At 29.0% G+C, this 144,179-nt stretch overlaps 4 protein-coding genes across 4 annotated transcripts in view; 3 read left to right on the forward strand and 1 right to left on the reverse strand.

The window, feature by feature from the left end:
• Positions 1-11,591: 11,591 nt before the first annotated feature.
• Positions 11,592-53,974, forward strand: LOC129972893 (uncharacterized protein DDB_G0290685-like). Its single transcript, XM_056087200.1, has 2 exons — positions 11,592-12,277; positions 48,704-53,974. Exons 1-2 carry the CDS (start codon positions 11,596-11,598, stop codon positions 52,855-52,857), a joined length of 4,836 nt encoding a protein of 1,611 aa, XP_055943175.1. The 5' UTR covers positions 11,592-11,595; the 3' UTR covers positions 52,858-53,974.
• A 7,670-nt stretch (positions 53,975-61,644) lies between these two features.
• Positions 61,645-64,957, reverse strand: LOC129972539 (60S ribosomal protein L36-like). The gene is made up of 4 exons (XM_056086703.1): positions 64,862-64,957; positions 64,026-64,120; positions 63,692-63,826; positions 61,645-61,787 (listed from the first exon to the last, which is right to left on the reverse strand). The coding sequence occupies exons 2-4, from the start codon at positions 64,116-64,118 to the stop codon at positions 61,686-61,688; spliced, it is 330 nt and encodes a 109-aa protein (XP_055942678.1). The 5' UTR covers positions 64,119-64,120; positions 64,862-64,957; the 3' UTR covers positions 61,645-61,685.
• Positions 64,958-65,189: 232 nt separating this feature from the next.
• On the forward strand, positions 65,190-78,880 carry LOC129972538 (arrestin domain-containing protein 3-like). The gene is made up of 8 exons (XM_056086702.1): positions 65,190-65,575; positions 69,068-69,140; positions 70,933-71,080; positions 72,567-72,669; positions 73,238-73,494; positions 74,913-75,111; positions 76,895-77,040; positions 78,093-78,880. Exons 1-8 carry the CDS (start codon positions 65,317-65,319, stop codon positions 78,141-78,143), a joined length of 1,236 nt encoding a protein of 411 aa, XP_055942677.1. The 5' UTR covers positions 65,190-65,316; the 3' UTR covers positions 78,144-78,880.
• A 17,347-nt stretch (positions 78,881-96,227) lies between these two features.
• LOC129971792 (probable chitinase 10) overlaps positions 96,228-144,179 on the forward strand; it is a 143,865-nt gene continuing 95,913 nt past the window's right edge. Inside the window, exons 1-4 of the mRNA XM_056085769.1 lie at positions 96,228-96,372; positions 140,663-140,860; positions 141,573-141,829; positions 143,489-143,592. Of these exons, the coding sequence (XP_055941744.1) occupies positions 96,243-96,372; positions 140,663-140,860; positions 141,573-141,829; positions 143,489-143,592 (689 nt within the window). The 5' untranslated portion in view covers positions 96,228-96,242. The remainder of the gene's footprint in view (positions 96,373-140,662; positions 140,861-141,572; positions 141,830-143,488; positions 143,593-144,179) is intronic.

The raw sequence follows: 144,179 nt of genomic DNA on the forward strand, positions 1-144,179 counted from the left end.
TCAATGAACAATTGTTACAAAATATCAGTTTTTGGTTTGTAAATCTAGCGTGAAATTTTTGGCGGGATTTCCCCTCCTCCCTTTTTTGCATAATTACAATTAATACACAAGTACCAGAAAATCTAATAGTATTGTGAATGCCATTTTTCCGACGAATAGAAACCAAAATTTGAAATAAAATATAATCGTCATAGAAGCTGAAAGTAATATATCAATTGCCCTTTGACCTTGCATAGGATCAACCAAATTGAATCCATCCGGTAAACTTTGTTTTTCTAATTTTTTATTTATTGAAGGAATACATTCAGTAATTTTTGGAATGACGAGCAACTGAGCTATTGTAACGTATGATTCATCGCTATTTGAAATCTCTGCAAACACTTTTGAATGTAACTGACTTGTTTTTCCATTGATACCGGAAATCGTTATATTATTTTTATATTTTTTAAGAGCTAATTTATTCGCGACTTCTGTGGTGATGAAGGAATTCTGAGACCCAGTGTCACAGATGTCTCGTAAAGGTATTTTCTGACCAGCAGCGTTTTTAATATAAACAATAATAGTAGGCAAAATAGATGAATTTGCATTTTTTGTTTTTCGTTGATCTTGCGAACAGTGAGAAGGAGATATTTCTGTTTCAGCTAAAACTTTTGAGTTAGAGTCTGAAGTATTTTGCTGATCACTAGATTTATTGGTTGAGCTTTGTTGCTGTTGTTTTTAATTTCTTATAGAAGAATCAATGTGAAGAAGGCTATTATGAAAGCCAGGACATATCTTACAACGGTTGTTGCTGTGGCAATGATTCGTTTTATGAGAATCCGATAAACAATTAGTACAATGCGTATTTTTGATCATACTCAATCTGGACACAGGATTTAATTTTAAAAATGCTTCACATTTAAATAAAGGGTGTAAAGACTTAATACATGTGATACACACTTTCTTTGAATCATTTCCTACAAAAAATGAATGTGATTTTTTATATGATTCTTGTTGCGGTTTTGATTTTGCGGTAATACTCCCTTGAATGTTTACAAGGACAAGACACCTTTTCTCTAAAAATTCAATGAATTCGCACCATGTAGGTAAATTAGATGATACCAAAGAAAGTTCAAATTGTCTTCTTGATTCTCTATCTAGTTTTTTCATCAAAATATTGATCAATAATGATTCGGAAAAAGAGTTTTGTTCTAAACCCATAATTTTAAGAGCTCGAACATGTTTAATACAATTGTCCACAAAAGCTCGTAAACCTTTTCCTGAATCGGATGTATGGATTTCTAAAGCTAAAATGTCATTGAAATGGCTTTGAACGCATAAGCGTTTATTATCAAAACGTTTTTTCAGAGCATTTTTCAAACTGGCAAAGGTCTCTTCTATTGTCACTATTTCTGCGGCTGCACCACTAAGAGTTGATTTTAAATAATATAATTTTTGATTTTCAGTTAATTTATCATTATTGTCAATAATATTTTCAATTACTGGCAGAATTTTAAAATTCTGCCAGTCTTGGTAATGACCAGAAAACTTAGGCAACGGAATTTCAGGCAGTCTGAAACTAATGCTTTTTGCTTTGCTTGATGCTTCATTAGAATGAGAATTACAGTTCGAAGCAGATAAAAGTTCATTATTAGAGGCTAATATTTTCTTAAGGCTTACCTCTAGTATTTCGCACTGTTCTTCTAATTCTTCTACCGAATCTTCCAATTCTTGTAATTCGGAATCCTCGGCTGTGACGAAGTACTCTTCTTTAATCTGTTCTAGGTTTTGTTTAATCCTGAGAAGATTATCCAGTTTAGTTTGATACACTATTGAGTCCTTTGAATCATCCGTTTCGATAAAAGAGTTCAGCTTTGTTAAAGAGGATTTTATACTACCTCTCTTTCTGTTAAGAGATATGATTTTTTCTCTTTGATCATCAGCCATGATTATTTTTACTAGTAATTCCTCCGGCTCGACGGACCATAAATATGGTGATTCGAAGTGAGCAGTGGACTGTACTTTTGCTTGAACTTCTTTATTTACACTATATACACTCCTTTTGCGGTGAGTAGTTCATATAATACATGGCTGATTGCGGTATTGCATTTCGGTTGGCTTTGTTAAGCCTTACAAACTGAAGTTGTTTACAGCTTCTGCGGGGGCTGGGGAGCCGATGCGGGTCAACGTTCCAATGAACCTCTGAAAGACTCGACCGGAAGGGCGGGTAAAGGGGTTGCCGTAATTTTAACATTGCCAAGTTTGGCGTTAAGCGACATTCGCGTGAACACTTATATAAAGCTCCCGTTTGACCTACAGCTACCAAATTTGGTACATGTATACATTGAAGGTCGGGAATGTGCACCTGGGATCCCTTTTTTTTGAAATTTTAATTAGAATTTTAGTTATTAATTAAAAACTAACTTTCCCGCCAAAAAAAAATCTTTTCATTTTCCCCATCGCCAAATGAGTAAGGCTTCAGTTTTTTCCCCACACTAATGAGGCTAGGCTTAATATTTTTCTTCCGATTATTTCAAACGATTCTGTTTATTTTCTGAATGTTTGATACATTTAAAATTAAACTTTGTTAATTAATCGACCTTTCAGATTTATTCTGAAGCACTTTTGAATTAAAATAAAACAGAATAAAGGAAATTAAAAGTTTCTAATCCGCATAGCGTTACCCCAACTGGCGCAGAAAAATTCGTGCATTTGCATTACCATAACTGGCGTTGAAAATTCACGCATGCGCATTGTGTTCTGACTGTTGACAACTATTTTCAAAGGATGCGGATTTCATTTAAATTATTTTTTGGTTAGTTGTATGCTTTTGTAATTAAATTGTATTTATGTTAGTTATATATTTTTTTGTATATGATTATAGTTTTAAGTACATCGTTTCTTAAGTAGTTTTTTTTAACCCGCTTTCGACCGATTATTTTAAACGATTCTGTTTATTTTCTTAGTATTTGATGCATTTAAAATTAAACATTGTTAATTAATCGATCTGCTCATGATGAATCTGAGAAAATGTTTCTTGAGATATTAGATAAATTAAGAAAGATATTCTTTAGTGCCCATAAAGTTTAAATGCTAGGTGACTCTGTTTTCAGTAATCATATTATAAAAAAATGCTTTGCTTCAGTAGAAAAATATTATTGTATTAATTGAAGATTAATCCTTTTCACTTTAACTTAAAGCATAAATTCTACGGGAGCTAACAGAAAATTAGAGAGATACATATTTCGTTATGATTGAAGGCCTTTATAATATTATGAGTGAATTATATGTCTATCAAAATTTGAAGTTTTAAAATATTTTGATGAAGAAGCTATTAAGGTGGGAATTGCATAAAATATTTAATTATTAAAACTTTAACGAACATTAAGCTTGGCGAACCGGCTGGTCGCCAAAGGCGGTTTGTACATAATAAGTAGATGAAGGAATGCAAATCAACAACGGGTAAAATTCTTCGCTTGGTAATACTTTGCAATTGAGCAGCAAGTTCCTAAATATGGACTGCAAGTCCTTTTCAATGTAAATTACCAAATGCTTGGTAATGCAATCGGATGTTAATCTTTGTACATTCACGCCCCTGTCTCTTCATTTCCACCAGCTACTTTATACTCAAAACGCATGTCTATAATCTCATCAATACATGATCATTCTATGCCGTTTATACTTTTACCCATTTAGTTGGGACAGTGATGACCATGTCCGCATCCTTCCCTTCTTGGACACATTGCCTTCAATATCCGCAATTCTTTGCCTCCTCGCTTATCTTTTAAGAATCTCATCCCAGTAACGTGGGGTGATGAAAATTGGGACTGCTTGGATTTCCAACCTTCAGCTCTATGTCAATCCAAAACTGGCTGGTTTCCACATTTTTGCTTGAATTTTGTATATATTGCTCAAATTTACGTGGCGTGGCTTGCTTATGGAAAGATAAATTGAATTGAAATATTACTTCGAATTCTTCGAGTGCAGTTAAAATGAATGCTGACATCCAGTTGGCATAATGATAGCATCCAGATTTTGGAATCGGTGAGCTACAGTTTTGAAATCCAATTCTAGAAAATATTTAACATACATGTGACTTGGTGCACTTGCATGATAAATTCATACTATGTATGATAAATTTATACATATGCATTCATTTAAGCAGTCATGTTTGCATACTTGTGACTAACATTTTTGCGAGTATGACGCAGAAGCTTGGAAGTGAGAGAGTTGGGATGCCATTAATGTCGTCTTCATCGTCTGACCACTATTCCAAATGTCTCTAAATAGCCCACGTATTGCTTTAAAATAGGAACGTGCGTATTATTAAACCAAATTATTCTATAGTAAATGAGATTCAGAAGGTGTAATAGACATTTTTGAATGGAAAAATAATGTATATTATTTTTTTATGACTGTTTATATCAGATTTGAATCAAAACTTGGCTCTGCTTCTCTTGTAACTAAATGGAATGCACTGGATTTGTAGCAATTCACGAATAATTTATCATATAGTATATTTTCAATATTATATCTGTTTCAATTAAACAGAGAAAAATTGTATTTCTCCTTAATACAGAATATTTACTATTCAAATTTATAGAATATATAAAAATGCAAAATTCTTCCTTTCAATAAGTTTAGTATTTTACTCAACAAAATACATTACTCATTATTTAAAAGATTTCAAAAATCATCTTTCCCTCTACGATTATGTAAATAACAAGGGAAGAAAGACCGTACTGCACCAAAATTTTCATTTTCTTGATAACAAAATTCCTTCAATATATCTATAAACCATTACTCTACTATTAAATTAATCCTTTCAGAATATTTATGAAATGTTCTGTTTACCTGAAAGAAATTCCACTGAATGAAAAAAATTAAATAATGGGTATTCCCCTCCTCCCTTTAGGAAGTTCAAACGAATTTGTATAATTTTTTCTATGAATGCATTACACGAAAAATCGTTATAGAATTCCTCCTCGAAAATCGTGTCATATCTCTAACTTGATGAGTAATGCGTAGTTCTCTTTGAATTCGTTTCTTATCCAGGTTTGAGAATCAGGTCAGTCGTCGCGTGCCCGTATTCACACCCACCGGCTTGTATAATGGTCGTTTCCTGTCTCAACCAGCAGAGTTGGAGAAAAAGTGAAAAATATCATTAGTCGAGACGACAAAACACCAGTCCTTCGGAAAACTACAGAGATCATTCTTTTTGTATGTATCTGGACTTTTTTTTTTACTGAAGAAGAGACTTTGTAGCATTTAGATATCAAAGGCTCATAACGCTATTTAATATTGTACTATTTCGATGCTATATCAGGAAAGTAATATTTTGAAATCTAATGGATATTTTTGAAATTAGCAAGTGCAAATTAAATCAGAAAGCAATGTTTTCAGTGTTCTTCCTGAAGTCTGTATTTATCACTTACTGTCTTTGGCATCACAGTGTCATTAAAAACTAAAATGCTTAGATAATCTGTTTCAAATGGCATGTGGTCATTAGCAGTAATGTAATTTTACTTTTTGATTCTTCATTTGAATTGCGAAGATAACAAAGATCTATATTCCTTAACTTTCATCAATGGAAGAAAATCAAAGCTTTGGATATTTAATGGAACAGTAAAAACAATTTGAAATTCACCTCAACAATGAAATTTATTCTGATAATTGTGCAGAATATTAATTAAAAAGTTTCCAAAATTCAGGAAAAAATTGCACAACAAATAAATTAGCGAAATTAGAATGCCATTTTTAAAAATTTTTTTTAATCACATAGAAATCAGTTTTCTGTAATAATGCTAATGAAGTTATCTCAGATAAACATCAAAATCTCATTTAATTATTACTATATACGATTCTGCTTAAAATTTAAAGAAAATTATCGCTCCGAGGAACACATTTCTACTCTGCAAAGTATGTGCCAATTATGATTGTTCTATGTCAAACAGTCTGCTTGCTCTATAGAGCGGTTGGCACATAGACTTACACATTCTTCTTTATTATTTGTACAGATTATATTCGTTTATCCATCATACATTTATAATAAAGTGAAATATTTTTTGTTCAAAAAACCACTCCAAAATGGTATACTGTAGAACTTTACTTAATTCAGTAACAAGCTGAATATGCAAGCAATACCCCAACCAAGCCAGAGGTCATACTGGAAACTTGATGGGGCCGTCGAAGAGCAACCCCACTAATATGCCGAATGAAGGATTTTTTGGATAATTGAAATGTGTTCGTAAAATTAATTTTTTCATGTTTTGTGATACCATCAATAAAAATTGTAATATGCGAAATCCATTGATAAGATTTATCCATCTATAGGCCGGAAACCATTATTCAAAAAGAAAAATTATTTAAAATCAACTGATATATTTAGCATTGTACGGCAAGATATAATTTTAATGATTTTGATTTTTGAAAAAATAAATTAATTGCCACAAATTTTTTATTATAACCTTTCTTTTATTTTAGTGTTTATAAACAAAATTTGGTGCAATAATAAATAATTGTGGTAAAAGATACAGTTATTATAGAAAAAAAAATCCCTGATTTAAGTTGTCATCTAAAGGTGGGCTTCAATAAAGTTTACAGGCTGGACTCGTTATTTTTTTTCTATAGCATTCCAATTTAATGGAATTTTATTACTATATATTAATACACAATAATCTTTAGTCTTATTTAATGTTTTTCGATTTCGATCATTTCATTTGTGCTTTAGGTATAGCAGCATTGGCGCACTTTAAAACACTTTTTTCCCTTAAAAAAATTTATGCTTTTCCTCAGAAGTTATTTTTTTAATAAATTAGTTTCATAATTTTTAATTTTAGCTTTATTTTTTATTTATTTTATTTTACTTTATTTATTTATTTATTTATTTTTGTATATTCTTATACCAAATCAGCATTTTTCTTTTATTCGAAATAGTAAAACACGCAAAATCTTTCTATTAACTGCAAGTTAAAAAAAATTGGAATTAGAAAATATATTTCACCAAAACCGGTTGTAGTTTCTAAAACAAATTACAAACTGTAACGATTTTTAAAAACCGTAGAAATCTGAATTCACCCGAAGCTTATTAATATTTTTTAAAGGATGTATATATATTTTGTTAAATATTATGAGTGGTAATTTAAATATTTGTTTACTAAATGGAAAATGAAGTGTGTCATTTTCACCAAAGATTTCATTTTCTATTGACTCTTAAAAGTAAATTCTCAGGATTTAAATAACTTTTTAAATAATGGGAAACACAATTTCTTAAACGAAAATAAACATTTTTTTTAAAAAAATTAATAAATTAAAAATAAATATTAATTAAATATCTTCTTTCCTATATGGCAGTTATTTTAAATCTAATTAATAAACAAGTCTTCGGCGAAACGTTGTTTGCTTGCATATTATTGTATGTGTGCGAAATAGACATATTTATAATTAATAACTTAAAATTAACTATTTTATTGATTGTGATGAAACATTAAGTAAAACCATCCTTATGTTTTACAGTATTTGTGGGAATAATTTGAATAAAATTACTCAGAAGTTTACAGGAAATAAAAGAAATAGTGTTTTATTTATGTAGATTAAAAGTACGTACGTAATTATACATTTTGCAAAAATAAAAATAAAATTTCTTTTAGAATAATCAAGCACTTTATGACATGGAAATGGCGCATTTCTTGTTGAGATGGCATGTAACTTTGAAAGCCAACCTATTATTAAATTGTCATCAGAATACCAAAAATTTAGGGTGTATACATAGAATGGAGTTCCAAAAACATCTATAACATTGATAGGTCTCGACTTCGAGAGAAGAAGATTCAAGGTTCAAAACATGATTCCTTCAAATATCTGTCTTACATGTAGGCCTGGTACACCTTAATTTGACATAGACAAAACACATCCTGCAAATCTGTCATAGAAGCTTAATGATTCTTGTGCAGTTATTGTCATCTGACCATGATTCAAAATTATCAAGTCTATTCCATAATCGCCCTCGCATTATTTCAGAACATATTTTAAATATAATTAAATGAAGCCAAGAAAGTTTATAACATCATATACTTACTGCAGATCTTTAAGAAGTCTACATTTTCACCACTTTCCCGATCTCCAGGTCGTTTGCATTGCCATTCTTTTCTTCCTCTTCATCTTTTTGCTTTCCTAATGTTTTGATTATTTCTTAATCATCGAAAAAATGTGGCAACAATCTAACAAAGACTTCCTTCGTTACAACAATTAAATCTATTAATAAAAATTACGCAAAAAATATTTTTGTTCAAATTTAGAAAATACTTGCACAGTAATTAAAACGACCTCATTAGAAAGACAATAAATCTTAAAATGTTGTACAAATTTAGATTTATGCAATAGAATATTGGGAAATTATTGTGCATAAATATCAAAATTTGGTTTAATTTTCAATTCTAATTGTAATAAATTTTTTTTAACATTGTCCCGAATTGAGTTAAATCTTTTTGCTCTAAGTCAAACGGTTTATTCTGAAGGGCGGTAGCAAAGTAGACACCCTCACAAATATCCAGTTCACAAATATCCAGACGTGGCATAGGGGTAGCTCGTCTTCCCTGTAATCTGGGCGTCCTGGGTTCGAGTCCCGGTTTGGGCATGGTTGTTCTTCCGTTGTTCTATATGTGAGATGTGTGAATCTGCCTTCCTGTAAAAAGGGGGTTGTGCAAGCGAATGAGTAATGCGTAAGTAGCAAAGTCCTACTCTTGGCCTTAGTTGGCCCTACTAAAAAAACAAGAGACGCTCCCCCACCGGCTTAAATCGCTGTCTTCGTAACAGCGGGCTTGTCCATGGCAAGTGCAATAAGAAACAACAAATATCCAAGTGCATGTTGGTGGGTGTTTCTGTTGATTGGGAATTACAATAAAAAATTACGCATTCATTTGCGTTAGCCTATTACTTCTTTCTTTATAGTGTTCTTTATACTTTATACCATTTTTGTACTGTTTAAGAACTATGTAAATATAATTTACACAATCATAATATTACAAAAAACACGTGATTTTCTATTATTTTTTAAGTAAATGAACTAAAAGGAATTTATTGTTTTTTATAACATTGTTCCTTTTTTTATATAAAAAGAAATATCGCCATTATCCTGAATTACTTCCCACAAAAATGATATAATAAATTTATACGATGAAAAAAAAATTGACAGTTAAATCTTATTTTCAGCAAATTATTTTACCCGAAAATCGTCTTAAACGAGTTCTTTTACAAAATAGTTCTTTACCAGAAGTTAAAAAAGTGTGAAGCATTCACATATTGAGAAATACACTAAAGCAAACGAAATTCTATCATAACTAATGCTTTTAAAATAACTTATAATCAAAAATTTTCTCCCTTTCTATGTAAAGTTATAGCGAACATAGAAACGTTTAATTTATTTTTATGTAAAGTCGAATGAAGTTAGTAAATTCTGAAGAAGAAATTTACTTTAAACACGCTGTCAAAAAATAATCAGAAAGATAGCTCATATTAATATTTTTTTAATATCCCTAATAATAATTTTTAAATTTTATAAATGGAAAGAAATGCGAGAAATATTTGTAGTGATTAAAGAATTTTCCGTCGTTGTAAAATCGTCGTCTGTTCTTTTCTTATAAATTAAAAAAAAAAGCGTAATTGTTATAAAAATATTATTTCATAATTTCATTGTTTGTAAAAATAGAGTTTCGTAAACAGTTTTTCTCTCATTTTATTTGGAATTCTAAAAAAAAATTTTCACAGTAGTGTTGCCCTTCCTATCGTAATATAATATTTTTTAGTTTTTAAGAGCATTTAGTAATTATTAAGTAATAATAATAAAATTATTAATCTGTAGGAGTAATGCTATCTCAATTTAAGAAAATTTATTATTTTTATTTGTTAATAAAAATTAATCATAAAATTTTGTGTTATTTTTAATAATGAATCAAGAAATTTATTAAAAATTCATAAGTAGAAAATAACGAAAATGAAAAAGTTTTGAAACATCACTTTGATTAACGTACTGTAAAGTAAAAACAATCAATTGGCTGGAAACGAATCAATTAGTGTTAGTAATAATGCAACTCGGAAATAAATTTAAAACTAAATATTTTTCAATTAAAGAATGGAAGCCGAGGCACAGATGCTTTTCATAATGTTTTAAGTTAAAATTTAATCTCTTAAAAACGCTATTAAGAAATTTCTTGTTTCTGCCATGGCTAATTATATGCAGCCAGATTCTAAAGGGGGGAGGGATGCATTCTAAAATAAATTTTTATCTATGTACTCCATGTGCCGACACTAAAAGTGTTTTTTATCTAGACTCTTTGGAGTAGTAATAATTAGGTTAAAACTTCTTATGGGGTTAATATAAAAACTCTACGATTTAAGCGATTATATATTTCGCTTTTTTTTCATACATATTGAACAGTTCGATGTAGCGGAGCTGCAGATACAGAAATTAGTTATTTTAATATTTTTCATATCAAAAGGATAATTAAGCTAAATGTCCTCTCTGACTGTCCCACCGAAAAACACCTCAGATATAGGAATGGGAACCTTCCGATGAGGTGGATAGCTCTCTCCACCCTGATGGGTATAATAATGGTGTGGGGTTGGCTGAACGTGCTTCCTACGGGAGGAGTTATACCGTGGCTGGTGATGGCCCATAGAACTCAAACATAGTTACCGCCAATGTCACGCCGTTCAAATAATTGAATTATTCCATAAGTCTTAAGTCTGGTCGCGAAAAGCTATTTGTGCATTTTTCCTTTTATTTATCTTAAAAAATTGAATCATATACTTCGCCTTTATTCGTATACAGAGATAATATTTATAAGTTAATGAAAAAAACATAAGTTTAGTGTGTGTGTGTGTGTGTTTCCGTTTTATTATTGCGCTGAACTTTATTATATTGATTTTTTTTTATATTTAACAAGCATGTTTTTATTATATTGACTTTATTTTAATATTTAACAAGTATGTTTTTATTATATTAACTTTATTTTAATATTTAACAAATATATTTTATTATTTTTGTGGTGACCATATTAACTATTTTTAATATTTTAATGGTTTCAGTTTGCAAAGAAATGGAACGACAAAAATGGTTAGCTATCCAGAAAAATCGACATTGAACATTTGGAAGCACCATTAGAGAGAATATTAACAGCTGCGAGCTTCATATCTTTCGAAGCGAGACGCCAAAGTTCATTAACATATCTTGCTCTTATTCAAATTAAGCTAAAAGAAAAGCCTCGACCCTGATTTATTATCTCGTTCCTTAATGGAAAATACTGCCAAAAATTACGGGAATAATTAAGGACTGTATTTGACGGTAGCGCTTTTCCGATTAACGCTCCGATACCCTATTATTTTGAACAAGAAAATCTTTTTCTCTCTTTTTCCTGTTTCCCACCGTGTCCGGGAGCGACCTTTCTACGAAATAACGTCCGGCAATCTAGTATAAGTTTTCTTTTCCGGCCGGCAGTTGTTTGGAAGGCATGACGTCACCGTCTCCATGGTGATACCAAACCACGATCGCTTCTGTCGTGTGCTTGCAGGTGAGAGAGACTTCGTTTCCATTTCACTTGGAGAGTCGACCCAGAGAGAATGTTTCAGACGCAGCCACCTGCTGGGCAGCGGCGTCATCGCCGGCTGCCTTCCGGCACAGTGGTGTCCTACGCGGAAGTGAAGAGCTACCTATCCAAGCGTGAAATCCCGCAGCTTTTTGAAAGCCTGATGGCCGGACTCATGTATCATCGTCCTGAAAACCACATCGGATATCTCCAGTCTTGCCTTGACGAAGTTAAATCTAATTCAGAAACGAAGGTCCATTGGAGCACTTTTGTCAACAAGAAACGAAAGTCCAAGGAGATTCTACCCCCTTTACCTACCCCTAAGAAACAGGACTCGTTTTCCTCCTCCTGGTCAGACAATTCCAGGCAGAGCACTCCCCTACCACCTATCAGTGCCAAGACGCGGACCAGGACATCCCCAGATCAGCAAGACCTGAGAAATACCTACATATTGTACCATAATCCACCCCCTATTCTAGCCAAGCCGAAAGTCCCTGTCATATCTGTTTTGGGTGGCTTGGGAGCCAGGATTGACGAACTGTGTGAAAAAGTAGTAGGCCGTCTGAGAGGGGTTGTCCATATATCCACCTGTTCGATGCTGAAGACCCGGATGACAATAGAAGGCTTCTACAGGGTAACTTCTGTGCCGGCCTGTGCTGTAGTGGATTCCGTTCTACAGGCAATGTCCATGGTACAGAGTGCGAATGCTCTGCTAGGTATGTAATATTGATATTAAATGGTTCTTAGTCCGTTAAGTGTCTTGCGGATATACTGACTTAGTCCATTAAGTATCAAGTTAGATACTGATTTCCGTTTAGCTTTGAATATCTTTAACGAAAAAATTTAAAGCACTTAAATCAATTTCAGTGCTTTAAATATTCATGTAGAGAGCTGAAATAAATATTTTCAGATGTATCCAGAAATAATTTATACTTAACTGTTATTAAGGAAATTGGTGCATCGACTAAAACACCATAAATTTGAAGTCGAAGTGCTGTTTTAAATTATCAACATGGCATTCAATATTTTAAAATTGTTCTTATTAGCTTATTTCAAAAATCATCTCATTAAGTTTAGGCTAACTGTCACTTGTTTTTGGATGAAGTAAATTTTACTAAATCCTTTAACAAGGTACACGAAATGGTACTCAGAACGTTAAAAAAGAATTGTTTATTTGCGTTTTGTAGAATGTTGTCTAACCAGCAGTTAAAAAAATACTAAACATTTCAAATGTCAGGTACTTAAATTATAAATCTTAGATCGATTTGATGGATTGAAGTTTTTACATTAAATGTAATTTTGCATTTTTATTTTAATGGATGTATAAAATGGAACACTATAGACGAATGAAAACACAATTTTGCTGTGGTGTGTTGACTACCAAACTGCTGTTAATGGGTAAATAATTTGAATTTTTGATGAAAGTTCGTTAGGTTAAGAATTTCAATTTACTACTACTTATTGAATTTTTTTTTAAATAATAGTAGAATCAATACTTCTAATTTACGTCAAGGGAATCACTAAAAAAAATATCTTAATTTCCTTTAGAAGTTTTCTTTTATTGCATGTATCATTTCTTTCTTATTCCCATGTACTGCAGTTTATTTTGCATCCTTTGTTTTAAAATTAAACTTTAAGCTTTCCTACAAGTTAAACCTCGCACTACTTTTTTTATTTAATGAATGTAAAACCCTTTCAAAATTAAAGGAATACATTCTTAAGTATTTGAACTTAATAACTATTGAGAGAGCTCACACTCCTCCCTCTGTCACATATTTTCTTATATATGTGTTAATTTCGTGTTTTTTGTGTCAAATTTCGTCATATAGTGAACAGAATTGAATCTGTACAGAATCAAAATCAAATACCGGGTGCGACAGAAAAACCCGGACAAACAATTCTTAATATGAATTGATTAAAAATAAATAAATTAACAAAATGTAACAAATAATAATAAGAGTGGACTAATAAGTAAATTTAATTTGTTTCAGAGTGGCCGCCTTTTCAAGTAATGTAGAGGCGCAAACGCTTATTGAAATTTTCAGCAATGGGCCACAAATCTTCTACCTTTAATCTATCCCATTCCCGCCGGAGAGAATCCAAACTTTTATGTCATTTACTGCAAGCCCTAGAATCTAAAATGGACCATACACTGTAATCATGGGATTGAAATTCGGCGAATATTGTGCCCACTCTCCAGATGATATCACGTGCGGAAAATGAGCCTTGCACCCCTCTTCTGCCTTTTTAACCTTGTGAGCTGGTGCAGAGTTTTGTTGAAACTCCCACGAAGTGTGTTTTAGCCCACGGAAATACAATAGCTTCTAAAATGTCCCACTGTTACACATTTTGATTTGAAGTCCTCATCCACAAAAAAACCAGAGAGGTTTTGCCGCTTGCGCAAATTCCGCCCTAGAACATGACCGACTTTGGATATTTACGATATTCAACACTTGCTGAAGTGCTTAGAGTGTCAACAGATTAGATCCTATAGTTCTAGGAGTTATGTGCTTTTGGACGGTAAAGAGCTTCTCATTAGTGAAAAGAATTTCTCTCAGCTCTGACTTGGGACCCGTTTTAAAAGTTTTCGGCGTCTTTGGAGCCGCACGAGTTTATTTTCTTCAGTGAGAAGCTGAACGTTTTGGATCTTGTAAGGCTTCTGTCCAAGCTCTGATTTTACCATTCGTTGCACTGGTCGGTCCCTTATTCTCAGTTCACGAGCGATCTGTCTCATGGAAACCCTCGAATTTCATTGAACTCGCTTTTTGATAATCTTACGGTTATTGAAAGGGTTCACAATACATTTTCATTCACTTTCTGGACTTTGACCATCTTTGCCAAGCTCTTTGAAACGATAGATTGTATCAGATACAGTTTGGCGATGCACATTAAGCAAACGAATAACTTCATACTGTTCGTTTTCCTTGCTTAAACAACTCTAAATTAGCGTTATCTTTTGCTTGGGATTATAAAAAAAGCCAAAAAACAATACGTAAACTAAAAGATACATTGTAAAATATGTTATAATTGAAGTGATAGACAAAATGAAATAAAAAAAAATTAAAACAAAATTAATTAGCTTCTATTCTGTGATGTAATAACTTTTTCGAGTTTTTTTGCCACACCCTGTAATATTTCCCCCTTTCACCCTTTGTCTCTCATTTTCACATATTATATCCAAAATTTAATGAACATGCTATGTTTTGGTGTACGCCACACAAAATTTCGTTTTACTAGAACGTTGCATTTTTGAGTTATCAGGCGTACGTACTCATAATAGACAAACAGATTGGTTTATTCCAAAATTTGATATTATGATGGATTTATTACAAATTTGACAATGTGATGGGTTTGATCCAAAACTTGACACCGTGATGCATTTTTTTCAAAATTTGACGCTATAATGAGTTTGTTCCAAATTTTAATTTTGTTTGAAAAGTGGATATCGTGGTGGATTTTTACCAAAATTTACCTTATAATGGATTTTCACCAAAATTTAATACGATCTATAATCGTATTGAAATCACAGGCTGAAATACATTCATGTAGCAGCTTGTAGATTCAACCACGTTCACAAAGTCACAAAAAGAGAGATCAACAGTCTTTGTCTAAAATTAGATTGGACCGAAATTGCTTACGATTTTGGTATTAAAATCATAACCAAACTTTCATCGCTCTTGTTTTTTGTAGTTTATAAATATTGTGCACATATGACCACAGAGGAATAGACAGATAACTTTTCTGATATATTTCAGTTCAAATTTGAAAGCAACCTGCTATTTTGATGCAGTGACTAAATGCTTAGTTTCATCTTTCTAGTTTTGAATTATCGTGACCATAGGTAAGCATACAGATACCAATAATTTTTTGTGCCCAGGGAAGTTTAAAACGTGAAAAATTCGTCAAACTTCTGATGCACGGCTTTTTTTTTCTCGATTACAATACTTTTTTTCGCATATATCATATAAGAGAGAATAAAATTATTTGTTGTGATATCTTTTGGAAATCGATACATCTTTTAGCAGCTTTAAATATGAAAATCTTTAATGAATGCTACTATTTGAAAGAACTTTTGATATCTAATTGAATGGCTACGACATAAAAACTCGTTTGATGCATAGTTTTGTACTTTCTTATAATCATCTAATTATACGTGTCTTTCTTTCTTTCTTTCTTTCCTTAAGTCTGTAACAGATATTTTACTAAGTATGATACGCGTAGCTCCTGGAGTTAAGCGGTAGACTGATTGAGGTAATGTTCGTAATAGCGGGAAACGCAAAACTTAAAGGGGATTAAAATAAAATAAAAAGTTGCAGAATTGAAAAAACCTTAAGTTTTCAGCGTTTAAGCAATAAAATATTTAGTACCTTTCGTGAATTCAACATTTGCAGAAAGAGCATTCTCCGTTTATAATAAAAACAAACAACATAGTGAGCTTGAATTAGCGCCGTACGCAAAGTATATGACTTCTTCATATGACTATAATTTTATAAAACTCGGCCTCTTTAAGCTATCATGTTTGAAAGAGACATTAAAATTATTTTCTACTTGCATAGTTCACTATCAAGATAAGAGAAATCTAAGCTGTCATTTTAAATTAATGTGAAATTATTTCAATGCTATTTTTATTTGTTTCGTTGTTTAACTAATCGCCTTGTTAAGAAAGTGGAGTAAAATGTAAATTTAAACCAGAACCGTAGTGTTCCAAATACGTAGCCACTAATTGACAATCCGTTGACAACAACGTTAAATTTTGTAGAAAGAATAAATACTTTTCTGAAATAGCAGCCCAAAATAAACAAATTAATTTAAGAGTATTGATAATCAATAAAATTAACTAATTTATCTGATAAAAATATAAATAAATACTACATTATTTCAGTACCCTGTCTAAACTTTTGAAAGAAAGTAAAAAAGTTATGATGATAAATCAAACATTTCGAAAAATGAAATAACTATATAATAAGTGATAGAGACGATTTCAGTTTTCTAATGTGCTCATCCTGAATATTTGTCTATGAATTAGCTTTATACTGTCTAAATATGCCAATTGTATCATATTTAGTTTTTTTAAATACAGCATAATACTATTTCTTTATTTAAACATAATAATTTGTATAAATTAGAAAGGTAAATATTTCTTTTTCCCTTTAAACGTACAAAAATCGATTTTGTATTTATTATTTCAGGAAAATACTCATAAATATTTAGTTGCGTTTTGTGCCTTCATAATTCATTATATATTGGCAATTAGTTGCCATCCTCAAAAAATGGCAATTTATTAGGTTAGCTGCACTACTTTATTTTTTCCGGATCAATGACCCGCATCACTCGCTTAGACATATGGTGTCACTCGGCAAGTTTTCACAATTTGCAGCTGTCCAGTCTGCTCCAGTGACGCAGATAAATAATAATGACATAAGCGATCTTTGTGCTTTAATTGAAGAACTTTGAATTAGCTCCCCCCCCCTCTCTCTCTCTTTGCATAATTCAGGACCAGCATCGCTCTTAAAATATGATTCAACATGCATAAGGTTTTCTCCTCCATTTCCTTGTATATTTCCACTGTGTTTTGTATGCAATTTCCTCACTTAATATAGAGAACTGAGTATGATTTTTTTAAACAGTACTTTTATCTTTTGGCTGTTTATATTGAAAATTTGAAACAGACCTAAACTTTTGACATCAAAAGCACACGGTAAAAGTCAGCCAACTACTTGTTGTGTTTTTGAGTTTGCATATAGACCAATGAAAATACAGCGAGATAGTCAACTTGATTATGGATTTAGTCTTAGATTTGATAAATGTCTGTATTGTTATGATAAAAATCGTATATCTAATTTCATTTATCTAACTTATTGCATTATTAAACAACAAGAGTTCACATGCAAACGAAAGGACAGAAAAGACGAATTTCTTTTGAAGAGATTCATCTAAAATTTGTTTTCATGTCTACAATTTTAATGCCAAAATAATATACTATATTTCAGTTCTGTAATGCGTTCCTTTTAATTAAACCATCGCATTCACTGACGAATATTATTCCAAAAATGTTTCTTTTCAAATTCGAAGGAAGGTTGAAACATTGAAAGTGATGAAAATCTCGGGAAGGAATATTTTGATTATTACAATATATTCTGCTTTTATTCTTATAAATCAGTAGTTAAAAACTATCTTATGGTTTAAAAATCACGAAGTAAATAATTTAATACGCACTTATATTGTATTAACATAAGTATTTAAAACACGCATATTTCTTATAAATATAGTATGTGAATTCTTTCTATAAATAATTTATGATATGAAAATTATTATCATAAATCTAATCAAATTTAATTTTAACTAAGCACATTTCTTGGCTACAATGTCGAAAATTTATATTTGAAATTTCATAATTCGTGCAAGGGTACAAAGTCGTTTGTACATGACCTAAAATTCGTAACATAATTATCTTATATTGTATTACGATAAAAAAAAAAAGAACTTCATCAATCAGTAGTGTACAAAATTTAAGTATTTTACAGCCGTTAAGCGTATCACTCATTTGAAATTATCTTTATTCCTAGTCTGAAAGTGCGGCTATCATTCATGGCAAATATTTATTTAATGTTCAAAGAGTAAGATCCTAGGTTATCAGATAACTTTACGTGATGAAATAAAAAAGCCTTTTCTTGCTTAATATAACGTTCCCTTAGTAAACTGGTCATTCAAATACAAATATACTGAATAAATATTTTCCTCAAATGACAGTCCATTTCGTAGTTACTCGGTGATTAAAATGACATATACGTGTCCCAAAAAGAAGCTGTTGTGAGCTATAATTTCTTACCTGTTCAAGATAGATAAGCATTGTAAATTGCAAAGTGTCAAAAATAAAGTAAGAAATCAGATTGTGTTAATGAAATAGCACTGGTAAAATTTTCAAAATTGTTAATTTTTTTCCCTACTATGTCTAGAAAATAGTGGTGAAATTTAATCCCCCCCCCCCTCTGCTGCTATAACTAGATCTTTACAAGGAAAAAAAAAGCAGATTGGATTAATTTAAATTCTCTTTAATTATAATGAAAATAAAAGGATGACTTATATCATTTTCTATATTATTTAAAAATGCTATTTTATCAATGACTCCCTCATCAGACTTTAGGTTCAAAGTATTTTAACAAGCTAACAAGCATTCAAAAACATTTGCAAGTACGATAAAATGTACCACATTTACAACTACTTAAATCTTTGCACATATAGAATTTCTGAAAAATGACAAATCCAGAACTACTATTCAAAGAAAGAAATTATTAAAACATCCCTATCACATTTTTTTCTAAATTTCAATAGATTAGTGAATCCTTCTACGAAGTGAAGCCCATTAGCGATGATTTAGTAAGCACGGTCGACCTGAAATTATTTTGCGCTGGCCAGCACTTGGAGAGGGAAGACAAAGCATGCTTGTATTAACAACGATAACAAATAATTGTTGAAATAATGCCCTAAAGCAAATTTGGATGGTCGCATTTCTGGTGTGTGTGTGTGTGTTTCCCGATTTTCGATTTTGTGGTTCAATAATTAATTTCAAGAGCATTAGAGACAGATCTGTATATATTTTAAATTAAAAGGTGTTCTAAATGTTGTAAAAATCATATTTAATTTGAATCTATTTATGTAATATGATATCAAACTATATGATATCAAACTATTTAAGCCATAATATTACTCATTTAAGCCATAATATATTATGTATCTCTCTAATTTTCTGTCAATTCCCGTAAAATTTCAACTTTAAATTTTTAAAAAAAATCTATTTATAAAATCTATTTATGCAATGAAAAATTACTGCCTAAATTTTTATAAATTGTCCAGTTATTTTAGTCATATTTAGTAGCTGGCGTTCTGGCATAGGGATAGCGCGTCTTCCTCGTGATCTGGGCATCTTGGGTTCGAGTCCCGGTTTGGGCATGGTTGTTCTTCCGTTGTTCTATCTGTGAGATGTGTGAAAGTGCCTTCCTGTAAAAAGGGGTTGTGCAAGCGAATGAGTGATGCGTGAGTAGCAAAGTCGTTCTCTTGGCCCTAGTTGGCGCTACTGAAAAAACAAGAGACGCTCCCCCACAGGCTTAAATCACTGTCTTCGTAACAGCGGGCTTGTCCATGGGAAGTGCCATAAGAAACAACAACAACAACAGTCATATTTAGTAAAATATTCTTGCCATACTAGCATTTTAAGCAAAGCAATTTACCTTCTACAATCGAAAATAAGTGAGTTAGAAAGTTTTGAATTTCATTATTTTGCACTAATCAACGGTTGCCTCAAGATAATGTCATGTTTTTATCAGTCGATCTTCCTCGAAGTAGATACTGAAATAGTCTAAAATAGTGATACTAAAAACTACATAAGTCAAGTCTATTTTAATCGGAAAAGCAAGGAAATTCTTTTTGTTTAAAATGTGAGGATATCAAGAATATTTTTAAATATGGCTTATAGAATGTAAATACTTTCCGAAAATTTAGATTTCGTAATTTTTTCGACTGTACATTTTTTACTTGAATAGTATAAATTCTTTGAATATTGGTGCGAACTATACAATTCATTATATCATTTAAATCGTTTTTTATCAACGGGAAGTATATGTCTATCACCAATGGCTCAGAAATTATTTATTCGCTTATATTATTTTAGAAATTAGTTACTGTCCATTTAAATATAAATTAATGCAGACGATTTAAAAAAGAATTTGCACATGGTTTCATTTTATGCTTCTAATTTAATAAGCTTCAAAATTTTACCGACTGGGAAAAAGAGAGTTTAAATAGATCTCCGGATAAGGGGGGAAAAAAACCCATGATCTATGCATTTGTTTACGAAGTCGGAATATATATGTGTGTGTATATAATTTTTTCGGTGCATAGACATATATTCATTCCACAAAATTTTTTTTTAAGAAAACAAATATAATTTCACATCTTTTTTTTAGGGGGAAAAAATGGGAATTCCTTTTTAGGAAAAAAGAGATGGGGAATAAACTGTAACGCGAAATAAATGATCAAAAACCACTTGTTACAACCGGTTCACATTCTTTACAAACACAACAGTGATATCTAATACTCATTAAATCTGATAAGATAATATCTGGAGGAAAAAAAAAATCTGTGGCGGCACGCTTCATCGTTGATAAAGATTGTTCCGACTTTGATTTTCGATCCCCATTATATCAAAAATCACGATTTTATTGAAAAAAAATTGCAATTTATGATTTGGTGATTGCGCTGACTCTTACTTTTGCTTGAAGTAACTGAAAAACTATTACAAAACAAAGATACATTAGGTTTGATTAAAGAAAATAAATATGTGAAAATGACTTAAATTATTCATTTTTAAAGCTCGCATATTTATCATTCAATTTCAAAATTATTGATGTTACGAGTCATCCTCTTTTGATGATATGAATGCATTTGCTTTTTTTACTTTCTCGTATTCGTAGTATAAAGAATAATCGTCGAAAAATTCGAATTCGAGATTTCAACGAATCTCCACGTTTTAGACCTCACTATGTTCGAAATACGCAATTTTGGAAAATGTCCATCTGTCTGTCTGTGACAAAGATAACTCAAAAATGTTTTGAGCTAGACAGCTAAAATTTGATGAAGTTACAGTTATCTTTGGAAACTATTTACCTTCTCAACCAAGAAGCCAAACTGACTGAAAAAAATTTATCAGAAATCAATTACAATTTATTTTAACAATAATGTCTGCGTTATGTATCGATTTTTGAGCCTTATTCTTCATGCATGTATTTATTTAGCTCGAAGACATTATAAAAATTTTTATTATATCTAGCAAAAATCTTTATCTCGAAAAATTATTTGCAAACTTTCCAAACGAAGTAGAATACTATTTTCGAAATCATGCAACAATGGTGCAGTTTTTAAATCCGTTTTTTATCGTGGCAAGTACATCTTTAAAATTCTTCATTTATAAAAAAAAAAAAAAAAAAAAAAAAAAATCATATAATGTTGGATAAAATATTACAAAATTACAAAATAGATTGAAAATTTTTAAATATTAGAGGATGCTTGAACTCTTTATTTACTGACGGTACTTAAAAGTACAATTTAAATCTGGTTTATATCTTCGTAATATGACAATTTTTGCTGATGGTATTCTAAAGAAGACGGAGAATGTAACCCAAATAGCAAGAAGTTAATATAAGCTAAAAATAGGAATTAAAAATATTTAATTACATAATTAGCAACATAATTCGGTAAATAAAGGGTTAAGACAATATACTAGTAAAGTATGAATCCACCATAAATTTTTTTTTGAAAAAAGCATTTGAAAAACCAAGTTATCCATGAACTTTTAAAAATCCCGATGGCACAGCGGTGTATTTTTTTTTTTTTTTTTTTACCCTTATCTATTTTTTTTTTCACCTTTAGAGATAGCTACTGGTTGAAAGGGAAAGAAGCCACCCACTAAGAAAATTACTCCCTATCCGCATCCTATGGCACTTATCAGTACGCCTTTCTTTCTATTCCACGTTCCTCTCAAAACCAGTCAAGCGCTTGAAGCCAGCCTTCCCGATTGTTAAGAGCAAATCACCTGAGCATATCAAATCGGCCCACTCGAGGGGATAGGCTTCGTTTGATGCGTGCTCAAAGCAAAACAAATTTTAGCCTTTTTGATGGTAATCCTATAATATAATATGTATGAACAGTACAAATGATTAGAAAGAAATTTGAATATTCTTTATTTTTTATTTCAAGCGCTGTGAGCGATTGGTTCAAATTTGTTCACATCCTCTATAACCAGATTGTTCGTAAATTGAACGTCGGCTTATTGTAAATTATTATGATAATTTGATTAATTAATTTTGAAGATACAAAAATATTAATAAAAATATATAGTTTCTTTAAATAAACATTAACAATACGATAACAATTGTGCATATTTCTAGAAATTTGATTTTTATAATGAATACATTTCTAAAAATTTCTTGCAGTTTAATCTCTGTAATATTATAAATTTTTTTTTAGTAAAAAGTTCTGAAAAACGCATACGAAAATTCAGAGAACAGAATTCAATTTTGTTTTTCTTTCTGCATGACAGACGAGTTTTCTATAGTTGACGAATTTATTTTCAATTAAACTGGCCAAGAAATTTCTACAAAAAAATTTTTTTTTAAGCCAAGTGAGGAAAAGAAATCAAGAAATTGATTGTTTAGATGCATACTAATAGGACGGTCAATAGTATAAAATAGAACTTTCTCATATATTTATTTTCCACCAATTCTGAAGATTTTATAAACACATTTAGGAACATTAAAGTTTACGATCTAGCATTTCCTCCTAATACGAACTTTGGAATGGATGAAGTGAACAGTACGAGCAGCGGATTCACAAATTAGATTTCCAACATATGATTATCATTATTATAAACTATTCAAAATGTTTTATTTGTGGTGACTAATCAACTTCTAAAGTACTAACTGAGCTTAGGCGGTGACCAAAAAGCAAGTGCACTGAGAAAAGGAACTTCCCCGATGAACAAACAAAACCATCTTTCTGAATTTTATTTAATTTATTAAAATGATATGCATGGATAAGTACTGTTCGTTTCAGTATTCCAAGAATACCACTTTTGGAAGATTCTATCTCCCTAAGGGGTGAGTTTGTTTAGATGCATACTAATATGACCAATTATTCTGATAATGTAGTAATATTCTACTAATATTATATATTTTATATCGTTGCATTTTTTACAGTTTATTTGGAAATTAAGCTAATAAGATCTTTTAATCGACCTTTTTGCGAGTCTTTGTTAGTCCAGTGACCCTAGGCAGCTATCAAGTAGGAAGTTTGTATCTGATTTTTATCAAGATGTTCGTTGTACCGTTCATTCCATCACACGTGATCAGAACTGAATCCATAGATTAAGTATTTGATGCTAGAAAACTTATTTTACCAACAAATTTACCCACTTTAACAATATCGGGAAAATGAAAAAAGTTTCGGTCATTGATGGAATTGATGTGTGGATTGTGAGAAGAATAGAGGAAATTCACTGATGTTGTTCGGTCCGTTATTAAAAGCAAGTCCAATAAGATCCAATCTGTTACCAAGGCACATAGTAATGTAACCAATAATATTTCTAAAAAAAAATCGAAATACTCCTAATATTGCACAAAATTGGTCTAGAATATTGCGTTTTATTTATAAAACTCCCGAAATGTGTATAACTGTAGAAAGTGACAGGCAGACTACTCTTAGATGGATTTCGTCCAACCTTTGATATAAATCTAGAATTTGGATATTAAAGTTCCAAACAAAATGTTAATAACCTTACTCGTATTCTCAAATTCTATATATTTATATTGGGATTAGTAATTAAAAGTGGGAATGATGTATTAACACAACTGTTTATTTTAGCATCAAATCAGCAAACTAATGTAAACTCGAACATAAAAGTAGTATTATTCGCAAACACAGAAAATAATGTTCTTTCGGAACACATAACATATACTGTACGAATACCAGAAGAAACGTTTAAGAACAAACGATCATAATTTTGCCGAAAATATTGACCAAAGCGGTTTTTAGTGATATCCACAGAGAAGATTATAAATGCTTTTTTTTTTTTTTTTTTCCAGAATTTAGGAAAGACTAAAGAATGAAGATTTTTCAAAATTTGGAATTTGAAAAACTGATTCTGGTTCGATAAATACGGTACTTAATTTTACAAAGTGTTTAAAATTAAGAAGTTAAAAGAAGATAAAAAAGAAAAATCATTTTCTACAATTGTTAATTATGCAAATGTTATTCACACTACTGTAACTTTTAATATTGGCTAAAAATTAGATATAACTAATTAATCTTATGGCATGTTAAAACTGACCTTGACATTTTCCTAGTTAATGCTACACGTAACTAATTACTTCGCAGCCCAAAGCTGTGTAACAACATAGCTAGTTTAATTGATTCTCACGAAAAAGAAATAACGATTAGTGAGAAATATCCTTTTCGGAAAGATAATTATCTATCTGTGTGTGTCAGAAGACTCGTGTGCAATACATAATGATTACGTCAATGATGAAATTAATCTTACGACAAATTACATTGCATGGTAACGATTAATAGTTTAAAGACAAGTTATTTTTTATGATTATAATAATAAATTATATTCTGGTTCGTTTATCAGTCTTATACGATAACACTAGGAAGTCTATTTATCAGTAAACCTACAGCGAAGGAAATGGCGAATCGTTTTTAGTCGTGTTTTTAGTTTCCTGAAATAGATTTTTTTTTATTTGAATAGGACTTAATTTGAAAGAAACACATTATGGAACCTGAAATGAGGTAATGAAAATGATGAGGAGTTTATTTTTTTTAATGCTGAAAACTTGTCTTTGCCTTCTTTAAGTCCTTTTATTGCTTTTCGCGCCCTTTTTATTTATTGATTTAATAAAATTCTTACGATAATCAATTTTAAAATACTTGTCATTTTTATCGATATTTAGTGACAAATTTCAGAATACTGCAGAGAAGTCTTCTTTGTAAAAGGTTGCTTTCAAATAGACTAAAAGCAGCTATAGGTGGACGTTCACGTGACTCCATAGAAAGTATAAATATAGAAATATAGACAGTGAATAACGTCACTGTCAGTCCTATTACAATCAGCGATACCTTTAATTGATAATACAGTGACATATACGCAATGTATTGGTACATTATTTAAAAAAATATATTTTTTTTTATAGTTAAGATAAATCTCTGTTCAAGCAAACTTTTGTTTTTAACACCAACTATTGATACGCAGTGCAATTAAGCTATATATTTTAACTGTAGTTACTTAAAGTAATGGAATAATAATAATCAATAGCTCAAAGACGTAATAAATACACCTTACAATTATTCAGCTACATCGCTCGTAATTTTTATATGAGTTCAACTTGTCATTGTCTAAAGTGCAATATTACAGATTTTAGAGATGAGGAACTAATGGAAAATAGTTGGATTTTGGCTTCTAATTATTCAAAGATTTATTCTTTCAACTTCTATCAATAGGTTATTGAGTAGAATTTTCAAAATCAGACATATTCAATGCTTATGTTTTTTGCTTAAGGCAAATCTAAATAAATAAATCTAAAACGGATTAATTTTTGCTGTGTAAAAATCCTAACTACTGAATAAATTTTCTTCGAAGTATGTCCACAAACAGTGTAAAGGAAAGGAAAGTTTCTATAAAGGCTCTATAATAATCGCTTAAGTGCCTAATTTTATTAGTAATTAAAAATTACTTTTCAACTGAAAAGTTTTCTTTTGCCTTTTTAATATAAAAAAATTCCTTTAATTCGGAAATCATTTTTAAGTTTCTTATTACTTAAAAATAATTTAAAATTTGATTATTTGTTTTTAATAGTTAATGAAGATGGATATTCACTGCCGCATATGACTATTTTCTAATTCTAAATGTTAAACGTATATCTAATTGCAATATTTAGCTAAAATGTTCTTAATAAATTTAAATAAATTTCTTCCTGTAAAAATTCTTATAATATTATAAATTATAATAATATTATTATTAAAATTATACTTTATAAAAAAAATTAGCTTTTCGCAGTTTTTAGGAAAATATTTAATTCTTTAGTAAACGGTCAGTTATTAAAATTTTTAAAGTAGGTTCTTTTTAATTAAAATAAAGTTGGAAATGGTATAAAAAATGTTATATTTTAATATTTTACATAAAAAAAAGCCTTTACATTAATAATATTATATATATATATATATATATATATATATATATATATAAAATAAAGATTTTAATGAAGATTTTACGACAATTAATAATTTTTATTTATTAAGAAATATGAAAATAAATTCATCCATAGCAAAGGTGGGTATATCAGCTAAAAAGTAATGTTTAGCAGAACAGATACTAGGTTATTAAATTCCCTTTACATTCTGTGATAACATTTAATTGCATATTGTCTTGCGAGTGTTGTAACATAATTCTCTTACCATCTATATAAAATACATGGTTGATTCCAGTATTAAAATAGGGTCAAACATTTTATAAGTAAAAGCTTATAATGAAGTAAAAAGCTATGACAATGCTACGAATAAGAAACATGTAAAGAAAAAAAAAACGTTTTTATCCTTTTTTTTATAGCTTTTAAAAATGAAATAAAAACATTAGATTAAATATTTATAGAAACTACGAAAATAATTTGAAATTCTCTGCAATAATAAAAAAATCAAAAATTCATAAAAATATTTAAAAATGCCAAAATTGTATGATGGTTAATTTATTATTATTTAAATGAGTAATTTTTCAGTTTTAAGGCGATGTGAAAAATAGTTTTTGTGCGATATTGTTGGATATAATTAATACAAAAGTAATCTATTTTCATTTCTTTTTAATTGATAAAGATTTTAATTTTCAAGGGGGGAAAAATTTTTCTTACGACTTTCCATTTATGTCATAAATATTGGCCTAAAATATAGCAACTGTCTTTTTTTTTTTTTTTTTTTTTTTCCCGTCAGTGTTTTGTGTGTGCAAAATATGAAACAAGCTTATTCAGTAAAGAACGACCGTCTTCCGTTTTCATAGGAGCAATAATAGCCACTCAGTTGCTGTTACTCCACAGGTGGTCGTTTTCCCCACGCCCTTTAGCAACAATGGATATAAATATGACCCATCTCTAAAAACGCACAGTAAATTGTCATTAGTGACATATGTTTACAATTGCTAATCAATTGTTTTGTTTACATTTTTAAAAGGATTTATTTTAAAAAGTCATCTTTTAAGAATTTTAATTATTTTATTGTTTAAAAGATCTTACATTTTATCTTTTGAAAAGGTCTTTTTACTGTTAATTAAATAACCAATTAAAAACATCATGATAAATTAATTGATTAAATTTTCTGTTGGCATTTATTTTAGAATTTATTCTTTGAAATGGTTTGAAAATGATTTCACTTAACAATAGTTATTCTATCAATTACGGACAAGTGCCTTAAAAATAAACTTGTTTTTGATAAATAATAATAATTAAAAAAATTCTTGACACTCTTAGAAAAATTTCAAATCTATATATTTTACCTAAAATATTATTATTACAAATAAATAATTAAAAGCAATAAAAATATAGTTTTTTACTTATTTTGGAAATATTAATCTATTATAAAATCTTTCATAAACAAATCCGTGTACTTACATACTGATTCTTCTAATAAATTGTATTTTTAAAAATATTAATATGTCAAACAATATCGTTTTTTAAATATATATTATGATCAATGTTTGGAGGTCTTTTAAATAAATCTTCAATTTTTGTCCTATCTTGAAGAAATGAAGCATACGTACTCTTCAAGATAAATGAAAAGTCATTGCCAACTTTTCAAAGTACGAAAGTTAATTAAAAATTTAAACAAGTTTGGGGAGTTTTTCAGTTATTCCTTCTGAAAATATTACCTTAAATGCTTTGTATTCTATCATAAAACTTAAAAAATTATCACTTTGGTTATACTAATTTAATATTTGCTCAATTATTTCTTTAATTTTTAATACATTTTTTTAAAAAATTCAATTTTGTACACAATTTGCAATTTGTTTTAGACAGGTTCCATTAAATTCAGATGTTACAAGCGTATTAAATAACACAGTGAAATTTCAAATAAATACTTTTCATGTTAATTATTTAATATCCAGGACTGGTAATATTCCATGCCAACAAGTAGGTCGTCTAAGACGGTTCTTAAATAAATGAATGAACATTTTAATACATTAACTGCCAGACTATAAATTTACTGTAAGGCATTAATAATTTGTTTTAAAGAAAGTCAAGCTACATGTGAATTGTATGTGCTTCATAAAGCTCTATTGCTTGTAAGAAAAAGTGAGTTGCGTACAATTCAAAAGAGAGCTAACATGTAATCGTAATTGATATCAATATATTATTGAGTTTCCAGTCTAGGGGACGATATATCGAATGGTGTTTCGGAAATGTAGTTATACTAAAATTCTAGAAATTTATCAGGAGTCCGTCGGGAAAATCTTACAATAAACAATCTTCTTATAAAGAATATTCCTAAAATTATTATTATATTTTTGATTTTCTGAAATATTTGCATATAAGGATATCATTTACAGTATATGTTCACAAATGATTTATTCAAAAAATAGTAATATTGAAAATACAGTCTATCCAAGGTTCTCTGAGATATAAAGTGTGAGCGGAAGTGCTTTTCCCTCGACTTCCTCGCACTTTTATGCAATTTGGCGTATTTTGTGCTTTGTAGTATAATGAATAATGTAATAGTAGTATGATGAATAAAGGTTGAATTCTTAGGGAACTTGTTTACTTTTATAGTCTTTAGATTTACTTGGCGATTTTCAGTTTATACCAAGATCGCCAACACCGAGTTGCCAATTCTCCAAGTTGGCGGGAGTTGGCATTTTTTTTTTTTTTTTTTTTTTTAGCTTTTTATTATGGGGCTGTAAAAACAAACAAGTGCATTTTGACATCTTTCCTTTGGTTTTTGTGGGTCTGAAGTTTGTTTCAGATCTACAAGTTATTATTACATTATTCTTCATTATTCTTCACATATTTCATTGTTAAAGCCGCTGCTTATTTGAGTTATCACGTTTATTTACATGCAAGAGACATAGACTGATTGACGCATTGAAGCCATACTTTAGAGGAGGGGGGTCATTTGTTGTGTTTAGTAACAGGAAGATATCGCCGGCATCCCAATCTTCAAACTTCCATGCCGGCTAATATTAGATCATTTGATGCATACTTGTAATATGCGTTTGGCATGTATCCATGGTTTTGAAACAGATATGCCTCAACTTTGAAGTCGCATATTTATTAACAGGCTACTGTGTTTTAATTGAACATAGATTTCATATTTTCACATGAAGTGAGTGAACCATTCATTAAAAATTATTATGAATAAGATTAAAGTTCTAATTTTATTAGAATATTTCTATACGCATATTTGCTGTTATGATATTTGCTTCATTCTTAACATTTAAGGGGGGGCGAGGAAGGAAATGTTTTCTATTTTCCTGCTGAGTAGTAAAATTGTTTGATAAAAATGCTTTTACTTGTTATAACTTTTTTTTTATTCGTTGTTTATTATAAGCTAATAATTATTTCATTCATATTCTTTAACTTTTATTACTTACAAATCATTTAGCAGGCATAAATACACCATTTGTAAATAGAAATTATTTACAAGATTTTTGCTTAACTTCAAACATTTTATATTTGAAAGATGGGATTTTTTTTAAATCGAATTCATGGCGCCATCTATTAGAAGTATTGATTTTTAAATTTCATAATGTTTATAATCATGAATTGCAAAATTAATTAGAAACTAAAAGACGAAAAATTAAACAAAAAAAAGTTTTTAATATAATAAAAGTTAACAATTTCTTTTTTCAACCGAAAACATGCAATGTTATAAAGAAATTAAAACAGCATGAAAATCGTAAGCAAAAAGTTTTTAGACTCTCATTAGAAGTTAAAATATATTATAAATATGATAAAAAATCACAAATTAGAATATTTCGATCAGGGGCTCAGATTTTTACAGTTTTGTCTTAATGCATTTTTTTTTCTTTTTCATTTTTTTTTCTTGAGGGAATTACTGTAAGAATATAAAAAAGAACTTTCGTCTGTGTATTAAGATTTAAAAAGAAAAAAAAAAAAAGATATTTTTTTCATCAAAAATCCAGAAATTAAAACAAAATTCGTCAAAATAGATGAAGTATTTAAAGTTGAAATAAATATCATAAGAAGAAAAAAAATGGCTCCTAAATTTTTACTATATAAAAAAATAAAATATTTTATAAATAGTATTAAAATTTCAATACATTTATGGCAGTCTTATTTGCTCTTCTTACTCTTAACTGTTCTTTTTTTCTAAGTGTGTGATTTTTCTAAATTTTTCCAAGAAATAATTATTTTTTTCTTTTTAATATATTTATAAAGTATTTTTGAAACGAAGTTTTTGATATCTATTATTTATTCTTGACTCTTTTTTTTTTCTGGAGCAAAAGAAAACTGCCCATTTTTTTTTAGTTTTTTTTTAATAGTTTTGTTGCGATTTTAAAGATCGAATGAAACATCGACTAATTATAATTAAAAAGGCTCAATAAAAATTATTATTTAGGAAATTTCAATAATTTCTAGTCATAATATTTCTATAGTCATCTTCACTTATAAAAGTTCAAAAGTTAGAACAAAAAATCACTGGAACAATACCCTATTGCCTTGTATTTTTCTGCGTGACATCGGTTGGGGCCACAATTTAAGATGTTACTCTAATTTTTCAATTGCATTCTGTTTTTTCAACAATGAAGTTTCATTTGTAAACACTCGATATCAGTCAATTGCCAATACGGATTGTCAGTTTGTTCAGAGTTCAATTGACAAATGATGGGTTGTTTCAAGGATTCCCCACTTTCTCGTTCACATGGTAGTACTCCAAGATTGTTTTTCATACTCCAAATATAGCAGACGATTAATTCGGCAGTAAAAAGGATGTCACGATTTCCGTTTTTTGTTTAAATTCTTAATGTAATTGAAATCGATATTACTCACCTGTCGTTCCTCACGAGAACTGCGCTAAAATTGGAAATGATGTAAAAAAGAACAGTCCCCCTTCCCTCCCCTCTTCTAAAATATATTTTTTTCCATTTCATTCAATAAGCTGCTGGAAGAAGGAAGCGATTTTCTTTTCAGAAAGCAGAACATATATGATTTTGACAACGTTACTTAATGTATACTAAAGTTATGAAAAATTTGTTTATTTTTTAAATTGAAAAATTGATGGCGATCAAACTTTAAAATAGAATCATTTAAATAAATAAAATAATAACAGAGCAATTTTCAGTAAATGCAGAAAATTTGGTAAATTAACTGCATTTATTTTTAATCATCAATTACTTATTCAATAACAAATTTGGACAACAAAATTTTGGACGTCACCAAAAATATATAGGATAACAATAAAATACCATTCCTGATTGGGGGATCTGCAACTAAAACTAATGAATGGAATGGATTCAAATTTCTTATTCAAGCTGTAAAAGGCATAAAAAAGTAAATTCCGCCAAAAAAGTAGCAAATGTTACTGATATAAGATATTTTGGCGCCGTCGGAATGAAAACAGGTCAATAGTTTTGATGAATACACCGAAAGTGAATCACACAAAGTGTTCTTTAGTGTTTGAAAGATAAAAAGTGTACGTGCAGAAATGACTGATACATAATATGGAACTTATAAAAATACATTTTGTATTAATCAGTTTTAGAATCCACAATGTATTGGCCTTCTCCGTGTTCAAATTATTGCATCAATGAACTTCGTTAAAATTTATTTATTTACTTTTCTGGAATTCATCATTCACGTCTCGCTCATTCTATATTTAAAATTAAATTTCATTCCGTACATTAAATTTAGCAGCCAGATGCCTTTAAACAGAGTAACTTATTTTATCGCCAACCAATGAAAATTTATACACATATCGCCAATAAATGAAAATTTATACATATTTGTATAAGATTTCATTTGTTGTTTATCACACCTGTGATTTAAGATTTAGGATTGACGTTACCATCCGTGAGAAAGATATTTCGTTCTTGGAATGGAATTGTTAATGTCACTGTCGGGAATGAAGTGTTTCCAACACCATTTATATTTTTAAAAAATCGTGGAAAAAATTGGAATGACTATATTTGTGTTTATAATCTTCGGAGAAGCATATTCTTACTCAGAACTAACTGTGGTCAGCGTCTCCAGTCCATTAGTCAAATACAAAAAACACTTTGGCCTTACCCATTATTCCGTTCTGTTGTACATTCCAGCTGTCTGTTCAACATTTCAACAAACTGTGTGATGAATTAGTTCCATATCACTTTTTTTTCTCTTTTTATTGCAATTAATATGAAAAAAAATTGAACTCCAACGAATAACACATTTAGTTATTATATTCATATTAAAATATTAATAAAGTTAAAGCTTTCATAAGATAATCATAGCTCAGAGTTCTGAAAACCTAAAAGCTAATCGCTATTCACACATATGTTAATTGAATAATCCAAATTATAACCTATTATGGTAGACATTTGTAACTATGGTGGGAAATATTTGGGACAAAATAAAATTTAAAAATCAGCAAGTGAAAATAAAGCCTTACTTCTCAGTAATAAACAAGTATTTATATACTCTTCCAGGCAGATACATTTTTTAAGAAGCCAGCATGATATTGACTAGAACGACATATGCATATTTTGAATAATTGACTAAAACCAACGAAGCAGTCCTCTATCCGCTGCCATTGGGCCTATTTTATCAATTTTTATTTTATGCTAGCAATCTCTGATACCACCCAATGCACTAGAATCAATGGTCACTAAAATTTTCAATTAAATATTTTATTTAATTTAGCCGTAATTGTTTACTCAGCAAAATATTTTAAAGCTTCAAATGTTGATAGTCATACAACTCATAAAATTGTATTACACTTTCTGTTCATTGTATTATGCAGTCCTCTAATTTAATGTCATCTTTTTGAAAATTTAACTTTAATTCGAAATGGAAGTCACTAAATTTCATTTAATACAAAAACGTTTTGTTGTTGAAGATAAACTTATATTTTAAAAAACATATGAATATAGAAAAGAGAATCAGCATTGAAATCGTAAGTGCATTATTGAATATTTTTTATAGTTTATAAAATATTCCGAAAGATTATTCGATGCACATTTCCTTGATTAATCATAAAATTCAGTTTTATAGCTTTAATCTCAAAAGAATTAAATAGCATAAATAATAATATTTTATTTTGTTTTAGTCAATAAATATATATCAGAAAAAATTATAATGTCTAAATTTCATGCATCATTTAAATAAACAAATGCTTCCAAGGACATAAAAGCTGTCATTTAGGCCATGCACCAGTGAAATATCCCTTTTACAGTCACTGCTTACAGGCAGTATAGATTGAAGATAGTCACAGTTTCAAAACTCGATTTTACTGAATGTACACTACTTACATGGCATGTGCATTTTAAATTCTTCGGAGTCAAATGATCTTTCATTGGCCTGATGTAAAAGTTTGGACTTAACTGGTTTTCAAATATTGTTTTCGTTATGCAATATATCGATTCAAAATAACGATTTTCATTTCAAAATAGTCCTTAAAGGTGACACTTATCCGATGAGATTAAACTATTTAAGTATAATGAGTTTTCAAATCAATGTAATTTTTCTTAGAATATTTTCTCAAAACCGTATATATGAAGTTAGATGCATTTACACACTTAAATACTAAATAAAAATATAGTGCTACTTATCACTTTTATACAATAAAAAAAAGAATACATTATTTAGTTGTATTAATGAAAAAAAAACATGCCATGTAAAATTACATTTCAAGGTATATAATGTAGATTTCTATCCCTTTTGACTGGAATCCATTCATTGGAATCTTGTTTTTCTGCTCACCTGTGTATATGTGAATTGGATAACTCAAAAACACAACGAACTAGATTAATGAATTTTTGTATATGACTTTGTTACCAGAATTATAGATCTATATCTAACGAATTGATAGTCTGACGATTTGTCTGTTCTTGCTTATGTGAACAAGATACATAAAAAAAAAATTAAACAGTCAGATTCATTGCTTTTAGTGTATAATCTTTAAACAAAAATAATCTGTGCCAAATTTCAAATCAAATCCGCCAACAGTTCAAAAAGTAGCTGTCTGGTTATTTATAAGTATACGTGAATGTGAACGTAATAATTCAAAAGCCTGTGGCAGTGGTCACCTCCAAACTTCCTCGCATACTTTCAAATAAGGATGTTATCCTCCTCTATCCGCATAAAATTGTGGTCCTTAGGTCACAGAGGAAGTCAGAGACAAATTTCCTCTGTGTAGATTTCACTCATAATTTGATAGAAATCTACAAATTCGATATGAAAGCAAAGTCCAGCTCAAACCGTTTGTGAGTTATTGTGTTTACAAACAGGTGGTTAGCAGGCAGATAGATATAATGATATAAATGTGTTTTTTGAACACAAAGAGATCTGAAACGTGGAGATTCGTCTAAATGTTGAGTTTGAGTTTTTTTTTACGATTACAATACTTTTCTTATATTTTGTGTACTTGAAAGTAATAAATAAGGTATATAAATTTGAGATGCCGTCTTGACATCAAATTTTTAGCATATCCAATTTTGAACCCAGTTGATTACTGGGTTCAAAATGAGGATAAATACAAAATTTACAGTACTTATGAGGATAAACATAACATACTTATGAACCTCATAAGTATGTATATGAGGATTTACATACTTATGAGGATAAATACAAAATTTACAGTAAGTTTTCTATGAGGATAAACATAAAATTTACAGTAAACATATTACTGCGGAAAGACGAGAGCAGAGCTGCTTATTATTATGGCGTAAAATTGCGTCATTATAACAGATTTAGAGAATTAATATTTAGTTCTATATTACGATATTCTCTGCAAATAAAATTTGTTCCGGACGTTATTAAATTCATTTGAATAAATGATCCCTTTTTTCTTCTAAAATCTATAAAGTACAAGTACATTCACATTTTTTAAAACTGTAATTGGCAACAGCCATACATAAAAAAGCAGTTTGTCTGTGTTTTTATACAAATTCACAGTTTCCGTCAAATCTCAAAAAAATTTGGTACTCGGATGTGTATATTTTATTATACAACTCTACCGTTTTGACCATCTTGGTGAAACCTGACTCGTGCACTATTCAAAACGAAAAATAATAGATCAATATAATTATTTTGAAAACAAAAAGTTAATTAAAATTTGATTTCCTTTAAAACTATGCAAGAGTGAGTTTTTCATTTTTTCACATTGTGTCTCCTAAAAATATTATATCACAAAAAACATTTTTGCACCATCTGAAAAAAAAAATCTTTTAAGCCACACAATATTATTTTAGTACATTTTTTTCCCCTAATTTTAATAAATTCTTTATATAATTTGTAACACTTATGTCTGTGATAAATTTGAAATTTTTTCTTTTTGTCATCGAATTGCTATAAAATTATAAAAAGACGATTTCTATCATAGGGTATTCATTCCGAAGTAGGATTTTCACTTCCGCTTTTATTGCGTGATGTGCAAGCTTTTCAGTACACAGACGAAATAATTCATTTCTTCTCTTCTTTTTTAAAACTGTTTGAATTTTGTTCTTTGTTGTAGATTGTTTAATTTTGGCCTACATAGATATATATATATATATATATATATATGTATTTATTGTGGATGAACCCAATTAGTATGTCATGAATCTTTTTATGATTGTTTTCTAACTCGAATTCATTGAATAAAATTTTATTTCAATTGATTATTTTTTTTCAATTTTTATTGCATTGCGCTTTATTTTTTTCAACCACCTTTCAATTCATATTTTTATAAATGGACATTTATTTGCACTTTGCACGCAAACAACAGAATTTGGGCTTCTTTTTACTTATTTGCATCAATAATTTAGACATTTTTTTCCTATTAAAAATTACAACGACATACAGTACACTCCCGAGTATCCGGTTCGTGATTATCCGGCCTAGTTTTCGTTTATTGTAATTAAATGAGGAAGTCAAGGCATTGCATTGGCAACACTGCCAAGGCATTGGAAGCGGGCGTTTGCTATTATTCTCCTGCGTGTCGCGTGCAAAATACAAGTTGTGACAGGAAAAGAGCAGTGTTTGGGTTATTTTTTCATATCTGTGTAATCATTTATCAGTGAAAAATAAAATCAGTTTGAGTCCATTTTCTTAACGAACTAGGCCTACGATTTACGTTAACGTTTTGTTTATGTTTCGTGCACTTAAGTTGGGCATTGCAGAATTTATGTTAAAATGCGAACAGTTTATATCCTTTAACTTACTTTTTCTCTAATAAATTCCTGAAATGCGCAGTGCAGTATATAAATATATATAAACTACCAGTAGAGATCCTTCTATTTTGACTCGACACGTTACCGGCAATTGTTTGTATGATTCACCGGGCCGCTGCCGTGTTCACATTCTATGTGGCTTAAGATTTAAGGCTTAGTACTCAATAAGAAGTGAGAAAATATGTATTGTAACAGTGAATTTTGGTATAAAAACTTTGTCTTCTGGTATCGGTGGGCAAAGAAATGAGTTCATAGAACTTCGGTCTATCAGGCTTTTTTGTCATCCGGCTTGCCCTTCCGCCACATTAGGCCGGATACTCGGGAGTGTACTGTATTCAGATCTCATTAAAAAAATTTTTTTTAAGTATTTAATCACATTTCTAAGATTTTAAAAGCTAGGGTTTGCGTATTTTTAACTACGAATCAACTAGCATTATGATTTAATTTCAGAAGTTGGAAATGATAACAAAATTTATTATTTTGCGTTGTCTAAATGTTAATATTTGTTTGGATTTGTTTTGTGTGCTTACGTTTCTTGATGTTAATTACTTTCATTTCTTATTTTTTTAATATACTTGTTTTTATTCTTAATTATTTGTATTGCTTTTATTTTTTATTTCTTATTTTAGTTTATTTTTAATATGCTGTTTTTAACCTGGCAACAAATTTTGCATCCTTTTTGTTTTACTTGAATTAATGTTTATGGCAGCAGTCTTGTGGGTGAAATGTTAAATAAATGCATTCTTTACTAATAGTTTAAAAGCAGTTAAGCCAATATTCCGAGTGAACAAATTCATCTCAGAGAAGATTTTTTCTCGATATTTTTTCAAAGGAAATGCCTTGCGACGAAATGTTTATCGCCAGATCTAAACCTTAATTTTCATAATTCGGAACCATTTCTGAGAAACATTCTTCAGTTTCGAATTAATAAAGTTTAATTCAATAGAAATTCATATTATAAAAGCATTTACAGTTTGTTTATTGCTTATTCCAGTATGAACTTGGAAAACTTGGGAATGAGTTTTTTTGGGGGAAATATTCTATGTGCTTGGAATTTTTACAATGATTTGGAGAGTTTAAAAATAATGCACTGATGTTTTTACGCATTAAAATGTTTATTATTAACATGATAAAAGCAAGGTATAACGATGGCCACTGGAAGCAATTTTCCCTCGAATTTTTGTGTATGCATGCACTGTATAAAATGTTCTGAATTTAACTTCGCAATGCAATTCGCAAAGAATATTAAATATATATTTTGGATATCTTCCCTTTGACGTACGGTCTTTGAATAAAATTATTTACAAAACTCTATAGACGTAAAAAAATTTGTTATAGATCTAGAATTTTGGTTTTAAAAACATATTTCAAATTTCATTTTTATGGTTTATTACAACGTAATTGAGTTAGAGGATCCATACACACTGAGAGAGAGACGAAATTAAATTTATGGAGCTAATTTAACATTTGATACAACATCTACAATTCTGATGATAAAAACACATGCCGCATTTCTTTTGTCATATTTATTAAATATTTGATTTATCATACTCATAAACATTTATAAGGCCAGGCTGATTTTTCTTTGACAAATTGTGTCCAAAATTTATTCAAACGTACAATTTTTGTGCAATGCAAAATTTGATTCATCTAGTTTGTTCCGTTTTTGAGTATAGTGTTCACGGGCGAACAGATCGACAGACATAATTGCAAAATGATTTTCTCTGACATATTTCTTCATTTTCTGGAATTCGTCGAAACACCGCTGTCGAACCATTCTGACAGATATAATGTTTCTTATTTCAATGCGGGATTAATATATGGAAGAGGATTCCCATAATTTGAAGCCTAAATACTTTGAAATATCTTTTTCTATTTTTAGACGATACAGCATTCAAATTTTTTTAAAAAAATATGTTCTTGAATTTTCAATGATAAAAATGAGGTTTCGAAACTCGTTTTTTGATTGAATCCTATTTAGCAAATGCATAAAAAAATTATTTTTTATTTTAAGAAAATTTTTATTATTCTAAGAAAACAGCTCGACGGCTGATTTACATGGAGCAAAGCTTAATTTCGAAACCAACCAGCCTTAAACATAATGTTAGTAGACGGGAAAATATAAAGTTATGCAATTCTTTCAATTTCAAAGATCCACTTTGGTGGTGAAGTCCCGATTTTTTTACTCGATTCCATTAGATCCGCCATGCATTGGATTGATGCCTGTAAATTTTTCCGATGACAAACTATCGCCACTTTTAAGACATTAAAATTTAGGGATGCTTTCCTCCTCATCCTCTAACCGAGATTCAAAATTAATCCTAAAATAGCTCTCATTGCAAGATCTATAGAGAACATTTTTCTAACTAGACTGCTTAAATAAATTCGTCATATCTTGAATGTGAATTTGAAACAAATCGCATCCAGTGGAATCAATAGGCTATGCCGGATATGCATCTGCTTTATTATACATGTATCTTATTTGTTCAAGAAACAGAGTTCTTATTCATTGTTTAGAATAAAAGAAAATAATTTAGGGCAGCGGGCCTTCTTTCATAAAAATAAAACATAGTTATTCCAATTGCAACATCAGAAATTGAGTGATTATTTAATTTTTGGATTTATTAACACGTTCATCACCCGTCGCGATTCGGAGAATTTCTCGAGGGGCCCAAATTCGATTATCAGAGTGTCAGATAAGCAGGGCGATAAGTGCGAATAGCAAAAATGCAACTCAAGTAGACCCGTGCGTTGTCAGGTCATAGAGCATCCGATCCATTATAACACGTTCACTACCATGAATTATGCTTGTGATTTGGACCACTATCTAAAAAAGGAAAAGAAAAAAAATAAACTTATTTCTTTGCTATCTCTTAATTGTAGCAGAAAATATTTATGCTGGTGTCCTGGCCTAGGGGCAGCGCGTCTTCTCCGTGATCTGTGCGTCCCGGGTTCGAATCCTGGTTCGGGCATGGTTGTTCTCTACCATGTGTTCTATCTATGAGGTGCGTGAATGAGCCCCCTTGTGAAAAGGGGTTGTGCAAGCGAGTGTGTGCGTGTTCCTTCTTCATGAGCTAGAAATCAGACTTCTGCCCTAGGGTGTTCAGGTGTCTTTACCCTCAGAAGCTACTGTGGAAAAACTTGTCTTAAAATAGTCACAGGACAAAAGAAAAAGAAGAACAATGTTTATTTAGTTAGTAATTGCGAACCCCAGGCGATTTACACAATGTGCAAATAGATATAAACTAAGCATAGAAAAATCAGCAGAACATGCGCCTAATGTTATCAGAAAAAGCAAACTGTTGAAAGCCAAGAAGCGAGGAAATTAGTAAAAAAACTACGATCTATTGTGCCAATTTCCAAAATCACCTCAAGTGTGTTTACAATGTTTTAATGAACCATGCAACATAGTATAATATAATACTATATTATTATTAATTTGCATTTTATCCTAAATAATTAACAAAATGTATAATAAATAAAAGTTGAATTAATAAAAAGTACATTATAATGTTTTTAATATCTTTTATCGTATATCCTTCATTTATATTTTAGCGCTTATTCCATTAAATTCCTTTTAAAAATTCAATCCTATTTAACTCTGATAAGAAGAGCACCACACATATGTGAGCGACAGAGTCCCCACGAAAGCATATCCCAGACATCCAGATATGGGTGACGGAGTGATGAACAGGTTGAAAATTCAATTCAACCTTAGCCATATGTTACTACAAACGAGGATTTGTCGAATCATTTTTGTTATCTATTTGTATTTTGAATTAATACTTACAATAAGACAACAAAAATCTGCAATTTAGTTTTTATAATAAGAACAGAGCTTTTTAAAGAACGAATTCTTGAAAGTAAAATGAAAAGCTTCTTAGAGAAGAAAAGAATTGCGAGAATATTGATTTCATCTTTTTCGATTGTTGTTTATTATTATTCTATTATATCAGTAATCAAAAAGAAATTAAGGAAGGTCTTTTGCATTCATTAAATTTAATCATTCAACCGTTAAATAATTTCGGATATGTAGACTGGTTGATGCTTTATTTGCGTGTTCTTAGACGTGTACTTTGCATGTATTTGGGGCCAAGAAGAAAACTCTTCAACCAAACACAAGAATACGAATTTTGTAGTTCCTTAAGATCAAATAGAAAAATCAATTAAAAAGAATAAAAGATCTAGGTGATGTTGTTTTTCAAACATTATTTTTTTCAGCTCCTTTGCTGTTATTTGTGTAATGAACTTAATTTTAAGAAAAGCATATTTAAAAAAATTCAAAGGGTTGGAAGTTTTAAAACTTTTTTTAAATTTAAATTTTTAAACAAATCATCACTTGGAATTTTTTTTATTGCATGAAATTCTATAATTTCCCTCCGTTGAAGGAAGCCAAATAAGAAACTGATTTTGCCCAGAAAAGGCAATATTTCGCTGAAATGTGATATCTTAAAAGCGGAAATTATTATATTACAGGAAACAAACTATGAATGTCTTTTTTATTTTGTTGTTATTTTCTGGATTACAGAGAGTTCGAAGAATAACAGAACACTTATCTGCAAACTGTCCAAGTCATTAGTTCTTAATCATATTAATTATATAGATTGTAGAAGCCCATTCTAATCTTGAGTCAATTATTAATTTCTAATCTATCAGGAACTAGAATATAATTCCTACTGAAAAGGCTTTTCTAAAGGTTGAAAAAAGTATTTTATATTTATTGAGTCGGTTAATTTGCGTTTGAAGAAAACTATAAAATCTAATTTTGTGTATAGTCCTATTAGTCATATTTAGCAAAATATATTTGGCACATTCACATTTTGAATCCAAGATATCCCGTAATTCTGCGATCAAGCCCGATCGAATTATAAAGCTTTAGATACTTCTACTTTAATCGATTTTAAACCATTTCGATGGCCACGAGGAAAAGAGAGGTCGCAATTAAACGTATAAAACATCTTCAAGGCGGCCGTTGATTGATTTAAAATAATGAAATTCAAAGCGCCATAATGCAACCAATTTTGGTTGCAGGGATCATAAATTGTATCTTTTTAAAAATAAACTTCTTTTACAATTTAATACTTTGAAGATCTTTCATTCTAAAAGAATTAATTACGTATAGTTGATTTCAGTCGGAAAATGATGAAAAATATACACTATGTTTTTCATTATATTGAAATTTTCATATATCGAAATTACAGTGCATAGAATTTATTTCCAGGGATCTTCAGACTTTTTATATATAAATTCTAACATATAATGAATTTTGCTTTTAGAAAATAATGTAATATATAGGCCTGAACCAAAGAAAAGTTGTACATAACACAAAATTGTACAACCTTTAATAGTTACTAATCTCAATGGATGAGTAGTTGATTCAACCATTATTAACAGTTAAATTAATAATAGTGTTATTTTAGCTATACCAACCAACTTCAAAATTTGAAACTTATCTAACTTTTGATAAAATAAAAATATTAATTTCTGCAAAAAGAAAGAAGGGAAGAGGGGAGATGCAATAGAAATATATTAGCATTTAAATTAAATATTGGTGCAAAAACAAAATAAAAAATACAAATATACTTTGCATCAAATGTATATAATGAAGTATAGAGTATATTCAACTGATGTAAATGTATTATGCTGAATGACTCTTTAAAAAATATGACTTTAATGAAGAATAGTTTCTTTTTAAATCAAGATTTTAACATCAATTTTAATAATTAAACTGCATTTATTTGATTATAATATATATTTTAATTATGTATAATACATAAATGAATTGTATAATTTGTAAAAAAGATCATCTAGTCATCTAAGATTTGGAAGGTTTTAAAATGGATTTACGATTTAACTAAAAAATAAATCTATCGGCTGTTTTGTCTTCACTACAAAAATAATGAATCAAAAAAATTTTGATATCAAATAATAGAATAAAATAAATTGACTAAAATAAATGGCGAAGGAAAGAATATTAGTTACAATTTTTTTACAACAAAAAAAGGTAATGTTACGATTTATATTCAAATTTTAAAATCTTGTTAATATAATTTTTAACGTAGGAAGAATATGAGATCTAAAGATGATAAAATAAGGAAATAAGATTGATGAAATCAGGAAATTGTTTTCCATTAGAACAACGAAAAATATTGCCATAAATTATATAAAAAATATTTTTTTTTAATTTGTTAAAATTCGAGAAAATTAGATACTTAAATTTTTTTTATTCAAACAGATATTTTATAGAATTTTAAATTTATATAAAGCTATTTTTCTGCTAAATTTTTTGAAATTATCGTGAATAAACTGTCGAAATGCTTAATTATAACAATAAAGAAATTATCTGAATTTTCTTAACCATCATCCAAAATATGCTTGTATTATTGACAGCCTTCTTAAACCCCTACAAATTTATAGCAATGTCGGAAATAATACTGATGAAGAAGAAAGTTATATTAATGACAGAGAAGAAACCACTGGGTGAAGTTTCCTCCTAATTATTTAATTTGATGTATTCATCAAAAAATTCGAACTCGAGAATTTGACGAATTTTCGAGTTTTAGATCTCCCTGAGTTCGAAAAGCTCAGATGTCGTCCTCGTCATCTGACCGCGGTTCAAAATTACGAGGTCCGTCCCAAAATAGCCCTAGTGTTGCTTCAAACGGGACGTTAATATAACGAAACCAAACTAAAGCCTGAGTTCGAAAAACACATTTTTGGATAATGGCTGTCTGTCTGTGACAAAGATAACTCAAAAACTCTTTGAGTTAAATGGTTGAAATTTGGTATACAGTCTTTCATCAAATTTCTATCAAATTTTGATGAAAATTCATTCAGTAGAAGCCTGTCTGTCCAGTTGTTCGAATTCAAGTTAACAAAATTGCTACAAAATTAAGAGCTGGATCGATGAAATTGGGTACATAGATGTAACATCTATAGTATAAACACAAGCTAAAGTTTGAACCAAATATAACAAGGGATTGACCGTCTGTGGGTTTGTGCTTTCGGAAATATGTAAAAGCGATAACTCAAAAGCGCAGTGACTTAAATGTGTTACATTTAGTATGAGACTTTGGGAATACAAATATAAATATATTTGTCAAAATTTTTCTTTAATCCATTGGGAAAAACACGTCTAAAACACGGTTGAAATTGTGGTATGCGGTTAATTGTATCCGAATTTAATTTTCGTATACCGCATGCCAGGAATTAATCGCCAAATAACTCGCCAAAGATCACATAACAGACTCAGTAAAAATTCTAAATTCACGTTAAAGACTAATATTTCTTAACCATTGTATGCCAAAGCCATGTAAAGCTTTCTCTGGGATAACACCTTTTTTTAGAAAATTGGCGAGAAAATTTTTGGGTGACCACTCTTTCTGGTTAATGATATTAATTTCATTTCCATAGATTTCTTTCACTTGAATTTTAATAATATTTTTAATTCAGTTTGGTACATTATACTTAACAATGTTTTTAAATACTATAATGGGATTCAGACTCATCCATCAAAACGTTCTATCGGGAGTTTTTGTTAATCATTAATTCCATAAGAGGATTTTTACTTCTTTTATTTCATAATATATATACTTTTTAATTTATAGTAAGCTTATTCAATTGAATTTTTGCTTTCAATCGTATCAAATAATAAAATGATTTTTTTTCCTTTTCATAAATTATTTAACTTACCCAAAAGTCAGTAATTTTGGCAAACAAAGAGCAATTGCAGGTAGCTAGTCTTAATAAATTTTTCAATACTCATGGATATTTACGAGCTCCGATTTACTTGGCGATTTTCTGATAATACTATACTCGCCAAGCTTTATTATATATGATGTAACCATCTTGGCAATATTTCTCGTTTACTTGGCAATAAAAGATGGTAAAAGTAAATATCTGCAAGTACGAAGTTTTTAAAATACTTTAAAGTATATTTAATAGCATTGTTTTTCATTGCTTTGGTATATAAATATATATATTCGGCCTAAAGATACATCTAAATCTTGTAATTGATACCTTGAAGATACATCAAAAACTTGTAATTGAATCTTTTAAAGATTACAACACTTCTCTCTTGTTGTTATAGTTCATGTAACAGAAAGAATTAAAAGATATTTCTTATTCCATTCAGGTATTCTAAGCAATGCCTCGATTTCATACTTTATAATAATATGATGTCAATATAAATTTAACTTCAGATGATGAAAAGAAATTGTCTATTAAAAAGACAGACAGTCAATTAAAAAAAAAAGCGTTCAGCACGATTATGGAAAAAGAAATCCTAAAAATAATGTTCAAAAATTTAATCGATATATGATTCAAATTTGGCAAATTTTGAGTATATGACCTTTTAAATCAAATGAGAGCACAAAAAAGTATCCTAAATATATCATCAAATCAATCTTAATGTTTTGGAGACCCTTTAAAATCGAAAGAACCTTAGGAAATTGTCTGCTTCATCTATTTGATATCTTGCCTTATCAATGACCAAATGTAAAGATATATGTTTCTAGCCAGTAAATATAAACATACATAATTATTTTTATCTATACTTATATATATAGCTAAATGTGTGTGTGTGTGTGTTGGCGCTCTACAGAAAAGACCATTTGACCTACAGCTACCAAATTTGGTACGTGTATACCTTGGAGGTCGGGAATGTGCACCTGGGGTCCCTTTTTTGAAATTTTAATTATAAATTAAAAACTAACTTTCCCGCCAAAAAATCCTTTCATTTTCCCCACCGCCAAATGAGTAAGGCTTGTTTTTTTTCCCCCCCAACAGCAATGAGGCTAGGGCTAACATTTTTCAGCCGATTATTTCAAACGATTCTGTTTATTTTCTTAATGTTTTATGCATTTAAAATTAAACATTGTTAATTAATCGATCTTTCAGATTCATTCTGAAGTACTTTTGAATTAAAATAAAACAGATTAAGGGAAATTAAAAATTTCTAATCTACATAGCGTTACCCCAACTGGCGTAGAAAAATTCACGCATTTGCGTTACCGTAACTGGCGTTGAAAATTCATGCATGCGCATTGTATTCTGATTGTTTACATTTCAACGGAAGCGGACTCGATTTAAATTATTTTTGGGTTAGTTGTATGCTTTTGTAATTAAATTGTATTTATGTTAGTGCATCGTTTTTTAAGTAATTTTTTTAACCTGTTTTCGACCAATTATTTTAAACGATTCTGTTTATTTTCTTAGTGTTTGATGCATTTAAAATTAAACATTGTTAATTAATATACTTGCTCAAGATGAATCTGAAAAAAAATTTGATGACAAATTCTTGAGATATTACATAAATTAAGAAAGATATTCTTTAGTGCTTATAAGGTTTAAATGCTCAGTGACTCTGTTTTCAGTAATCATATTACAAAAAAAAAAAAAAAAAAAAAAAAAAAAAAAGGTTTGTTTCAGTAAAAAATATTATTATATTAATTGCAGATTAATCATTTCTACTTTAATTTAAAGCATAAATTCTACGGGAGCTAACAGAAAATTGGAGAGATACAGATTACGTTGAAGGCCTTTATAATATTCTGAGTGAATTGAAATTTGAAGTTTTAAAATATTTTAATGAAGAAGCTATTAAAGTAGGAATTACATAAAATAGTTAATTATTAAAATTTTAACGAGCATTAGGATTGGCGAACCGGCTGGTCGCCAAAGGCGGCTAGTAATTAATAAAACAAAAACATCGCCCCCTTTTCACCAATTAATTCATAAAATAAATAAAAGAACAAATGAAAAGATATTGAAGTGGAATGTGGTTAAAGCTATGAAATCTCTTTCAACTGCATGATATTCATTAGGGATGCATCAAGCCTACGAGATTTTCAAAGAGGTACTTCAACATATCTTTGTTATTGTTTGTGTTACAACATATTTATTTACACATTCATTAGAAATAGATCTTAAAGGCTATAATTTTATGGCACAAAAAATTTTCGACTTAAATGTTTCATTCGTTAGTATACAAATACTAATTAAGATAGGATTCTATAGATATCCCTGATCATTAAATTGACTTACGTTTTATTTAATTGCATTAGTCTCACTCTATACAAGGGTTACTTTGAGACAGATTTTATAATTTTGAACCATGGGAAGATGACAAAGATGACCTTTGAATTAGAGCCGAACCTTTCTGAATTTTGGCAATCATCATCAAAGCATAGCCAGATCATTAAAAATGCAGTTGCCTAGATACCCCGCGATTTTACGGGGTCCAAAGCCCTCGGAATTTTGGGGAAGGGGGTATTTTCAAGGTTATTTATTTTTACCCTTTCGTTTAATCATAAAATGCAATTGAACTTATTGATCATCAATTACTATTTAAATTTTAAAACATTATACTAGTAATATAGTTTTATATATATATAAAGGATATTTTAATAAATTTAGTTCTGAATAAAAAGGAAAGATAGACACACATATCTATTTTAATTTTAACATTTTCTATTGAATTTTACTCCATCATGAATTGCCTATAGCAAGAAGTCCATTATAATGACAATTTCCACGTGACTTTTGGACTGTCGTTAAAGAGGACATTTAATGTACTATAAAACTGTTCATAAAGAGCAACAAAAAATATTACCATTACATTAAAAAAATCTATTCACAAAGATAAAAAGAAACCTTGGTTTTATTTTCTTTCCACGAATTTTCTTTTTCTTTATTTTCTTCTGAGGGCGTTCACTGCGTTATTCAGTGAAAGACCGATTATTCTTACTTTTACCTTGAACCTGAAAAAAAAGGCGTGTCTCCAGCATATTTTTAGATACTAATGATTCTTAAGTTTTTACCAACCACGTACATAACGAGGCAAAGATTATTTAGCTATGCATTTCTGTAAAAACTAATGATTACCTGATTTTTTCGAATTTCTTTGCCAAAAATTCCAGACATTATGGTTAAAATAATTATAAAGTGTAATGTTCTAAATATTCTACTTAACTATAGCATTCTGTGAAAATTGCAGTAAAAACCATTTCCAAGCTTTTTTTAAAAAATGAAGATAGTTTAAATGCCTTCATAATGCTTATAATTCTGAAAGAAAAAAAAAATTATATGAGACAATATTTTCTACTTGTAAAAAGTGGCTACCGTTAAGGAAGTGATTACATTAAATTATGAGTGAAAACTAAAATAGAATTAATAAATATACATTTTAAAAATAATGTATATTTTCAAGCATTTTTTGTGTAAAGATGCATACAAAATAATTACTCTCCCACCTAAATATCGAGAAAATATCGGAAATACAAAAAAAAAGGAGTTTTGATAATTATTTAAAAGTCTAATATTCATTAGAAAAAGTATGATTAAAATTAATATGGGAGATTGGGTTCCAAATGTTTAGAGAATTTATTAAACATCAAATCTGTAAAAATTCTGAGCAAAGAGTAATAAAATTGCGAAAGGGAAAGAGATACATTGAGATTTCTATGCATTTTCTATAGCATTATTTGACATATTTTTATAACATTATTTCTCATCCTTTTATGTGCCATGTATATGCAAGTTAGCTCGTTTGTGAAATTCAGTTCAGTTATATTAACTTCCCGTTTTAAAGTAACACAAGAGCTATTTTAGGACGGACCTCGTCATTTTGAACCACGGTCATATGACGAAGATAACACCTGAATTAGGATCCTCCTCTCTAAATTTCTACAATATACTATCGGAATGACATTTGGACCAACCAATTTAACGTGCACCAGACCCGGTTACATATCGGTTCTTCGGTGGAATCGGGTCTCCAGGCTGAAACTCTTCAGTTCCAAAACCAGCATCCATCTTACCCCCAGGCCACCGCGACCCAACTCGTCTGTGAAATTATAAAGAGAAGGATACCATTCAGATGCCGTCCCCATCATTCTACCATGTATGAAACTTACGAGATAATTGTGTTGCTTTAGAAAGTGGCGTTATCATAACTAAACTAAATGGATCTATTTCTTTGTGTTTGCTGCTTTTTTTTTGGGGAGTAAATATGAACACTTTAAGCTATCGAAATTTGTTAAAGCTATTAAACTATGGCAAACACTCCCACAAAATCCATTTCATATTGAAGGAGCGCACGAAAGAAGAGTAAAAGCGATTCATATTGATTTAGAAGCATGAATATATTCTCTTTCGTTAACTAACATTAAAATTTCTTTCTTTTCAGTTGCGGGATTTCCACGAAACAGAGGCGACATCGAAGAATACAGAAGCAGAAGAGTTCGAATGGACGGAGTCGTATTGGTGGACTTCGAAGAAGAGGCCCTCCGTCGGTTTCTGAACAATGAAGTATCAAATGGGGCTATCCGCCTGACCGATGTCGAAACAGAACTTGAGAGGTACAAGCAGGACATTATTTCAGTCGCTGAATACTACGATGAAAAAGAGCTTCTGACGGTCGTCATGGGGGATCAAGACACTGAAGAAATGATTGAAGATATGGTAATCGCCATTGACAAGATCATTGAGACAAGGAAGGATGTCAGTGAAGATGATTCTGTAATAGATTCGAAGGATCATAACTGTGGTAAAGAGAGCCCTTGTAAGGCTTTAGTTTCTGCTCCCAACAGCGCAGATAGGCCTTCCACAGTAGAAATCAGAGATGCAACCGAAGAGGATATCAAATCCATTGAAGCCGAATCCAGAAATTCCAAAAGGATCGATGATGAGCCAGATGAGATGGATTCTGTAAATGGCATGAAGGAAGAAGAGGATCAGAACCAAGCCAAAGTCTCTGAAAGTGGATCCAAAAATGATGAAAAAGAGAAGCCTGCGTCTGAAAATAGCCAAAAGAATAGCGATGAGTCTGATAAAGTTTCACAAAATGGCGATGCAAGCCAGAGCCTTAAATCTGAAGTAAAATCTGAAACGAAGGTTGTAGCTGTACAAGAAACATCAGTTCACGAATCATTAAAAGCAAGTGAAAACTCTTCGAAAACTGAAATTACATCCCAACAGTCAAGTGAAATCAAACATTTGAAAATTCCTATAGTATTTGCTTTCGAAAATATCAAAACAGATTATGATGCTCTCAAAGATTTAATCGTCGAAGAAATGGGCATGTGTTACATTAACTTCCACGAACTAGTTAGAAATGATGGAGAAGAAAATGATCGCTTAGGAGCCAAAGAATCCATAAATTTATTACAAGGTGTTCTTAAACAGGATTCTGTGTCATACTCCAGCGGATTTTTCATTTCTGATTTTCCATTTGAACTCTTGAAAGAAAACAAGTTTGATAATATTCTTAAATTGGGAGAAGTGAGTTTCGTGTGTAAGGTAAAAGAAAAATCTTTCGAAGCAGAAGCAGATGAGAAAAAACAACCTGAGGAGGTTTTGTTCGAATCGCCAATGAGTGAGCGAGTGAGAATAATTTTCGTGACCGAATCCAACGTCATGAATGAATTAAAATCTACTTTGCAGGAAGTGGTGGTTGATAGGGAACCTCGTGCAGAAAATTCGATTGAGAAACAGAGCGAAGTAGAAAATAACACTAAGAACGGCGAGGCAGGTCATGAAAGTGCCCTTGAAAACGGGAGTGCCCTGATCGATAAAGAAGAAAAGGTAGAAACAGAAAACAGTGACGGAGGCGATTCATCTAAGAAATTAGAAGCTCCGCTGACTGTTGATCAAGATGCGAATGGTGTTCACGATAATACTGAAATTTCACAAAAGAACGAAAATGAAATCTTGGAAGATGGGGATATTCCTGCGTCTAATATTGAAATGGAAGTGATAAATCAAGATTCTATTTCAGAAGATAAAACAAGCACCGCTGACAATGAGGACAGTACTTGCCGAGATGTAGATGATTTGATAACCGATGACACACTGAATGAAAGAACAAAACCAGATGAATCGCTGAAAACTGAAGAGAGCAAAGACACCAGTCTTAAAGAAGGAGTAGTAGAAGATTTATCTTCTCAAATAAATGAAGAAGAAAAAGCACCAGTTGAAATACAAAAGGAGAAAGGAGTTCTTTCTAGACAGCAACATCTTGATATTGAAACACCCAGTGTTTCGGAAAATTCAGTTCATTTAATCAAAAATCAAAATAATGAAAGTGAAAATGAGGTAAAAAGTGGTGCTGACGAAATCTCAGAAGTTAAATCGCCTCTCCAACGACAAGGGACATACTCATCAATACCGGAAAGATCTCAAGGAGAAGTAGAAGTGAACGCAGAAGAACTCAAAGTAGAAACATCTATAACTGGTCAAGAAAGTTGTGAAACTGAAAATGAACAAGAGGCAACTGATGTAGAAGAATCAAGCATAAAATACAGCACATCAGATAAAGAAATAGAAGATATAAAAGAAGAAAATGATGAGGCTAATGGCACTACTGATAAAAAAGAAGAATCCAGCGAAAATGCAGAGGAAACAAATAAAAGTGAACAGAATGAAGTAGTCGTAGAACAAGAAGACATAAATAATACCGCTGAAAACGAAAAGGATTCTAATTCCGAAACAGAGCAAGATGTTAATAAATCCAATGATTCCACTAATGAGAATAAGGAAGGAGAGGGAAATAGTAATTCAGAAAGCGAGGTTAATAAAAACAGCGAAGAAGAAAAGAAGACTGATGGAGCAGATGATGAAGATGATCAGGAAGCAGACAAAGCAGATGGAGAAGAAGGAAATAATACCAACGGAACAGGTAATGGAGATGAAAAGGAAAAGGATAAAGAAGGTGATGAAGAAGAAAAATCAATTGGAACAAATGATGAAGGTGAAAAGGAAACAGACCATGCAGATGGTGAAAATGAAAAGAAAACAGCCCAAGCAGATGATGAAGAAGACAAATCGAGCCAAGGAGATAATGAAGAAAACAAATCGAGCCAAGGAGATAATGAAGAAAACAAATCGAGCCTAGGAGATGATGAAGAAAATAAATCCAGCCAAGTAGATGATGAAGAAAACAAATCAAGCCAAGTAGATGATATAGAAAACAAATCAAGCCAAGCAGATGACGGAGAAAACAAAATAAGTCAAGCAGATGACGGAGAAAACAAAATAAGTCAAGCAGATGACGGAGAAAACAAATCAAGCCAAGTGAATAGTGAAAAAGAAAATAACACAGACCAAACAGATGATGAAGAAAAGAAAACAAATCAAGCAGATGGTGAAGAAGAAAACAAAACAGATCAAACAAATGTTGAAAAAGAATTAGAATCTGAAAGCAAAGAGAATTCTCAAGACAATGCAGAAAATACAGAGCTCGGTGAAAAAGAATCAGATAGTAAAAGCAATGATAAAAATGCAGATGAGGAAGCTTCTGAAACAAAAGATGAAAAAAAAGTAGATGATACATCTGAAAAAGCCTCAGATGTAAAACAGGAGGAAAATTCAGCAGAAGGTGAAGCAGTCGACAATCCTTCAGAAACTAAAGGAGATGAAAACTCAGCCGATGAAGATGCAGGAGATAAAGTCTGTGATACAAAAAATGGAGAAAATGGTGCAGATGGTAAAGATAGTTCAGAAGAAAATATTATAAACAATGAGACAAGTGACACAGAAGTCACAAACAATGAAGGCGAAGAAAATTCTACAGGAAATGAAGAAACTCCTACAACTGAAAAAGAAATTTCCGCTGGTGGTGATGGAGATAACCAGCAAGTGTCAGAAAAAAGCGAAGAAACTGAAGATAAACAAACTTCAGAAAATGGTAATCCAGAAATTTCTGACGAAACTAAAGGAAATGGCGAAGAAGACAATGACACTAATGCAACAAAAGATGAAACTGAGAATAAAGAAGAAAATTCTTCTGCAGAAACTACTGTACTTAGTGCTGATGATGCGAATGCTGAAACGAACAGCACTGCTAAGGATAAATCAATTGGCAAAGTGGAGACCCAAGAGCTTGACGATACGACCCATCAAGAATCCACAGAGAATACGGAAGAAAATGGATCAGTAATCCTTAAGTCTATGGATAATGACTCGGATTCTAACGACGAAAAATCAGTAACTATTGAGACACAAGCAGAAGTGCATGCTCCAGATAGTTTATCTCCACTATTGGTCCAGTCTACTGACGATGCAAAGATCGAAAAAGACAATGTTGATGAAGAAGAGAGATCTGTTAAAGACAGAGAAGAAAAAAACAACGAAGAAAACAGTGAAAATGAATTAGCTTTAGAAAATACAGATGAGTCGCAGACAACCACGGAGAATGAAATGGTCATTACTCAAAATGAGAGATTCAGCGGCAAACTTCAAGAACGTAATGGTAGTGGAATTTTAGGAGAAAGTAGAGAAGACGATCATCCAGAAGCTGAACAACAAGAACGGAGCTCCAGCAGCTCTAGAGGCGAACTCTAGAAGCTAAATTAATCAATTAAAGGAACATTCCAAAAATTGACCGTAAGGACAGAAAGAATTGGAGCTCAGCACCAAAACTTTAAAAAAAAAAAAAAAAGTGATGAGGAAATCTGAAATTTGTATAAGATGTGCCAAATTCAGTAATCAAACATGAAAAACAAACTTTCTAGTTTTCCTATTACAAATCGTATTGTTGGAGATCGGAATCGTAAATTAACAACAATAATAATTGTATAGATCATCAATCAAAGTCTTTTCGATAAAGTAATACTCTTTGGTTATTAAAACAATAATTCAACAAAGACATTTTTTCAAAACCATGAACGAATTATAATGCTTCATTTCTCCAAAAAGATGCGATTTATTTGAAAGTAAAAAAAAAATTATGATATTTATATCATTTTTAAAATAAAAAATTGAATTATTACCAAAAAATTAATAAATCCCAAGCAATCTGTCCAAGAGTTTTTCAAAGACACTTTTTTGAAACCATCCATCCACTTTCAAGTCAGCCATTTAGTGAAACTATACAGTTTTCACTGAAAAAAAGAATGAGAGAAAAACTTTACAATAACACTACGATTATTCTTATAAGATATTGCTATCAATCTTTTATCTGCTGCGATTTATAACTTGATATTCAAGTGGATTTACATTTACACTAGCAGTTCGCAAATCAAAGAGAACTCGAAACATGTAAGCAAAAATTAAAGCAGCAGATATTTGTTGTCATGGAATAATATCTAAAACAGAAGTTCGTGAATTGTTGCTTTCGCTTGCAATTGCTTGAAGAACAGCTACATCACGTTCAGTTCCTCTGCTGTCGACATTTGTTTCTTTTGCATCAGTCTCGTTGATTGATAACGATGTATATATAAATGGAGGAAGATTATGAGCAGATTGTGAAAAGAACTGGTAGAGTTAAAAAAAGTTTTGTGTAAATAATCATGGACAAAAATCCAAAACTGTTTGCAAAGTTCATTAGAATTTAGTTCTTTGTATTGTCTTTGTAAACAAGGAATGGAATCCAGAGTTCATGTACCCTCTTTTTAAGCTGAAAAGGGGAAGGCTTCCCAAAGAAAAGAAAATCTGTAATAAATTTAATACTTCAAATATCTGTCGGTAGTCATTTATTTCAAACATCTCGAAATTAGTTTATATCAATAGAAGTCACTGTGACATTATGTATGTATTGTATGTAAGAACACATCTCTTCTTAAACGACAAAGCCGATTTCAACACAACTTGACACACTTATTGTTAAAACAAGAGAAAGAATACTTTTAACTTTTGAAGGTGCAAACGTTAATTCAATTAAAAATTCAATTAAATAGAAATGAACAAGAAATTTCGCCATTTTTCTGCAGTAACATTTGTACAAATAATCTAATCTGTAATATTTTAATATCAACTTAAAAGTCAAAATTTCATCATTTTAGAGATTTTAATTTAATCTTTGTACAATATTTCTCCAATTGTTATTAATTTCTTTTTAAAAAGTTAAAAGCATTAAAATTAATGCTAATTTTGAGTTACTCTACAACTATTTTTTTTTTTTTTTCAATTCCTGTTTCATTTTAATACACATCTTCCGGTAGGTATTTTTTTTATCGTATTGGTTTGATTATACTTATAGTAAGCCTAAATCAATTCAATAATATAAATCAATCGTTGAAACGAAGGCAAGAAATGTAAAGTCAGTGCGAGAAAATGAAACATGCATTTCTACGTCACAATTTCAGACTGTGAAAAATTAAGCAATATTTTGCATGTCTTTCACAGAAAAGTCCATGGAAATTACCCCCACCCCGAAAAAAATCGCATTCGTCATAAAATTAAAAATTTTAATTATCCAACTTCATTTATATGCAATTTTTTTTCATTGTTATTAATTCTTTAGAAAATTTAGTGCAGATGATTTTAAAATAAGGAAATTTGTAGGTAACCGCTCCTTTTCTGGGCGACTTTAATACTTCATATTAGTCTACCACCATTTTTCTCTTTCATTTTATTACATAGTTTTAAAACGGGATTTGCATATTATAATATTTTATACAAAATGAGTTTCTGCAGTGAAAACATTGTACACGAAAAGATTTTAAACCCGAGCAACATCAGTATATCAACTAGTTCATAAATAAATTGTGTATATCTGGATTGCATTTCAGTATATTTTATACAAAATTAGTTTCTAGATTGAAAACATTGCACACGAAAGGATTTTAATCCTGAGCAACCCTGGGTTTTTGATAAATTGTGTATATCTGAACTGCATTTCAGAAACAAAATTCCTTTCTTTTTCATAGTTCATGGTAATCTTTTGCATATGTTTGATTGAGTGCAAATTTTAATTTCAATACCTCAGATCGTTTCTTACTATTACATTACTCATGAAATCGAATTCAGTTAAAATAAAAAAGATGGAGAAATAGAAAAATAACATAGATTTTTTTTTATTTGATCAGAAACTGATTCATTTTGAGAATGAAAAAGGACTATGTTATCACATAAATTAAAAAATTTTTAGCATATATAATTACATAAATTAAATTTAAATTGCAATATTTTTAAATAAAAGAGAAGACTTTCCCGTAAACCTATTTTATAACGGAATTATAACAGCTAATTATTACATTACCTCTGTAAATCCTGGTATCTTAGTATATTGTTACTGCATTTATATTGTTATATTTGAGAATTAACTACTATTTGATATTTTTGAAAGCCATCTCTTGCAGTAAATGAACCATCAGGGTTGCCATGAGCTGTCACAGGACAAAGTATTTGGACATCCACTTCACACAGAACATTAAACTAATATTTTCCCTTCCTTAAAAGGAATAGAGTAATAATGAAACTTTACATCAAAATGATTTTTCGTAAATATAATACAGAAGACGTATTATCAGAGAAATAATAACTTACTATTTATTTTTTTGAAAAAAAGAAATAATGATTATAATTTCAAATAAATTACTATTTGATATTTTTAAACAAGTTAATAAGGCAGTCAACTTATATTCAAATTCTTTCAATTCACATTGAAATATTTCGTCATATCCGGTTAACGGGTTAAAGACTATTGCAATCAACTAAATATAATTAACTAGCCACAAATCAGAATGTTCCTACTAGAAATATAACACATATTCTAAGAGAAATTATCAAATCATGCAGCCGAAAACGATAAATGCAAATCTATCCTATGATCAACAGGGACTGCAACAATATACTGAGAAACTAACCATTACCAGAAAATAATCGTTTTGATAGAAAAAGGCGTGCCCTTATTACCCGCGAAAAACAATCATAATTTCCAGAATCCTAGCCAAGGAAATAATGTTCCAGTAACTCCATGTTTGGGGAAAGGAAGCATAATTCTGTAGAGATAGGTGAGAATTAATGGGAAATCTAAAGGGGGGGGGGTGGCGGGTTAAAGCGGTAACTTTCAACGAACGGCAATTTTTTCTTTTTTTCTGCAACTACTATGCTTAACCATCATTAGATGAAAAGCAGCCAGTGAGAAAATTGATTTATAGCTGCTACTAACCGCTGATCATAAAAGGTTGAACATAATTCTAATGGAAATGATTTTCTTCTGTCCTTCAGTATATAGCGCTCTTTTTTTTAAACGATAAAAATACGATATTTTTTTATTACTTTTAAAATAAAGGATACCAGATTTTTATTTTCTCGTATACGTAGTATAGAGAAAGTCGCTAAAAAATTTTGACGAATCTCTGCGTTTTAGACCTCTCTGAGTTCGAAAAACATATTTTTGGAAAATGTTCGCCTCTATGTGACAAAGATGATTTAAAAAAAAAAAAAACGCTTTGAGCTAGACGGTTGAAATTTGGTATACGGTCTTTGCACCAAATTTGCAGATCTGTTCTGTTTTTAGTAAATCTGTTCTGAGGAAATCATTTTGTCTGGTTGTTCGAATATAAGTTAGCACGATAAAGAGAGCTAGATAGATAAGATTTGGCACACATATTTAACATCTATAATATAAACGCCTGTCAAATTTTGAGCCGAATCCAACTACGGTTTGATTGCCAATCAGTCTGTACTTTCAGAAACATGTAAACGTTGTAATTCAGAAATACATTGACTTAAATATATCAAATTTGGTATGGGATTTTGTGACTACAAGTGCAGTTTTGTGTCCAACTTTGTTTCGTCGATTGAGATAATTGTATCTAAACCAAGTATTCCGTTTTTGGATACTATTAATGCATGCGAGAGATTAATCGCCAAATAACTGGCCAAGGATGGCATAATAGATATAGTTAATACTTCGTAACTATTGTACGCTGCCATGTAAGGTATTCTCTAACGCGCCAAATTTATTAGAGAGTAGGTGAGAAAGTTTTGGGAAGACCACTTCCGCTGCTTATTTCATTATTTCTGTAGCGTCATCCTATACTCAGGCGGAAGTCGCATATATGAGTACCTCACACCTGAATTCCGCATAAGGTCTAATGGACGCTGTTTTACATTCGAAACAGCCAATTCATTACAAAAAAACCCAGAAACTCTCGTATAAATTTGGGTTGATTATTAAAACTTGTACATGAATGTCAAACTTGCGTTTCAGAATTATGTATTATCTGCAACCGGTTGCAAAATTTATTACTCATATTGATTAAATGCAACATTATATGGAAGAATGTTAAAGCTTTCATAACTTTAAAAAAAAAAAAAAAAGATTAAGTTACATATATTCTATTTTATATAACATCTAATTTTAGTTCTCCCTATCTGTAAACGGCAAAATAAAGAAGGTTTTTTAAAAAAAAATACATATAGTTACATGTAAACTAATCGATAATACAAAAAAAAAAAATCTATCAGACACTTTTGTATTTTGGATTATACTATTACTAATTTTTCTTCGCTCTTTCTAGGAATGCTTTTAGAAAAAGGGCATAAAATTAACTGCGCCTTCGAGATTTTTAAAGACGATTTCAACATTAGTAGGATTGAGTTTCCTATTAAAAAATTTCGAAGTATCATTTGTAGAATCAGAGTCTTAACTATTTTTTTCCTTCGTTCCATTGACAAGTCCAATTTTATTATTGGCCCCAGCAAATTTATAAGACACATTTCGAAACCCTTTCTTCGTCAATCCATGGTTCATTTCTGCTACTTTTGTCATATATTTTTCTAAATAGAGCTTTCCTTTTTCATGAAATGCTTTTCTAGTATCGTACCGTACACCAGTATTAATATAAGAAACAGCCATCTGGAAGGTAAGCTTCAACAAACAACCAGCGGGAGAGGTCTGCCAAAAAACTCTGGCATATTTTTGAATAAAGGTGTTATAGAAGAGAACGCATTGCTACAATAGTTACAAATTATTAATCTTTGGTGTGAATATAGTATTTATATTGAATCTTGTAATCTTGGCGATCAATCCATGATTACAAGTTAATAGTATCCGAAAATCAAATTTGTTTTTCCCAACCGATTGAGAAAAAATTTGACATACAACTACAATTGTAGTCACAAAATCCCATACCAAATTTTATATATTTAAGTCATTATTAAGAATCACTGACACGGTGATGTTAATAGCGACTAGAACAAAGCACATTTTTTTTTTCTTTCATTTCCATATTTGATCACTGTAATAACTACATGCTTTGTCACTTGGAAAAAGTGGCTTCTTTGAATTTAATTTTTTTTCCCACTATTATAAAAAAAAAAAATACATGAATATAAATAATATCAAATGAATAATGAGAAACACTTTTTTTTAAAATCAATTTCAAGAGCATTTTTTAGCTTTTATTTTTAGATGATAATTTTGAGCCCAAGGTAGACAAGTTGGTGGGGCAATCTAAATGACTATTACAGTTATGGAGTTCAGTATAATTTAATTTTTGGAAAATAAAAAATGAATTTGATTTTTCTAGCGCAACTGGTTTGCGTGGAATACCAAGAATGTCTGTACGTACTAATATATAAAATCTAACAAAAGCAGTAAGAAAAAAAAAAAAAAAAAAAAAAAACGACAATAATCAAGATACGAATTTGAAAAAGAGCGAAATAACAATAACTAAAAACAAACACCACCCACTTTCTATTAATAATAATTAAAAAAAAAAAAAAAAAAAACTCCTATGTCCATCATATAAAGAATTTAATATTTAAAAACATGAGATTTGTTGAGACAACAAAAGAAGTGTGCTGAAATTACATTTTCAAAAATAAACTTATTAGTGCACTAGATTTTTTTTTCCTTCTTTTAATAGTTACCTACCTTTTAGTCTTTAATTTATAATTCATTATCACAAATCTTAAATTCACAATCAGAGAATAACATATGTGTAAGTTTAAAATTTCATTAAATTAATAGATAACTAAGATAGAGAAATATTAAAAAAAGTATACTGTAATCAAAAAGTGTACAAAATCTCAAAAGCTACCCATCATTCTATCTTCATAATTATAAATTAAATGTAAGCGTTTAAAAATCAAAGAAATTCCATTCATTTAAAACAGCAGTGTTACTAATTTTTCCAATTAGCAATTATTATTAAGAGAAATTATTGTCACCAGTTTTAATTTACTAATTACACAGATAAAAATTTAAAAACTTTATAAAAAAAATTGCTATGGTGCAACTCTGGGATATTAGATTTAACTCTATTTTATTCAAATTAAATGCTGATAAAATATATGTGTATTTCTACATGTTTTTAAGTCAGAAAATTTTTCTCAAGAAAAGATTCAAAAACACTTTAAATTTTCTTGAATACAAGCAGTTCTGTAACTGAAATGCTAAGATACCGATAAATTTTTTTGGTCAGATGCTTGGTCTTTATTTTTAAGATTTGCACTCCAATGATTTCAGTCATTAAAATGCAGTAAATGTGTTTTGGTAGACACTATGATTTAGACCATAGGTTTCTTTATGGGAGCTTTCTATATTGGCAGTAATAGATCCAGAGATAACAGCATTTTAGTATTTGGTACGATTAACCAGTATGGAATAAGGACAGTTAGGACAATTTTAATGGGGTTGATGATCCAGAAAAAATTGGGAAATGGTCTATAATAGTTTCTAGCCCAGTTTGCACTGTATTGCTAAATAATACTAAATTACATAAATAGAAAAACATGTAATTGCCTCAAATTTCCAGACAAGTTGTGGTTACTTGCAAGACTCGACACATTACAAAAAAATATCCAGCAGACCTTAATTTCATTGCGATGGTCCATAATAAACGAGAAGTTTATGAATATTAACAGGATGTACCATATTCCATTATATGCAAGATAGAGGACAAAATGAGCTTTATAAGATTAAGCAACTATTACAATTTATCAGAGATCTAATTTTGGTGTTTCTGTATCTTAAGACAACAGCAACGATAGTTTTTCAAATTCTTTCTCAGCAGGTATGTGCAAAGAGTTTCTGCTATTAAATACAATATGTCAAGAATTTGAAATCATTTTTGTTCTTTACTTGAGCTGCAATTTGTTGCATTACAGATATCAGGATAGTAATCAGTAACAGCTATTAACCATTTTTTCTAGTTAATTAATCATAACTGAAATCCTTATACTCATTTGATACCAGATAAGTTAGGAGCATTAATTATCTCAAATACTAGAACAGAATAACTTTGGACTTGTGATTAAGCTAAATTTAAACTGCAACTTAACTGTTTTAACTATTCTTAAAACATGTCCAAGAGAAAACAATTTTTTTAAAGAGATAAGCATCATCCCCAATGAAGTTTAACACTCAATATAAAATAAATTGCACAATTAACACTCAAATACATCCGTCTTCTACACCATATATACATTGGAAAGGAGTGTATTAGATTTTTTTTATTGGCATCTTCAATTCATTTAAAATTGAGCACTTTTCCCACAATAACTTAAAAAAAATTACAGAACAAAATGTTTATATATCGCCTTAAATTTATATTTACAGTAACATCAACTTGGCATACAATATGTTAATTTTTTAAGCATATTTTGCAAAATATTTCATTGTTACTATTTCAGCCTGACTCCCACCCCCTGTTGAGGATCAAAATATGAAGACAGCCTATATTTTCTATGTTAAAAATATATCAGAATGAAGCAAGCTTATAATTTTTTTTTTAAATATTGCTGCAATAAACAATATTATTTAATGTTTGCACTTTTTTTGAACACATATAGAACTTTTAGCTTCATGTTATGTTCTCTTATTACAATAACTGAATATTCTTTTTCATTAAACAAAATGTTAATTTAATAATCCTCCAACATATGAAAATATTCTACAGGTAATACAAAACTTCAGAAACAAGCAATTCTTTTTGTCCTAGTATATTTTTTAACCAAATAAGTCAAGCAATTACATTGAATAAGTTATTAGGTTTTCTAAGATGACAGAAAATTAAGAAGTCGTAGCACAATGTATATAGAATGGTGTAAAGCTTATAAACTAGTAAATCTCCCAAAAAGATGATACACTCAAATGACTTCTTTTAGGATTATTTTACTTTCCTTTAAATGCAGTTATAAAATTTTCAAAATTCAGTAATTTTTAAGGCAATGTTACCCGATCTGTACATGTTTTCAAATCAAAACAATTTTTCCAGTAATATTCAAATCAAGAGTGAAAATCAAAAGCATTGCATTCAAATATTACCTTTTTTTTTTTTTTTGCAAGAAACTGTACTAGGATATTTTGAAGAAGTGTACTTGTTCACCCAACCCAATTCTCGTAGAAAATATGCAGATCAGAAACATTAAAATTTGTGAATAAATGAAAACTAATTTATACATGGAATTTTTTTTAATCAATGCTATTTATACAACTATTTTCCCTCCTTTTCCTTGTGTGCTGCAGCCTTCCTTTGGGCAATGAGGACATTGGACAGTTCTTCCCTCTTCCTCTTGGCTCTCAAGTGAGTTCCAAGCTGAAACCCAAGATATATAACTATTAATAACAGCTAAAATCTAAATAGTAAATTTCACAATAAGACAAATCAAATAGATATATTACTAAGTTTTCATTAACATTAATTTCTTAGGAAATTAATGTTCATAATCATTCATAAAATTCAATTCACATCGATGTGTCAGTTGCAAACTGCATACACACCACAGACAATAACACACATATGATATTTAATCTGTGTGTGAATATCAGATTATCTTTTTGGTATCTAATGCAGACTATGGCTCAGGGTTAAAAAAAAATACAGCATATAATATCAGAGAGAGCAAGTAACTCATCACAGCCATATATAGAGAAAAGATTCTTAAAAAAAAAAAAAAAAAAAAAAAAAACACCTTCAGGAATTCTAAAAATTTCAACATTAAATTATTGCAAAAATATATCAAACAGGAAATGCCAAATTGTTTAAAGAAAAAGTTTGTTAATTGTTAAGTAGATAATTTAAGAGATTTATGGCTTCAAATTTGAAAACTACTAATAAAGCAGTTTATTTTATTTTTGAAGCATCTTTAATTTTGCATGACATGACTCACTGATACTACATAAGCCTAGAACAGGCAGTGGTATCAGCTTAACTTGCATGCTTAAAAATCAATTCAAATTTATATATTGTAAGGACTTTAATTCATAAGAACTCAGAATATATGATTGTCAGCAGGTACATCAGTGAGAGCAAGTAATTCATCATAGTATATAAAGTTAAAATTATAAATAGGTAAGGATATATATAAATCAACAAAATTATTTATATAGCCAAGGCTCAGACACAAAAATTGACAGCACTTAATATCAGAGAGAGCAAGTAAATCATCACAGCCGAACTTTCAGTGAATAGATTCAAATATTAATTACAAGATATTTGCTTACGCATCAGAATAAAATTTTAGCACCTTATGAAACAATCTTTGGGGTAATGGAAACATTGATTAGACAAGGACATGACAAATTTATTTCCACAGGCAGGTAGGTTCCTTCATACTAAGTATTGTATAGCACCCACAATTGCTAGTAATTGATTAAATAACATCTCTTATTAAATTTTTTAAAAATGAGCAATGCATTTTACTGTCAAGCAGCTGACAACCATAATTTGAACAAGACATTCCTAATTTTTACAGTATCACTGTTTCAATGATCAACACACATTGTATTATTTGACTTCCTTAAAAGGTTTCTTCATTTTAAACTATATATCTTCTTATTCATACAGCTTATGAATATGAATTAATTATTCTGCAGAATACTGAATTATGCAGAATATTACTTCAAAGGTACCAGTTGGCCATACATAAAATGAAAAGTAGAAAATCAAGAAAGTTAATAAATAAAGCTGAAAAAAATGAAATATATGAAAATTAAAAAAAATCTATAGTAAGTGACAAAACAAAAGCAAGTTAATAGAACTGAGTGCACAAGATAAAATATAATAAATATTATTATAATATTTATTATATTTTATCAATAAAAAATATAACAATATAAAATATAATTATTTTTTGTATGGAAAGAATAATGCCCAAACAGAAAGAAACAAGACTTTCAACAATCAAAGTTTTCTAAAGTGAAAGATTAGACAACAGTCAATTATTGATCCAACGTAAATAATTTTATTGTAAAAAAAAGAATGATTTAAGTTTTGTATGACCGATAACATCTAGGAAGATGAAAATTGATTACAAATATCTTTTACTATACTGTAAAAAATCTACATATTTTATAGCTCTTGCATTCATATGATCTAATGTAAATACCTAGATATATAGGACTGTACCAGGAAATTATATGGAGAAATTTATAGTTAATCTAATATATTTATTCCTATAAAATAACAATGTGTGTACAAGATACAAGTATTTTACTCACCCTTTTCTTACAAAATTTCAGTGCCCTCTTATCTTTAGACACTCTGAGAAGTTCCATGGTTCTTTTTTCATAAGGTGCAAATCCACACACTTCTCTAACTATGTCCCTAATAAATCTGGCATGTTTGGTAAGTTTCTGAAAATATTAAAGTCAGCTAGTATCTCACAAATGAATAGAACATCTTTACATTCAAGCAGAAATAAGATAGATTAATTGATTAGAATGACAAAATATAAGACATAAAAGAATTGAAATGGGCAAGAAAATACATACTGCAAAAACAGAAATTAAAAAAAAATAAAGTAAGTACTTCGTTGTTATAATATTTACTTACTCCTTTCCTTCTTGATGGTCTGGGTTTGGTAACATTTTTTGTCACTTTGTGGCCTTTATTAAGTCCAACACAAATTTCTTTGTACACCGCCATATCTGAAAAAAAGAAAAACAAATTAAAATTAAATTTCAACTGAACTTTGACTGCGAGATTTCATTTATCTGAATACCAGATGCTTAATCCTATACAGAACAATTGAACGGAAACACAGATAATGTGATTAAAAGCAGGTTAATTCACAAACTTACTGGCGGCTCTTTCAAAGCGTCTTACTGTTTTAGCACTTATAAGTTAATCGACTAATTGAAAGTTCTTTTATGTCGCGAAAAAAAAAAAATAATTCACTGACAAATATTTCACAGAAATCTAAGAATTCAATTACAATCTTTGTGGTTTCTCAAATTTGATCAATCTACTTTTCTTAGTTCGCCATCAATGATTCAATCAAATACCAGTCAATCACTTTATTTATAATTATATTTTATTTAAGACTTGAATAATTACTTGCAGCAATTTCATCATTTTTGAAACCTCAAAAATTTTGTTAAAAGTATATAAATTCAGACAACGATAACTTTTTCAACAGAACATGAAGCAGATACGCATCATGAACAGGATAATTTGAAACAATTTGTTTACATTTGAATTGAAATTTAACATTAGTATCTTTCAATTGTAACTTAATGCATGCTATAGCGGTAACATAAAAAAGACATAAGATAAACAGAACTAAAAATAATCACACATTAGGTTAAAAGAGAATTTTACGGGTGTTTTAAATATGAAAACCAACTAAAAATCTTACATGTTTAATTGATTGAGACAGATTGACTTACCTCTTCTATTTCCCGACAATTTATTATACCCGATTTTTGCACCTTCTTCCACAAACAAAGATGGCAGATTAAGTAACTGAGTTGAGTTGCAATGTGCTGTTTAAAAAATTAATAAACTTTTTCTCAATAATTTGATAAAGTAAATATGAATTATAGAATAAAGAAATGATTAGTAAATAACAGTATTTTTTCGATAGTATCTGAAATATTTCAGCAAATAATAAAATAGATATAATAAGATTTTTTTTTAAAAATCTGTATTGAATTCCTTAGGAATCTATTTTAACCGTGTCTGTAGCGTTTCTGAAAGTAAACATGGTTCTGATTTCATAGTTGTTTAGATATTATTTTCTCCTTTTTTTGTTATTACTTAGTGGTGTTTGAAAATATGAATCAACATCGCAGTAGTGTGTAAAAATAGTCTACGTGAACTAGATTTTTTTAAAGAAAAAAATATGGGAAAGTTACGAGTTTTTGAAATCGTTTTTGACAACGGCAAATCTGTTTACAATCCATCTGAACTTGTGAATGGTAAATGTATAGTAGATTTGAGAGGTGACATGAAAATGAAAACTTTACGAATTTTAATGCGAGGTGTTGCTAAAGTGCATTGGACGGAATCTAGGAGTACAGGCAATCGACTTGGTGCCTATACAGAACATTACAATGCTGAAATAGAATACTTTTTAAAAAGACAAGTTTTATTTGGTTCTGGTAAATAGAATATTTACTGGCTGTTTATTGATTGTGTTCTGTTTAATGCACGAAAATTCTTTAATAAAACAATGGTAGTGTTTTCTTTATTTATGTACTTATAAATAGTTTTATTCGTCTTTTTATCCGTCTGGAAAATTATTGCATTTCTTCTCTAATTAAACTTCGAACTTCATATTTTGTCAATTTTCTGTGTATTTACTGTTTAAAATCTTTTAACTTAAATAATATTATAGTAATCTCTTTTTATGATTATTTTTATTGATGGCTTAAGAAAATCAAAGATATCTGAAAGATATTGATGAAGCCATAATTTACATTTGTCATATTTTTCTAATATATCTTAGTGATATTTTTAAATAAAATGTTATCTTTAAAACCGGAAAAAAAATCATAATAACAGTGAACTGACTAGATCACAAATTATAGTATGTTACTGGAAATAAATTATTTTCTGTTTCAGATATCTAGCTAAATATTTTGATAAGAAACAATTAATATTTGAGAAAAAGAAGAAAAATGATGCAACTATTTTCCCTGAGATTAAAGCAAATTTCTGACAGTTGCTTCTAATTAGTTAAATTGATGTTCTATTTTGAAATGCAAGAGCCATTTTCGTATCATCTTGTAAATTATATTTTAAATTGAAATTCATAAGTATTGTAGTTAAGTACAAAGTATTAAAATCGATTAAAGTTGTTATGTGATGCAATATGCTTACAGCAGTAGAGGTTGTACTTTACTGTTCTAATTAAGTGAATGATTTTAATTACTAATGTAATTAATTAAGCACAACTAACTACATTACAGATTCAGAATTTTTTTTTCAGACAATAAAGTTTTCATGTTATTAAATAAAAAGAAGTTATCCATGATTATTCAAATTATCATAATAATGATTAATTAGTTGTGAAAAATGATCAGTATATAGTTACTTTTAAATATAGAGTTCAGTTACAATTGTAAAATATAGCAATTCTATTCCATATTTTAAGAATTTGGAAAAAAATTTTCATCACAGTCTTCATTCGAGGAAACAGTTTGATTATTAGTAAACTCTCTGAATAACACAGAGCTTAATAAAAGCTCTGAGGTAACAATAAAGAAGGAAGTGAGAAATTAAATTTGTTGGAAATAATATATGAAATCTAATAATCTAATCTGGGGCTGATGTCACAGTAAAATTTACACTATACAATGTGCTATTTGTGCTTACAAATTGAGTAGTTTATAGCATGCTGTATTAAAATCACTTTCTGCTGAGGTTTTATTTAAGCAGTTTAATTTCTGATTGCTCAGCTTGCATTGTCATTTTCTAATATGTATATAGTCTGTGTATATACATAATTTTTTCCATGTATATAGAAATAAATTGTTTCTTTCTGCTGTTCTTGTTACAATTTTTTTTATTGATACTTTTTTCTTTTTTTGCTTATCTCAAAATTTTATCATCCAATTTTATTAATAAGTTAAATTTATGTTATTTTTCTTTCCAATTTCCTTACGCATCACATCCATATTATTATTTTTTGTTTGATGCTGTGTTTTATTTTAAAGATAACTTATATGATTGATGCCTTTTGCTCTGAATTTTTTTAATAATTTTAAAACTTAGATTCAAATGAATTATTTTTTTGTCTTATTTTTCAAATTTATATGTATAAAAAAATACTCTTGTTGGTTGCTTCAAATTTCTCACAATATTTTACATGAATATAATATTCATAACTGGCTCTTTAATATATTATTATACTTATTTCTTTTGTCCTTATATAAGATTGAGAACAATAATCTTTTATTTAATGTTTATCTTTTTACTGTAATGAGAACAATCTTTTATTTAACGTTTATCTTTTTTACTGTAATGAGAACAATAATCTTTTATTTAACGTTTATCTTTTTACTGTAATGATAGAAAAAGAAATTATAATTTGTAACGAATCTCTAAATTTAAAATCTTCTTGGGTCTAAATCCATTTCCATTGTAACTTTAACTTCAGAGTTGCATAGACTATTAATTTTGAGATCGAATGAAAAGGCTGTGGTCTGCAAATTTCTTTTCGAACTAGATGATATTGAAATTTTTCTCACACTCTCACTTTTATTCTTTTTGTGCACCTGCTCAGTTCACCATTTGGTTCTCACCATGGTATGGACAAAGACATCTTAATAAAAACTAAAACTTAGATTATTTGCTTGAAAATGTTAAGATTAAAAATCATCAAAAAACTAGATGGCTATTTCTTCAAACAATGTTTTACTTATACATAGACATATATATCAACATCATACTCTATCAATTGATGAGCTTTAATATATAGTCCATAATCCAAAATTATTGTTTTAATTTAAATAAAATTAATCTTCAATAGATTTTTTTTTGGTTTATGATTATCTTAATTTAAAAATGCAAAGAGCTAGTTGATGAAATTAAGCATGTTGTCTTTACACAAAAATAGCTGATTCTTATCAAGTTTTGAACCAAATTTTTCAAGTAATATTCTGTTTGTCTATGTAGATGAGAAAATAATAATATTCAAAAATAAAACAAGCTAATAAGTAAAAATCTGTGTGGGAATCTAAATAACGTGTGGGAACTAAAATAATGAGTCTTTTAAATTTCAGATGCAATTAGTTAATGGGTAGGGATATTGCTTAAAATTGCATGTGCAGTTTTCATTTCTTTTCATTATATAATAAGATTAAACCATGAACACTTTGTATAATAAAAGTATTCTAGCCAGATGAAAGAAAATTTTCCTGGTTTTTCTTTTTCATAGAAAACTTAGAATTAGCAATTTTGTTGTCTGAAATCAACCATCATTTTACACATTTCAGATTTACTATTGCAAACTATACCTAAGTATGTATAGTTTGCTGTGCAAAATTAAGCTGATTTTGGTCTTTTGCATTATTTTGCAATAATTAGTTTTAGAAGAATGCAGTTTAGTATTTTGCCTAAACAGTGGTATTTTGAAATGCATATTTCCAGATTTGTTCCTAACTGTATACTATTAATGAATATCCAATTTATATTTGAACTATGAACTTCATTACTGTAATTTATTAATTTTCTAGGTTAAATTTTTTACTTCATCTGTGCTTCATTTTTGACTAAATTATTCATTTACTTGTTAGTTATTAATTCTGCATGTTGTTCAATTATTTTCCAATTCCTTAAAAGTGACATTTTTCAATTTAAAATTTGTATTTTTAAAAATTCATCTTTAAATACTGGGCTTTCATATGTTGATTTCATATATCATTTAAATCAGCATATGAAACATTGTGTGTGTATGTTCCATGTTATTTAAAAATATATTAAATAATTTTTTTTATAAAATAAATCTTGATATTTCCATTTTAATACCAAATATGTTTTAAATTTAATGCACTTCTAATGAAAGCAAAAATGCACATAAATCTTCCTTTTGAATTTTTTATTACTAGAAATTTTATATCTTGATTATATAAATCCGTCTCATTTTATAGAAACTGGTGATGGACGAGAAGTATTAACCGAAGGTCGTCATGAGTTTCATTTCTCTTTTCAGTTACCATCTGGGTAAGAAAAGATTATTAAAAAATGTCTATTAATAATGTTGTTGCTTTTGATATTGTGGACATTAATTATTTTTTATTAGTTAAATTATAATTTAATGTTGCTTATGATATTTCCATTAATATTAGCATGTATTATGAATTTGAAAAAAATAAAAGAAGAAGAAGAAAACTCTCTTTTAAATACAGTTTTCACATTTCAAACATTTTTTATAATTACCTTTTATTTATTTATTTCAGTTTTTGTAATCAAATATATCTTATAGCATAAAAGGGTGGTTAATACAGCTTCTCAACTAGGCGTAGTTCAATTAATTTTACTTTAAGGATAATAAGTTTCAAATTATAGTACTTTTCTGTTAAATGGCAACCACTAAATTGCATTTTAAAGTTCTAAGTACAGCAGTTTTATATTGTTTTAAAAAATATACATTTCAAAATGATTGTATTTGTTATATTTGGTAAGTATTTTGGTTGTTATTGTACTAATAAAAAAAAAACAGATTTTTTAAAAGAATTAAAATGATTTTAAATTTAAAATAATAATAAGAAAGATTTCAAAATATTGTTCTTTTTCTATTGTATTGTAAGTAGCTGTTTGTATTGTATGATTCTTCGTTTCTTGTTCAAAACTGTATTATGTTTTTATTCACTTATTTTTTTAAAAAAAAATTCATCAGTATTTCAGAACCATTACCTATTGTTATTTCAGATTATATGACAGCAGTTATTTTTTTTTATCTTCATACATTTCATGTATAAATCTTTCTCTTTATTATTAAGATATTTAAAATCTTTTCTTTATTATTAAGATTACTTAAGTAAACTATTTAATTTTACTTAACATTGATATGATTTTTTTTCTTTTTAAAAACATTACATGAATTAAACTGTATGTCAACTGCATATGTACACAAAGAGCACTGCATGGCTAGAATTATAATAAGCCTATCAGAACCAATCAAGCAAATAGAGAGCATGTATCCATGCCCCACAAATTAAAAATCTTTGTTAACAATTAAAAGTAACATAAATATTTATCTTTTTTCTTTATATGCTGGTTTTTTGTGAAAAGTAATGATAAAAGAAATTTAGATGGTTTTAAATGGATGTCTTTTGTTTAAATATATATAATTATAATAAAATAGTAAAAATCTCATATTACCCAAATCAATATTACAAAATTTTTGAAGCATATATCTTTCATCCCAATAATATCAAGTTATTATACTTACGCCTTAAATTAAGATTTTTTTTTAACTATGTAAATTATTGTTTCTAATAAAGTTGGAATATTTCTGCTAACTTAATTTTTAATGAGTTTCCAGTTTTGATGAACATCCAGGAGTTCAGATAACAATATCAATTTTTCGTTTAGTGTTAATAGCTTGACTGTCAAACAGCTGTTACATGTCTAAATATACTTTGAAGAGAAGATATACTTTGTTAAATTTTGATATCTTACATTTTTACATACTTACGATATTTATGCTATTATATGTACTTAGAATGTTTAAGCTATTAATTACAAAACCTGAAAATGCCATTGTCTGTTCTGTACTTTGTGACTATGGATATTTAAAATTGAATAGTTAAAACCTTTTCTTGCTTCTATGCAATTAACATTTTTGATTTTCTTTTATGTGAAAGGTTTTTAAGTTGATAAAAATGACTTAAAAACTAGAATATGGGTTCAGTTACCTACATCAATATGAAACCTTATGCATAGTGTTTTTTTTAATTCACTGCATGATAATTTCATGATATGTTCACATTCAGTTTTTTTCCCCGTACAGAGGTATTTCAACTTCTTTTGAAGGAAAATATGGAAGTATTCGATATTGGTTGAAAGCAGAAATGGAAAAACCTTGGACTTTTAATCACAAAGCCAAAAAAGCATTTACTGTCATTTGTCCCATAGATATTAATCGTTCTGAATATTTGGTAAGTATTTTTTTATTTGATTATGTTAGATATTTTATTGCTATTATTTTTATTATTTGCATTAAGTAGAAAACCAATTAAATTCACATATTTTATGTATTATTTAAAATTAACTGTAAAAAAATATATTTTTAAAAAAGTTTATATATATATATATATATATATATGTATATGTACATATATGTATATGTATATGTACATATATATATATGTATATGTACATATATAAATTTGTATGAATAATGTTTTTCTAAAATGTTTTCTTATATCCTGATCTGAATTCTGCTTTTTATTTAATTATTTCTAACACGGTCTCTAAAAAATGGACGACTGCATTTCCCGCACTTAGAATGAAGAGATAAAAATTCCTAACACCAATACATTTTTTTTCAGAGACACCTAAGATTCCCTTTTCTAACTTTACACATGTCAAAGAAATCTGTATTAGAATCTTATAATAAAGTAATAAAATCACTGAAGGGGCAAATTTTTCTCTCTTTTGCTCTTGCGTCATGATGTAGACTGATATTCTTATCCCTTCTTATTTACAAAATCTGATAAAATATTATTAGCATTTGGTGAATAAACTTGTTATTAAAACTATATACATAATATGATTCAAATGTTTTTAATATAAATATATTTTGTTGAAATACTTATTTTAGATTTCTAGTGCAAAAGTTTTGGAGTAAAAGAAAATTAAATTTGGTGCATAATTTATATGATATTTTAATTTCTGTTTGAGAATAATGACTCCCGATATTTGCACAACATAAGGTTTGTGATATATCATTAAAAATCACTTGGAAAAAATGAAATATCAATTCTAGTGTTTGTGATGTTCTGTTATGTATGTACTTCAGATGTCAAATAAATGAAAAGGGTAATGATTATTGATGCTTTGTCCTTCATTAGTAACCATGCAAATGCTTTTCATAAATGAATGTGAGAGTAAAACAGATATAAATATTTAATTTTTGATATTGCTAAAATCAATTTGGTGTTTATTATAAAGTGTTTTTTCTGAATGTGTTTAGTAAAACTCTATAAAAGAATTATTGCAAAAACGCAATGAATATGTTTTTGCATTTGAGGCTTTTTCTAATAAGTGTTCTCTGATAACTAAGCAATCAATTCAATTGTTTTTAAATCAAGCATATTTTTTTTCTTTATGACACTAAACAGTTACTGCAATATACTATGTTAATATTTCTGAACAATTTATTATAGTATTTTCCTCCTCCCCCCATACTGTTGTTGTATAATATTCATTAATAAATCTAAAAGAAATTGCATGCAAAGAAGGATAAATTATTATCTTGATGCACAATGCTTTTTTTAAACATATGATCATAAAATTTGCAGTTTTTTTTTTCTTCTTTTCTTTAAATTTAAAAACATTTTGAATTATTATTTGGTTTTTAAAATAAAGAGAATTCTTTTTTTCTCATTTAAAATGTTTTATAATATCTATTTTATTTAAAAGGTACCTGTTGAGAACAACATGGAAAAAGTTCTCTGTTGTTGGTGTTGCACATCTGGTCCCATATCACTATATGCTCGAACTGACAGAAAAGGATACTGCCCTGGTATTATATTTGATTCACATTCACATTATTAATTTTATACACACCATTTTTGTTTTCTTTTGGTTTATTCATTTAGAAGGATTTTTTTTTTCTTGCATAGCTGTTTAAATTTTTATTCTCTTTGTAACAAAAGCTTGACTAAGGATGGATGACAGAAATATTTATTATAATGTTCTGCTTGTTTTTCAAATCTTGTTACAAAATAAAGATGTTTCTAAATTATTATTAGCTTAGCAACTTTCTCCAACATCATTTATTTTTTCCTTAAATTCTGTTGATTTTCATATCTTAACCCAGTCCCAATTCCTTTTGATTTAGCATTCATTTTTGCATGGTGAAAAATTGTTCTCCAATTAAACTATATGTGCATTAAATTGCAGATTAGCCTATTGTTACTCTTTACCTAGTAGAAACTTTTTTTTATTTACCTGTTCCCTATCGGTTAATGTGTACTAACCTTCTGTTATATGCAGTAATTTGAATACCTGAATACTATAAATATTGTCAAAACCCATTTTTTAATGTATTATTTTGTATTTTTCTGCTAAAATACAAAACTTCTTCTTAGGTGAATCTATAGCCATCACTGCAGATTTTGAGAATCTTTCTAGTCGTACCATTATACCTCATGCAACTCTTCATCAGACACAAACTTTTCTAGCTGGTGGAAAATCTCGAACAAGACACAGCAAATACACAATTGTCACGGGTCTTGCCATTCAACCTGGCAGAACCACAAGTTGGGATGCTCAACTTCTTAAAATCCCTGCTGTCACTCCTTCAATTATCAATTGTTGTCTGATACGTGTTGATTATGCTGTCCGTGTGAGTAAAAGTGATTTTGTTTGTTTTCTCATCCAATTTATTTATCATTATTTTGCTTCTGGATCTTTCTTTTTAAATTGTTAATGTTATAGAAATGTTAATTTATTAATATAATTCTATTGAATATGAAATTAAAATTTGAACGTTTAATTTATGCTTTGTTTGGCTAATCTTCCAATTACTCAGTTAAAGTACAGAATCATCTATAAAATATGAATGTTCAGGGTATATATGAGTATATATGAAGATTAATATTTTCCATCTAATTAAAGTGCTGCAAATATCAAAAATATTTAAATAACATGTTTCAATAATTCCTTTTTTTATTATTATGCTAAATTAATTATGAATAAATATTATCATTGGTCAACAATTCATATTCTTTCTTTTTTCTTTTTTAATGATCTGTTGCCAGTTAAATAAAATTGCTGACAATAATAAAAATATATAAAATATATTTTCATTCACAGCACCCAGTATGACTGAATTTTTTGTTCAACTATTAATTGAAACAGCGCACTAAAAACATAATTCATGTTCAAACAGGCATTTTATTTTTACTTTAATGAGTATTTAGTAGATGATATCCTTGATAGTTAGATAGTTTATAGCCTGTTGTTCCATCCATTATATTATACCATTTAAATTATAAGAGACATTAATCATATTTTGTTTATAAATTCATCTGTTTTTAGTATGGAGAAATTTAATTGGAATTATTTGAAGAATGAAAATCAAGCCATTGAGCCTCAATGGTTTGATTCAGATTTTCAAAATATAACATTTTTATTAAAAAAAAAAAAATGTTTGTAAATTTGAATGGGATTTAAAAGTTACCAGCTACTATTGAAATATTTCATTCAAAATTGCAAGAAATTAGAGTTGTGAATTAATTAATAAAAGTTTATTTGATGGGATTAAAAGAAATATAGAGATCCTTTAATAATATTCACTAACATTTTGCTGTTAGTTCTGTCAGTGAATTTTCCACTCGATAATTTGTGACTGTGCCATTAGTAAATTACCTCTCTTACTTTTAGAATAATTTCTTTGCTAATATAAATATCATTTTAATTAAAAACATTTTTAAAAACAACTTTTTATTAATGTACTAAATAATAGAATTTTTTAATTTATTTTTTACCTTTTAATCTTGATATTCAATATTTTTCTCATCATCAGGTAGTATCACTGGTACTGAATTAAAATTTGGTTTAATTATAATTAATTGATAGTTAAATTATGAAAATGTTAAAATATTGCATTGCCAGTGAAGACACACAGACTCTAGCACATCAGAAAATCAGTGAAAGAATCAATTACAAAATTACCACCTTTATAACACATAAAACAAGCTGATTTAAATAAAAGTAATTAAAGAGAAATATTTAATAATAATTTTTAAAATTTCTTTTCAGATATCTTTGCAAATTCCAGGCGCTTATAATTTGAGCATGGATCTTCCGGTTCTTATTGGAACTGTCCCATTGCGTCCTGCCAATTATCGTCATATGACTCCAATTCTTGAAAATGGAAATGAAATCCCTGAGAGTCCAATGTACTATCAACCTGCTCCACCATACAGTGAAGTGGATATGTCTTCGATTCCAGTAGAACGTAAGACACTTCGTTTATTATTACCATATGTTTTTATCGATGCTTGTTGTATTAAATAATATATGGGGTGTCCATTTTAATCAGGATTCATTAATTTATTTCTAAATCATTAAACATAGACATTTATTTCCAAATAGAAAATATTCTAAATACTGAATGTAAAAATGATGTTTTGTTTGTTTGAATTAATAAATATATAACCGAAAAAATTATAAATTTTTAGATGGTCCCTCATTTTTAATTATATTTAATAGAAAAGTCTAGAAGCTCTTAACTTTTAAAAACATAAAAAGTTTTGCATTTCTACAATTAAAATGAAACTTAGAATATTAGTATTTGAGATAGTTATGATGATGAAAATTTTACAGTTTGCTCCTAGGAAGATCCACTAATCTGTGCATACTGTTTCCTGTAGGTGTCTTTTAAGTGTTCTAAAATAATTAAATTCAAAGTCTAATAATGTAGTCAGTTTTGGTTGCATAAAAGTGGAACTTATTTCATTTGAAACATTGGGTTAAGAACATTTTATTAGATAAGCTAATAGTATTGAGGACTGTATAAATATTTGGATCTTGTAATTTTTGGAGCAGCCTATTTTAATATAATTTTTTTAGATCCTTTAGAGCATTTTTTTTTTTTTTTCTATCTTTAACTGTTCGGAAATTACTATTAGAACTCCATTAAAATAGCCATACTATATTTTTGTGATTAGATTGTTTTCATAAAAAAAATATAAATAGATGTATAAACACATACTGAACTATTTATTTTATCATCTTTTTTTTGTAATAATTTTTTAATGGAGAAAATTAAAGTTAAGTAGGTTGATTTTCTTGAATTTTGCATGGTTATATGCTATATTTTCCATGTAAATTGTTTTAACAAAATATCAGATATTTAAAATAATTGTTAAATCTTCTGATAATAAAACTCAATATATAAAAATCAGTGTTCTAAAAAATGAGAAAGAAAATATTTAAAATGTTTATTGCCACTAGACCTAATTTCTATTAATAGAATTTAAAATATAGAGCTACATTTTTAATTTTTGAAAAAAACTGTTTTAAGAGAACATTTCAGGTGCTTCCATATCACTAAATTTTTTTTCAGATATTGTGTAAGCATTTCTAATTTCATATATTTTTTGTAGATAGACTTTTCTTTTATGCTATACACATGGAATGATAAAGAATCATTTTAATATCAAAAGCTTTATTTTTGTATTAAAATGAATAAATCTGATAAAATATTTTTATGAAACTTTAAAAAGGTTTATAATTTTAATTTCACCACTTAATTCAGTTATATTTGGAGTTTCGAAAATGGGATATAGATTTAAAAATTTTAAGTCACTTTTTTATCTGCATTGAATTTTAATGATATTGCTAACACAGCTTTCACATATGTTTATATACTTGGGCTCATGATTTTTTTTGTGGCTTAAATTTGTTAATTATTGTTTGAGAATTCTTGTTTATTTGTCCTGTAAATAAATTTGTCTTTGAATTATTATTATTTTGAATTAGATATTAATTTAGTGCTATGTGAATTTGAGTTAACATAATGCTTATATTATAATGTTTTCCCTTGGTACAAGGTTAAAATTTTAGTATTTGTTAATAAATTTTATTTTTAATATGTGGTTTGTAAAATTTTATTTATTATTTCTTATGAACTCAAAACTAAAACATCAATGTTCTTTTTAGTTTATGCTATAGTTATTACATTCATAAATTAATTGGTGTTTTAATGTATTGTCTAAAAAGAAATTCGCTTTCAATAGCTCCCCCAACTTATGCTGAATGTGTAGAAGGCTCTGTTGATATAGCAGATGAAGATGATGATAACATAATTGGGGATACTCGATTTACTCCAATGTATGCCTATGTCCACAGTTACCATCATCAGCCCCCACCAGCTTATTCAGAAGTAAGTTGTTTGCATCTGATATTAAATATACTTTTCTAGCATATTGATTCTGTTGGAAATATTGATGATGATTTTTATTTTAAGATTAAGGGAAATAGGAGAATTTTCTTACATAAATATTCAATTTGAAAAATTAAAAAGTTTTATTATAACTTTATATATATATATATATATTTATTTTGTTCTCAAAGCATTAATAAGACTGGTATGAAAATGTAAATCTTGCTTTGTTTTATATTTAAGAAAATATCATTTTGTCTATGAATTATCAAGTATTATTTTTTATAAAGAAAATTCCAAGAGAGGTTAAATTTAAAAATAAAAAATAAAAACATGTTTAACACAGTCAGCTTTATATTTAAACTCTGAAAATTCAGATTACTTTTTTAATTTTTTTAGATAAACATTTTAAATAGTTTTATCCAACTTTTTTTTATATTCAAGCTCTTATTTTTTCACATAATTATAACATATTTTTTTTGTTGGTTCTGATGTAACTTTCTACTATTTTCTCTTTCCTCTGGAGGGGTATTGCATATATATATATATAAGCATTGTGTTTTTTTTTAAAGCATGAAATATTTATTTTTAGTATACATACATACAAGTGTTATTAATTTATTCTGACAGCAAAGAAATATGAGTTTAATGTTTGTATTAAATAAGCATATATTCTTAAAATATTGCTTTACTTCAATTCTATCTCATTTCACTAGTAAGATAAAAAAAATTTATTTACTAGTCATAACTTAAAAGTTAAATATTCTTGCAAAATAAGCACAAATGCAAATTAATTTCATAGAATTATTTTACAAATTAATTTCATTGACTTTTAGTTTGAACTGAAACTTTATATGATTTCATTTTAAATGATGTGTTAGTTAAAGTAAGGCATATAATTTTATTACAATTACAATAAATACCTATACTTTTATTTTTAATTCTTTTTGCAGTTTTAGCTTTAATTCTAAAATTCAATTTAATGTTTAAACCCAAAATGTATATTTTTCTACACTATAACAGATGTCTAACTTTTTTTAAATATTTTCTAGATTGATCCTCAAAATAGACAACAATATAGTTATAGTTCAGAAATTAGTTGAAGTTAAATCTTTTCTGAACATTCATCTCAAGTTTTGCAGAGCCTTTTGTGTGAATATGGTATTCACTTCGTGGTGGCGGTTGGTGATTGTCTTGAAAAGTGCTGATGAATACATTTTCTTGTGCTTAATCATTTAAATGTTTTTTTTTGTTGTGATTTAAAGTTTGGTTTAGCATTGTGTGAAGCTTTTATGTTTCTAAGAAATAATAATAATAAAAGTAAATTTAGTTACCTTATATTGTTTATGCTTTGCTTCACAGGAAAGTATAAATATTTTAGATGTGTCTTTGACTTTCTAATTGTTGTATTTCATGCAGTTTACAAATTCTATTTTTAAAAAAGCTTTTTACTGTTTCATTTTAATAACTAATAAAAACTTTTTAAATATAATTTGGAATTTAAGTACGAACAAAAATTTTGGGATTCCTTATGTTATGTTTTATTCAAGTATTCAGAGCACAAATTATTTATTCACTGTAACGCATTGTGCATAAAGAGTGTTCATAGATGTCTGTTGAGAATATGTTGTATTTGTATCTCAGTAAATAGAGTTATAATACTGTCTGTTAGTAAATGTTTTACTAATATTGCATATAAACTCTGAATGTTGTTGAAAATATTCAGTATGAAAACGACTTGATTATCCTTCCAATTTTTCACAGAGTGATAAAAAAAATTAGTAGCTAATTGCTAGTTGCTTATTTACATTTTTTTATATGTATTGGTAGTAATATATCAAACTTTCTTAGAATTGTTAATGAAAATTGCATTTGAAAAGTGTCTTTCATTATCATTTGCTATATTCATATATAGTACATTATATTTGTTAACTTGTATTACATATCACAGAACTTTCATGTATTAAAAAAATTATACCATATTTTTAATACAGAATACATTGATATTTCTTTTTAGATGTAGTCTTCCAAAACTTTTATTCTATATTTAATATTAATTTTTGAATGTTATTTCACTTCATTCTGATAATTATATTATGTCTTAATTTTTAATCCATATCATACAGCATCATTTAAAATAAGTGTAAAACTCAAATGCCAGCAAAGGTCAGGTAAAAGTTTAGGAATATTGGTGGTGGTGGTGGGGGAAGCTACTTCAATTTTTATTGAATATAGGTTTATTTTAAAAGCATAATATAAAATTATATTAAAAGCAAATTGTAAAAAAAAAAAAAAAAAAAAAAAAAAATCTAACATTTGGTATTTTCTCATTACTTCTATCTCTCCTACTTTGGGAGAAATCCTGTATTCAGTAGCTTCTTTCTAGCTGAATCTGACAGGAAAATAATTGCTAATCTAAGTACTTCCAAATGTAGAAATAATTGATCTAGTTTTTCAAATATGGGTGAGAAATGTTTACAAAACTCAGGGATTCAGTGTTTGCTGGCTTGCAAAGTTATCAGTTGTGGATCTTGACTTTGATAACTTTGATTTAAAATCAATCTCTTTTTAATTAAATTAAATATGAAATCTTAACACCTTCATTGCTTAATTCTTGTTATTACATCTGAACTGGAAACTTCTCACATTATAAAGGATAACAATGATGAAAATACATTAATGTTTCTACATAGTTTGTAATTGTACATCTATAATAAAAAAGAAATCAACATTGCATAAAAATGAAATGTAAATGTATTTGTGTTATATGATGTATTTTAAATAAACACTGAATGCATATTGTGCAATGTGAAACATATCAAATACATATACAAAAAGGTGATTAACAAAATTGTATTATATTTATATATTATAAAACTTCATTATCTTGTTCTAGAAGAGTTTGATCTGTTTTATTGTTGTGTGATTTTAAATATTTTTGTGTATGATTTATGGTGGCTTTATTGCTGTGGAGTTATAATTTATTGTTTAAAGGTGAATGGCTATTTACCTTCAATTTTATCTGCTTGCTTATCAAGTTTTTTTTGTTTTGAAGGTTATCAGATTTTATGATTTGTTGATGTGATCATGTGATTTAATTTTAAAATCAAATGTGTTAAGATGTAAAATATTGTTGTTGAAAGTTACATTTAAGTAGAATTAGATATACATTATTTTGGAAGAAATTTGAAGTTCATGTCATTTATATATATAATGTCTTGTGTCTAATATTCAATTGTTGTAATGATGTAATCTTATTTTCTTTGATTTGTGCAGTATATTTATCATGATTTTATTGTAGACAAAATATCTTTCCAGTCAAGTGAATTTCTTGTTTTATTAATTAAAATTTTTGTCTATGTCATTTGGGGAAAAAAAAGAAGATAAATTTGCTCAATTTTTCTAGAAAAACTATACAATTAAAGGGATTGTATTAGAATTAGAAATAAGCGAATTTAATTCTAGTTATATTTTCAACTGTCAATATAGCAATAAAATTTAAATGTACAACTATTTTTAAATGTTTCAAAATTAAAATTTAACTCAAATGTTTGAAATAATAATTTTCAATTTAAAACAACTTCATTATTCTCAAAAGTAATTTATTTAAACTTTTTTTTAAAAATTCGTTTATAGTCATTGTATTATTAGTTAAATGAATTTTTTTTATGTCATATTAATAATCTTTTTTTTTTTTTGAGTTTAAGATTAAATTACATTATTTAAAAATTTCAATTTAAGAAAAATTAATAATTTAATTACATTTTTCATTTAAAAAAGTATTGGACTATTGTTATTAGCTATTGTTGTTTATTACTATTTAAATATTTTTTACTAGTTAACTATAGTTCATAGCAAATACAATCATGTTGAAATTATTATGTATTAGGGAATATATATTTATAGTATTTTATTCTTAGAATAGTTGAAACTTACCATATTCTTCTTTGTTGATTTTCATTTAAAATTAAATAGTCAACCATTCATACAGATTTTGCTAGTCAGTGTTTCTATCAGTATATTTCCTAGTATTCAGATATTTTATAAATTGCGTATAAAGTTAATTCTTTTAAGTTGGAATGCTTCACTCTCTCCTGTATTTGTGTTCTATGTCAATATAGGGTTATGAGAAATATAAGAATTATATATATATGTTTGCCTTATAGTAAGGTTGAGATAAAAAAAATTTCAGTTTGATTTTATTTAATTTTATGCTTATTAAGATAAGCATAAAATTAATTAATTTCTAAGGCAGGTAAGGCAGTTTCTTACTTGGTATGTCCCTTTCCTCAAGACAGAACGGATAATTTTAGCATTGCAAAATAAACAGAATGGATATTCTTGTTAATGTTAGCTTCGTTAATGTTAGTAAACAAGAATAATTGTAAGCCACTTTTATTTGAAACATATATTAAAATATTACAAATACACTTAAATGTTTTTTTATTCTTTTATCATTAATATCTTCTTTTTATAGTTTGCTTATCCACTTACATGCATATTTGAAAGTTTTTCATTCATAACTGGGGAGGAGAGTACTAATTATTTGTTCTTTTAGTCGTAAATAATTTTTATTGTTCTCAGTTTTAATAAATTGTGTTTGTGTATAATGTTGAGAAATATCATATAGTTGTGTGTTTCTACACTTCTTCCTTATGCATTTTTTCCATCCCTCTTCTTTCTTCCATGTGCATTTGTGGTGTAAGTATTGTTTGGTTTGATTTGTATCTGTAAAAACAGAACTTTTCATAGAAAATAACTTTTTTTTAATACATTGGCATTTGTCTAAATCTAGGCAAATGTCATTTTTTCTAATCTCTAATTTTTTTTCATCAGTAATTCAAATATTTCTCTTGTTCTTTGAATTTTCCATTAACATAATGTTCGAGTGTCATCATTAGTTGGAAATAATTAATATTGAATTCGAAATCAAAACTAAAAAGTATTTCAATTTTGTGTAATCTATTTTCTCTGATAAGTTAATTTAATTGCCTTCATCAATCATAAGTGAATAACTTTTTAAGGTCCTTATTTCATTTGTAAACTTTAAGGTTGAAAAAAAAAATCCCCCTTTGAAAAATAAAAAAAATAAAAAAAAAATGGAAACATGAAATGTTTTATTTGTTTTGGAATTTTTATCATGCATTTGTTATATTAGAGTATTAAATACTGTTTCTATAAATATTATATATTTATTGATATTCTTCCTTTAATAATATAATTTTAAATTAAATAGCTTATATATTGTGCTAATAATTCCTAATCATAGTGAACTAGTACAATTGTTTTGTTGAAAAACTCACTAAAATTTTGTGAACTTTGTGGATTTAATCTGTGTGATACTGTGACCACCAATTTTATCATTTTATTTTTTTCCCTCTTCTGTCATTCCTTGTGTAATGGCTAAATGACTAAAAATTAAAATTAGTAATGCACTGGTGGTTGACAGAAATTGTTCATCTTATTTCTTGTACAATTCTGAAAGGGAAAAATTCTTTCTCCTTTTTATACCAAAATCCCCATTTTGGGAAGTGTCTTAGTATTACTACTTTCCCTTTTGTAATCAGAAGAGTGGGTTGATGAATGGGTTTTTGTCAAATTTCTTAAATGTATTTTATATTTGAATTGGTAATTTTGATATCTCATATTTTTAATGTTTGATGTCTGTTGATTGAGAAGTATGTGTTATTAAAATGCATGATCATATCTATTATTTAAACATATCTTTTTTTTAATTACTCTACTAACTGATTTTGTATTAATTACCTCAACAATCAGGGATCTTTAAAAAATCAAAGTAAATTTTTAGTTTAATAATTACAAAACTGCAAACATATAATTTTCTAATATGAAAGTTATTCATAAATTGTTTATATAAATCAAAGTATGCACTGTTTAAATATGTTAGTTAAAAGTTGCAATGTTATTTTTTTTTTTTTCTGGATGTGTTATATATATATTTTTGTGTTTCATAAAATGCCTTTCATTAGTATGTGAATTAGAGATTGCATTCTTAAGTCATTTCATTCTGTTTGTTCTTTTAATATAATTATGCTTTTAGTAAAATGTTATGGTATGACTTTTTTATAGTTAATTTGTGTATTATTAGATTAAAGAGTAATCTGTGTACTTATTTGTAGAATTGTAAAATTTTTATTGAATATTTTGTTTATATTTACTTGAAAAGTCATTGATGCTCATGTGATGCTAAGTTCTTAGTAGATAGAAATGCCATGTGAGAGCTTGTTTTATCTTGTTTCTGCTGCTAGGAGTAGATGATATTATACATGATTCTTGATAGCTTTTTTTATTTCCCCTTTATTAAATTCTATATAAAATTGATTACAAATATTTGCCCTTAAGCAAATTATTAAGGCTTTACTCATATAATATTTACTAGATTGTAAAAATAATTTGTCAAAAATGTATAATATTTTTTACTCTAAAATGGATAGACTTTTGCAGCAGACAAAATGATAACAGTAAATTCAGAATGTGCATTAAGTGTTCATAAAAGCAATAATTTTGAATGACTAAAAATTTTTACTAAAGAATGTTGACAATTTTTACTGTGTTGCTGAGGTAGAAAAATGAAACATTTAAATAAGGATGCAACACATTAATTAGGATGCATTTTTCAATTGTGGATGGGGAGTTAAATTCATCTTTTTTTTTTTTTTTTTTTTTTTTTTTTTGTACCTCTTTCTTATGTAAGGATAGAGATATTGTCTTTTCTATATAAATCTGCTTAATGCAATTCACTATTTCCTTCATTTTTCTTTTATTTTAAAACTATTCTTTGGCCATTTTATTTTTAAACTTACTCTTTGATCATATATTTTGTTTACCTGGAAGTATATCTTTCAATGCTTTATCAGTTTGTTTGTAATCAATTTTATTAAATATATATTAAGACGGTGATAGAAGAGCTATTTATGTTGGAAATAGCAAATTAAAAATTAGATCTTTTCTTACTTGTTTTAATATATAATTGATAGTGTTTGATTTCTTATTTGAATTTGATACTTGAAATCGAATAACATTAAATACGTTCATTTGTATTAAACAATGGAGCAGCTTTAAATTCATTAATATTAAAACAATGAAAAATATTTTTAAAATACTTAATGAATATATTTATCTGTTAAGAATCAATAAAAGGTTTGATATTAATTAGATTTTTGTAATTAGAGATATGCTGTATGCTTTTACAGGACAGTCTGATTGTTTAGACTTCACAGATTTTGTCCACTTCTAAATCTCTCTTGTTTCTGCTATCTAAATCTTCTACTAATTAAATCTATCACATGGCAATTGACAAAGAAAAAAAAAAAAGGTATTCTTCACGAGGAGTGAACTAAAGAGTAGATTTAAAAATTATTCGATTTGTAAAAGAAAAATTAAGAACAAATAATAAATTTTTACATGAAGGGAGAAAAAAATGCATTCTTCAGAGATAAGTTAATTGAAAACTGAATTTAATTTTATTTTTCCCCTTCAGTTCAATGCACTGTAAAACTTGGTTTTAAAATTTTATAGTGCATTTACCTAAAAGGAAAATTCTCCCCATCCCTTTTTCTGATCAAAGTATTGATTTTCTGTTTATGTGTTCTTTTATAATACTCTGAGAACTTGTGTTCCTCTTTTAGTGACTATTTTTAGAATTCAGTATTAAATATTTCTTATTTATTTATAAAATACAATCTTGCCATGCAGTGCTTTATTAAATCTTTGAATGTTTTATGTACTTGGTTTAGTACTATAGTTCCTTTTTTTTAAGTTGGGAAATACTTTTGTTTTACCCTTAGTGAGTTTATATTATCAACTAGTCAATATTTTCTCTTATTTAATGTATCTAATGTTCTTTTTTTTTTTCTTGTTAAGATTGCAAGCTGCAAAGTACTATTTTAACTATTTATTTAGTTGTGTTGGGCTCAGTATTATGTTAAAGCAGTAAGGTAGTGCCAAACACTTCTATAATAAATATTACGTTTTCTTACTGTAGTTGCCTATTTAATACTGAATTATTACAATTAAATGTACTGATGGAAGACAGATCTTTTTTATAGTGTTTCTATTTTTGCTGCTCATGAATTAAAGGTGTATAAAGAAGATATTTCATAGATTTTATTTATTCAAGTATTATTTTACGAACATTATACATGAAATAAAAAATATACTTATTGCACACTTTTATATAACTTAATTTTCTTTATATTTGTGAATGTGAAAATTTTGTAATCTGTTTTAAGAGTTTTTAAATTTCATAGACATATCTGCTCTTGGTGGTAATACACTCCTTTATATTTTTTAATTTAATTTTTTAAAATCAATTAATATTACAAAATTTGATTCTTTATACTTGGCGATATATGGTTACAAATTTGAGAAAAATAGTATGATGGAATTCCATAATGTTTAAAATTCATATGTTCCATAGCATTAAAATAATTGTAAATTAAACAGTGAAAAGTGGGAGGAAAAAATGATTCAAATAAAAAAAAAATTTCTTTTTAGTAGAATTTTATTAGTTTTGTAATAAAACCGTCATTTTTGAAATTATTCTTATGATTTTTTTTTTTTTTATGTACAATGGTATCAACTCAAATTCACATGCTGTATATGAAAATTTTAACTTTGATATTTTTTAAACATTTTGTGAGGAATGAAGGGTATGTGAGATTAATGCATTGGTATACTATTGCATATAAATAAATGCAAAGGCTAAAATGTTTATAATATTTTTAATTCGGCAGTAACTACTTTTAATAACCACCTCATTTGCCAGGATTAATAACTACTAAATATTTCAACTAAATATTTTATGTAACTTGGTTTTAATGACTTATTAAGCAAAATATTTCTTAGCTTCAATTTTTGATAGACATATAAACCTGTCCATTTTAGAAGCATTGCATCATTCTGCTATACATTTATCTAATTTACTTTATCCAGCTTTATATATTTATACGTTCAGTAATGTCATAGAAAAAGATACAGTGTTTAAAAATGGCCACACTTTATGAATATTTCACCATATCTTGATCCTGGAGTTAAATCTTAATTGCTGTCAAAATTTTACTTTCTATTAAACGAATTAAAAAGAAAATATTGTAATTGTCAAAAAACTCAAAATTTTGATAAATCTTTATATTTCTGACCACCTATGTGAGAAACATATTTTTGATATTATATCTGTCTATGAACACAATAACTAAAAAGTCCTTTGAAATGGAAGGATGAAATTTAGTATAACGCTTCTACTAACTTTTCGATTTTTATCAAATTTTGAACGAAATTTTTCTGAGGAAATCTGCGTGTATTGTTATTCAATTATAAGTGAATTCGATCAATACAAAACATAAAGAGCTGGATAGATAAAATTAGGTATACAGGTTTAATATCTAAAACGCGGATTCTTACCAGCTTTTAAACCATACCTGTCAAAGGATTGATCGTTTTTCTGTCTATATTTTCGATGCATATACGGGTAATAAATCAATGAAATTCGATATGTGATCTTGTGATAAAAACTATAATTCTCTTTTGGTTTCAATCGTCCAATATATCCAAAAAAAGAAAGAAAAGACATCCAATATACATAGCTGCATGATATATTCAGTAAAATGTTAAATTCACGTCAATGATTCATATTTCATAACTATCTATTGTTAATGCTATGCAGGGCATTCATGGCTTTACCCAACGTCCACAATTTTATGTGGAGAAAGGGATCTTGATTAGAGAGTATGCAAGAAAGTTTTGAAAAGACTACTCCCGCTGGCATACTTTATACTGAAACCTATTCAACATCGAAAAATAAATTTAATCTTCATGGGAAGGGAAAAAAAACCAGAAAAAAAAGTGAGTATTAAATATTAATAGTATCAATAATGAAAACGATTGGCTATTACTACAACAACGCATTATATTTCTTTAAAATATAATTTTAAAAATTATTTGCAATAGTAAAATAAATTTTACTGCAAAAAATTGGTACAATTGGAAAGATATATATGTATTTAAAGTTTAAGATTATTTTTGGCAGTAATTGCACAATAAAGGCAAAATTTCGAGCAATTTTTAATTAAGATCCTAATTAGAATTTCAGAAAAAAAATTAGCTCCCAGATGCACATTCTCACCCTGCAATATATCTATGTGCTAAATTTGGCAGCTATAAATTGTTCTGGCCTGTAGAGTGCCAACTCTCACGCACGCACACATTCGTCTTCATTAGTAGCAGTGAAAGTATTTGCAAATCTAATAATATAATTATTCTTAGTGTGTTCAGTTGGTAGTTTGTGCGCAGTGGTTCTCTTGCTTCTTTTTTTTTTAGGTAAATAAAAAACGTTAACAGTATTTAATTGTGATGTTGCAACACGGAGCAACAAATCTCTTGACAGTAAACATTAGCGAAACATTCTGAAGAATTGTAAGTCGTAAAAAGTATAGATAATGTAAATAAAAATCATTAAAACCTCCGTGGTCATTTTTTTGCCTATACCATAAAATATTGAGGATAATATCATATCCTGTGGTCGAATGAAATATAGGTAAATTATTACAGGTATGCTCTTTACTGTGGAAATTAGACTTTTTAATTGTTGCTCCAGAGGAAAAAATATGCTTATTATTTATATTTATAAAAATTTGAATATGCAAAAGAAAAAAAAAAAAATCTGACGTCTGATAATGCAGCTGTTCTTGAATACATATCACATAATTAAAAGCTTCTACTGTGGGATGATGGGATCAATTGAAAGAAAGAAATTTAAATTTAATGAACCAAAAAGATAAAAATACAACTCATGACAATTACAATCATTTACAAGTGAAGAAGATAGCATAGGAAAACTTAATTCATGTAAGTCATCTGAAATTCAAACGACCATTAATTGTGAAATGTGAATTTCATTCAGACTAATGTTTAAACCATAATCTAAGAACCCCAAAAGAATTACGAGCAATTCTTTAAATTTAGTTTTCATTAACAGTTCTTTTATTAACCAAACTCAACATTTTCTTTTTTTAATTTTGTTAAAATGATTCATTTCTTTACAAATCAAAATCAAATTTCTTTACAACATTATTATTTATTTAATCTTTGTAAACTAAAAAGATTAATATCAAATTAAATTTTGTATGAAAAATACATTATTGCATTTATTTTTTCTGCTTATTTTTCCTTATCTCATTTCTATGCTCGATGTATATAAGAATATCATATTACACACCATTGCAGGCATTTTATACAATAAATTGTAAAATAAACTCACTACAAATAAATATCCATCACTATTACTATTGTTTTTAAAACAGTTATTTTTTTTACAGTACTTTTATTTTCAAGCTAAGCAGCTTTTATTGATATTTTAAATCCTTCATTACCAATGTTGCATTGTTATTAAATGTGAACAATTCACAAAATATTTTGTTATGTATTTGAGTAGGAAAAATTTAGTAAAATTTAAATTTAATATGATAATTTTGTTAATATGTTCAATTGTAAATCTTTTAATCAACATGCTCTGGTAAATTTATTTTTAATAAAGCTGAATTACAAAATATTTGGATTTGGATTAAAAACATTCAGATAGAAATAGTATAATCTAAATTCTCATAGCTATTCTATGGAATCATTCCATGATCATTTGTTGTCTATCAGAACATAATAAATGTGATCAGAATTTGATTCATAATTTTAAGTGTACAAAGATATGTTTCAAAGATTGTCAAGAAATATTATTAACAACTACATGTTTTAGATATATTTTTAATTGGATATTACTTTTTAAAAAGGAAGTAATAAATTTCCGTAGAGTTTAGTTATAAAATCCAAGTACATGAACAAAAGTTTTCAACAACAGAAAAAAATCCCCTATAATGTTAATTAACAGTAACTTAAATTACAAATCAGAAAATAAATATTTCAAACACATTCATGAAGTAAGGATTTGAAATATAATTGTTTTATTTGTGCATACACATTTGAAATAAAACTTCTTTATTTGAAAGAAATAAATGAAAATGATATTAGAAAATTGACAGGAGAAAAAATTTTGAGAAAGATTTCATCAAAACAATTTACTGTCGTAAAAGTTGGTTTAATTTACAAACAAGTTTTCTTTTCCTCCAATATTTTAAATTCAGGTTTCAAATACATTGTTAAGTACACAAAACATTCTAAACTATTTTATTTAGAATTTATTAGTAAAATCAATTTATTTAATAGTTTGGAAGATGTAAAATTTATCATGAATTCATGAAAAATACAGAAGATCTTGAGAATGAATAAAAAAAAAAGTTTAATGTTAAGATATATATATCTTTGGTGTACGAAGCGTCATCCTGGCAGTGCTCGCGTCATCACTCAGCAGCCAATAAGAAGCTATCTGATTCCTGCCTTTAAAACTGTATTCAATAATGTAATAGCATTCATCGATGTAAAGCGGTCCAGCCGTTCGTCCAGTTCATTAAATTCCTTTATGTTAAATTAGTGTGCGATTCTTGTAATATGAGCCATCTCTAAGCATTAATCTCCACTTTGCTTTCCTCTAGGGCCCGTGAGAGATATTTGATTTGATATATAATCCAGTTAGTAGAAGCTTGTTTTTCGAGTCAGAGTTAACATGTCTCTACACATACATATAATAAATATATATTTTGCATTGAAATACTAAAGACTGAAAAAAGAAATTTATTTTCTTGATAATTATAGAAATGTTTTAAGCAATCACAATATATCTCATTTTCTGTTTAGTTTTAACTATAATAATTCATTGCTTATTTATAAAGGAATACATTTTTATTCTATTCAATCCAAAACAACAAATACCATCAACAGGGAATCAAGTAGAAAACAGGTTCTTATATAGAAAAATTTATACAAGTATTAGGAAAATTAAGTTTTTTTGAAGTAAAAATAAACCCTGATTATTTTTTTAAGTATTCTTTGCACAGCATTTTCAGAAACATCTGGTTGTTTACTATTCGTGCATCATGCATATATTTGATATAAAGAAATCGACCCTAAAATAACAATAATTAATATTACTCTTATTCAAGTTTATCATAACTACATATATTTAAATTAACAACCGTTTACTCATTCAAATAAACTTCAAAATTTTACAAAAGTTTTAGATATGAGATACTAATAAACTCTCTTCTCTTGCATAGTAAAATTCAGCAATATTATATTATTTAAATTGACATATAATTATTTGCTTTGTTTAAACAGATATTGATTTTTTTAATAAAAATTCTCCCCTTTTCATACACAGTTTTGATTGATTTTAAATTATACTTTTTACAGTTACAAATTCTTATTTGGATATTCTTATAAACCAAGAGCCTAAATTACTTTAAATGAATAAAATACATTTCTTTCAGAAACTAAACAGTCAGATAAATATTTAATTTCATTAGGAAACTACTAAATTAATATTTAAAAAAAGGCTTCGAAAATTTGCAGCCTATTTGCTGATATCTGTCTACGTCTAAAGACCACATTTGGTCAAAATTCACAATTTTATTTTATTCTTTAATTTTTATTTTTAATTTTTTTATTTTTTCATCTGTGTTTATTTTTCTTCTACGATTAATAGAAATGAAGATATGAAGATTTATGCAATTCAAAGTAGCCGAACACGAAACCGAAGAGCTTACAGGAAGTTGAATATTTTTCGTCGTTTCATCAAATATACACTCTTTAAATCATAAATTAATTTATTTTTTAAGTTTATAACACACTATGTGCAAGCCACCTAAGTTTGAATTAGTTTTCAGCTCTTTATATGCAGAGAAGATTGGCAACAGTTGTTTCTCGAACATTGTTTATGTTTGAAAACATGTGCTTGCCTCGTGTTACATATTTATTTTCTTTGTTTTTTCAAGCGAATATTGCTTTGATCTGAATATTTATTTTTTTATTGTTTAAAAAGTGTTTTAAATAGGCAGCAAAAGCATTAACAGAAGTAAGAAATGAAAATTTTATAGAAATAGGCATTTTTCTTCCATGCAAGCTGCAGGTTCTATTGGTGCATCAGATTCAAAACACAAGACTTGCAGTGATAAGAAATTGCTAAATTCGCAGTTATGTGAAAATAATGTTTCTGATTTGAAGACAAATAACCTTGGTACGACCGGAGTTTAACCCCGTGCTTGGCGCAATTTTCAAAAATCGCCAACTCGCCGACAATGGTCTTGCGCCGTGTTTTGCGAAATGTTCAAAAGGCAGGGAACAATATCCAATCAACGCATAATAAAGGCGAAAGATAATAGGTTTGCCAGTCTAGAGGTTGCCAGCTTTGGCGCGTTATCGTAACTTGGCGAAGAAGGGGGTTAAACTCCGGTTCAACCATAACCGGTATTCCGGATTTCGAATTATGGATATCGAGATATTAGTAAGTGTTTTTACTCTTTTATGTTGTCCTTTATGCTTTAAATACAACTTGTGCTTGATAGAAGAGTCTACTTTTGGATTATGTTCGAATTTCTGTTTGAAATGCTAGAATTGCCCATTTTACAAAGATTTTTCTACATCTAAAAAGCAACACACATGCAATGAAATAAATATTCGACTTGTATGTGTACTTCGAATTATTGGAAAAGGTTATATGGCTGGCAAGAAGTTTTTTACTACCCTCAGTTTTTTATCTTTTCTTTCTAAACAAGCATTCAGAATGCAGGAACTGAAGCTTCTTCACGTTGCTTGTTCTGTTGCAGAAAATTCTATGAATAATGCTGCTACTGCGATAAAAGAAAATAAAAACCCTGGAGATATTACTGAATGTGGTATATCGGTTGATGCAACATGGCAAAGGAGAGGCTTTTCATCACTGAATGGAGTAGTTATACTCTATTTCACCCTAACTTGGTAGTATTGTAAAAGGCAGAAGATGTGACGCTCCGCGTTGGGAAAGAGCTCCCCATCAGACTTTAAAATAGCTTAAATGCACAGAAATTTATCAAATAATATCATAAATTTCTGAAATCCTTTTTTTTTTATCAGTATGTATTTAAAATTATTCTCAAGTTAGAAGTGCTTATCTGTTAAGTATTTTGTAAATAAAGCGAACGAATAAAACCAAAAGATTGACATAATGAATTCCACTTTGGCTAAAACCGGTCTACAAGGTCAAATATTTGATGCACTTTTCTTGTACATCTGCGCCAACTTTGCTTTATTCAGTTCGCAACTATTATTATCATTACTTGTACTTTTTTTAATCTCGCATTTTTTACCAGCTGATACTTTTGTTTGTCACACAGTGTATCAAAACCTGAATAACAACAACAAAAATGCCTTTAAATCCTTTTTTATTTCAAAACTGCTTGGCATCATAAAGTTCATCATGCAGTAATACAACAGTCATATACTCTGAGCAGATAACTCATGCCTTGATTAATTTAGCTGAAGGAAAATCTCAGAAGAGATAGCCAAAACAAGAAGAAGACATCAAAGCAAAAATATTTCATTATACATCAAACATACCGGAAGTCACCGCCTCCTCGACAACTTCCGATCACATGATCAATCTTAATATCACGAAAAAATATGTGACGTTACATAAAGGTGGATGAGACTATATACGTTTTTGGTTAACAATTTTTGATACTGTTAATCACATTAGTAGTTATTAGTTTTGATTGTTGAATATTTATTCAATTCGTCATTTCTATTCACTTCTAAAATGTCTGAAAAATTATTATCATCGATTATGCTATAGGTACCTTCAAGACGAGTGAAATCAACAAAAAGTGCAGCACTCAGAAAAATATTAAATATTTATTCTTAACTCCGAGAAGAAAATCCTCAAGATTTTATCAATCAAATCGTCAATAAAGTTTCACATCTTACAGGAGTTTTGCAAAGAACAATTTTCCGTTTGAAAAAAGAAATAAAGGCATCGAGTCCTTTAAGTACCACTGGAAAGAAGCAACCAGGCTCAGTAGGTAAACATTCAAGTCTTGTAAAATATGATGAATTTACATTATCCTGTGTTTGACGAAAAATCCATTCATTTTTTTGTAGAAATGAGATCCCAACATTAGATAAAGTTTTAAAAGATGTGAACGATGATACAAATATCTTTTCAAAAAATATTAGCTGAACTACGCTTAACAGAATATTGAAAAACGAGGAAACGAAATGAAATAACTTTAATGATTTATTAAAATAATATATCAATAATATTGAACAAAATAAGGTAAACATTAATTATCAGATTTAAAATGATAATCTAATAAAATTAATAAATATTTACTATTTGGTGAAAAATTTGCGAGATAAAGTTCTAGTAACTTTAAAGTATAAAGTAACCCAGTTCCCTTGACAATGACTGTAATTCGGCATGCCTAGATTATACACTACTACTAAGTTAGAGTGGAACAGAGTATAACGCAATCTCTGTGACATGTGGTAAAGTGTTGGATATTTAAGTGATGTCCGAATTTTGCTGATGGTGTCATATGAAAAAACTGAATTCATCATGTGCATCAAACCATCAGTGTGCAAATCACAAGGGTTCGTCTGGAAGTATGGAAGTGCTTGGTGCTTACCGAATCTTTGAGTGTTCCAAAAGTTGTCGTAAACTCATATATTCACAATACTGTGAAGATGGGGACTCTAAGGGTTATGATATAGTTAAAGACATTTATGGAAAAGATTCTGTTTCAAAATTGGAATGCATTGGTCACATTCAGAAGCGAGTGGGCACTCGTTTAAGAAAATTAAAATCATTGAATCACTTGGTGGTAAAGAAAAATTAACAGACTCCTTCATAAATAAATTGCAAAATTACTATGGTATAGCAATTAGAGCTAATGCAGGGAATTTATTGCAGATGCAGAGTGCAACTATTGCTGCATTTGCTCATACATGCTCTAGTGATAAACATCCCATGCATGGACAGTGTCCAACAGGAAAGGACAGTTGGTATAAATATCAATGTGCAATTTCCCGTGGAAAAAAGTTCAAAGAAGGCAATGCAGATCTTCCAAAGAATATAATAAAAATCATTAAGCCAACATACATGCAGCTATGTGATCAAGACTTATCGAAAAAATGCTTACATGGTAAAATTCAAAATGCTAATGAAAGCTTTAATAATTTTTGTGGACGATTGTTCCTAAAAGCACATTTATGGAACTACAGACTTTACGTTTAGGAGCATCAGTATCTACAATAATTTTTAATGATGGATTTTATGGTCTCTTAGCAATTTTTTCTGAACTGGGAATAACTATTGGAATTACACTGAGACACTTTCTTTCTCTTGATAAAGAAAAAAATCCCCACGTCAAAAAGGCAGTCATTAAGTGCAACATAAATTGCCAGGAAAAAACTGAGAGCTATTAAAAAGAAGAAAACAAATAAAATTGTTAATAAAGAAGGTGTATCATACAAATGTGGTGCATATTAAAAAAGATAAAAATATTTTTTATAAAACATAAGTAAAAACTTTAAATGCATTTTTTGTGAAACTTCAATTTTGTAAAAATTTTGGTATGCAAAACATGAATGGTAAAAAAATTATGAATATTTTTCATGAAATTTTTTATGCATTTTATTTATATTATCCTAAAGGCAATGAACTAGGATTATAGTTCTGAGATCAATAGTTTATTTATTTTTTTTATTTAGAGCTACTTAATGTTGTTTATACAAATGAATTTTGATAAATTTTGAGTTAGGAAATACTCTAACTGCTATAACTTTCTTGTAAATGCAAATATTTCTTAGATCCTATTTCATTGCCTTCACTAAAGCTGTAGATATATTTTGTAGGAAAAGAATTTGAAAATTTTAATTAGAATTTTTGCTAGGATGTTTTGCATTTTACACCAATTTTCTCTATTTTTCACCTAAATTTCCCCATTTGTCTGAGTTGCAAATCACATAAAACTTTTTTAATGGTATTCTTCATTGTTTTGAATTGCATTGACTAAAATTGATAGTTGAAGAGTTTTTTTCAAAAATATGTCTTCCCACGTAGATACCTTAATTAAATCAAGTCAGAGAAACAATACCCCCCACCCCACCCCCCAAAAAAAAGCCTAGATGATAAAGTACAAGCATTTTTATGGGATTGTCACTAGACATTAGTGCAATTAATCCATTGCAAATGGAAATTTTATTTCTTGTAAATAGAATCGATGAATGAAAAAGAAAAAAAAAAAAAGCTATCATATAATAACAAAAACATAAGTCGCCAACTTTGAGGTGATAATCATGTGACATATTTGAACCAATGAAGGTCTACTACCGGGTCAAAACTGGAGGAAAAGCTGGCTACATCAGCGCCACCTGGCGATGTTGGTTGGATGTTTGATCATAAAACTAACGTTTGATCAGTGGTTGATGATCTTTCTTGGATCATTGGTTGAACGATCCGTTGTGTAGCAACCATTGTGGTGAATATGGCCGAAATTTATACAGGTAGATACTTTTTCATACTTGCACGGTTAGAATCGACTAATGGCGCATTGAATTTTGTCGCCAATACAGCAACTCAAATAATCGAACGGGATGATTGTATTAGCAACTTTTCGTCTTATAATCTTTCGATTTGATTAAGCCATGATGCCTATAATCATCGGCATATGAGAATAATCATTTTAAAAAATATGTGGATAATGGGGCTACTTACCTTACCGTGGATGGTCCGGATGTCGCCAATTTGTTTATCTTTTGTATCGCCAAATCTGACTATAGATACTGTTAAACTGCGCACCGTTCTCTCTGATACACCCTGCGTGAAGCGGTATGCGCAGTAACGTATTTCGTTTACGGTTATATATACATGCTTTTGTTATAGAGATATGTCGTTCAACTGAACTGTTAGATTCGATTCAAAATCGTTCGTTCACCATTTCCCCCCATTTGTTTCATGTCGTTCGCGATCGAACGACTTGGAGATTGAGAGCCTAGTTCGAATGAACGAAAGCATTGAACTATTTCGTTCACAAACGAACGATTTTTTTTTTTTTTTTTTTTGGCTCTTTCGTTCGTTGCATGTGACTTATTACATTACTGACCAAACTGTTTTCTGGTCCTAATGAGTATATATAGATGGTAGTCATAATCGTGGGAGAAATGTGATAAGACGCATGCGCGATTATTTTTCTACATTCTCGGAAGTTCTTTGTGATTGAAGTGTGTGTGTGAGTATTGTATTTCACACAAATACCAGAGAGATGAATATATATCCTCTGACCAATTTTATCTCCATTCCCAGCCGCATGTTCTTTGTGGGCATGTTTTTTATGATCTGGCTTGCTTTCCAATTATTCTTCAGAGGCGGAAGAGAAGTTTATCCTTTTGAAGGCAAGGAATTATTTTTATTAATTAAATCTAAATTTTTATTCAATAAATGAATTTTTTTAAAGAGGCATTACTTGATTATTGGTGATTTGGTAAAAAATTGTATACTCTTTATTTGTTTTTAATTATATAACTATTTCAATTTCTGTGATACTGAATTTCTATTTATAATACCACTAATTGGCTTTAAAGTATGTTATAATTTAACAGGAACTAAGAAATAATTTTATGTTTATCTACATTTTCATTTAACACAATTAAAGACTTCTCTATAGGAATCTGTATTTTTATTTTGTGCTATTGCTTCACTGGCATTGTTTCTCTGATTTTTTTTTTTTTTTTCATTGGGTATATGATAAGAATAGTATCTGCATGCTTAATAATTATAACATCTGTGAATGGGTTCTCTTTTAATTTGTTAGTGTAACCACTCTTATGTGCTATTTTTTATGCATGATAAATATACATCTTTGTTAATGTTTATAAATAAGTTATCTATAAATTGTGTGATACAAAAATGATTTAAAATATTGAAGGCAGACCATCTATAGTTACGTAGGCTACAGGTGGTAGTTACGTATGAAGTAATTGAAGCTAGTAATAGATTCTTCGGAATTTAAATAAGATTTTTAATGAAATAAAATTAATCAAAATTTATAAATGTAACTCAATAATTTTAAGAGGCATATTATTCTAAAACTATTCTATATCATTTTAAAATTCAAATAATATTACAAAACGCCATAAATTTTTTATTACCATGACATAATTTATCAAATAATAAACCAAAAGTTCCATAATTGACAAGTAAATTTAGTGTTTTCTTAGTGATAAAACTGCATACCAAATTTCATTCATCTAGCTCTTCTCTTTTTGTGGTTATAATGTTTGTAGAAAAAGAGTCAGAAATAATTATTAAAGTGATTATTTATTTACGTATTGCGGGAGAGGATTTGATAAGGTATAAAATGAAGAGATTCCTTAAATTCTTAAAAAGTTTTTAATAAGTACAATTCTCAAAAAATTTGGCAGAGTTAAATTTTTTGGCAAATGCATTTTTTTTTTTTTTTTTACAAAATTTGGTATGCGAGGAAATAATAACTATTTCTTTTCATCTTTCTTTAGAAATAAATAAATAAACTTGGAAAAATGAACTCTTTGAGCTTCTTTTTTCCTGCACTTCTCAGTATATTCAACAACAACAGAAAATTGCCGTTTCCCTACAGTAATTATCTACAAACCGACTGAGAACATTTATATGTATAATAACCGCTAATAGATATATAGTAAATTTAGTTTTGTAGTCAGATATATTAGAGTCAGATTTTATCATAAGGTTAGATATGTATAGAGTCAGAATGTAGAAAACGTAAATAAAAATGTATCAAATATCCCGAAAAAGGTAAAAAAAAAAACTGCCGTCGCTAATGGTTTATAGCCCCGGCTGCCCATCTCGTCAGAAAAGTGAAAAACCTAATAATAGATAATGCAGAAAATAACATCAAACTAAAAGAGCAATCAGAAGGCATAGAAGAGGTTGCATTAGATGACGAGGTCGATGCCGATCAGTCACCTGCACAGCCGAAACGAAGGAGAATACCGCCCTTCTGCGTTCTCCTAGAGCTGACTTTAAAGTCATGCTAAATACTCTAAAATTAGAGTCTCCTTCATTACGCTCAGTAATGAGTAACAAATTCTTAAAATTAACTGTAGAAACTGAGGACGAGCACCGAAGCCTCCTTGAAGCTCAGGGTGTTGAGTTTAAAACCTTTATGCAGGCCCATAAAGGTAGTAATTCGAGAACTTCCCTACTGCACTCCTATTGAGGAAATCAAAGAGGAATTACAAAAGGAAGGCTTTACAGTTGTTAGCATCACTCAACTGTCTAAATTCCTGATCAAGTCACCAACGCCGTTATTTTATGCGCAAATCGCAAACGGCTCTCTGTCAGAAACGGTTTACACTCTGACTGAAATGTTTGGCACGAAAATTTCAGTAGAGCGATACAGAGGTAGGAAGGGGACTTCACAATGTTAGCGGTGTCAGGAGTTTTCCATAGTTCAGAAGAATGCAAACTTCCTGTAAAATGCGTAAAGTGTGCAGGACCTCATAGAGCTAAAGAATATCCTTTAGCCTTTGAGGATAAATTAAAATGTGCTAATTGTGCAGGTGATCATGCAGCAAACTGGCGCCAGTGTCCACATTTCCCTAAAACCGGTGGACGACACCCCGCCACCAGTAAATTAAAAAAAAAAAATCTAGACCAACCGATCTATTTGGGATCTTCCCAGGACACATTGACACCAGAAAAATTACAGAAAAGTAGATGAAAAAGTGTTGTTTTCCAGTGTTCTAACAAACTCTGAAGAATTCCCCTCTTTGGAAAAAACAGCGTAGCGAGAACCAGCTTCCTCAGCTGCAAATGTTTCTATTCCAAAATAGTTGATCCCAGTGGATGCAATTAACTCCAAAATATTTACCGACATATTTTATGGACTAGCTACACTCATGAGAGAAGATTGGTGCGACGCACTTCTACTCCAAGCCTTTAAAAAGGCATTACCAGCAATTCTTGCTACATCCCACGGTGCTGATACGGCGATTTTTTTTCTTTCGAACAATACGTTAATCTTAGTAACGGTCCCCAGCATTAACATTCAATCGTTACAACACAATAAACTTGCATAATCTTAAATTTACACCTGGAATGCTAATAGCTTGAGTCCCAGGATCGCTGAAGTACGTGACTTTGTTTTAGAGCAAAATATTGATGTGTTCTTGGATTACATCCCTAATCGTTAATTACCGGATCTATAAAAATGAGAGATATTCGGCGTAAGGAATGAAGGTCGGCGCTTTTTCGGTGGCACTTGTATTTATGTAAAATCAATAATTGAACATCACGTCATCCTCACCCCCGTTTTAAAGAGGATGGACGTGACAATTATTGAGGTTAAATTAGGAAATCTTCCCCCCTCTCAAAATTGTGTCAGCCTATACGGGACCTGGGGGTTCGCATAGATTCCCTCTGGAGGATTTGAAAAAAACTTTTTAAATTTAGGCCCAAACGTCATCATTGCGGGCGATATGAATGCAGGACATATCACTTGGAATAATTACTATACGACCTGGCGTGGCAGTCAGCTGCTTAAATTTTGATCAGGACAGAATCAATGTTTTGGCTCCCCACTCTCCAATCCACATTAATCAAGTTAGTGATAATGACTCCGTCCTCGACATTGCAATTTTAAAGCGAATTCCTTTTAATTCTCAAATTAGAAAATCTAAATTGGAATTGAATTAAATTTAAAAAATTGAATTAAAATTAGAAATCTTAAAATCAAATCGGAATCTAAATTGTTTAGATTCTGATCATCTTTCTGTAGTTTTGATTTTTGATACTGGAACCTTTTCAATAAATTCACCAGCACAATTCTTCACCAACTGGGATAACTTTCGGCAGATCTTAAATTCAAAACCCTTTTCCCCGTTCAAAATTAATAGCAATGATGACGCAGAAAATGCAGTTGGTTTTTTAGAAAAAATTCTGACAGAGGCTCTCGCAGATGCCTCAAAGCCAAAATTTAACAAAACTCCAGAGAAGCTTCCTTTAGAAAACCAAAACAAAATTAAACTGCGAAATTATTTACGGAAACTTTCGCAACGTTCTCATGACCCACAAGTGAGAAGAGAACTCCGCAAAATCTAGGATGAGATAAAAAGGTTAAAACTAGGTCACTCAGAGCGCCGGCGAGCTTGAGGAATTAGAAAACCTTGACACGCGCGGATGTGGCGATGCCCCTCGTTTCTTAGAAAACCATTCACCCCGATCCCCCCTTCCAAAGGGGAAACAGGGAGGCTCGCTCCATTGAAAAGCCGGAAGTTTTGGAAGATGACGCACAGAACCAGTTTGCGCTACACGTGTACACGTGCCTCTCACCCCCTCCTTGACGAGGTCACAGACCAGTGGGAGAGTTTCTTGACAGGTAAACACATAGCGCCACACGTGGACACGTGCCTCTCACCCCACCCTCTTGACGAGGTCATAGACCAGTGGGAGAGTTTCTTGACAGGTAAACAATCGTGAGCTAATTCGGCAAACGGAGATCATGGAATTCATGAAAAACGTTAAACCGAATAAATCGCCAGGATTAGATTTAATTACTAATCGCATGATTAAAAATCTTCCATCTAGGATTATTTTGTATCTAACATTTTTATTAAATAAAATGTTAGAACTTTGTTATTTCCCCGATTGCTGCAAAACAGCTGTGGTTATCCCTATTCCGAAACCAAATTCTGATTTGATTTTACCTCGAAATTTCCGTCCCATCTTGCTACTCAGTAGTTTGAGCAAAGTGTATGAATCTGTGCTACTCAAACGCCTGAATCAATTTCTCGGCGACAATAATATAATGATTTCCGAACAATTCGGATTTCGGAAAAACCTGTCGACGAATCACCAGCTAATTCGTGTTACAGTGTTGATTCATGATGGCTTTGATGGCCAAACCATAGGTGAATTTTTTCTGGACGTTGCCAAAGCCTTTGATAAAATTTTGTACGAAGGGCTATTATTCAAGATCATGCAACTTGGATTTTCGGCGCAATTTGTCAAAATTTTACGCTCGTACCTATCTTCTCGTAATTTTAGGGTACGAGTAAACTATGTAATTTCGTCCCTCAGACCAATCCTGAGCGGTTGTGCGCAAGGAAGTTTATTCTCTCCAACTCTTTTTTTAACATTTATGTTAACAATTTACCTAGAGCTAGTAATTGTCATTTAGCAATTTTTTCAGACGATACTACCATTCTCACACAGCATAGGAATCCATAGACAATCATTACACAACTACAACAGTACATGACCGTTTTACAGTGGTGGCTCATCGGCTGGAAAATAAAAGTCAACCCAAATAAATGAGTGTGCCTCCTGTTTACTAAAAAATTGGTAATGCCCGATCTAGCCCCTATCCGAATTTTCGGCCAGCCCGTCCCCTTTGTGAATGAATACAAATACTTAGGGTTGATATTAGACGCAAAATTAAACTTTAATAGTCATATTAAAGAGCCCTCGCCAAAGCTACAAGTATGAGTATTAAACTCAACAGCTTAATTTCTCTTCAGCTGGAGTAAGCTCTCGATTAGGCTCAAGCTTCTGCTCTACAAAGCTATTTTAAGACCAATACTGATGTACAGCTCTCAAACTTGGGTGGCCACATCCACCGGAAACTTTAAGAAGTTGCACGTTTTTCAAAACAAACAGCTGAGGAAATGATTAATGTACCCTGGTACATCAGAGGGAAAATAATTCATAACGACCTCCAAATTGAACCTGTTTCGGAATTTATTAAAAGAACATCAATTAAGTTCGAAAAATTACCCCAGATTCTTAACGATCCTGCAGTGGCCAGCTCTATGAAAAGACTTAGGGCTGCAACAGATAATGTTTACATTAATTTCTCAGCTTTTAAAAGGCTGAGAATTCACTGACTCTGTTATCAATCTGATAGGTTAAAATTCTCAAAATGATTTCTGTTTTGGCCTTAGATATCTACGCGCGCAAAAATTTTTTTCAAGAATTTTTCGAAAATAAATAGTCCAAAAAATACTAATTCAATCCCCATAGAAAAAGGCACGTGCAACATAATTCCATTAAAATTCTATTTACCCCATAAATAATCTAAATATTATTTTTAATTAATAATTATATCTTAAAAGTTGAAATCTAATTGTTGGATGTATTTGTAATTTTAATTATAATTGTGTTTATTTTATTAGTTCTGTTCTCGTGTTTTTTGTATTGTTTTCTCTCTCTGTTTTTTTTATTATCACTTAAATTAATTCTACCAAATTTTAATGACGTTAGAGTCGATACTCCTCTCGGAAATTTCCGTACCACACCAATAAAATCCTTTATCAAATCTAATTTTTTAAAAAGAAGCTTCCTTGAGGGTATTCTATCATTTTTCTCAAGAGGAATGAAATATTTGTTTCAAAGTAGCACACATCATAAAAAAAAATATTCTATAATATTGATGAAATTATTTATTAACATTTTTTGCCCAGTGATTCAAGTCTGAAAAAAAATCATCTATATATATATTATTTTTTCTCACAATATAGTTTCCTACCATTTTCCTAGTCAATCATTCTTATTCTTTTAAATTATATTTTCTCCCTATTTATCTATTTTTTTCTGTTACAATTCAGAACTTTTTATTTTCTCTTATGCCACAAAAAGGAACAGCAGAGTAAAGCCGTTTACATTTAGTTGATATGATGTTTACATTTTTGCTGTAAAAAAACTGAATATATTTTTACGATAAATTCTTATTTAGTTAATCACTTTTTTTTTCATGAAGGGAGAAATTTAATATAATATGCCAAATACATAGATTATTTATTAAAAATGTATTGATTAAATTCAATTAATGTTAGATGGCCAATAAAAAAACCACTCTTATAAAATTAATCTTTGAGAATTATAGATCTTTAAAAACAGCTTTGGATTCATTAGACAATCAGTATATATTGATGTAAACTACCTTTTAATATGATCATAAAGTGCGTACCGTCATGAAAAGTGCTTAAATCTGAAATTCACCTTTAAGGTGCTTAATTTTTATTAAAGGTCCTTAAAACGTGCTTAATTTTCTCGAAAAGTGAAAAGAAAACTTTGTGGAGTGTCAACATGTATTGAAATAAGATTAAATATCTTTTTTCCCCGCCCTCTCTTTCTTCAACAAGTACATCTTTCAGTGCATTGGTGTTTATTGAAATATTGGGAAGGTTATCCAGAAGGGGCAATAGCAAATGCCTACTGCGTCATACTTGTTGTTACTTCGAAAAACGTTCGATCTCCAGTTGAATTCAAAGAGGGTACTTTAGTTATGCCTGATAAACGTATGTTTAAACTTTTTATGTATTATTAAAGAAAAATACGCAGATTTGTCCAACAGACGGAAAATATGAATACAGCAAGATTAATTTGGTACCCCCAAAGATATCTAAAAACGCTTACATTGAAGCCTATTTATTTCGTTACACATTTGATCATCGTTCTCGTTAATTGTAATGTCTTGTTTTGGAGCAATGTCTTGTACAACTTTTTAAAAGTATACAATGCATATTAAATTCTTACTCATTGCTTTTGTCGTAAATCCGAATAAGATGAGATTTTAACTTGAAGCCACAGATTTCCAATGATTGTTATTTCTTTCATAATGTAATAGTAATAATAGTAATTTCTTTCAAAAATTATTTAAAAAAATGCATTAACTATCATTCTTTTTTTTATTTTCGTTTTACTTGTAACTGTAAAGCTATTTTTTATCTCTGTGAATTTGTTTCCGTTATTTATAAAAAATAGGAATTGTGAAATGATTTTTATTTCTTTCTAAAATATATAATCATATTTTGCCTACTTTTTTTAAAGGTAAAGTAATAAAATTTTAATTATTTTTCCATAGAGGTTAACAAAGGTTTTTTCTTAAATTTGCGAAATGATAAACATTTAATAAAAGCCCTATACTTAGCATCGGAAATAAGAAGTGATAAAACAATTTATTATTATTATTTTCTATTAAATTTCTATTATTTTATTATTATTTTCTATTAAAAAATTTGATCTGAAAAATTCATTCAGAACATTGTATTGTTCTATCGTCAATTTTTGGCAATTTTGCCAATCTTATGATGATAGCCGTCCTAGCTCTTAGCTTTATAAGGCGGCAAATAAAATATTCTAAACTGCTAAATATGGTGAGTTAGAACAGGAGGAAATTTTAGTTTACATCCGAATTTCATTTGTTGCAGCATATATAAAAATAAAAAACAAAACTTTTGGTCATGCTATTCATTTTTATCAATGCCAATGTAAATTCAGAAATGATGTATCCATCCAAATTAACTGGTAATATGTTAATTTTAAAAAATGTCGAAAAAGAAGCCAGATTTTTATTGTTAATCTTATAAAAGAGTAAAAAGTTTAACTGATTGATTAAATCGTGATTTAATTTTATGGTAATGGTTAAAACTATCATCACTTTTTTTAAATCAAAACCAAATATGTTTTACAAAGAAGTTGTGTTTTATAATAAAAACACAACTTTATTATAAAACAGAAAACATCCTATGTTTAGAAAATAAGCAGGCTCGCGTATGCATGAATGTAAAAAGGTGCATTATTTTTTTTTTTGGGGGGGGGGGGGTAAGGTGTTTAAAAAGTACTTAAAAGTGCTTAATTTTTGAAGCATTTTCTTACTACGCACTGTGAATCACGTCAAGACTTAAAATTTTTATAATATTAATTGGTTGATACCAATAAATGAATTGGGTAAAATCAACGATACTTTTATCAGATCAAAAGAGGGGGGGGGATAACGCTTCAGGAATATCGATAATTTATTTCAAAAATAACAGTTAAAAAATTTAATAACTGTTACTTGTTAACATTTATTCCTTAATAGTTCACTCGTATAAAGTTCGTACTTGTATTGATTTTTAAAACTTATAATATAAACTGTTCAAAATATGAAATACTTGACTCATTTTGATTTTTATGAAAGGGCTTTCTTCAATATATCTGTCTTCGTAGGAATCATTAACGTTTATTGATTGGTCTTGCTCACAAAAAAAGTCATAATTTTTCAAAATTTTAAAAAGAGGCTTTGAAAATTTTAGCTGCACCGTAAGTCATTTTAAATAACTTTCACATCTGTTAACGCTTTCATTTTTATCTTTTAACACTTAAATAAAAAAATTTTCAATCCATTTTTTTTCTTTCATAATTCAGTCGCAGGAGAAATCAATTATATATTCAGTGTATGTCTGTTCAATCTGCATTTCTGCAATCCAAATCGCTTTTGTCCAGACAAAAGAATGTCCCATCGCATGGGAAAATGACTCCGGCTGCAGATGTTTTCTTAGGAGGGCAAACAATTCCATGAATGTCAATCTATTTTTACTAATGACAGATAGTTCAGTTCTTTACTTCAAAACTGATAACATTAAGCGATGTTGTGATCACACTAAATGGACATTTTTAGGTACATTCTAATACATCATTTTGGGGCCAGAAGATCTTGATAATATAAAATGAATGTTAATATTAGCTGCGATCACATTAAGAGGCTGTCATTGTATTCTTTTAAGAAAAGAAATAAAGAAGAAGGTTTATTTGAGTTTTATTGTTGAATTAGTTTACAAATATTAAAAAGTGCAAGATAACTTTCTTTACTTTCGAAATTAACAATTGTGCCTCTAATCCTCCTTTTATCTCTTATCAGAGAAATTTCTTTTATTTATTATAAAAGTTCTCTATCTTTTACTATTACTAATTTGGAATTCATGAAAAATTTCTCTTGGAAGAATTTCAAACTGCTTGTGAATCAATTGAGCCAATCAAACACAACCTGATACTTTGCATTTCTTATGATTTCTTGAGATTCAATACTTATAGAAAAATACTTTGGAAAAGGAGTTTAAAAAGTATTTAAAAGAACTATCGATGTAATGCTTATAAATCTCATAAAATTCGGAGAAATTTTTTCCATTGTGTTAAAATTTTAAAGAATATGTTAATCATTAACAAAAATAAATTAACCAAATAATGGCGAAATAAGTAAAGTAATTAGCCTTATTATTTACCTTGTTCCTTTTCTCATTTTTATAGAAATTTATTCATATAATAATTTTTAAATTTTCAGTTTTGTCAACATTGACGTCAGTTTTTATACTGAACTTGAATTGAAAAGGAAGTGAAAATATTAATTGCTAAAAAAAAGTTTGAAAATAATACAAGGAATAATTATTCAATGCAACTTAAGGAATAGAACGCGACTAAACTGACGACCCTAAATATTTAAAATATAGTGAAAAAAATTTATTGGTATAAATTAAATAATAACATATAATAATAAAAAATATAATAACATATTTGAACAAAATAATTATTACTATAGGAAATAATTTATTTCAAAAACTTTTAATTATATGAGAAATTAATTTACTAATTAGCATATAACTAAACTTTTATTATTTATTTTCATTAATATTCTTTTTAAATAATATCATTACTAAATGGGACTTTATGCTAAAGCGGAAGCACAAAACTACATTACATATAAATTCTTTTTTAATATCACTACTGAATGGAACTTAACGCCACAGCAAGCAGCACACAATCGAATTACAGCGAAGGCAAAAAAAAAAAAAAAAAAAAAAGAAAGAAAAGAAAGAAAAAAAAGAAAAGGGGAAAAAAAAAATATTTTCTAAAGCGGATGTAAAAGAACCGTTTCATACCTAACAGATGAACGGTTCATAATACTCACATGGAAGAACGAATGGGTAACCGACGTCGGTGAGCTACTGCTCGATTTGTTTACTACTTGGCGATAACCCTTGGCGACCTCCACAGTAAAGAAAGTATCCCCGATTTTTTTTATCAATAACAACTGCGATTTATAGCTGCATTATTTAACGTTTAATATCAGATTTAATTATGTATTTTGATAACTAAAACAGTTTTAGTTCAATAGTTTTAATCTGATATTTAAATTTAGAATTCATCTAAAGTTTCAAAAAATTTGATTATTATTCAATAATTCACACATCCTTAGCATTAAATCAAATATCTTCAAAGTTAGGAATGTTTGACTCTATTGATTTCATGAAATTTATTTATTTTTAGAGGAAATGAGATATCAGTTTAACATACAAAATTTTATTGTTAAAGATAAATCCTTTTATGACAATGAATATATACTTGAAATATACAAAAAATTAAACCAATGATCAAGCATCACTAATTATCATAGTATGAAGGGTTTTCCCTTTGTCTTCTGTCTGATTTTTAAGAAGGGATTTTAGATATGGCATATCTTTCCTATAATACTTCGGAGTATGAATATATGGGCAATGCATTAAAAAAATTAAGCAATAGTTATATAGGCTTTGCCAGAATCCATAAAGTTCATTATAAGAATATTATGAATAAATCCTTTCCCCTTGGAAAAGCATAATACAAAAGGAAGTCTTTTGTTTTCAAGGGGTGTGACAATTTTTTTTTTTGGTATATCCATTTATAAAGGCACTCTTGCAGGTAAAAAATGTATGCAGCAAATTTTAAATTGTCTTCTAACATATTATATTGTAACAAAGCCATTGTAATTAAAAACAATAACAATAAAAGCATGTATTATCGATACTGAAAAAGTCTTTGATGCAAATATAACAAGCAAGTTTGTCACAGCTTTGAAAATTTGTTTGAAAGATGTCTTAAAATTCTCTTCTAATGCTATTTGTAGTTTTGAGTTTAATTATTATCCAATATTATTCACTCCCTTAACGCGTTTGATCTTCAACGAAAAACATCCGACGTTTGCTATTTTATTAGTGATCAGAAAATTAAAGAAATAAAATATTTACAGATATACGCTATTAGAAGAGCTAAATTATGCTTTGGAATCATTTTGAAAATGCTATTTTATTAATGGTTTTCTTTGAATCGTATATACAAGATTTTAAATTATTTCTGCCACTTTGCAGGCCTTTTAACATTACACAAAACCTTTTTTCGTCCTGTCCGCTCTATAATTTTTTTCATGGCTGTGATTGGCCCTGTAAGTTGAAAAACGTCATTATCGATTTATATTGTGCTTTACGTTCATTCTTTTAAATAGCAAATAATAGCATAAGATATATTGCTTCCTTCTTATAATTAAATATATTTTAAAGATAAAGGTATTCAGTTTTTTTAATGATCTAATTGCAACAAAAAAAAATGAAAATTAATGTCAAGTATTTTTTATTAAATGAATTATTTTTTTATCTTATTTATTCACTACTTATCTCTAATGAATACAACGTTAAAATGCATTTCAAACTTTTTGAAACATTCGGTATGGTTCTTTGAATTTGTGAAAAAGTCTAATGCAATACAGCTGTCCTGCACTAGAAACAGTGGACTGTCAAAAAGGCTCTGTTCAATAACTATTAATAATTGTTTACAAATAAGTACATATAAAGCATTTCTATGTGTGGAGCTCCCATCATAACTATTCACCTTGTCATTTGGGAAATACCCTTGAATCTCTTTCGCTATGGTATAGACTAATTGATTTGCTTTGATTCCCGGCTATCTGATCCTTATTTAAGTTATATATTGCAACGATGAATGCTTTCATGAAATATGTCACTATACCCTGCGGATATGACACCTTTATTAAAAACAGATTAAGCTATGCAAAATGGCTTTTAATTGTGGTATGCTTGCAGTCGGATGTGAGCGTTCTTGCGTCTTTGCTAATTCACAGAAGCATGATAAAAGTTAAAACAGCACAGCGTTATTTGCATAGGCTTTCATTTTTATTGAACAGAAAATCAGTTTCTATATTACTACTAATAAAGATGAATCATTGTGCTTTTATGGGTGGGTGTGTTGCTCCTCTGTAGGTTATACCGCTTGAATTAGATATACCAAATTTGGCAAATGTATACTTTGAAGGATAAAAATGTGCATTCTGGAGCAATTTAAAAAAAAATTTTAATAAGAATTTTAATTAATTAAAAATAAAACAAAGTTTGGGCGATTTACGTGATAACGTCTGAAAATTCTACAACACAAAAATAATTTTAACATCGTCTTAAAATTATATATATATATATATATATTTGATGGTTTTATGTATTTACAATATAATTTTTTTTTTTGCATTCAATCAATTAAAAAAAATCTAAACATATTGTACAGCAATGTATTTTATTGGTGAACATAAACTCAAATCATTTTTATTATTGTTACTAATACATTCTGGCATTCCTCCCATTATTGATAGTCAAAATATGAAGATTTATTTATTTATATACTTCAGAATAAACATTTGTTTAACTTCAGAATAAAGAAATTTTTAAATACGACCGTTTTTAAATACTGCTGCTCTTGTGATGAGAGTGGATATATAAAAATACAGACAGAAAACTAGTACAATAAACAAATTGTTGTAAGGGTTCTAAAAGAGTATGAATATATGTCTTTCAAAATTAGAAGTTCACAAACATTTTGCCGAGGAAGTTAGTTTCAATTTGTAAAAAAAAAAAAAAAAATTTATGTGTAAATGAAAATTTAAACACCTCCATTTCCACGCCCCTCTCCTTTGGGTTAGATGGTACATTTGTGAGCTCATCTAAAATTTTTACTTTCCTTATAACATATCCTTTCCTTACAATATATCCTAAAATTCAACCAAAGTTACTCCAGTTGTGTTAACGAGATAATATGGACAAGCGGTATATGCATATATTATACACCTTAGGCGACCAGCTGGTTAGATGAAGATATTGGTAATATTTAATTTCAGTTAAATCTTAATAGATATAACTTAATGTTCATGATTCTGTTAAATTGTCAGATAGTAAAACCATACTATTTTGATTATCTTATGTATGTTCTGTTCATTATTACATGAATCTTTTTAATGAAGACGTCTGATGACATCAAAGTGCTACTGAAAATGTAAACATCTGGTTAATTTATTTTCTACTTTTCGTGATATTCCTTTCTCTTTTTTTTAATTCAATTTGTAAACTACTGAGATTTTAAACGGAATCCTTCTTCCTTGGCTTCCAATAATGAAAAGTAAATCACGCGATTAAATATTTGATGAAAAAAAAATGAAAATGAATTGAATTTCAGGGCAACAATGCAAAAAAAAAAGTCAAAATTCTGGAAAATTTTCCATAGTTATTAAATTATCATTAAAACTTAAAAAAAAAAAAAACATTGAAATGGTATAAAAAAAATTCAATCTACTATATTTTCTAAAGTTATCGCGGAAAAACTTATTTTAGTTTAATTAAAATTTCAAATTCAGTTCTGTGGTGCACATTCTCACCCTTCGAGATATATATGTGCTAAATTTGGTAATGGTAGGCAAACGGTCTGGCCTGTATAGCGCTCACATACATATACACACATGCATGCATACACGTATTCATCTTTATTATAAGTAGAGATAATAGCAATAACATATATATAACAATAACTCCATACTTTCTTATCTGTTCTCTGATAGTTAGGGAAAAAGCTCGAAATCAGAAGGGGGGGATAATCAGTGGGCGCTGCCTCCCCCAAACTTTCTGGTATTCTTTTTAATAAAGATGTTATTCCCCTCAATCCCCCGCATAAAATTGTGGGTTTTAAGTGCGTTTTTGAAAACTATCGTATCTTTTTTTTTTTTTTTTTTTTTTTTGATAAAATATTTCTAATAAGAGAAAATGAATATATATTAACGCAGATGAATTTCTGTGAAAGCAACATGAAACCGAAACAAGAAACATCAATTAACAAAACCAGCAAGAGTCGTTCTCTCCGAAACCTACTTGTATACTTTCTAATAAAAGAATTAGTGCATTACTAACCGCATTCCATTGGCGAACAATATCTACGAAAAAGTCTATTGGCATGTGATCTTTGGAGATAAATCACTGAGATGCGCAAGCAGCAGAAGTCGTATTTTGGGCATTTTTTTTTTTTCTTCGATCGTTGAAACCAAAGTTTGACAAATTACAATTGTATACTTAAGTTAATGCTTTTTTTTTTTAGTTATCGCGTGTGCAGGCTTAAGAATGTACAAAAAATGGTCAATTCCTTGACGGATTTGGTTCTAAATTTGCTCTTTGAATGTTAAATCTGTGTACCAAATCTTATCCACCTATCTCTCTTCGTTTTGTACTTAACTTATATTCGAATAACATCTTTTGAATAAATTTCGTTCAATATTTGATAAAAATCTTTAAATTTAGTGCAACGGTCATATACGAAATTACTGACGTTATTTAAAACTAAGATATTGATAGTTTTATTTTGGCTTCATAAATTTCAAGTGTCTTTTTCTAATCGTAAAAACCTTTAATCTATAAATCTCTCCATCATAAGTTAGTAAATCGATTAGGAAGAAACTGCAATTTTAGAGAATCTTAATCATGATATAATAATTATTATCATCTTTATATAATAATGATATAATTATTATCATTATTATACGGTTTATTTTATTTATTTATTTAATTACTTTCTAGAAGGAATATACATTGATTACGACGTAAAAGACCTTTTTGATTCTCCGTTAAAAAACAAAATTAAATGTTGATGTAATTTTGTATCTTTTTCTAAAACGAAATTTGTATTTCCAACTATTAGATAATATAACAAATTAATGTTTTATAAAGAAAGCTGTTGCACTTTAAACTATGATAATGTATAGGGGAAAAGTTGAAATAACTTTTTGGGTAACCTCATAAATACCTTGATCGAAGCTAAAATGTTTCTCTTGCAAAAACTGTTCGCACATTTTTCGGACGTGTTTAATACAATGTACAAGCTATCTTTGATGTAAAGCCGATTTATTTTTGCAATAACTACTCATTCAGAAATTAAAATTATCGGATGATAATATAAAATTTCCATCAAGTATGAAATGCCATTTATAAATTTAAAGGCGGACTTTGACAATATAAATCCACATGCTCAGAACTGTTTTGAGGTACCTAACTTTATTTAGTGTCATAAATTACTGACAACAAATTTATGAATTTGTTGTCAGTTCAATAATGCAAAGTACGCCGAATAGATTTTGAGCTCTTTTCCTCTCCAGCGTCTTGAAAAATGAAATGAGTACCTTTAAGTAATGTGTGAAAAACACCCTTTTATGCAGAATAAAATAGATAAAAACAAAAGAGAAAATGTTCTTATTCTGTCATTCAAAAATCTGATGGCCATGGAATCAACATATTCGAAAGCAAAATAAATGATTCCTATTTGTAAGAAATGCAACCTATAAAAATTTGTAACCAATTGAAGAGTGAATTCAAATACATGTCTCAAAGAATGGAGTTTTTGCGACTTTTTCTATATTAAGATCATTAAAGTTAAGAGCAATATTTTCTAGTTCAATTAACATTTTTTTTTTTTTTTTTTTTTTTGCAAAATTACGAAACTTAAGTTTCAACAGTAATTAAACTAATAAAAAGTTATCTTTTCCCACAAAATATAGTGCTCCAAGACATATTGTCGGACTCCTTATACCTTGGAGAGCGGGAATGTGTAATGTTGGAGCCCCATTTTGAAATCTTAATTATAATTAATTAAACATTAAACGGGTTTTTGGCATTTTGACAGCATTTCCGAAAATATTATTGTGAAAATGAATTTTATACAATTTCAGAATATAAAAAATTGTCTTTTTAATGATATACATTTAAGAATCAAGCAAATTTTTCGTATATTTCAGATAATTTTTTTTCATTACTGATAATAGCTTACATTGTTGACCAGAAATCCAAACCGTTCTCATTGTTTTATCAAGTATTTAATTAAATGCGTTATTTTTCTTTCATCGTTGAAAGAAAAAGAAGAAGAATTTTGTTTAATATCTGTAGAGTACACAACACGAGTAAAAAAAAGAAGTTATATTTTTACAAAATTTAGAAAATGGATGAACTGGAAATTTACATTTTTAATAGCGCAATGGTATTATGGGATTGTTCTTCTTTAGAAAGACCGATGTATGTAATAAACAGTTCCTTAAGGTATGTGCCTACCTTCGGAGAATTTTTTTTAAATATTTAAATTTTCAATTAACAAAAGATGTTTTTATTTAAAATGGGGAATAAAATTGTAAATTTAAATGTAATTTGTATGAAATTATTATTAATTTTGGAAATATTGGTAATTTTCAGCGAAAATTTTTGGTTAGTTAGCGAAAAATTACACTTACAGTAAACTTTCTACTAAAAATCTAATAAATATATTTCAATAATATTTATACAGTAAATAAATAATACCCTTATCTGTGTTATGAACTAAAAGATTTACAAAATTTTGAAAAGTTTTTGAAATATTTGAAATTTTGTGTCAAAACACAATTTTTTAAAGAAAAGACTCGTGTTTTTTCACAGAAAAAGCAATAAAAAAAAAAAAATGAAGATGGAGATTAAATTTTAGTTCATAACACAGATAAAACATATTTAAACATTTTCTTAAAATTGAAATTCAATATCTTAAAAAGATGTTTTTTGGTGATGTTTAGCATAAAGCAAAATATTGAAACGCACATTTAAGATTTTAATACATCATAAATTTTCTTTACTCATTTTTTTAATCTTAAAATTCCCCATTCATTTTTTTTTTTTGGTCAATTTTGTGGAGAGAAATGATTGACGTCTTGATTTCTTACGGCCGTTTTCACCAACGGATCATTCAATCAATAATCACTGAATAATCATGAACAGCCGATTATTGGTATGCACAAACGTTAATTTTACGATTAAGCACCAAGCCACCAGGTGGCGCTAATGTAGTCAGCTTTGCCTGCAGTTTCAATCCGGTAGTGGATCTTCTTTGGCCCAAATATGTCACGATTATCCCCTGAAAATTGACGCCTTATGTTTTTGTTATTATAGGCTTGCAATTTTTTTTTCGTTCATCTATTCTATTTATAAGAAACCAAATTTCCATTTACAATGGATTAATTATATTAATGTCTAGTGGCATTCCCATAGAAATGCTTGTATAATATCAACTAGGATTTTTTTTTTTTTGGATTGTTTCTCTGACTTGATTTATTAAGAAGGTAGACTGTAAAATTTTGCAGCATTTTGTTTTTTATATTAATATAAATAGTTTCCTAATGAAATTAAATTTGTGTCTATTTAATTTCTGTATTAATGTATATTATTAATTTAAAGTAATTTGTTTATCAGAATATCTAAATAAGTTGCAACTGTAAAGAGTAATTTAAAATCAGCTGTGTATGAAAACATAAAAAAAAATCTGTTATGTGTAAAAAAAATTTAAAACTGTGTATTAAAATGGGAGAATTTTTATGAAAACCAATATTTATTTAAATAAGGTAATTATATATATCAACTTAAATGATATTAAAATGCTGCTGAATTTTACTGTGCAAGAGAAGAGAGTTTATTAGTATTTTATATATATAACTTTTGTAAAATTTTGAAGTTTATTTGAATGAGTAAACAGTTGTTAACTTGAAAATATATAGTTCTGATAAATCTGAACAAGAGTGATATTAATTGTGGTTATTTTAGAGTCAATATCTTTATATCAAATATATGCATAATTTATGAATAGTAAACATCCAGATCTTTATGAAAATGCTGTACAAAGAGCACTAAAAAAATAAATTAAGATTCATTTCTACTTTATAAAACTTAATACCAATATAAAATTTTTCTATATAAGGCCTATTTTTTACTTTCACTCCCTGTTGAAGGTACTTGTTTTGGATTGAATTAAATAAAAATATACTCCATTATAAATAAACAATTAATTATGATAATTGAAACCTAACAAAAAAATGAGATATATTGTGATTATTTGAATCATTTCTATTATTATCAAGAAAGTAAATTTCTTTCTTCAATCATTAATATTTGAATACAAAATAACATACTTGTTTTATATATATCTTTTAACATTAAAACCTTCTGTTACAGTAACAATAATATTTCATTACTGTAACTAGTAACATAGTTCATAACAGTAATATTTTAATTCAGCAAAACAGTAATATTTCATATTTGTTTATTCTCAAAATCTTCTATATTTTTCATGAATTCATAATAAATTACATCTTCCAAACTATTAAGTAAACTGATTCTCTTGGTTTTACCAACAAATGATTGGAATATTTAGAAAATATTTTAGTTTAGAATGTTTTGTGCACTTAACAATGCATTTAAAATATTGGAGGAAGAGAAATCTTATTTGTTAATTAAACTTTTATGACAGGAAATTGTTTTGATCTATCTCAAATTTTTTCCCTCCTGTAAATTTTTTAATATCATTTTCATTTATTTCTTTCAAATGAAGACATTTTATTTCATATAACTTTGCACAAATAAAACAATTATAAATTCTGTTACTTCATAAATGTGTTTATGTAATATTTATTTTCTGATTTGTAATTTAAGTTACTGTTAATTAATATTATAGTGAATTTTTTCTGTTGTTGAAACCTTCTGCTCATGCATTTGTATTTTGCAGTTAAACTCTATGGAAATTTATTACTTCCTTTTAAAAAAGTAATATCCAATTAAATATATATATATAAAACATGCATTTGTTAGATTTTATAATGATAAACTATCTTTTGATATTTTTTTGACTAACTTTGAAACATACCTTAGTACACTTAAAATTTTGAATCAAATTCTGATCCCAATATTAACATAATAATTTATCTGATCCCAATTTAACAGAATGTTTCCTTATATTTAAATTTCTTTCTTTCAATTGGTCCCATCATCCCACTGTAGAAATTATGTGTTCTGTATTCGGGCTGCTTTATCAAATGTCAGACTTTTGCCTTTTATTTTGCATTTCTGTCACATATTTAAATTTTTATAAATATAAATAATAAGCATATTTTTTTCCTTTGAAGCAACAATCAAAAAGTTAATTAATTCCCACAAAAAAGAGCATAATTAATACAATATATTTAATATATGATGATACAGTATATAAAGTTAGTAATACATCCCAGAAAAAAGCTTTGGTAAAATATCCATGTAGCACCAAAGTTGAAAATAAAAAAAAATCCCTCAATTTTATAAGAAATGGAAATGAAAAATACATAGTAAAGCTGACACAGAAATTGGCTTTTAATAAAATGACCGATATAATTTTTAAAAACACTAATCAATGAAATACCTTATGATGTTTATATAATACTTAATTCAAAGAACTTATCTATTAATGTCAGAAAAATTATAATTAGAGGTAGCCATGGAAGCAGATAATACAGGAAAGTTTTTATAGTGCACAAATCAATCCTGTAAACCCATCACCAGACAAATTCATTTATCACTTACAAAACAATAGGAATCCACAAAATTTGCAATTGATAACTAAAAATTATACTGAAAGCAATATCAATTTTATAGCTGAAGTATACAGTACTACAAAATGACATTTTAAAAAGTTTTGAATAAATAAATATGACTTCATGTTTTGTTTATATATATAGCAGTTTATGATTTGTTTTTATATAACAGCCTTTATAACGCATACATCCCATGTATATCAATTTTTATTGAATGATATATAACTCTGAAATTTAAAATCAATCACTTTTATAATTCAAAAATATTAAAATCTATGTTCCCGATAGATAATTAAATCAATTTTAAGTAAAACCTAACAGCAAATTTTTTTAGAATTGAACAAAGCTTTACATTTTTATGCATTGATTTTACTTTAAAAAAAAACCATACTATAATTCACAACGTCTAGACAGTAAAATTCTGAATTTTTCATCAAAGCAGGAATGTTTAACAGATTATCTTCACGAAAATCCAAACATTGTACACATTATTTATTTTCTTCAAAATACTATTTTATTAAACAAAAAATAAACTTAAGTAATAAACAAAAATGATCAATTTCAGTTTAAATACAGGAAAACAATGATATCAAATTCTTTATTAGTCAAAACATTACTAACTTCTCCATCTCGTAATCATCACAAGTCAGCAACTGTCCGAAAAACAATTGATCAGAATGTGATCACCCATTGTCAGATGATCAAAAAATGGAGCAAAACGGGGGAAATTTGATGACCAGTTTGGTCTGGAGAATACTGATTTGACCGGTGATCAATGAATAATCACCAGCTGATGTTTAACTATGGTTGGTGAATACGACCGTTAATGTGCTCATCATTGATTCCTATATAGATTTTTAAAGTCAGAGGTTGCAATTTCCAAATATTTAAAAATAGGTAATAGTTCTATATAGCCAGAATTAAACAATATGGCTGCCATATATGCACCTAAAAACAAAGTTTCCTGTTCTACAAAATGTTCTTTAGGTAATACTCATCACAAGATGTTGTTGAAACTTTCATTATTGTTCTGTGTCATACCATGCAAGAGTTCTAATATGTTGATTCTAATATATGATAATATAGATATGTTGGTTCTAATATATGATATCACAGAGTTCTAAATATGTTGATTTTACCACTTTCATTACAGAACTAGGAAGACCTGGTGATCTTTCTGAATATTCTGTTCCATTGCTCATAACTTGCTGATATCAACATCAACTGTCACTCTCTTCTGGACATTGCCTATGCATTAAGTTTCTACTGTTAGAACAGCAGTGAAAGAAAGCAGCTACAACAGCAAACTGCATTTTTCCAATATCTCCAACCTTATTATTGATAGTAATTTTGAAGTTTATCGATAAACTTATTGGTTAATTTTCCTTTTCACCCAAATCCTTTGGTCTTCTTTTTTAGTTTCCTAAGTCGTGATCCTATTAATTTTCCTTTTCATCCAAGTCCTGATCCTATTCTTTTTTGAACATGCCCTATATATTAAAGTTTTGTAACTGTATCCTTTCCATAAACATCCTTCACTTTCAGAAATGCCTTAGAGTCACCCTCATCAAAATATTGCAACTCTTGTTTCAATCCTGATCGTTCAAAAATTCCTTAAGCCGAAACAGCTTCCATATTTCCTGATGAACCTTTGTAGTTAGAACATTCATGGTTGCAAGAAATATTCCTTTCACACATTTTATAATATTAGGTCTCACTTTCAGCTCGTGAATTCTAAAAGTCTGTTTAGAGACATAAAACAAATTTAATACACTCAGCAATTTCTTCCCAGAAGAAAATCCTCTGCGAATCAATCTTAATGCGAATACCAATAAAGTATTTAAAAACGACCTTTTACTCATTTTGAGGGTTGACGTGAATCTAGTCATAAATCCACATTTACAAGATACTGTTAAATTTAAGCAAAAACCTTCTTTGGAATCTTCAGTCAGTTTCACACTAGTTTCAAAGCAAGAAAAAATCAGAGGCGGCCTCGTGCCCTCCCCTCCCCCGATCGAGGTTGTCATCGGCAAAAGTGTTAACCGCTACAGGATGGGTGCAGAGAATTGCGCATTATCGACTACAATTGCTTAAAAACCACCTTTAAGTTAATATGTTATAAACAGTCGAAATAGCCAAGTAATGATTAAACCATTTTGACTAAATTTGGCAAAATAACCGATGAGGTGGTAGGACAATAAAATGCCTTATTTTGTGGGCAATTTTTAATAGTCTGACAAAGAACTTAATGCAGTGGATGTCGAAGACGTTAATTTCGCAGATTTTCAGACATTTGATTCACACATCGCTCATCCAGCTTATAATGTGTACTACCTTTGGCAATATAATCGACAAGGTAACAAATGAATAAGATATCAACAAGCTAATAGGCGCATTTTGCTCGCAATTTTTGGTCTGCCAACTATGAATTCAAGGTGGTGAATGTAGAAGACTATATCGCAGATTTTCAGACATTTGATTCAAATGTTGTTAATGTCAAGCTTTTAATTTGCACTACTTTTGACAATATATCCGATTAGGCAACATGTGAATAAGACATAAAACATGTCGCATTTTGTCAAAAAGGTTCGATTGGTCAATTAAGAATCCACTGCGATGGATGTCGACGATATTAAGTCTAAATTCTTAGTCATCCGATTTAAATGTTATAATGTTCCTTTAGAATATAATTTATTCTATATTTAGCAGAATAATTAATAATCTGGCAAGTGAATAAGAATTCACATTTTTCCCAACTAATCTTTATCTGTCAGTTAATATTTTATCTTCGGTTATGGAGGGGGGGGATTGTTTGCATCGAGCACTTCGATTAACTTCCAGTGGAATTATTGCAGAAATTGATACTTTTATATTATTCATGAATAGAGTGTTAGAGTTATTTTCCATAATTCATCATTCAAATTCAAGCTCTAAAATTAATCATCATCTTATTTATTTAATTGTTACTTCCTCGGTAAGAAAATGATAAATTTATTTTATTCTTTTCACTATGAGAATTGTTAAATAAAAAAATTTAATAAAATACTTTTTTTTAACACTTTTGTGCATATGCATGCTAAGAAAAGTTACTTTGCTGTAGCCAAATCATACGAGTTCATTATAAACCACTGGAGTAAGTAAATTGTGTAATTTAAACTAAGTTTATTTAACAGTAAAAAACTGCTTTCTAGTGCAATCTAATTTATCAGGCTATGATTATTACACTAGGAATATTACCGACTGCAGTTGACGACAAAAAATAAATGATATGGTAGCTTTGTAGCTACACTAAAAGAGTTTATCCAAGTACGCAATAAATTTGTTAAATAAATTATTACCTAAATTCTTCAGACTCTGCATTCAATATTATGACTATGTAATCGGGGAACATATTGTTTATATTTTTTCTATCAATTATTATTCGCAGAAAAAACTATATAATTTCAAATGCTTCTAAATTTTTATTACACTTTTAATAAAGATGCCTTGATAAAATTATGATTAAAAAGTTATCCATAGAATATTCATACATTAATCCCTGAGCATACAAATTTGCTTAACTTCCTGATTGCATGGCAGATCTTATTTGGGACAGTTATTATTTTAATTCTTAAAATAATATAAGGGTATTTGAGGTAATGATGAATTTTCAATTTTTGTATTTTAAATTACTTAATACTTTCACTTAATTGCAAAATTAATATTAAAAATTTAATTATTCGATATGCGAGTCAGACTCATCATTGTTTACAAAGGGTTAAGAAAAACCAATGCATGCAACTGAGCTGATAAAACTCTCTTTCTGGGAGGAATATTAGATTGCAAGAACTTAGGGGACTACTCTGAAAAATCGGTTTTTACCGAAATCATTGAATATTTATTATTCTGGATTTGTAAAAAAGTTTATTTAAAAAAACTTTTTGTTGCAACATTTATTTCATATAGCTTCTGAAATAAAATAATAAGAGCATGCATTTGTTCATTTAGCAGGACATACCATTCTGGCGCAATCTATATACTATAATCTAGAATGCAAAATAACCATACTTTTTCTAAAATTAGATCTGAGAAATTAAATCTCAAGGGTATAAAGAAAGAAACTCATGTATTGACAATCTTTTGATGGTCAGTAAAAGAAACGGAGAACAATTTTTAACAAATGCGTTTGTAAAGTTTTAACAATGAAAGAAACAATCAGCATTTGAATATAAAAGAAGCTAAATAATACTGGATTTTTTAAAAATTAGATATAAAATTAGTTATTATGATTTATTTTGCAGCCTAATTATAGATATTGGTCTTGCCCCCTGTCGGCTTTGTCTTACTTCCTCGTCGGCAAATCTCTACCACCGCTTTTGGAAAGAATTGCAAATATTCGAAGTAAAGTTTGGATATCGAATATCCTGTTACCTTTTAACTCTTGAACGTCTGATTTCAGCACGTCTAAAGTTTCCAAGGGCTTCAGTTTTGCTGCACTTGCAGTAGACGCATCATTTTTAGGCGTAGAATTACAGTACCTATTTCCATAAAAGGTACGTTTTTTAAACTTTTTAAAACGAGCTTTCGGCCTTTTTATGTGATGAAAACTGCAATTCAACTTCAAAGCACGAAAAATAGAAAGAATTATGCAAAAATTTTGAAGAAATCGAATGCCAACATGAACTACGCATTTGAATTACGAGTGTTGTAAACAAGCTACAAAGGAATAGAGATAATAGTATTGCCGTTCAGTTACTGAAACTTGAATAAAAAAAATTGCTGCCAGATTTTAAAAAATAATGAAAAAAATGAAAAAAAAAAGGAAACGTTGATTTATATTTAAAAAAACTAAGATTTTGGCATTTATACCAATTTAAAATTACAAAATTGTCGCTTAAATGTATTGTTTATACTTTTGCATCCCTTTAACATCCCACATCCGGTTTCAAAAATCAACTTCCGGTTTGTTAATTAGGCTGTAACTTCGCTTCTAATTAACGTAAAAACGAAAACGAAACAGTTTTGGAATCTGAAATGTAAGGGCTATAAAATGAGCACTTAATAAAAAAATTCGATAATTTTCACAGAAACGGGAATTTTAGCGTAGGCACATACCTTGAATAAGACAATTAAACATTAATGACAGACATTTTGGCGGAATTATGGACATGATATTATATAGAATGATTCAATTTAAATTATAAATATCCATTATCTCAGATGACCTAACAGGTCTCCAAAGTGACTAGTAAAATAATAAAAGTTAGTTCATAAAATATGGAGATTATATATATTATATAAATGGAATTATGTTATATAATTTATGTAGATTATATTATATAAAAGGAGATTATATAAATAAGAAACGTAGCTGTTAATGATGGATATAATCACAAGATTTTACACAAGTGTTTAAAAATTCTATCAGTGAGTGGAATTGTTGCAACTTTTAAGCTAAGATGTCAACGAAATTTCAATTCGATGAGTGTCCCGGATCAAATGAAATGAAACTGAATAACAGCGCTTTCAATAAAAGGATAAATCTCTGATTATGATCTCTGCTGTTTGGGATTCCTAAATTGTACTAATTTCAAGATTACACTTACAGAGATCAAAATGATATCCAAAAATGAAAGTATGCTTATGAAGATTGTTAGGTATTATCTTCGAATGTGATAATTCATGATGCAGATTTTAAAATGAAAAGCAATTGATAAATTGATTGATTATGAATGTCCTTCAATTTTTCCTGGCTCTAGTAATGGCTTTTCAGAGATAAAGCTCGATTTCTTAAAGCTGAATTTTTATTATCTTCTTTTAATCGTGGAAAGCTTACCACATTTTTTTGCAGAGAATGGCGAGCATCTCGAATTGATGTGTGCGTGTGAAAGAGAAAAAGAGTAAAAATGTCGATTTAAGTGGTGAACGTTGCTGATTTAACCGCTTCGCTTACAATGACGTGTTTAACATAAATTTGAAAATTATACTGCTTACAAGATTTATTGCTGTACTTTAAAAACGATTAAAGAGTATAGGAAATAAAGAAATAATGGGATAAAATAAAAATTTGTAGAGGATTCAGAAATGTTATTGTAAAAATAAAACGAATGAAAATAAATAGAAATAAAATCGATCAATATTAATTTATTTTTATGAATAACTAGCAGAACCTGCTCAGTGTTGTCCGCGATATGAAGAAGATCAGATTAATTAAAACCACATTATCCTAATATAAAGCTATGAAAACAAAGTAAAAACTAAGATTGGATTACATTTTATCTTTCTTCCTAACAATAATATTGCCTAAAGAATAACAAATGATAAAAATAGAAATAAATAATTGAACCAGTGGAGATGGCCTCCTCGAAGCATTCTCATATATTCTGTAATAAACGATGTTATCGTCCTTACTTTGCACAAAATTGTGCATCTTGGGAAGTTCCTGAACGGCAAGAGTACTCGGAATATTTTCATACATGAGAGTTGTGTATTTCCTATTGTAATAAAGAAAACTAGTACTTCTGTATTAACTACGAGCCATTGTCGAACAATAGCTCTAAAAAATCAATCTTTGGCGTTGAATATAGCGTTTTTATTGAACTTAACGCCAGGACATTGTCGATAATTCACCGACATGCGATTAATACACAAATACCAGATAATCGAATGTATATTTTGGAAGTCTTTTTTCCCAACCAATTAAGACTAAAATTCGGCATAAAACTACAGTTGTAGTCATAAAATCATATACCAAATATCCTTTATTGAATCTCTATGTTTTTGAGTTATCGCATTCACATGCATGCGAAAGAACAGACTGACAGACAATCAAACTCTTGATGGATAGGGCATCAAGTCTAAAGCATTTTCGACTTATTGTGTTCACAGACAGACAGACATAATTCCAAAAATGTGTTTTTCGGATTCAGGGTAGTTTGAAACGTGAAAATTCCTCAAAATCTCTAGATCGAATTTTTTCCCAACTATAATACTTTCTCCTTGCATATTTTGTATATGAAAAAAGTTCAAAGATGCCATAAAAAAGAAGAGAAAGAGAGTGAGATAATGAAATCAGAAAGTACCCTATATTTGATACTACTTGAACCTAAATTACACTTAAATTTTCTTGATTTTCTAATTTGACAGATAGTCAAATCAGCGAAAAAATTTCTCCCTTCGGATCCGCATTTTCTGCTACATAACAGCAAAGAAAATTCCGAACTCATCAGGAAAACAATAAATCAAAAACCGCTGAAAGAAGGTAGTTTGATATACCTTGTTTAGAAAGAAATTTTGTTCGAATATGCAACTCAAAAATGTTCAAAATGATTGCAGAATTAAAATGTTTGATGTAGGAGTTTTAGTTTTAATAACATATATAAGTGAGCGTTTCTATCTTCTGTAATCAAATCTGATCGATTTATGAAGTTTTAAATAGAATAGTTTAGAACAATCAACATTTTCATAATCTTAGGCCAATCTGTCTTGAGAAATCCTGGGTGCTGATTTGGGTATCATTTTTGGGACGACCGGTGTTATTGAATAGTGATATTCATAAATTCAGTTAGTTTTAATGATTGGAGTACAAGTTGTTTAGTTGATTGGAGTACAATTTTTTTTTAATTTAAAATATTAGTGTCCAAGAGTATTTTGTTATGTATGATTCACACAGCAGAGGATCTAAATAAAGTTAGACATTCGTAATTTATTAGAGTATTTATTGACTCGAGTCATATAAAATTATTTGCATCATTTAGACTATTTTAATACATTTATTTCTATTATAAAAGGTTTACAAATTAGCCGTTGGACCCTGCATTGATAGAGTTTTCAGAGTGATTTTAATTGAAGTTACGATTTCAAAATTCAATAATTTTAAAACTATTGGTCAAAATGACTTGCTATTTTAGCAGATCAATCGAGAGGCAATGGAATTCTGTTTGGCGAAGGGGGGGGGGATTCCAAAATGTGCCGATAGATGGCGCTGTCAAGGGAAAGACCAAAACTGGATTCGTTAAATACAAGAATATCGTTAGTCAAGAGGGAACAATAGAGTTCAGGAGTTTACAAAAAAATATATATTAGCGATAAGACAAGAATACATGTTTAAAGCGACAACGAACGATAAAAAAAAGCTTCATGGAACAAACACCTTACTTATAGGTGGTTAAGGCATAAGTTGTTCGATATTCCCTCCGCCTTGTTCCGCTAGTAATTGGAAGCACAAAACGGCATACTCCACAACAGATCGGAGGGTATCTGTACTGATACAATGGATGTGGTGAGTGATGCTTGCCTTCAAATTTGCTAGATTCTCAATTCGCCCGCTGTAGACAACATTCTTCAGGTAACACCCCCCCCCCCCAGCAAGAAATCACACGGGATTAAGTCGGGGGGACAAGGCGGCCACGTTGTTGGAAAATGGCGATCTTATCTTATCATTTATCTGATCTTATCATCTCCGAAATAAGTACTCAGCGGCTGCTTCACAGGAGTAGCAATGTGTGGAGAAGGGCCGTCTTGCATGAATATTGCGCGATCCACACACTGATGCTGCTGAAGTGCCGGAAGAACATGGTTACGCAAAAGTGCTTCATACCACTTGTCAGTAACGGTATGATCACCTCGAAGAAAAACCGACTTTACGCTACCGTTATTCCGCACCAGACAATGATTTTTTCAGACTGAAGAAGTAATGGCTGTGCTGGAACGAATTCTCGGTCGTCCATATCCTGCAATTTTGTGTATTTACAGTACCGTGCAAATGGAAGTGGGCTTCGTCAGACCACAGAATGTGCCATGGCTATCCGTTGTATACTTCCATCCGGGTAATAAATCGTAGTGCAAAAGATTCATGTGCTTCTTGTAAGGATAACAATGCTAACAATTTGAATGTTCCTTAGAACTTTGCGCATCGTACTGATCGGTATATCCAGCATTCGGCCAACTCCCCGTGCACTGCTGATTCCAGCTTCATTGTTAGCCTGTTCTTGTAATGCTGTAGTCACATCTTCTACTGCCGCAGCCGAAACTCCTTCCTCTACTCCGTTTCACGTCAAATGAACCCGTCTCTTCGAATTTAGCAATCATTTTTCGCAGACCACTTGTGGTTATTGGACCCGATTTTATTCATTTTAAAGTCCGAAACTTCCTAATAGCTGTAAGTGCATAGTCATCGCTCTTATAAAAAAGCTTCAAGTGCGGAGCGCGATCCTTCATAGTCAGAGTCATGATTCAGGCAAAGAGCTGGTGGCTTTTTATGGCAACTATGTCTGCGATGTGCATGTCACGTAAGTAATTCGCTTCTTTACAGACTATGTGAACCCAGACAGCGCCATCTATAGGCACATTTTTGAACTATTTTTTTCCTTCGCCGAACAAAATTCCATTGTCCCACGATTGTTCTGCTAAAATATGAAATCATTCTGACCAGAAGTTTTTAAATTATCGATTTTTGAAATCGTAACCTTAATTATAATCACCCTCTATATTAAATCCTATTTGCCTTAAATAAAACTGATTTATTGAATTAATAATGTAGATATTGTAAAAAATGTCAGAAAACTTTTCCTTGCATTTACTTTTTAAGAAATGTCATTCATGTTTAAGGTATACATGTGCCAAATTTAATAGCTGTATGTCGAACGGTCTGATTTGTAAAGCGTCAACACATACATTCAGCTTTATTATAAGTATATATTAAAAGTAAATTCCAAATTATTTCAAATTGCATGAATTGACAAACTTATTTTTCAATCAGTTTTGCCCGCATGTAAATTAAAAGCTAAAGCAGAGTTAGATTATTTTATATGATTACGATATTTTTTTTTTTTTGAATTGAGGGAATCCCTGGTTTGTAAATCCTTCAATGTGTCTGACCGACTCAACAAATTATATATATATATATATATATATATATATATATATATATAGTGACAACATTTTGTGTATTTTCGGCTTGAATGTGGCTGACGTCACTAGGCGATGGAAGATTCTATGGAGTGACGAAGCCCATTTTTAAGCCATTGAGCAAATTAACACCCACAATTATCGAATTTGAGCAATAGAAAGCCGTCACGCTATCCAGGAATTATACTTGCATACTGAAAACTGTCACAGGATAAACGTATCCTTACACGCTGAGGGATTTTGCGATCTCACAACTTTAACATTGTGGATACGTTTAGGACATGCAAGATGCCTCTCCTAGCCTTGATCGTCATGTAAAGCAACTGCTAAGACAGCATTTCTCAGGTGCACAGTTGATCATCTGCCATTTTTCAGTAGATAACCTCCTCGTTCGCCAGGTATTAACCCTGCGACTTTCGATTTTGGCGTTTCGTGGAGGATAATATCTGCCTTCAAACGCCATCTATACTAGATATGAAAAGTAGCATTTGGAGCTATGTTCTTGATATTCCAGTAGAATTCTCCGTTCAACTGAGGAAAATACGATTCAACGATTAGAGCACATTATTGAACATAAAGGGATATATATTAAGCAGTTTTAATATTATTTTTTATATTATTTCATAGTAGCCGTCTTTGGCGACCAGCTGGTCCGCAAGGAGTAATGCTCTCTAAAATTTTCAATTAAATATTTATATATATTGGTCTCTTAATAGCTACTTCAGCAAGATATTTTTAAGCATGAAATTTCGACAGTCAAATAACTGATATTATTATAGAAACCTTACGTATTTGTTCATCGTATTATATATGTGTCTCAGATTTGCTGTTGGCAGTCTTAAGATTTATATTTGACACTGAAATTGAAAAAAAAATTTCTACATGTATGAATTCTTTTGTTTGAACCACAGAAAACTTAAAAAAAAATTAATGCAATATTTCAAAATTTATTATTTTTTCTTAATAATATTTATGAAATACGATTCAGGAAAAAATTTCTTCGAACACACACACACACACACACACACACACACACACACACACACACACACACACACACGCGTGTATTTCTCATATATCAATTATGTATTTTATATTGAAACATTTTTTTTTGAAATAGAATGTAAAATAACGATTTATAGCATTTATTCACCAAGGTTTCCAATTCAAGCAAAAATAATAAACGACTTGTGCAATTTAATTAAAATTAAGAAAAATTTGATATATTTTAGAGTTAAAAGGTGGCATCTGTTTAACGAGATAACTTATTATTCTTGTAATTTTTCTCAATACCAGTCGCTTCCAAATCTCTCTAGAATAACATTTGCCATTGATCAGGCAAAAATGTAAATTATCTTCGCAAATTTATCATGAGAAAAATCAACTCTCTACAGCTTGAAGTACTTCGGAATGCTATCTAGATTATTTTTCAATATATCTCTTTGTATTTCGCCTGATAATAATTTGTTCCCATTTCAAAATGAAATATGCTAATTTCACACAGATAAGGATAAAGAATTCTCCAAACTGCACATTTTAACGATGATAATACTATTACTATATGATAAAATTATTACTATTTGACACAAATTTTTTGAAAGTGAATTACTAAAGAATTAAGTTTTTATTAAAAGATTGCTATTTCAATAAAACTTTTTTTTTTGTCTTTATATAAATTTCCTATAGAATGTTTTCATTAAATACAAGGAAAATTCTTTAAGGCATCGGTCATTAATACGTCATTTTGTCTTGCTCTCAATATATTTTTAATCAGTCAGTTCTGAAATAAATGTTTATAACGCTGTAGTTGTTTGGCATTATGGTATATTCTTTGAGTTACTCAGATATTGATTTTTTTTTTTGTTTCAAATAAAAATGGTTATAATATTTTTCTGCCAAAAAAAAAAAAAAAAAGAAGAAGAAAAAAAAAAGATAAAGCATAATATCAGGTACTTCAATCAAAGTTTTAAAAAAATGTGTTGCCCAAAATTATACCTGCTCCATATGTTACTATCCATACAAGGGTATTGGGCCATCGAAAAAATATTTTAACCAAAACTTCTGTTGAATATTTTTTTTATCTAGTACAGTAGACTCCCGATTATCCGCGGGCGGGTTATCCGCGCCTACCGCACAAAGTTTTTTTTTTTTTTTTTTACTGTTTTTTTCAAAAAGGTGTAGTTTTTACAGTTATGCTTTTGTAATTACATAATACATTACAGTATTAAAACAGTGCATATGTATTAATTTTTCTGTGTATCCTTGAAGCCTCTCGTAAATACAAAGCACTCTTCTGTTTTCATTAACAAAATGCATTTTAGGTTAGTTTTAAGTGATATACTAAAATAGTAAGCGTTAGTTAAACATTTCCTGCTGTTTATTTTACGTTTTATTGTACATAAAACGATTTTTCAAAGTTGGAATGACTGTTTTCTCTTTTGCTATACCCGTTTTTAGCTTTTTTCGGATTATCCGCGATTTTTGTTATCCGTGGCGGCCGCGCCACCCAATTCCGCGGATAATCGGGAGTGTACTATATATACTTTCCTTTTATTTAATTGACTAACAATGAACCATTTCAGTTTAGGAATCCATGCTTTATTAACCCTCCTTTGCTGTACATTGGTTTTTGCTGGCAACTTTTTTTACGACTGTTGTGTAATAAGAAATAAAACTGTAAAAAAAAAAAAAAAAATGTCACTGTCATTATTGCGGGTTTGAACTTGTCATTCCACTGTTGTTGTGGTTGGAAGAAATGTGCGATTTCTTGAATATTTTTTAATAGCTAATCTGAGATTTTTTTGCTAATAAAAGCTATAATTAGTGGAGAAATTTAGAAGAGAGGGACACTGAAGATTTTGTTTTGAGTTTAACATGTAAATTTGAATGATGATGGATATTTCCATCATACTATTTTTTAATTATTTTATACTATATATTTATACTATTTTTTATTTTTCATTTTATCTAGAGCATGAAATATATCACCCTGATTTATTTCACACACACACACACACACACACAAAAAAAAAAAAAAAGAAAAAGTCATGCAAAGAAGGGTTTAAAAAATGTTTCTGAATGTCTGCTCTCCTGTTTAAGTTTGATTAAGGACGTTTCAATCATCTGGTATACTAAAAATTTTTCTTTATACATAGGCTTGACGAATTCTCCTTGACAGTTGTAATACTTTATCCTATTTCATATAAGAGAAAGTAAAAAATGCGGTAGTCTTTTTAAAAAGCTTGTGGAAACTTAGAGAAGCAACACCACGTGAACCTCATTATACCACTACAAGTTAAATTTACAAAGTCTGTTTCAATATAACTCAAGTGTAAACGACCATAAATATAACTACACTGAAAACTAAATTAAAATAAAGAATCTTCTATTGTTAACTTCCTTTCATTTGAATGCATTACGGCAACCCCATTTCATCTGGAAAATTATGCCCCTATTTTAAAACCGAAAAAAAAAATTAAAGAAAATACAGATAAAATCAGTTAAAAATATTTAATCAGTGAATATAAATAATTAGTTTAAATCAAGAATTATTAAAATGCTATATGAAAGTTTTACCGAAATTCTTGCGATCCAACTATTATAATTTCGGAATCCAAGCTTTAGCTTAAAAAATTCAGCTGTGCAGTAAAAACATTATGTGATCTGTGTACGGTATCAAATGCAAACTTAAGTAACTGGATCAAATTCCTTCAATTTTATGATAGCAATTAATTCATTTCGAAGTAAGATAATGCTGAGTATACGAGTGTTTCTGGGTACCTTTTGTATCTTTCAATTTTGAGACAACATTTATTATGTCTACCGTCCGAAACAACGCAGATCAGCTGTCTCGCTAGTCATTCCAGTTATGTAAGGGCGCTTTTTTTTTAAAATGCTTATTGCTTAGTATTTTGTTCAAGCTAGTCTGATGAAACAATTTTATAATAATAATGCAAATAATTAAATCACTTTAAAAATTATGCTTAGTAAATTTAGTTTATGTTGAATGATTTTGTTTAGTGTAAAAAGATAAAAAAAGCATAACGAAGTTTTTAATTGCTCTGTTTCTAAGATTGATTTCAAGTAAGTAGTATATAAAGCCAAATTATCCCATGTAATGTAAAGTAATCATAAATTATTTAGTTATTTTTTTAATATATACATTAAAAATATTCCGGAACTTATTTTATTTACGGAAGAATGAATGAATTTGTTTATTTGGTGTTTCCTTCGAATTTACGCAGGTCACAAACATTTTTTTTGCACATATTTTATTGCTTTCGTACTGCACTTTTTTGGAATTTGAGAATCGTTGCCTTTAAGCAAATATTTTATCCGGAGAGAAAGTTTTGTGGTGAGATCAGAAAATAAACCTGTTATGGAAGTAAGATAATGTGATATTTTTATAGGTAATTTGACATCAGTAGAAATCAATGAACCGCTACCCGATCATGATACAATGAAAGAATTTTTTGATGAATTTGTTCTTCCTGTCAAAGTTGAACTTTTCAAAAAAAAAAATAATAATAATAATACAGATGTCGAGCTGAAATTTTGCAAAACATTGCCTTTATGTAATACTTACAAAAGATAATTACAAATATTTTTTTCAAATTAAAAAAAAATGCAGTATATTTTAAAAATGTACTTTTTTTTTAAATATTTATTCAAGATCTGATTTGGCAATATTAATATTTGACAGCTTATTGTACATAGCCTTTTCAATATCTATAATTTCCTAATTTGATATTGATTCTCAGATTAATAACCTTTTATTTAAATATGAAAAGCTGATCTGAGACTTTCCTACTACTTGCTATTTGATCAAGTTCCTGGAATATCAATACCTGGTTGGTTTAGATTTGCTGACCCAACAAAAAACAATAAAATTCCTGTTATGTATTTTTTCTTTGTTAAAGGCGACTGATCTAAAAACCATCATCTTGTTTACTATTTATTGGTTTACCTATTTGTTTTCATGTGAATCACCCCCTCCCCCCAAATAACTCGATAGAAGGAATAGATTTCATTATGTAATTTCTTTAAAAATTATGGAGATTTTTTAAATTTTGGATTTAATCGATCGTAGTAAAAAAATTTAAAACTGCATACTGAAACTCTTTTTGGTATAAGAGAAATCTAAACACAAAAAGTTTGTTATTGTGATTATTTTAATTTAATTTACTTACACCAGCGGCTTGTTTGAAAACAGCCCGATGCTATTTTAGCACCTTATTGTGGAAGTAAACGAGAAATCGATTCTCTAACACTGGCAGAGAAGAGTAAATGTCGTTTGCAAGGCTATATAAAGATCGTAATTCTGATTTGATTATTTTTTAAATAATTGTGAATCAATTAAACTATTAGTGGATAATAGTTTAATTAAGAATATTAGTGGGATATTAAGGATAATAGTTTAATAAGAATATTAGTGGATAATAGCTATTGTGAATTAATTAAACTGTTAAGGATTCCTTAAGAATTCGTTTAAACCTTTTCCCCCACAATAAACACTTTTTAAAAGATAAATACTTATCTACCAATAATAAAGATGAATGTGCGCCTCTCTCTCTGTATTTATGCTCTACAGATCCGATTGTTTGACCTGGAACTACCACACATGGCTCATGTCCACTTCGACAGGTTGAAATGTGTACTTTGGAGAAACTTTTAAAATTTTAATTAATTAAATTTAAATTTTGTCGTTTTCTCTGATAATTCCCGAAAATATTACAACTCCAAAACGATTTTACTCCATTTTAAAATTCAAAAAGTTGTCTTTTTAATTATATAATTTTCGGTTAGCGTACATATTTTCTCTGAATTTTAGCATTTTTTTTAAAAATATTTTTGGGGTTGTTTATAACTGTAGGTTTTACTGTTGAATTAACATTCAAATTATTTTCGCAATCCTTTCAAATATTAACACTAAATTTGCCGCGAGCGGGCAAATGGCCGTTTATCAAAAGCAATTCCAATGTATCGGTAAAATACCGGTGCATTTAGTGTTTAAAGGCATGATTTTCTTCCATTGTTGAAAGTTAAAGAAGAAAGATTTTGTTTAATATCATGTGATTTATTCGAAGAATATGAAAGGGAAATTACAATTCTGCATAAGTTAGAAGATAGACGAACCAGAAATTTCGTTTTTAATAGCATTACGATGTGATGGAATTTGACTTTATTAGGATAGTAAATATACACAGTGAACATAGCAGTGTAAGACTATCACGATTTGATTTTTAAAAATATTTTCCTAGAATTATCATGAATATTGAATTGTATTACATGGCTTTAATTGAAACGGATTAATAATCCTGCCTGAGCAGTTGATAGTATTTATTTAATAAAAAAATAAATGCTACATCTTTTGACTCTCAGATCTTAGATAATGAAATGATAATCAATATTTATGAATTGATTAGAGACATCTGTGAACTGTTTTTCGTTCCTGTTGATATGAAGGGATGAGAACTCAAGAGATAAAAGCATAACTTTTACTTAATTCATAGAAGATAGCTACTATCTAGCTAGAATGTTCTTTTATAGAAAGACTGGATCTCATATACTCAGATATTTGAAGCCATGGAATATTGGAGCCGTTGAAAGACTATTGCATAGTATAATAATATTAATCATCTCAAAATATTTTTTTTCGGCGAAAAAAGCGGCGGAAATGTAATTCTTTTTCGTACCTGCAGCTTTCTATACAGCTGACAGTAAATAATTTCAATTGCTAGACAAATCACTAATAATGCATAATGATCAATTTTAGGCTTAACAGAGAATTAAATTTTTAACAATTTAATAAAGGTTATGAATATTGATTTATGTTTATAAAAAGTAGTTGAAACACTTTAAAAGATATGAATTTGTTAGTTAAACGAAAAGGGGAAAATGCAATAAATAAATAAATATCTGGAAGTAAACACAAAATTTAATAGGCTGGAAGCTTTATAGCAATAAAGAGTGATTCAAATTAAGATGATATTTAGGCATGCGTTAATTAAAAGCTTAATCACAACGAAATTTTGTACACCTACTCTCCTGAATATGAAATTTTGATATCAGAAGAAAAGAAAATTGGGGGTGGGGTGGCTTTACTGTACACTATATTTTTGAAAAAATAACTTTTACAACTGCTACAGCTTGTAGCTTTGATGAGAAAATGTAAAGTTATTAAATTACATGTGCATTTGTGATTGTTGTTCACTTATTGCAGTCACCATTTTTCTCTGCGTTCCATTTGATTTACTTTCCCATCCTGGTTTCTCTTAGGCCTAAAATGTCAAAACCCGGAGTCCTTTGCTAAAGGTTTGTAATATTAAGTGAATCTCGAGGTATATTTTTTTAATTGACAGAAGGCTTTGAACGTAGGAAAAACTTAAGTTATTTCTCTGATTAAAAGCTTGTCGAAAAACGCTCTGACAAAATTAGTGGCTAACTAAACTAAAAACTAAAATTGTAAACTTAAGTTAAAAATTCTTCTCATCTTATCGTCTTAAAATTCTTATCTTCACGTATTCTAAAGAAAATTGAAATTTGAATCGCATCATGATAATTTTAAATTTTTTTTTTATCTTATGCTCATTGTGACTTAATTTGCTACTTTTAACGCTTTACGCTTTTAAAATTTTATTTTGAATTCTATATTTCTTGATGAAACTACATATTTTCAATTTTTTAGAGCATTAAAGAATGTGTATTCGAAATTATTGTTTTATAAAATTACATGTTACATGTCTTAATTTCTTTTTTTATTTTTTAAAAATTATTTTTTTAATATTGTTTGTAATTTATTACAATGACTATTATGAAATTCTCAAATCCATTTTGTCTCAGACTTAAGACAAAATAAGTCCTTTCATCTAAGATAAAAATTTACTCGAAAATTTCTTACTTCAATTAACGATTGGAAATTTGAACCCTACGATAGGCCTTGGAAATCATAATATCAATATGTTGTTAAATAAAGTTTAGTATCAAAGATAATATCCATATCTATGGCTGAAAATGAGCATGAGAATAAAGATAATTAATTTTATAAATATGATTCAAAGTCAGAGTTTTCCAAGTATAATTAAGAATACTACATTTATGTAGTGTTCAGATGCAATTCGTTGTATGTGCACCACTTAAAAAGAGAATCAAGATCTCCCTGTAAAAAAGCCGTATCTAAATTAGAATGTATTGAACTACATAATTTCAAATCTTCAACAAATAAAAGACATTCAGAATATTTAAAAATGTTAGTAAGGTAATTTATGAATAAAATAAAAAGCAGGGGGCAAAAATTAGAACATTGCGGAAGTTCCCGTGAACTCATGTGAAACAGTATTATTAAAATGAGCATAGAGAGTTCCATTTGATAAATAAGAATGAAACCAACTTATCAGGTTGACAGGAAAAACCAAGTCTTTATAACTTATTTAAAAGAATTTTCCACAATCAATAAAGAACTTCGAAAAGTCAGAGTAAATGACATGAAGTTATGAACCAATTTCAAATGAAGATGTAATCTTATTTGACAAGCAATATAAATGAATGGCGTTGAAAGTTTAGAAACAAAATTTTGTTGAGATGAAGAAATTAAATCTTTTAACTTGCTGGAAAAGTGCTTTAAGAATTTTAAGTTTAAGTCCTTTAAGAATATCAATCGCACTTAATATCAATCAATAGAATCTGAATCTGAGAAGCAGAATATTTATTTTGTTTGACAGCAACAAAAATAACACCGCCAAGTTAACAAGAAAAGGTAGAAGATTCACGATTTTTGCGAAAAACGCGGCATTGATTATAGAAAAGATCACATGTGTCAATTTGATAGCATAGATAGCTCTCAGTTTGACAGACAAATAATATCAAAGTCTTCAGTAACAACGGAGCCCCCCCCCCCCAAAAAAAAACAAAAACAAAACAACAACAACAGTTTAAGTACGTAGACACTGACATTCTGATATAAAAACAGAGTCAATTGCTGTTGCTCGTATGGGTATTGATGAAGTTGGTCTCTGCAGAAAGATAGGTATTGTTTGATAAATCTGATCTTCTTTCAATATACCAAAGAATTCGGTAACCAGACAGCCTTTAATCCAAAACGATGCATCAGATAGAAAATTTCCAGAACAATTTTCATCGCCTATGTCAAAATAAACATAAGAAAGGAATTTAATTATAATTCTTTGGCACCGATAATTATAGAGTTTTATCCAATTAACTACTGTTTGATATGCATATACATCAATCCAAACTTTCATTTTGGTGCGATTAAATTGTATACGTTGTGTAAAAGAAAATTACCTTTGTTATAAAGGTTGTAAAATTTTAGTAAGATGTGATACTAATGTCATTTAGAGGAAGGTTTTCTTTATAATGTCAATAAGCCAGCTATAAATTAAAAAAAGCAGTTAGGTTAAAATCTTAGTATAGAAATGTTTCCCCTTTCAGTATATTGCTTTGTAAAATTTCATTTTACGGAGTTACAACATTCGACATTTACGTACGTTACAAAATAGGCGAGTAAGGAACAATCTACCTATTTTCAATTTCAGTTTCATGAGATTCATTACTGATTATTACTTTTATAATTGTGATAGCTGATTTAGAGGATTTCCCTTTAGAATGTCAAATTCCTAGCGTTTCATCCTTCTTAACTCGACAGTACTTGCATACTGCATGTATTTTCCCGTTTTGGGGTGGAGCCAGTAGTCTTTTATTTGATCCTATCTAAATGCTTTCAAATAAAGAAAGCGTGGTTGTCTTCTGTAAAAATGGTTTTTGTTTTATAATGTGGTTCGAAATTATTGAGATGAAGCATTAAATCTTGCATTATTTTTTTTCATCAAACATCTAATTATAATCTAAGAAAACTTTCTTAGAATTAAGAGCTCATTGAGTGATCCCCAAAGTAATTATGACTAGTGTTGTTTGCTGCAGGTTCAACGATATGCCCTTTAGAGCGAGGCCACGATAGCCTTTAGGGTGGTTTCGCCTTTAGGGCTTGAGGGCTCTAATTCTGAAACCCAATTCTTCTATATATCATGTTTGCGGTATTGGTGCTCATTAAATCTGAATTCGGGATTCAAACGTCATCCTGTTGGTGTGGTGCTGAAATTTGGAGAGGAGAGTACCTGATCATTTGTTGTCTTCTTTTTCTGATAAGGAATCAAAATTACGAGATTTGTCCTGAAAGAGCCTTAGTGTTAATTTCAAATGGGGTATTAATATAATATAATGGGACATTATACATTAATATAATGATACATTAATATACTCAGTGAACTGAAATGTCTTGTACAGCATATTGAAAAAAAATTTCATAATACATGGCTCAATTAGTAAATAGTATATAGTCTATAAACATAATCAAACAAAAGAATCGAAATTAATTTCAGTTCACTGAGAAGTAAAATAGAAAACTTTTGTTAAGCAAAATGAGAAGAATAATTATTTTTCTTCTTTCAAAGCGCGAAAATGGAATGGAAATACACTAAAGCAAGTTCTCCAATTTATGCTGTAAGATTTTTTTTTGTTTCATATCTAATTAAAAACTTATTTTTGATAGAGATTCCAATATTCTAAAATAACTGTCTTTCATAATTTCATGCCTGAAATAAAACATTAATTTATGTATTAAATTTCTCTCTCCCTCTTTTTTTTTATGAAGAGCGATAATTTTAATCCTGTATAACGTAGCTTATCTTTCAATCCAGTATTAATGTTATTTGTTTTGGAACTATTCTCTTCTAAATGGTTCTTCCCATTCGAACGCAAATTCAGACTTTTTTTTTTGTTGTTTTTGTTGTTGTTGTTGATGTTCCAAGACCATTGAGAAAATCTTCAAATTCTGTAAGCTGAAAGTTCAACTTATCAATATCTTTTAAACTTGCAATTGGCACATGAATAACCGTTTGCCAAATGTTGTAATTATCGACTAATGAATGGGTACAGAATCATACCTTAATAGTAAATTTCTGTAAAGTCATGATGAGTGGACTATGTACTATTAGAGAAATTATTTACATATCTGATATGAATGTGTTCATATGAATTTGCAATTAGTTCTTTTTAAATTTAAAAATAAACACATCTATACAGATTGTAATGTATAATTTTCTGTAAGCATAGATGAATATAAGAGAACATTTTAGTAATTGACATTTTTTCTCTATAGGGGACGTATAAAAATTAATTTTTTCCAACTTCTTATTATCAACCTCTCCAGAACTCAAAATCTTTTCATGCAGCTACCCACCTTAATTAATGAAAATTTTATAAATGGATATATATGCGTAGGTGCAATATTTAAGAAAATAAAAGCTGTTCCTTCTTGGGATACTTATATAAATACATATTTTTCACGAATTAAGGGGTATTTTCTTATTGTTCTCTAAATCTGGAACCGAGATTATAAATTAATAATTTTCATCTGGTATATATTATACAGAGACCTGCCTTGGAAGTGTATTTATTGTACAGAATCAGTTTTTGCTCTATTTTGTTTTAGCATATATCATAAACTAATGACAATCAGAATATGCGTTGCACTTATTGTATATCATAATGAAATTTTTTTGAGTTGTATTAAGACCCATGTTGCGCATGGGTCTTAATACTTTTTTTTTCTTTTCAAAATTTTCCTATTATGTTCAACTAAACGCAAGCACTATTATGCAAAACGAACAAGTATTACTAACGACTACGATTATTAAGGACTTCTATTTCATAATACAGGAATATCTATCTCTTGAAATGTGAAGATTTACTGAGATTATATTTAAATTTGTTTATTACTAGTTTGAAAATATTTGTGCGTCGAAATTAAAAGATGCATTATAATAGCTTATACTAAAGTATCAAATCCGGATACTTATACCAGAATAGCAAAAATTTTAAAGAAAAACATGCGTTTAATATTATTTTTATGCCCCAATGCAATACATCATCAAAATGGGTATTACGCATTTGATATTCAAACAAAGAAAGGTCATCAATCAGAAATAATATTAAAATCATCATCAAATCGATCACCTTATAGAGATATCCTAGACATTTCTCAGCAGACGGTTATCTCGTTCAAAATAAAATTGTTCAAAATTTTGTCTCCAAATGAGATTTTCGATCGGTTTGCACTGTTATATAAAAGGACGTCTAATATCATGAATATAATAAGTCAGTGACATCAACAGCTGAAAATGGTTTGGGTCTATAGCGTTGGATATTTTCTGCTCTCTTTATTGGCGATAATTAGAAACCCAGATGTGCAAAGACGTATCATAGGTAAGTAGTATGAATGCAAGCTTTTTTTAATACGATATTAGTAGGACGACTTAATTTTGGCCAATTCTGAAATAAGTCATACATATTTAGTATAAAGGGATTACCATTATAAATTTTTGAATTTCAGCAATTTAAAATATAGAAGATTCTGGCATCTATTAAAAAGTATTATGGATTATTGCTTGTTGGATATAAAATTTCAGTTCTTAATAAATGAGCATTGTTTTTAATTCATCCAAATATCAATAAATAATGTTTCGCTGCTAAACTCAAAAATAAACTGATTTTGTATTCTCTTGGCTTTGATCATTTATGAAATTAAAAAAAAACGACAACAAAAAATATTCGACTTTTTTTGTAACTGACTTGTACAAGAATCAATTCTTTTGAATTATGTATAATAATTAAAATGTTTTATATACCAATGTTCTGATTTATAGCTTAGCAAACAACATTATCCATCTCACTTTTCCAAATTTTATAAGTTGCAAAAAATTCAATTTCAAACATTCTTAATAACTTAACATTGTTTTTTTAATTAATTCAAATATCAATAAATTATATTTCATTGCTAAATTCAACAATAAACTCGTTTTGTATTTTATTTGCTTTGATCATTTATAAACAGAAAACATGCAAATTTTTTTTGTTTATTATCTGACTTAAATCTATTCTTTTGATTCTTTTGATAATAAATAAAATGTTTTATGGATTAGCTTAACAATGAACACTATCCCAATTTTCCAAATTTTACAATAAATCGCAAAAAATTCACTTTTTTGGCATTAATAATAAACTCATTTTTTTTACATCTCAAATGAGCAGAAAACCTCATGTTCATATCAGATATGAAAAAAAAGTTGAAAATATTCTTTATCGGTTGCGAAAAAAATTTACTTTCTTTTCCCTCTCACGAAATTTCGAATATTAAGACAATAGTTGTTAAGCTTTGATCTGAAGTATCTGCAAACCACTTTCTCAAATCTGATCCATCATGAATTCCTACCCATTTACATACGTGTTGATTAATTTAGTAACCTCAGCTAAAAATTACAGCGAATTTCAGTTTTACTTTTAGATCTGATAGTGCACAATTTACATCTGACAAGAACCAGACAAGCGATTTGATGAATTGAAACTAAACAATCTTCAATGACTAACAGGAAGTAATATCTTGAGGGGGTTAAATTTTTATTATTTTTTTGTAGAAATTAAAATTTGATTAGAACTTGTGAGAAATCCTAAATTATTTATTCATAGAATCTATTGGAATCACAATTCACTGAGGAATATAATTGCAAATGTGAACTCTCACTTTTGTGACTCTGTAATATATATATGACCTATATTATATAGTGTGAACTATCACTTTTCTCACTCAGAAGTTCGGAGCAATTTTAAAAAAACAGTAATTCACAGCAGAATGAAGATAGTAAGAGATCACTTGCATAAGAATGATAGAAATGAAATATTATCTTGTCACGATATTAGAATTTATTTATTGTGTTATTCAGGACAAGAAAGCAAGGACAGCGGATCGTTCTCCATTGAGGAACTCTACTGCAGAACGAACAGCCATACTTTTTTTTACATTATTTATCTTTCTGTTGTTCGGGTTCTGTCATAACATCAGGAAACAGGGACCAATGCTCCGAAGAATAAATATTAGTAAGTCGCTACTTCGTCTAAGATGTTATCATATATAACACTTTATTTCAACAACTGAGGACAAGAAGTAATTGTTATATTGAATTTAAGTTAAGTCGTTTAGATGTAACTTCATATCAATGATTCTATCAAATCATCAGGCAGTAAAGCCTTGTTTTTTATTGTCTTACATACGCACTATTCATTGTTTACATGAACCTTTCAAACAGAAACAAGTCCCGTGACATCATAGCGACATTAAAAGCGTAAATGTATGAATTGTTACTAAATTTCTGAAAAATGTAATTTGAGACAGTGTCAATTTTTTTGTGGGACGGAAACCACAGGAAGCTCTTGTCGCACTCTTAATCAATCTGAAGACGTTTTTTTTTTTATTTTCCCCCCATAAAATAATTGTAGAAGATTTCAAAATCATTTTTTTTCCGTAAAATATTTATCTACAACACAGATTCTTTTTTTTTTTTGTTGTTGTTGGATATTACTATTCCATGAATTATGCGTTTAGAAAATATCATTTTGTTGTATTTTAATTGTTTATTGTTCCTTTACAGAAGTCAGTGATACGCAGTACAAGGTGGTGTGTTATTTGGGAAGCTGGGCCAACTACAGGAATGGAGATGGAAAATTTGTCATCGAAAACATCGACCCTCAGCTCTGTACTCACGCCATTTATGCCTTCGCTAAGCTGGAAAACAATCAGATAACTGTATTTGATCCTTACCTTGACTTAAAGGAGAACTATGGTCTTGGTAAGTCAAGCAAACATAATATGGTAGAAACATGAAGATTTAAGCTTGATAAGGTGGTTATTTAGATTTTGTTCAATAAATAAATGGTTAAAAATATATTTTTTTCATTTCCTTTCTATTTAATCCGAATATCATTATTTTCTGTGCACGTGTTCTTAGACGTTCAAAAATTAACAGAAAATAATTTTCATGCCGCAGAAAACAACAGAATTTTACTGAACTTCCGAGAATCATAAGCAAATATCCGATTACATGATGATCCTAAAGTAATTCGCAAAATATTTCGAAAATATTTTTAGGGTAAATGAGTTTTTTTTTGGTATTAACTAAAAGCTCTCTTGAATTGAATTTTCGTGTTAAAAGAAGAACGACAAAATCTCATGCAATTAGTATTTCCAAATATTTTGTGAATCGTTGTTGAGGAGGACGATTACTCCCCTATCTAACACTTATTCTTAAATTTTATAATTGAATGCTTTGGGGGAAGGTAAAGACCTTCCATAAGTTCGATTCCAATATGAATATGCCTTAAGCATTCAAGTTAAATTTTTGCCATCGTATTTTTTCAGGTATTACAAAAGATTTTTTTTTTAATAAAACTGAATCATCTGTCTATTATTTTATATAAAAAGGATTTCGCTTCCATTTACTTTCTTGATTCACATTTAAATTATTTTATTTCATGTAATGATATTTTTCTTGCTTATTTTAGGTGGTTATGACAGATTCAACAGCTTGAGGCAGAAAAACCCTAACCTGAAAACTCTCATTGCTATTGGAGGGTGGAATGAAGGATCCGAAAAGTACTCGCGGATGGCAGCTACTCCTCAGACCAGGGCCACCTTCGTCAAGAGTGCTGTTGACTACTGCTTGAAGTACAATTTCAGCGGTCTCGACGTGGATTGGGAGTACCCAGCCCACAGAGGAGGAGCTCCGCAGGATAAGCAGAACTTCGCCTCCCTTCTCAAGGTACATTTATTTTAAGGATTACTTAAATTTAATTATATTAATAATGATGTTTAAAAACATAGTTTTTGTTTAATTAAACATGGACTCCTGCAATCAGTTTCTTATTATGTTCTGTTTCATTCCTGAAAATACATTTTAAAGATCTTTTTTTTTCTAGTTGAAACTATTATATAACCATATAAAAAATTTCAAAAAAAAAAAAAAAAAAAAAAGGAGCAGCTTCACATGATAACCACACACTAATGACTCCGACCTGCCACTAAGGCAGACAGATAAATCTGAACGATTAGACGGCCATGATAGCATTGGCGTGAACTAAGGTTGAGTCATAAGGACCATCACCGGCTAAGTACAACCCCTCCAGGCGGAGGCCTGTTCCGTCATTGGTAGAGGGAGCCGACTCCACAGCATTCGGGTACCCATCCGGTTGGGGAGAACTAACCACCATACCAGAAGCATCTCAACTTCATATCTAAGGTGCCTCCAGGTGACAGAGTGCCACATGATAAAGAGAACTTCGTCATTCTCCTCAATTATATTTCTTTAAAAGACTATTAAGGCATATTAATTTTTACACTTTACAATGGACCGTTTACAATGGATTATAACTTATTCGTAAACATCGATTGGATATTGAACACAATTCGGGAAGAAGCACAACGTTTTCTTTGTGTTCATAAAAACTGATCATTTTGATTTCCTTGGCCAGTGATAGACCGGTTCACTACCATGTAAAGTACTCTTTATGCATGTCTTCAATTCCTTAACTGTTATATGCAAAAGAGGCATGAAGACAGAATCTACAACAATGGAAAATGTGTACTTTTGTTTTATTATGAGAAACACACACACACAAAGACAGTCCGTGGAGGAGGAGAAGGAAGGTCCGTCGGTTAATAAATTATTTCTTTAATTTATTTACTCTATGAAAATATATGACTTTATATATTATGAATCCATTCTGCCCGGCACCCATGTTTTTTGTACACTACATTATTGATGTAAAGGTTCGAAGATTGTAAATATTCTAATAACTAAATCAACACAAAAAAACATGTAAAAAATTTACCAATGGTACTTGATTAAATGTTGATTTCATTATAATATTTTATCGTTCATAAAATTTGCGTTTTTATAAACTTAGTAAATAAATAAGTTGCCTGGTTGGCAACTAGAAAAATAGAATTTTTTAATCAATTTGCTTGCGGCCCTTGGCTAGTTTGTCTATTTGGAAACCCACCGCTACATAAATCTAACAAAAAGAGTATCTTCATATTAACTTATTAGATGCAAGGTTAAACTATTAAATTCAAGAATTTTAGAAAAATCACTCATGCCGAGGCGGAAGATAGCAATGTTTGTTGAATTTCCGCATGTTTTGTCTGCTACACAACACAAATTAAATAATTTTCTTTCAACATTTATATTTGACAAATGCTAATATAGGACTAATAAAAAAGCACAGATGAATTCACAACATTCATTTCTACTAAATCTCAGTTTCTTCTCAATAATATTATTTTACTTTCTTTACACAGAGCCTGCTCGATAAAGCTAGATATTTTTATTTTGAGAAATATATTTTCACGCAAATATCTAGAGGTTTTTAATTATGTTCATCTCTAAAATTTTGAATTAGTTTTATATATTTGTTTTCAGGAACTGAAAGAAGCGTTTACACCTCACGGTCTTGTTCTGTCAGTAGCAGTGTCTGCAGGTAAAAGTACTATCGACACAGCTTATGACATCCCATCAGTAGCCAAGTGAGTTGATATACCTTAAATATTTTTGCATTAAACTCTACTTTGGTGTGCCCCTTGAGGTTAGCGCCAATATGCCAACCCAAACAACAAAACTAAGTAGTTATGTGAACAAACTTCAGTGAATTCATTGTTTGTGTTAGAAGCGAACTTACTATTGGCGACTTGGTACGGTTGGCGATATGAAAAAAATCACTAAGGTAGATTTCGTTGTATTTTTGGGAAATATATAAACATTTTTTCCTTTCAAAGAAAATTTTACATAGAATATTGAATTACTGCAATGAAATCAGTTATCCTGAAGATTTATAATACCATTAATTTTACTTCTTCATATAAGTAAAAGACAAACAGAAAATACTGTTATCATTAAAAATATTTAGTGTTTAATGTTGATAAATTTCCGCTTTTAAGCTCATTTATGTATATGAAAAATTAAATTGTTTTAAAATGCCTATGGATAGTATAACTCAAAAGGGCAATATGTTAGACATATAAAATTTATTATGAGGCCTTTACACCAAAGTCATAGATTTCAAATCGTATTAAAATCATAAATTCTGCAGTTATTATTCTTACAACTTCAATGC

Source organism: Argiope bruennichi, chromosome 6, assembly GCF_947563725.1.
Source record: "Argiope bruennichi chromosome 6, qqArgBrue1.1, whole genome shotgun sequence".
In the NCBI taxonomy this organism is placed as follows: Eukaryota; Metazoa; Arthropoda; class Arachnida; order Araneae; family Araneidae; genus Argiope; species Argiope bruennichi.

Excerpts from the sequence above, each read along its gene's own strand:
- LOC129972893 (XM_056087200.1), top strand. The coding sequence starts at position 11,596 with ATGTTTCAGACGCAGCCACCTGCTGGGCAGCGGCGTCATCGCCGGCTG. Across the intron at positions 12,278-48,703 it reads GAGTGCGAATGCTCTGCTAG|TTGCGGGATTTCCACGAAAC; the intron begins GTATGTAATATT and ends CTTTCTTTTCAG.
- LOC129972539 (XM_056086703.1), bottom strand. The coding sequence starts at position 64,118 with ATGGCGGTGTACAAAGAAATTTGTGTTGGACTTAATAAAGGCCACAAA. Across the intron at positions 63,827-64,025 it reads GACCATCAAGAAGGAAAGGA|AAACTTACCAAACATGCCAG; the intron begins GTAAGTAAATAT and ends TAATATTTTCAG. Across the intron at positions 61,788-63,691 it reads TGAAATTTTGTAAGAAAAGG|CTTGGAACTCACTTGAGAGC; the intron begins GTGAGTAAAATA and ends CTTGGGTTTCAG.
- LOC129972538 (XM_056086702.1), top strand. The coding sequence starts at position 65,317 with ATGGGAAAGTTACGAGTTTTTGAAATCGTTTTTGACAACGGCAAATCT. Across the intron at positions 65,576-69,067 it reads ACAAGTTTTATTTGGTTCTG|AAACTGGTGATGGACGAGAA; the intron begins GTAAATAGAATA and ends CTCATTTTATAG. Across the intron at positions 72,670-73,237 it reads CAGAAAAGGATACTGCCCTG|GTGAATCTATAGCCATCACT; the intron begins GTATTATATTTG and ends ACTTCTTCTTAG.